Genomic DNA, 108,970 nt, shown 5'->3' on the forward strand with positions numbered 1-108,970 from the left:
TACCTAATGTAGTCTTTAAAAAATGATTGGATCTACATCTAATAAATCATTGATAGAAATTAATGTAGGGCCGCCAATGTAGATCGATCGGTAGGTATCTACCTATAATAGTGTCCTACAGTAGGGGACTCCGTAGTACTGTAAATTACAACGTTATAGATTAATTATTTAAATGTAATACATTCGTCTAATAAGAATAATAATTAATATAAAACATACTTTTATAAATATACGATATATATGAACGTATATATGAACACATGATATTTATGTATTATGTAATGCTTAGAATGATACGAAATATAAGTAGGTATGAGAATATTTAGAATAGTATTCGATATAAAGAAATATTTGTGTTTTTGAATACATTTTATATTTATTTTTTATTTTTTTTAGAAATAGGTACTTATTTAGAAAACTAGGTAGGTATTTAAAAGTATAAAAATTTTATCTATTGATTATGGTATAAATGCACGTATTTAATATGTTAAATAACTAAAGTATAAACAAAAAAAATCGTATGTGAAACATGAAAGTAATTACCTATTAATTAATAATAGTAATTAATAAAAAAAGAAAAAATGTTGGTATCTAATAAACCAGATCAGGTAGATCTGTAGATCCAGTGTCAAACTGTCAACTTACTTCTACCATTTATCAAGTAATTATGTAATTTTTAAATCATATCTGCTATGTAATGTTAGTCTAATGACAATAAATGCTGTGGACAGTTCGCTTAGTTTGTAATAATAATAAAAAAAAAATATAAAGACACAATTTGGATGGGATGCAAAGTCCATTCTTTAAGCATTCGTCTCTCGTCTCACTCGTCTTAACTGAAATATGTTTATTGGATTTTTTAAAATATGATTAAAGGTAAAAAAAAATCTGGAGCTTATCTTTATATTGATCATTTTTGGGTACTTTTTGGTTATTCCGACTACCATGTGTCTCAATCCCATTATCTCGAATACCTTCCCAAAGTCTCGACTAACATGAATTTGTCATTTATATAATAAATTAATATATAATGTATACTATAGTATAATTTTTATCATCACATAATCGCTAGGTACTACCTTTTTTTATACGACAGAATTTAAAATTATTAAAACTATTACATAAACTAGAAATAAAATTCAAAATTAATAACTAACTCGAGGAGGAAAATGTTCAGCCATGCAATTTTCAAACACTTATAAATGGATTATCGTGCTTTTGACACCACATGAATTTAACCAAATTACTGTCTAGATGAGAATTATTAGGGGGCAGCGTTGCTACTCGCTCGGACAGTCAAAACGAAAACGTTCCTCGATTTGCTATGGAACACCACTTAAGGTAGGTCACACGCACGGATTATAGTCCGTGAACATAGGGTTAAAAAACGATGCCCATAATTTTGCTAACAACGGTTGGTAATAATTATTAAATTATAGTTATTTGGTTACGTAGGTAGTCGCGATTGAAGATGACGGTCGTGGCATCGACCGGTAGGTAGTCGGGATAACCGAAAAATACTTTTTACAGTGTCCTTAATTTGGTTTAGGTACATCGTGTAGTGTTATTTTATTGTTGAAATTTAGTCTTAAAAGATAAATTTAAAAAATTAGATCAACAGATACGTTAAAAATATTTTCTAAGATTTTAAAATCCATTAAATTCTTAAAAAAATTAACTATTTAATTTAATTTTTATATTTGATAAATAAAATTTATCTAAGGAAATTGTATTTTTTATGAACAAGCTTAAAAACTTATAGCAATAATTAATAAATAGGTAATTGTAGCCATTTGAAATTTATTTGATCTTTAAGTAAATACTAATAGAAAACGAAAAAAAATATTTTTTATATACTGTTACGAGCTATACTAAGTATAAAGTTGAAGTTTATGATTCTGGTACCTATTAAATTTTTTAAACTATTTTGAAAAATATGTCGAAATTCCAAATAATCAATAAATATTTAAAAAATTATAATATCATATTAGAAAAAATTTATTTTAAATATTTAGTGTAACTTTCATACTTTTAAAGACTAAAGTAGTTAATTTTGAATATACAAGTATACAACACTAAAAATAATAATAAATTTATAAATTATGTTCAACAATAAAATCACAATAAATATATAAATTATATTATATTATATAGTAAATATACAAAAAATTCAAAATTGTGCGTCGAACTGACATAGAAAAGCAAAAGATTTTAAAAATATATAATATAGCTGACCCTGTGCACTTCGTTGTCCGTTAAAAATGCCAATTCTATAATATGATTCACTAAGTTTTTTTGCGTTGACCATTTTGATTCTCCAAAAAGTTAATCAAGCACCACTTTAAAATGCTTTCTTATCGCACACTAAATTTGTGGTACGATTTTACGAATGTACCGTGTAAATTGCATCAATCTATCATTATTCAGATTCTACGTTTATCAATCAGTGAGTTAGTCAAGTAATAATATTATAGTCATTCTGCTTCGCGTTGCCCGTGAGACTATTATGATTATGCGAGCAGTATATTATCATGTAGGCAATCCACCCGTGGTAACTATTATATTCAATCATAACCAATAGCGACCATAATATAGTTTATTTCTTGCTGGACAGTGACGTCATTACATTACATTTTATTATATTTACATAAGTATCTTCTCTATAGGAGCGATTAATCAGTGAAAAATGTTACAACAACGGGGATAATAAATAATAATTATAAAAAATTGTTACTATGGTCACCGAAAATAAAATAATAATAATAATAATAATAGTCTACGTAACAGGCCATTATTTATAATTATTGATAACTCCTTTGTTTATTAAGTTAGAGAAACGAGCAAATGTCATAAACTTTCTCCGCAATGAGCTCTTCAATTAAAAAAAAAAAAAATCATAACGATCGGTTCAGTAGTTTCCGAGGACATATCACTCAAAGGTTTTCATTTTCAAATTTATATATTAGATTTATATAAATAAATAAAATCGATATTTTAACTATTTATTTTTTTTTTTTAATTCCGGCATTTGTTTTAAGATGCTTTCTTGCTAAAAACATTATTTTATGAAGTTGGTCATTTGAAGAATGTCTTTAACAAATAACAAGATTTACTGTATATTTAATAAATCTTTGACTTTAAATAGATAATTGCATAGCTCTCTAAAGTCTAAGTCTATGATTAAAGAATGAAGCCATGCTACAGGAAATAGGGAATGTAGGTATATAGAGTATAGACTATAATAATTAACCACAGTTATGTTAAGTTTTCAAAAAGTTTTCTATTCTACATAAATATTACAATATAGTCGAAATAATAAAACTAAGTATGAAAAAAAAACTATTGCATTAGAATAGTTATATAACCTTACCTAATCAATTACATTAAATAGAAAACATTAAACAAATCTAAACTATTTTTTTTTCGATTACAGTTTTAAAAGTGTTACTTATTTTATAACTATTTTTCATGACAACAAATCTGTTTTAGTCTTGTAGTTTATAAACATTATAACCGCTTATGAATACATGGTTTATAAACAAAAATGTTTTAAAAAAGTAAAAATTTCTATTTTTAATACATTCAATGTTATCAGGTATAAAATATTAAAACAACATATTAGTATGATTACTCTTAAAGTTGGGCAAGTTATCTAATTATTTTCATTCGTTAAGTCGAGTTAATATAGAAAAATTTAAGTTAAATTTAAAGTTAAAAGTTACTTTTTTTACTTATTAGTTTTTTAACTAGTTAAAAGTTAAAAGTTAGTTTGAAAAAAAAATTAACTTAGTTAAAAACAAGTTATTTTCATTTTTTTGTATAAAATTATACATTTTTATTTAAGTTTAACAAATAACTTAATATAATGGACATTTTACTATTTAAAATAAATATTTGTAGTTGTATTAAATACATAAATTAAACTCGTTAAGTTAGAAGTTACTTTTGAAAATAAAAGTATAATAACTTCACTTTAACTTTTTAACTCGTTAATGCCTAGCCTTGAACTTATATAAAGTTAAAAATAAAATAAAAAATTAGGTTGGGAAGTAAATGCAATTTTTAACTTTATTAATAAAACTATGTCGAGTTAATTATTTGTTTTTAAATTAAGTACAAAATTAAATTAACAAACACCATATACTTAACTTAGACTTTAAAAATATTAAGTTGATTAAAAAAAATATTTAAATATTAGTATTCTTAAAGTATAAAGTAAATAAGTGATCATCACTTAAATTTACTTACTTATATCTAATTAAATGATTTGTTATACCATGTATGTATTTGAGTGTAAATGCACTCTTATTACATTCCTTATCATTTATAATTTACAAAGTAAATAATTTTAAGTAAACTTAAACACTAAGCGAGCTGCTCAGGACTTCGTTTTTTGTACAATAACATATCTTACAGGAAAAATTCTTATAACTCATAGATCGATTTTTATAATATATATATATATATTGTTTTTGAAAGAGAATGTCTTCTAAACTTTTTACAGGGTGCTTTAAACTATGATTTTTAAATTATATTTTTAAACCCTATAATAAGATTTTAAATTTGTTCAAATTTCACAAGTTTTTAATTAATTTTGATTTTAGCAACAAAATCAAAGTCTAAGTACCCTGTTTTCAAATCTTTCTCTTTCTAAGAAAAAAAAAATATTTAAATTAGACCACTGTACGAAGTGTGAGTTTTTCCTGTAAAGTGTATATAATCAGTAAACACTAATTGTTTACACTTAGTCAGGCTAATAAATAATAATCATTTATGACTATAATACTTGTAGGTGATGACAACAAGTGTACAAATTGTCTAAATATTCCTTATTAAATAGTTGCGAGCAAGCTCTTTAATAAAAACTACTACCTAAGAACCTAACCTATGTTGACTATAATATATTTATATATACTTATTGCTTATAAGCGAATAATGCATTATTTTAAACTTAATATTACTTTTATATCTATTATCTATTTACTATGATCAAATTACATGTGATTTATTTAATTAATTAATTTACATATAATATCAAACAACTATACTTATTAAAAATAACAATAAGCGATACATAGACTAATCGATCGCAGTTAGTTACTAAGCAGTGAATAGTAAAAAACGAAGAAAAAAAAATAAATGGTAAATTGCAAGCCTTGGTGAGTAAATGATAATTTTTAACGAGTTATAAGCTAAGTTAAAAGAAAAAATTTTAAATAGTTCAAAGTTAATATGGTTTCTTATTACTTAATGAACTTATTATTTTAACTAAGTTAAGTTATATAATATAGCAATTTATAATTTAAAATAATAAATACTATAAATATTATTAAACGCGGACAATACATAATAATTAGACATTTAGCATACATATAAAATTAAATTTGGGAAATAAAGGCAGGTATAGATTATCTATAAATGTTGGATGCTACTAGCAGGATTTTTTCGCAGTCGTTTTATACAGTCTCTATATTCGTAAATCAATTTGAAATCTTTTTATCATTGGGAGATGGGTAACCTAACAGAGCGAATGTAAGTTCTCGCACGAGACAATATGTACTCGGAAAGTAAGAGTCATCCATTGATTTGTAATTTGTATATTTAATATACACGTAATTTACAACTCAAAACAATTACACTCGTACGTAAATTCTTACACGAAAATTCTTCTTTCCGACGTTACATTCAGACGTCTGTGATAATAATAAAATAGGACTGAAAAGTGATATTTCAAATAAAATTGGTTTGTTTTTGTAATGCATCAAAAAGCGTTTTATATTATTTTTAATTGAACTTTGTCCGTATTGTTTATTGAAAAAAGATATTATAATATAATATGCTTACCTATATAAAATAATAAAATTATAGTAAATATCTGTAAATATAGTGTTTTAATATTGCCGTAGGTATGTCGTACGCGTACACAGTAGATTTCGCATTTAATTTTATTTCTGTAACAAGTGACCAGTGACTTATTTAGGGAGGCAGGGGGGGGGCTTGGCCCCAGGTGGTACATTTTGAAGTGCATTTTAATATATAATATATATTATTTTAATAATACTGTACCCAGGTTATTTGAGTGATAAAAAAAAAGTAATGACACTCAGATAACCTGAGCGCAAAATTCCTAAATACGTCTCTGACCATAATGTATTGGATTACTTATATAGTCGTGTAGGAACTTTGGCAATGGAGTCTTTATTTTTGTGTAAGAATTTACGTAGACATGTAACCGTTTACCCATTATGGAAATTATTAAACGTTACATGTAGTGTATCAGGCTTTTATGAAGCATACCATATTTCTATAGTAATCTATATTAACAAACTACATATTATTATTATGAGTAAATAAGTGTATGAAAATTATAAAAAATGTAATAAATGTGTTATTAAAAATAATAATAACTATTTAATTACTTTTTAATTATTTATGTCAAAATCAATAAACTAAGTGTATATTTTTAAAATTTACTACGATAATATTTGTGACAGACAAATATTTATCGTAGTACTGTAGTTCAGAAAATGTTAACTACTTATACGTAAATGAAACATCTGTGATACGAATACATTTTTATGGAATATGAGTATCTAATAAAATTAAAAATCGTCTTTAAATAAACTTATTATCTACCGTCATTGATTTATAAATCATCTATACCTACCTATACAATAAGCCACAATAACGTTGACTACATCATAATATGTTCAACTTATTCATAAATTATGATCCGTTATTCATTGGTATTCCTAATTTATTTATATTTTCTATAAATTTTGTTTTAGTACAATTTGGGTTAGCTTGTAAAATAGCTCTCTTCAACTTCTTTATCGCATTTATTTTAGCAATAGATTTTTTTTTGCCTTGACCTTCGTACTGTTGTTTAGGACCCAACCGTAAAATAACTCTAACACTTTTAGTTTTCTTATTTGGATCATCAGAGGCACGGGCGAAAGGAGACCATATACTATTTCGTAGATTGTATTTTTCTAAAAAATTCAATGCTAATGATTTTTTATTTGTATAATCATTGCGACGGATTTCTCGAGGTTGAGCCGGCTGAGGTTTCGAATTATTCTCTAAAAAAGGATAAATAACAGAAATATTGAATTAATAAACTTATATATAAATTATTTAATAAAAACCAAAAATGATAACTTAAGCATATTATCATATAATATCATGTTATATAATTAGGGCTATTTTGTTTTGAATAATTCAACAATTACATTGATTTTTAAAATATAAAATTTGATACATTTGCACATTAAAATAAATGATATTTTACCTTTAGTGCATTTTTTTATAATTAAAGATTAGATATATACATATTAATAATACCTATAGTTAAAGCGTTTTAATTCAATTTAATAAAATACCTTTTAGCCTTTATAAATGCATTGTAGCTGTGTGCGATAAATAACAACTAACAAGCTTATAATATTATAATATTATGATATAATTATATTTTATACCATTACATTAAATTATATTACCAATGGTTAATTCAACCACCAGCTTTTCAAAAACCATCATGAGGATGTAGGGTGACGTCGTGTATTGTTTCCATTATAAATTACGATTTTCGTTTCTAGTAAAATGGAAAAGGATTATCTATATTTTCTCCAAATCTAATTCTACTTAAATTTTTATTTCAGAAATACTAGCCATAATTATGAACTTCATAATATAAATAGATGAATAGATGTTTTCTTAAAATTAATCTATATATTTTAAAAATATCATTGCATATTGATATATTGTTATAATATAATGAACATCGTTATTCATTGTTAAAATATGTTATTTTGTAAAAATTTTAATTTCAAATAGGTAGTTATAGAAAAAAAAATGTATTTTTAATATTTTTATACAAATATAAGAACAATTTATGTGGGATATTGTATTAAGTTTTCAAGAATTTTGACGCTGCAAATAATTTTTAAAAATGTCATTTATAATAAAAAAACTACTAAAAATATTGAAAAATTAAAATGTCTATGTATAGCTCAAAATATTTAGAAAATTGTACTCTGTGTGTAGGAAACTAGGAAATGCTAATAATAAAGTATTGCAAAAATTTAAAGTAGGTAATTTATTTTTGAATTACATCATCAACATCATCATCATCATCAATGTGGCTTCATGACTGTGTAAGAGTTTTCGCTGCCTCTGTCAATACTCTCCAACTTCCGCGATCTTGGACTAACTCTTCCCATTTCGTAATATCTAACCTTTCTAGGTCTTGTTTTACCCCATCTATCCAACGTTTTTTTTTGCCTCCCCTTCGTCTCTTCCCTACTGGTTGTTAATCCATTGAATTACATAAAAAAAAAATCGATTTTGTTTCAAACTGGATTTTTTTGAATTCATGATTTTCTTTTTTTTTCTTTTCCCGGTAATTTTGAAAATTAATATTTTTTGAATACTTTTTTACTTTTGATTTTTAAAGTAGCTATTAGATTTTTTATCAGAAATCAACCCAGAATATGAAAATTTTTACTGTTCCAAAAGGCAATGATAGAAACTCCTTCATTATAAAATCAGTACATTCATCAATAGGTACGCTTAGAATCTAAATATGATTATAAAATACTAAATTGTTTAGATACAAAAATAGTTTACTTTGGTCAATCAAATTAATAATTTTATACTGTACCTGATGAGTTAGTATTTGCAGGAGATGAATTTCCGGCGTCATTCAATGATTTATCTTCCAACACAATTACTGAATCTTCTTTTTCCCAGTCGAAATCTCTTTCCGTTTCAGTTTGTTCATTATATTCTTGACATATTTCAAAAAAATTTTGGACAGAGCTCAAATAAAACCTTTTTATTGTATTTATTTTAGCTTTTTCTAGCGTTAAACCAAAACCTATAAATCGATAATCACCTATGTTCAACGCAACTTTTAAATAATTTCCATCGGATAATTTATAATCAAGGTTAGACCAATAGCTTAAATGCTGATATGCTATATTGAAGTCATGCACCATTTGTGAGGTATCAAAATCAAAAAGAAAATCAATATAATCTGCAGCTTTGGCTGGTGAAAATAGCTTTGATGATGTATCATTCTCGAAACAGTCTAAAATAAACAATAGGAAACATATATATTAGTATAAAAACTACTTATTCATTACAATATATTTTATGTCTATAACTACACTAAAATAATAATTTAAAACTCTAACAATAAAATGTATTGTATAATACAATATATATGTTTAAACTATATTATAATATGTCGCATCCATAACGGCGTTATATTCCATTTCGTGAATGCATTCATTTTCCGACCTTGAAACGCGGTTTCTCCACAATGTATAATTACAACATGGATAACATTTCGCGATATGAATACCTATTAAGCATAAGCTATACGAAATGGAAATTGTTTTGTCATTTGAATTTCTAAATAACGAATTAATATTTAATTTACATTATAACGTAAAAACTTATAAACGAATTTCGTTTGTCACAATTTAATTTATTAGACGAACTATTATGATTAATTTGTCAAACCATTATTTATGTTAAAAAAAAAAAAAATACATTTTTAGATTCTGAGCTAAGCAAAATGTATAGATTTTACAATTATGTGGCTTAACAATTTCTTCAAAATTACGAATATTTGCAAATGATCTTTATTTAAATACCTCGTCATATATTTTTTTTTAATGATTAATTCTACTATTCTTACTAAAGCAAAAATGTTTGCTTTTCAAATTTATTTTAACAAGTTTTCGAATTATGGCAACACGAATTACATTTAAAATTATAATATTTAAACATTTTAAACGACTGAATTATCTGCATGTATAAATACCACATGTATACACTATACCTATAAATTACAATAATATAATGGCAGTTGCTCTGTATGCCAGTTAATTAAATCATAAATTAGTTATTACTTATTTTATGTTGGACATAAATGAGTTAAAAAGGTAAAAAAAAGTAATTGTGTAACAAATATTTAATTAAACGTTTCTTGTCTTTGAATTGTACCTATTAACTTAAAAGATTTTTGTCGATTGAAATTGAATTGATGATTAGTTATTTTTTATTATTTTGAAGTAGGTAATGCTATGTTAATATATAAATTATAATTAAAAGAAACTGACAACATTTATAATTGCAAAAAAAAAAAAATAATAATACGATATTTTCTTTAAAATGATACTTAACGGAATCTAATATTAATGGTCTAAATTTTATTGTTTCATTATATGAATTATCCTAATATTTATTTTCAATTTGTATTGAATTGAAAAAATTTGCAATTGGTCATACTATTGTTGGATTCATGATATATTGTTTACCAAGAAATAATAGGTGACATAAAGTACCTAATAGTAAAATATTAATTTGTTTCCAAATCGTTAGTTATTTTGTTACAAAACTGTGTTATTTATTATTATTATTATAATGTAAGTAACATTTCGACTTTCGAGCCCTTGAATAAATCGTATTATATGTACCTATCCGTGTTTAGAAATATCTGTGTTTTTTTTTTATAATTATTATATATTATTAAAATAAAAAATTATTAATTATTAATCAAATTAAATTGTGAAAAATAAAATTTGGTTAATTATAATTATATGGCATTAATGCAGCACAAAAATATATTATATAATATGTGTTATAATACGTGGCTATAATATTAGGTTAGTAAGAGTCCAAGCAAACTTTTGCAGTATATTATTATAAAAAAGTTACTTTTTTTTGATTTTCTATTAAAGGATTAGTTTACTTTAGTTAACTTATAAATTAGCTATAATAATTGTAATATTTCACCGTACATACCCATTATGTTAATTAATTTAGGTTTATTGTCTACCAAATTGTTTAAGTTAATTATTTCTTCTGCTTCTCCTGTATCATCGTATGGCGGAGCAAAGGAGTAGAATCTTGTTATGGCGTCTACTTTAGCAGTTTCTAGTCTTCGACCACGACCTTCAACCATAAATGTATCCATTAATAAATAAACAAAGTTGATGTTTGATGGTCTAATGGCGATAAAAGGAGACCAAGATACTCGTGGATTAACATCCATAAAGTCCTGTATCATATGGGCCTTGGTGGCTATTCTCCGATTATTAAGGTAGTTCGTCATTTCAAAATTCTCAAAACTCAAACTAGATGGGTATTCAATTGATGATACAATTGGTAGCAATAGTTTCTGGAACAGTCTAATAAAAATAATAAAATATTTTTTGTTACATACATTATAAGATTTATTAGTTTAAAAACATAGTGTTGATTTTATCTCAATATAATGTAAAGTATATAGGTACAATTTTACTTTGTTATTTTAATATTAGATTGAACGGATTTCTATGTAATTTAAAAGTAAGATCTAGATAGGTGTTTTTGATATTTTAATCACCATATAAAAATTGATGACTAGACAATAATCCACAATTAGTATGTGATATTATTTTTATTCGCTATTCGTTTGTGATTGCGGGCACCAAATAATAAAAGTTTGGGAACACAAATATTTTTTTCACCATTTTTTCAAGATATGTTGATTTATTAATTTTATACCAAACGAATATTATTATATATAACATATAATATAGTTTATAAGCTATCAAACTACTATAATTTAATAATTTTGATATAATAAAAAAATAAAAAAAAATAAGGGGGTTATGTTTTAATGGCTTGAATACACCAAAATTTAAGTTATTTTATAATTATTGTAAGCTAAACTTATGAAAAATCTTGTATTAAATTTTCAACTCTTAGCTACTTAAGCTACTTATGCAAAAATTTTTTATGAATTATACCTACAAAATAATTTGCAAATATTAATGATTTTGACGAATTTTTGTCAATATTTGAACTTCAAATGCTAATAAAAGAAAATAGTGCCTATGTATTCTTATAATATTTTAATCACTATAAGAATAACTTATGAGAAATTTTGTATTAAATTTTCAAATATTTTGACTCAGCCAAAAAATTTTTATCGATACTTCAAAAAAAATTTTCAGAAAAATTGAACAAATTCAGTTGTCTATAAATAACTCAAAAAAAGTCAAAATATTTTGAAAATTGAATCATGTAAAGAAAATGCCAATCTAAATAACTGGTGAAATTTTCAAGTATCTACAATTTATACTTTTTGAATAATAACAAATATTTAAAATCGTTTGAGGATAAATTGTTTAAAATTTAAAATTCAAACGCACTTATAATTTTTCCTATATTGATGCTTCGAGTTTTCTCTATAGCTACTTGAAGGAAAACATATGGAAAACTTAGCGTTTTATTCTTAGATATAAACACAAAACATTTTATGATTTTTCAACTTCAAAATTACTTGCAAATTTTTGCGATTTTGACATATTTCGTAAAATTTTTAACTATAAACGCTTATAAAAAATAATGTGACTAACGATCAATAAAAACAACTCAAAAGGAATCTTGTATTCAATTTTCAATTTTTTTTGGTCATTCAAAATTTTTCATCGATACTTCAAAAAAAAATTCTCATAAAAATCGAAAATTTCAGTGGTCTATAAATAACTCTAAAAAAGTCGGCATTTTTTGAAAATTGAATTGTATATTTTTTACTCACTATTCGTTTATATGAATTGTTTAAGTATCGTCCTCAATTAACATGGTCTTTATTACTTTGTGAACAATTAGGGAACACCGGAACCTTAGATAAAGATCCACTTTTTTGCTAAAAAAAACGTCAAATTTGCTATACTACGCGTTTTAGTTAGGCAAAAAAAAATGGATCGATATTTTTTTAAGACAACTATAAGGTGTCGGTATTCCCTAATTGTTGACAATATAATAAAAACCATGTTAGTTGCGTACGATACATAATTTACAAATGAATAGTGAATAAAAATATCACATACTATTTGAAGATTAATGTCCAATCATTAATTTGTATAATATAGCGATTGCGGACGTCTAGCAATCCGAAATAATTGTGCTGCTGTTAAAAATTTAAAGCGGGCAAAAAAGCCGTCGTAAAGGAGGCATTTATTAACAATCAAATGATGTTATAATATTCGTTTGGTATAAAATTAATAAATCAATATTTAGGTATACACTATTAAAAAAAAAAGATTTGTAACAAAATGTATGACGAATGTAATATATTATAAACATTTTAAGAATAACAATTATTTTATTTTACAGGACACAAATATTTTAAGTCTTAAAAAAGTGGCGAAAGGAAATATTTGTGTTCCTAAACTTTTGTTATTCAGTGTCCTTAATTAGTATTCTGATAATGAAACCCGTGTCTGCGATTGCTATGTTATAATATTAGACTAATACTATGTGTAGTGGCAAGGAAAATATTATTATGTGATTTTTTAGTAGTATAATAAATTTCATGTTTTGTACAATTAAATACAAATTAGAATTTCTATAACATTTTTTTAATCCTATTTATTTTATTTAATATTTATTATATAACCTAATGTATATTATGAGCTCATAAGTATATATATATTATATATATATTACAAATTTAAAATAAAAATGTATTCTTGACCACCACGATTGGTAAAGTAGATAACAAATATAAAAGATTTATAATAATATTATTATATAGTGAATTATTACAGATTTATAATGTAATTTCGCTTGATGGTATTTTTTTTACTTTTTAAATATCTTTAATCCCCCCTACGAAAGAAGTTAATCGTATCTTAACAAAAAATGTGCCACTGTCAACGCATTCTCCAGGCGCCACTCATTTTACACACACCAATATTGTTGGCGTCAGTCAATATATTGATCACTGCCGCTCGTCTACTCGTACAGGCGCAAAACGATTTACTCATATTCTTTGGCGCGAGTGATATTTTAGTATGATTATAAAAACAACAATTTTTAATATACATGCTAGCTGTATCTCGGCTTTAGCTTACCTCAGTTCACGGATAAATAAGCGTCGATATGGTTAGCTTTGTGAAGTACGATTATCGAGAGCCAAAACGAAATTCATATAAATTAAAACTCTATATTATCAACTTCCAAGTGTTGAAAAAGAAATTAAAAACACACTCAGTCTTAAAAAAGTTATTCGTACGATCTCTATTAAAATTAGTCCAATAATTTTTGAGATTATAGCTGTTAGTGAAAAACGTATTTCGTATTTATATATATAGGTATAAAGATAAATGTATTAAATTACCTATTTATGACTTCTATTAGTTTTTCTAAGTCGTATTATACACTAAAACGTTCCTCTGCAAGATTCGGCCTATCCATTAGTGAAATCGTATTAAAATCAATTGAATACTTTTCAAGATATGATCGTAAGCTGTTCGTCGCAACTGGCGTTCGTTAGCACCAAACTACTTGTCTTAAATTTTCTACGAGGGGCGTGTAGGTATAGGTATATATAAGTATACTGATACATTAGTATGAGTATATATATACTGATACATTAGTATGAGTGTAATAAAGGGTCGCATCACAATAGGCACAAACGTTAACACTTTTATTATTTTTTCGTGGTGGCGGGTACAGTCTGTGGGGAGGACGGAACACTGTATTCACCTAAATTGTAGTCACATAGATACATATATATATATATATATATATATACTGTCATTTTATTTTTATATTTTAGAGTGAATGGTAAAAAGTATAAAATGCTCGCTAAATAAGAAAAAATCAAATGTACTCACCAAATTCACCACCGAATATGATATTCTTGATTTTTGACGACGATGACACAATAAAAAAGCAATAAGTTAACGAGAGTGTCACGACATACACTGTCTTGCACACTATATTGAATGAGATTGGGTGCATCACCCTCGTCAGTCACTACCATCAGCTTAATCGATTAGGGTTTGGCGAAGTTCAAACATTTATCGCTACATAGCGCTGCCGCCATAGCTTACGTGTTACCAAAAATTGTTTATTTTAATAATTATATAAATTATAAAAATTTTACTAGATATTATATGAGTTAATAGATTTCTATTTTTTTTTCAGATTAAAATATGACGGAAAACAGTTTTTATTTATTATACAATAATAAATTATAGTAATACCTGCAATTTTATTTCTTTTTTTCGATAGGGATTCGCTGCTTTGCGATGTCAATAGTATGCCAAAGACATTTTTTCAACTTCGGATTTTTACCTAAATATTTTTCATTGTGTTGACAACAATAATCCACCAATAAACTTAAAATTGAAAAAAAAAATTTGTGTTGTGATGTCCTTTAAAATCTAATTTATTGTGGACTATTTTTACTTCATACATACTAGACACAGCTACAATGTTCCTAGCTGAAGAACTTATATTATAAAAAAATCTTTAAAAAATTGTACTGACGAAGTAATCAACATAATCAAATCTAAGTTTGATCACTCTAACATTTAAATGATATTTTTAATTATTATTATCATTACTTTTACTCTTCTACTCATTACAATTAATAATAGTGAAAATATATTTGTTGAGAACACTAACACTAACTATGATAGTGTTGGTGGGCCACATAAGACTTCGCGTAGGAGGCGGAGTACGCCCTAGGCGTTCGCCTCTACCGACTCGGGTAGTGAGGATTAATCGGCGCGCAATTGCGTCCTCTCCTACCCCGTCCCGACACTGCAGACATGTCAATAACCAAGTCACGAACACCCGATCAATATCCTCACGGATGCTGGGCGGTCAAATCTTTTGAGCGTCCTGCCAAGATAGAGGGAATGACGTCACAGAGAAGGAGTTTTTTCCAGCATCGATCCATTCGTGTTTAAATAGCTGATTGTTAGTGGCGCAACACGGTGGTCAAATAATTCAATTTATTTCATAGTTATTATCATAATATTACCAGCTATGGTCATTACATAATAAGGTATAGCCGTTGTCCAATAATATTTCATCCTACAGTGGTGTCATAATATTGATTTTCATAATGAAACAGTGGGCGTTGAAGCCCCTTGTTTTATTTATTTGTTTTCATAATAATGGATTATACACATAGATAGCGCTGCATGTTTCATATACTCATATTATATTAGATAATATTATAAATTATCGCCTTCTAATAATAAAATTCCGTAAATTAGTGGACCGAAACCCCTTTGTAGTATTATTTGTTAGTTTTTTGACAGTTGCTAGTACCTTTAGGTTTAAGAGGTTAATTTTTTCACTTTTCAGAACAGTACCTAAGCATAAATTTGTTAAATTATTATTTTTGACTTTTGTATGATAAATGGTAATTGTTAAACTAAACATTTTTTATGATTAGTGGATTATTTTTCTAATAATATCACGAATTAGTTATTTTCAAAAAAAAGGAATAAAGCCACGATATAGTAAGTAGGGAATATATAGAATAAAAATGTTTCAATATTGAATAGTTAGGGACTTATATTAAAAATCGATTAATATGGGCCCCAGTGTCATTTTTAACAAAGATGCCCTTATTTTTTTGTAAACAAAGTTAAAAAGACCCCCCAATAGAGTTAAACTTGACGGACATGACACGAATTTTTAATTCTATTTAAATTTATCTTATTATATAGTTCAAAATTGTAAATGTTTACTAATAAAGTTTCGACAGACGTTTGACTTAAAGAACAAAGTCAGTGTAAATAATGTATTATTTAAGGATCGCTTCTTAATCAATTTACTTATAAAATACAGTCTCATTTCTATTACAAATTCAGTAAGTCATGGAAAGATTCATTTCACAGTGATTTAATTAACGTTTCCTGGACCCCGTAATAATCCACCTCTTAGTAGAAGAGTAGAATACAGAATATACTAAATTTTTTATCGATCTCTTTTATTTCAATAATCCAGAAGGATTTTCTCCTAATTTTTATATTACATTCTTCTATAATCACTGTAATTGGCTAAAATATTTACCATTATATTCCTTTACCTTTTTATATTTAAGATGATAACACTATTATTATTGAACTAAATATCGATTACATAATATGTTTTAGCAATGATAGTGAATTATTTTTCATTTTGACTCAAATACAAAGTAATGTTTGTATTAAGTAAAATTCATAAACTTTTTGTAACGTTGTAAGGGTAATGAACTAATTCAATGAAGGATATTTTTTCCTTTAAATTATGCAAAATTAAAATGCTAAGTATTCCTTCCGATTTAATGTAAAACTCAATGTGATCATTTGAAACCGATTATTAAAAACCAACTCTTGGGTTTATTGTGCATGCTATGAATTTCTAACCTTAAGTTATAAATAGCCTTAAAAATAATTTCAATTAAATATAAAAGTCACTGGCTGTATATGACATATGTAAAGCTTTCTTGTACCTATATTACATAATTACATATAACGATGGAAATATTGTCGCATATTTTAAACACATTTATTAACCATGCGTTAGATTTGGTACTGAAAAATCTGTTATTTAATATAAGTTATATGCAACGAAATAGCTATATACGACGTAAATCCCCAGACCCTCATCACTGTAATATGCAAATCTGCAACGAAACGAAAACCCAATAATACAGGAAAAGAAAACATATTAATCATAGCCCCAATCAAATAACATAAAATTTTCGAATATTTTTGTTTTTAATTGTAATAATAGTAATCATTAGTAATCATATTTTTAATAGCTAAGTAAAAAAAAAAAAAATCTATGTTTATAAAGTTAATGTACATATTATATTTCATTATATTTATTTATGTTTTTGTTGTGTATGTATGTTAAGCCGCAGGGACTAGCCTCGGGGGTATGTTATGTGTGCACACACTGCACATTGTATACAGTTACATTAAACTATGTTTGATAATAAGATATATAATATATACATTGGCATTGGTGTACGTAACTACATGACCCAGACGTTTGGGCTGGAATCCAGTGATTCCTAGTTCCTACCCTATTGTTGGACATAGAGGCTCCTTGGTCACGGCGCATACAGTAGTCTAGTAGGTAGATAGACATTTTTAGGAAGAACCTTTCTTGTAATACAGAAAATCTAAGTAATTAGCATAGAGCAGTACTAAGTATAAATGTAGAATACAGTAATTTGTATTCTTCGTAATAAATAAACTAATATTTCATTCATTTAAAAAGTTTCTTTGTATTTAATTTAACAAAATATATTTTGACTTTCTCAACCAAAGAATCACGAAGCACAAGTATACATCATAATATTATACTTTTTGTATAGATTGTAAATATATATTTTGTTTACCAAGAAATTTAAAAAAAAAATCGTTCTGTGCGATAACATTAAAAATATACAAATATTACAAGTATAAATAACAAAGAAAGAAATTAGTTTTTAAAATTTGTATTCAATCATAACGGTTTTAGATTCTGAGCAGAGCTTTGAATATATTGATTTTACAAAAATGTGTGTTTTTGTATATGTCTGTGCACGATACATAGCGGAAAAGAGTTTTGAATTTCAACTTGGAGGGTAGTTTTGAATAGAAAATTGATTTATACTTTAGAGAGATCAAAATTAAATTAAAGATTCTCAGTACTTTTTTTATATTCGAAAAAATAAACAAAAAAATTATGGAAAAACTAGAATTTTTACGCAACTCTAATATTATTATTAAAATAATTGTTTTATAACTATGATTTATTGGTTACCTAAAAACTTATTAAATTTAATTTTTAATAATTTAATGCGATTTGTATAGGCAGTTAAAGTTTTCGAAGCATAAGAACAATAAAAATGACTGCATAGAAGTCATATTTTATACATATATGGTTTTACGTAGTACCTACATTCAGAATTTGTGTGAAAATAATCAATTTTGATTTTTAATAAGTGTGAGGTCGATAACTTTCTAATAATTGTTTGTTTTATATAATCTACATTTTATTATTATTCATAGAAAACTACTAACTATATTTAAATTAATGACTATAGGTAGCTTAACCTTAGGCTTTTTTGATCTTGCAAAAAATTATAAAAAATATAAGTCATTTTGCAATGTAATTTTTATTTTAATTCCAATACAATAATAACTTGTGAGAAATCTCGCATTGAATTATTAAGCTTTTTTAACTAGCAAAAAATGTTTTATTGACATTTATAGAAAAAAAAGTAGAAAATGTAAAATATTTATAAACAGCTTAAAAAGAGTCAGAAAATTTTTTTGCAAAACGAAATCCTAATCAATTTATTATTTTTGTCGTAATTCCAAAACAAATACTTGAAATTATAAAATATTTATATTAGCATTTACTTTATACGAGTAGGCAATAGGCATGATATAACTTCAAAATGTTTTGAATTTGTCTTAGTTATTTTTAATTTTTAGACACTGACATTTTCAATATATTTAATTTTTTCTCTCACAAATAAAAGTATAATGTTTGCTTCGTTTAAAAGCTTAAAAATGTAATGAACTTAAGATTCTTTGAAGAAGTATATATAAGGATCAATAAATCTAAAAAATAGTTAAACACAATTTTTTTTAAATACAGTTACTTAAGTTCAAGCTTGAACCAAAATTAAATATTTATAGCTATTTTGTTGTAATTTTAAAATACTTTTCATAAAGATTTGAAACTTAAGCTTATTATTATATTTTATATGCTTTACAACTTTCAAAATACATTTAGATGACTTTAAGTATTAAAGGTATCTCGTTATTGACTTGAAATAAATAATTAATAGAATATAAAACAATGGATTATTGCATAAATATAGCATATAGTTAATACTATATGTATATATTATATATTATATTTAGTGTAGTATATTATAATAATAATTTAATAAATTTAATGTTTTCTCGACAATTAATTGAATATCTACCGTAGGTATTAAATATAGTAAAATATATTACTATAATAGCTTTATAATTATTAATATAATATCATAATACATTTTGCTGTTAATTTTAATTAGTTAATACATATTAGATGTTGCTAGTCAAATAATAAAGTATAAAACGAATTCCCATAGAGTATTGAAATTATTAATTTCTTTTAATTAGGTACTATTTTTTAAATAACTTATATTAATTCGTCAGAATGCTAATGATATTTAAAATTAGGAAATATATTTTAAAATGAACTGAATAATATCTGAGTAAATAATTACTATTCTACAATCAAGTATTAACTAATAGATAATTAAAATTCGTTTCAAATACTTTTTAAACGTATATTTGAATAATACTCAAATACATTATTAAAAAATATATATGTTATACATCTCTGTATATTATAACAATATTTTGTGCATTTTTGGTCGACGTACAAAGGTTATACTTACACAGGTGTACAGGTGTTGTTGACATACAAATGCTCTTTAAGCAATACTTCAAACAAATACATCATCACATAACACGCATATACTTGTAGCCATGTAGGTACATTCATTATAAATTTATAATAACATTTTAAGGAGCTGTTAAAGTGAAACAAATCTCAATTTAAGTATGAATTGTTATTATACAACATTGTACAGATAGTATAATATCTTTTATTTGATGATAACAATAATAATAATTTATAAAAAAAAACGACATAGTTTCAGTGATGTGACTTACAAACAAACCTATGGATGAGATAATTATGGTGATTTTAAATAATTAACGATGGGTTCTTCAGTCTTCAATAGTTCAAATCATAGTAAAATATACTTCAGGGAATGATATCCATTTGGAGGCTAAAAGAAAGAGCCGTGATATCACCTTCAAAACGCTAATGTGGTTTAATATTTTTTTGGAAAGGTAATATATAAAGGTAATATATTTATGCAATAATCAAACGGTATTCATATTAAAATGATAAATCATTGCATACGAAAGAAGATTATATATAAGCATACCTATTATATAATTACAAAGTATTTATTTTACAATTAGTTGGTACCTAAGTTGAATTCATTTCCGCCTAAATTATTGCATTTGGAAATATCATTATGTGTTTATAATATAGTTTATTATTATATGTTAAAAATTTAAATACCTACGATTAATATTTTTAAATTACAAACTGTAACTCTTTGTATATCTATAATATCTAATTTTGTCCAAATTTCAACTTAAATTGTTTTTAATAAATCATAATATTAACATATTTTTTAAAAAATTATTTGGTTTCAATATACATTTTGTAGGGAACCTTGAATTCAATTTTCAAATCTTAGGTATAATAATTGATGATTTAATATTTTTACTTCAATATCTGATTTGAAAATTTTGACGAATTTTATCAACATTTGAACTTCAAATGCTTGTAAAAAATATTGTACCAATGCATTTTTATTAAAGCAATAAGAGCAACTTATTAACGTTATGTGAGATCTTGTTTTAAGTTTACAAGTGTTTTGGTAAAGGAAAACATTAAATATGTGATAACAAATTAATAAGTTACAACAATATTGTGAAGTAGGTATTATAAATATATTTTAAATGCCCATTTTTATAATTAGAGCAGCAAGTATTATCATTAAGATTTGTTGTAAATTTTTCGAGATATTAGGATTTATCTAAACTCTAAAGAATAGTGTTTGAATTCATTTATTGGCTACGAAAACTCCGTTCTGAATTTTAGTCCGCTCGTTATTTGAACTTGCCAGAACTATAATCTGAGATCCTTCTACTGCTGTCTAACATGCTTGAATGCGTTCAATCAAGCTTCTTACGCTTTGTTTCTTACTCTCTAAATTATAATATGCCTTACTGCCATATTGGGTAGTAAAATAACAAAAGTAAGTACCTATTACTATAGTGACTATAACGACGTTTGGCCTTAAGCGTTACTAAATTCGTTGTTTCATAGAAACAAAAATGTAATGGAAATAATGCATAATCGTTTTAATTTGTTTCGAGTACGTAGTGAATAAAAAAAATATTCATAAGTTTTTTTATTAAAAAAATAACCGGAGAAAAGAATGCTCTACTTCATTGGCATGAATACTTTTATAATATTATAAACTATTAATATATTTTTAAATAGTTCACTTTGCCTGTAATAGGTATAATGTTATTTCATATATTTTAAAAATGAATGCGGAAGTAAATTTTCAATAATTAACAATTTAAATTAAGTAAAACTTTTGTTTTGAGAGAAAAAAACTTGCTATTAAAATAATAATTTTATAGAGTGTGTAATTTTCAAAAGCAAAACGGTGTTCTATAATATCACGTAGATGCTCGAAGTAACTATTAGTAGTTTACAAGACAAAGCACTGGTTTATTTTTTAAAGTTTAACGTCTGAAAAGTAAAATTAATTAATCTTGCGAGTTTTGGATTTGATGAAAAACAAAATAACAATAAAAAAGTTGTATCCACTTTATTTAACAACTTTTTACGACGTATTTTGTGTATGCTTTTGTTTTTATATTTTTTTTTATTTATTCACTCATCATAAGACCTGTCGAGAGTGATAACTGATCAGCAGATTTATTATGTGAGTAGAAGGTTCGAAAAAAATGTACACAAATAATTTTGTTTATAATATTTATTCATATAATAATTTAAAAATGAAACACACGGTTGGTTCTTAATCAAATGACTTTATATTATTATAACTAGTTAAAAGGTACTGATAAACTAATATTCTATTGGCTGACATTTAAATACATATTACATAATATAATAATAATTAATATATATGCAAATAATAGTTTACATGATGGCAGTCCAAAAACAATAATATAATAATTAAAATAAATACAATTCTACACTACAAGCTATATTAGACATAGTATCGTAATAATACGTTTATTATAACGGTGTGCGACTATCTAAATAATTTTTGGTGACAAATCGACCAAAAGACGAACATTTTGAAACGTCAACGGCGATGTGTATTATTTAATTTGAACTCGTAAAACCGGCGTAAACGAATTTTCACTATCTTAAAACGCCGCGTAGGTACAATATAATATATATATATATATATATATATATTATATATATATATACATAAGTAGGTTTAAGGAATATCAAATAGTGTTGTACTAATATATTATAATGCGAACAAACTGAACTGCTAAATCTATCGTTTAGGTACCATTGCAACAGAGAGACCGCAGATAACACCAAACGTTCACCTATTTCAATGACGCGTCGAAGGGGATAGACTTCTGGAGCATGCAAAATGTCAAATTGGGAGTAGTCGAACTGCACAACTCTTCACCTAAACAAAAAATGTTCTACTCACACTCGGCTTCAAAAAAAGTAATGTTTGTATTGTACTCGATCTAATCATTCAATATAATAGGACTTATAAATATTAATTGTAATTGAATATTTTATGTATTTGTATACTAGATTATGTATTATTATATGCATGCGTGTAGACTTTTTTAAGTCTCTGTCAGGTAATTTAAAAATTGTTATAAAAGTGAACGTGCCTGAGATTTAACCGCAGTACACGAAAATTATACATTTTACGAATAAAAACATGTAAATGAGATGTTAAGTGGTGCTGTACACACCTATAAAGTGTATTTTTGGAGAGCAGTAATTGGAACGTTACGTTTTTTAAGTCCGAATGCAATAATTACATTTTTCTGTCCTGCAGAGCACGACTCGAGAAGTCTAAAAAGAATAAGTGCGTTTCAACTCGTAAACATAATCAAAATTAGAGATAAAATATGTTATTATTTCCATAACTGATTAGAAGGAAAATAGTTTTAAACAATTAAGCGTTGTCATATTTTTATAGACAGTTGCTAGTATTTTTTTTCAATTTTATTCTGAACGCTACAATTATTATCGGTATTTAACGCGCCTAGTCAATCACTATTATTTTATTTAAAGCAACGTAGACCACCTTAACGGTTTGAAAATTAGTTTTCGACACAAAACACGATATTATATGATATCGATGATATTATTATACTATATTATTATGTTACATCGAAATAGTATTCAACATCATAATGTCGTCAAATCGAGTACGAGTCTCGTATACCGATCGATGATCAAGTACACATCGCATACAATATAATAATATGCGCGCGTATGCCGACAGAAAACAACAACAAAAAACAAAAACACAAAGTCAAAGTCGCAAGCGTAACGGAAGTCGCGCGCACAAAGGCTTTTCGAGGAGCGTATTATATAATATAATATTATAGAACTGCCGGCGCCGCACGCGTGCTTTACGCGCGTGTATTGGTGTGTAATATCTTAGCGGGTCGTACTATTATAATACGGTGCGTTTTACGCAACATTAGTCGAACCCTCTATGTGGAGGTAACCGTGGTATACAAATTTTTGATACGGGGGGGCGAGAGAAAAGTGCCGCCTGGATGACGAAAATAAAAGTGTTCGCGTTCCGGTGAAATATTATGAACTATTATAAACACCGGCGACGCTGCAGCTCGTTGGTTATTAACTAATATTATACTATGTCACTAGGGGACAATTTTCTACGATCTTAAAAGCTCGACGGAAATTTAATCGTACAAAATATATGATTTTAATTGTATTATAGTGTACAAATTATAGGTACGCGTATTACATCGAATGTTCGTTGGGAGTGCTCAACGAGAGCAAACACGAGCCCCCTTCAAAAATAAAAAAAAAAATTTCTACTAAAATTAGTGCATAGTGAGATACTATGCAAAAAATCGGTTTTTTGACCGTAATAGTTGTTCATAAGTTCATTTATTTATCGTTAGTATGACGCCTGTTTGCAGTCGCGTATATAGTACATAGGTAATATATACCATATATTCTATGTAGATAAAACATTTAAAATTGTTATATGACATTTATATGATTAGTTGAAAAGAATACCCAAAGATGAAGGCGTTGAATTAAGGGTAAAGTACTTAATTGTGTTATTTGCGATAAATTTTTATTTTTTTGTATAACAATTATTTGTTATAATACTTATATTATAATTGAATTAAAAATATTGGTTAGGTATTTTGCAGGTTTTTCTCTATAATGAAATCATATATGATGAATTCAATCTTTACACGCATACTACTAGGAATACTCGAGTTGTATCATAATAACAAGTTATGATGTGTGATAAATATGGTATGCGATGCACATTTTTTTCTTTGAGGGGGTAGCTGGTTATATTTTGGGGAAATTCGATAAATATCTTTTTTGTGGTGTATAATGTTTACGCTGTGTATGGTGTATCTGATCAATGTTTTTAGGGTGGAGAAAGCAAAATATTTTTTTAGCTGCTTAGTCCCGCTTAGCTACTCCTAATTTTTATCTATGGGGTCGATGAGTGTACATAATATTGGAACTTCTGATTCGCGGCCAAAACGTGCACCTTCAACTATCATCGTAATTTGCGCCGTACGCGCAATAGGCGTATGTTTTATTTTACGGCCACAAAATAGGGGGGGGGGGAGGGCGCGCAGAATATACGATTTTTTTTTCTGGTTTTGGGGTTGTTATGGGTCTACTATATGATCGGCTTTACGCGATATGCAGCTCATGTCTGGACGCGATAGACTTACGCGCCACGCTCTCGAGCGCGTCTTTATCGCGGACATAGGTACACAACGATATACCTATACAGTGTGTTACACTCCCACCTAATCTCCTTTAACCTAACCTACTCATCTCGGCGTGGCGTGTGAAATCGACGAAAAATCGGAGAAAATCGTCAACGACGTCCGTCGCATCGCATCGCGTATATATATATAAACACATATCATAACTTTCTATCGATAACATAATATTATATTATTAGGTAGGGAGGTACCTATATTAAAATAATAAATTATTACACCGGGCAGCGTCTCGGCGGGCGAGAGGGGTTGCGGGGTGTGTGTAGGGTTGAGGGAGGGGTGGTGGGCAGCGGCAGCGGCGGCGGCAGCGGCGGACGTGCAGGCCTATCGCACGTTGTAGGTCTCCAACAGCTCCTGGACGGACAGGCAGTGACTGCACCCGTCGTCGTGCACGAACAGGCTGTGCGACACCAGCCCGAACTTGGGGTCGGGCTTCGGCGGCGTCGGGTCGTCGACGCACACCACGGACACGCTAACGGGCTTGGACGGCGGAGGCGGCGGCGGCTTGTTGTCGCGGACGGAGGCCGCGCCACCGTGATTGTAGCCTCCCCTCATGCGCTCCAACGCCTCGTCATAAGTGGGCAGCCCCGTGACGATCGTGTAACTGGGCAGCGAGTCGGCGTCGTGCTTTCTAGAGTTCTTTTCGTTCCTTCTCCGCTGGACTGCGGAAACACACAAAATCGTAACAATATAGTAACTGTTGAAATATAGGTACGTTATTATGACGGCGTTTATGAAAGTCGTTGGACTGTTGACGATCGTACCTGCGGTTATTGGTTACTTACTCAGTATTCGTAAACAAAATAACGATACACTATACAATCTGTATAAGGTTTATAATAATCTGCTTGGCTATGGGCCAGTTAACTTATTTTTTTAACTCATCATCGATGTTTAATTTATTATAGAAAAATGTAAGTTAAGTCGGTTATGTTACCCGAGTAGGTACTTGAAATCTAGCTTATGGCGAAGCTCTTTATACAAATTTCATGAGTATTTCATAAGTATAAATATATACCTAGTATAAAATAATACGTATAAGGGAAATTTATGGAAAAATTACAAGAAGGGAAGTCATCCGGCGATAGAACCCTATTAAAAGTATTAACTGAAGTTGTAAATCATTTAGGAGCATTTTTAAGAGATTACATCACCGACGTCTTTAAACGCTAAGCTGAGTTGTCTGGTAGATTTATCGTTGTACGCTTTGAAATTGATATATTTGGGAGAAATTGGAATTTTATATGGAAATGAATATGATTATTTATCGTTATTTAATTCAGAAATAAATACTACATTTAATACTTAGATATAATTTAAAGCTAAATTAAAGAATACAATATTATGCTTTGATAATAATAAGAAAGATAATGTATATTTTTGTACCTACTAGCTATAATTTTTTTTATAAATACGTTTTTTTTTTATGTTTATTCTTACATAATTGTAAATTATACTAAATGTTTAATTAGTGCATAAAAAACTGAGCACTGAATACAATAGTAATAACATATATTTTGAACGACTAATAATTTATTATTAAAGTATTTTAAGTTGCCTACATGGTATGCCGCACTCAAATACATTTAATACATTCAATACACTTGTTTTATCAGTTTTATGATCGATACCTACAATAATATAAAACGATTATACCTTATTGTTATTTTTCAGTTTAAATGCAACGAAAGAAAATTGGATCATTAATGTTTATACTTAGAGTTGATATAAGTAAAGTGTATGCTATGTGCATTGTGCATAATAATCAATAAGGATGACGTGGACATGTGGTAAAACAACAAGTTCTTATCATAATAAAATATGGTTAGCTTTTGCTAATCTAAACAGTGCACCCTGTTGTCTAACATACACCAAATTGGTGTTGAAATGACTCTATTGACTACAAAATTAAGTTTACAGGGTCTAAGTGCTTACCAGGGAGCGTCTTTTGAGTTTTATCAATTTTCAAAAGGTAGAGAAATATTTCTATCGGCTCATTTGTCCCAAAATATTGTTAAAATAATAAATACATTACAACGTTACTCACAAAAGTTATAACAAGAGTACAAGACAAATAACTTTTTCAAAATCCTAATATACAAGAAGTAACAATATAAAATGTAGGTACCTATTATAATTGATAAACCTTTATCTAAACTTTTTAATCGGTTCAGTTAGATAGTAATTAATATTCATATTAATAAATCAATAATTAAACAGCATTTTTACAAGAATATTTTGTTAAAAATTAATCATAAATTTTTAGAATAATAATTACACACTAATATATTATATATACACATTATTAATTATTAACATTTTGCTTTTACCATTTTATATAGCAGGTAATAATTTTTTTTGATTTATGTATATTTTACTCAAAGTATAAATTAACTATGTACGTTATAATTTATTGATTTTGTAAGATTTAATGAAAAAACGTAAAGAAAAATACATCAATAAAGATAAGTTAAAATACAGATACCTACCTATAATAATACCTATAACTATATAATTATAATATTCGATCAATATTATTTATTATAATATAGTTTATATAATATGAATATTGAATAATATTGAATATATTACACAACATGTATCCCCTTTCACGAATCAATATCTTTTAATTATATCCCATTCAAATGAAAAACGAACTTTTGAGAGGTACATAATATTTATCGCCAATATAAATATACAATATAATATAATTCAGACTACACCTTTCAAATTTTTTAATTCAATTTTCGTCAAATTTGTTTACTTTTATTACTTTTATTATTATCTACCATTATATTTTAATCTAAATTATGTATATATATTTTTTTTAGTCTATGAACTTGAGATTATCATAAATAAATAAATACGATTAAATATAACAATAAAAAATTAACTTTATAAGCAATATGCTTTCAAAGGATATTTTCATGAATCGTGGTATTGACTGTCAACCAGCTGTTAAAATTTCGTTTTAAAAATATTTTTTGGTATGATAATGTATGAAAATGATAACAATTTATTATTGTGAGCTCTAGAGCATTTTTGCAGTACAAAAAATTGACTGGCGTATACAACTTTATCAGCCCATAAAAACCCACTGAGGGTCAAATTCCTCTGTACCCGCTTAAACGAAGTTCCCGGCGTCTGCACAACATTATAATGCCTTACATGCAAGGCTTGATACCGAAATGAAAATGCTTGATATTAATTTAAATTTCACTTGTTGATATTTGTTTTTTTTTTGTATTTAAATTATGTTGATTTTTTAATTTTACGATTTTTATAATGACGCATAATAAGTATTGAACTGATTTTTTTTTGATTTGTTATTATATTTCTAACATGAGTTTTAATTTAAAATAACATTTACATTTTTACGATTATAATTTTGATTTCTAACAACTATCAAACGATTATTGTTCGCGAGTGATCCATATTCTTTATTACGCGTCACTGTAAAACGGGTTTGAGAAAACTAAATATTAGTTAATACTCATTATATGTAGTTATTACTTACCGATGAAAAATATTATAGAAATATTGGATATCGATTTGTATTTTTTCTATTTGAAAATAAATTTTAAATATCGTTAAAAAAATTTCGATTTTGTTATTACTTTTAATATTTTGGATAATTTTTAACGATAATTTTTTTATATTTAAATACAATTTCAAGCCCTTCAGCAATACATTCTAACCATTATTGATATTATAACGATTCGAAGGAAAAATGCAATAAATGGTCGGAAATAAACTCTTAGTGAAATAAAAATTACACAAATTATTATTATTATTGTGTGGTCATATTCTACGAGTAGGCATAACAAGGCCACATGACACGCGTACTATACGTACACTTAAAATACTCGTTAGTTACATTATATTTGGTGGTGCAATATAATCATATAGATTATAGTGTGCTCACACTGCTCACAGTGGGATATGGTTTTCAAATATCGTCTTACTTTGAAAAAAAAATATCAAACCGTTTAATTTTTAAATCGGTACGTCTTAACATGACAATGTGTATGTGTATGTCGGTTGGCAAAACAATTTAATTTATTTTATTATTTTATCATACGCTACCTATTTGATTACACGGTCAATATGGGGAGGGGGGGGGGGTAAAATAAATGTACAGTTTACTTAAACGCAAATAGAAGGGTTGACTAAGGGGTAAGCTCTCCAAAAACTCAATATTTTATACGTTATATATTTATAATTTTTTTAGGAGGTTTTGTAATATGAGAGAAGGTTCAGAAGAGTGTGGAATGCACCTGATATTTTTGATTTTGAACTAATTTAAGTAGGCAGGTAATTATGCACATTTTTGAAAATAGGAGCTCCATACACCATTAGAATTTATTAAAATAAATTAAAAAAACTGAGCGAAAGGGTGGTGCAGCAGTTGTTGCGGTAATCTCCAATAATGGTATGTATTGTGCAACGATTAAACACACGCGAGTGCAGCTGCTCTATTAGTTATATAAATTATACGAGCAAACGTATAGTGTGAAACATCATTAATCGACTCGTTTATGGATACTTAAACGAAAACAAGAATACCATCAGGCTTAGTATGACTGTGTGAGTAATGATTATGAAAAGAGCAGCCGCACATCAAAATGGTTATATACGCGTAGATATTTAATCGTAATACTATGATGAATTAACGATCAGCTGTTTTTGACGCTGATCGGGAATTATATAGGCACCAGGCTTAACTTATTTTGTCATTAATTAGTTATTGTTTGATTAGGAAAACATTTATTGAGGACTTATATTCGCTGTAATACGTACCTATATAGGTAGATTTAAGTGTAGTACGTCCTATCAATGTTCAAAATTGAATACAAACGGGGTTTAATATTATAAATAACGATTAATAATACTTAGAATCCCATAAAAGTATTTCCAAATAAATTAAAAAAATATACAAAAAAAAAACATTGCAATTTACAGTTAAATTGTTAAAAAAATAATATTATTGATTTTTTAATTGAATTATTCGATGATATAATATTATATAACCTTTGATTATAATCTAAATTCATAAAAAAAATAAAAATAAAAAAAAAAGATTAATTATATAAGGTCAATTTGCAAGGCTGGAAAACTATTTTTTTTATTTGTCAAGTTAGTTTAACATAAAAAATATTAAGTTAAATTACATTTTTTAACTTATAAATAATGTTACTAATTAATTAGAAAAAAAGTAATAAAACTTTGTTAAAAATCTGTTACATTATTTTTTTAATTAGTAATCTACTATGTCAAAACACAATTAACAATTTTGATAAAATTATACACATATATATATATATATAGATACTCAAATACATAAATATATGTATAAATACATAATATAAAAGTAATTGACAACATTTTAAAAAGGTAGGCCAATAATAGAACCTTATACAAATTGAAATTATAAGATTATTTAGGTTTATTTAAATAAACCATCACGACACTACATACTCTTTAAAGTTTAAACGTCGAACTGTTAGTGTTCTTTCGTAAGGTTTGAAATTAATACATGTTTGGGTCAGATACTCAGATTATAATTTTATTATATTTATAAATAATACTATTTTCTGACGATTATTATTATATTCTTCGTAAAAACAGTTGCTTGTAGGTACTCAACAAAATATATTTTAGATTTATGGGTTTTATGTAATAAGGAAAAAACAATTACTTTAACGAGACGATAAAATTCAAGTAGTTAGTAATTTTATATTTACATATTATTGGAAACAAAACGTGTACTCATCAAATTAAAAATTGTAGTTAAAAAAAGTACTCAGTTAAAAGTAAGTTAACTTAAACATTAATTCTTCAGTTCAGCTTTGTCTGTATTTGTACCTACTATATTTTATGTTTATGAGATTATTAATTATATCACCGTAATCGTACAACCGATCGACAACATGCAGTTACCGCACGTATCTGCAAGTGCTTATCAATTCAGTTAAATCGAGTTAAATTTATTATATATATATATATAATAGATCATTATATTATATATAAGGTAAACATGTCATACAATAGATACTTGAAGTTTCAATCGAATGTTTATTATTGTATTTCATATATATATTTTATAAAAGGTTTAGGAAAAAAAAACTAATGCATTTTTGCTACAAAATCGGAAATAACCGCTTAACGAAATAATATGGTATTAAATATGTATACATAATATACACAACGCACATAATACGGTCCATAGAAATAATAATAATAATAATAGAGTGAAAATAAAACAATTTTCAGTATTACGCGTAATTAATTGTGATGGGCTCTTAAAAAAAATTAAGCGCACACACCAGCAGCAGCTTATTCAACGCTCGGCCGCGTAGCTAAATAAAGTATAATACATACCTACAATCTACATACATAATTTGATTTCAGTCATTAAATAAAATTGTCGTGTTTTGCTTTTTTTAAATAATAATATAATATATTATAATATTATTTTAATTGCTATCTCGTTAACACATTCTTATACGCGTGTAATAATTGCTTTGTATACGTAAATAACATATAATATAAAACTATTATAATAGTCGCCGTACATCACGTGATGTAATGTGTACCTACATATATAATATACTCAATGTACCGTAATGGCATTAAGCACAATACCGAAGACGAAATGACGATTAAATTATATATTCATTTACTATACAGTACACAATACATGTGTATAAGAGCTATTCCAACGAACGAATTCATAAAATGTTTTGTATTGTCGCGGGGCTTATACTTTTCATGTTGTGTACCCGAAACCCGCAGCCACCTTCCCTACTGCCTACCCGGTGGTAATATTTATTTTTGAATGCATACATTATAATTATATACATTATGATTACAATATAATACGAGTATAATGTAGAACGTATTGTCCAATAGAAATTTGTCCGCGCGTATGATTTCAATTTGATTTCGAATTAATATTTTATTCAAACGAACAAAACGGTAAAGAGACACGTGAAGTGGAAAAAAAGTAATCGAAAATTACAATTTGCGCGCATATAAGTACTTGCCTCCTCCTCCACATCACTTACACGCCTTCGCGGACGTTTTGGTATTGGTACAATCACGGTATCTATTGTATTAGCCCACGTTTTAATTAAAATTTAAATGTCAATATACTATTTAGTATTATTTAATATTATTATAATTCATAATTAACACTGCAGTGGTTGCGCGGGTAAGTGAAATCAATTGAAAATCTGTTTTTTAAACGGCACGGTCGTTAATGGTGTTATCGATCACAAAGCCATCACCAACAGACCAACAATAAAGAAAGATACATGACATTCTACATTATAATATTATATACAGGGTGATTTACAGAATATTTCCATTTTTATTTTTTTCAAATTCGGATTTTTGAAGTTTTTAAATGGGTATATGTTTAAAGACCATATTTTCACATTCTTGAGATTTTTTTTGTACTACTTAAGGAGTGTTTCGTGAAATTTCAAACATCATTTTAGTAAAAATTGTTTTTTGGATAATTTTTTTAAATGTAACCTAACCTGGCTAACTACCTAATAAAAAATTCAAATGAAAAGTTTCTTAGCTATTAAATTGTTATAATATTAAGAATGATAAGTTCTTAAACAACGGTTTTACAAAAATATAAAATGTATTTAATATATGATCTAGTATTTTTTGCCTATTACTTGGACCATTTTTACAAATTACAAATGTTGATAGACTACTATTAATAACAAAAATGTTCACATCAACATAGTGCCTATATTTTCCAAACGCATTACTATGAAGTATGAACCTATTATTCTTAGTATACACATTTAAATAACTAATAAATTAGACATTTGAATTTTGGTACGTTAAATTTTTTAAATAAATTATTCACCAAATAATTTTAAATAGACAAGAAAGGGGTGCAATTTGAAAATTAAAAGTTTGTTCACCTTCAGAGAACACTCCTAAAGTATAAGCCTCAAAATTTTGAATTATATTATTGGAAATAAAACGGAGTGAGTATATGCTCTGCATAAACTGTATATACGCAAATATCTGTACATGGTTTTTTAATTGATCTAAATCCAATTGGTAAAGATAATAATAATTGTTAAACATACATTATACATTTATACCAGACATAAACATGAATAATTATCGATTGTTATTTGTCTTGATATTAATTGGAAAATATTTGAATAATAGTCGGGAAAACAAAATTATAATTGTAAATTATGCTGTACGTTTATTATTCACTTTACTCATTAGATATAGATTATCTATTATATTTATCGTACCATATAAATAAGTGGTAGAGTTTGCGTGGGTGTAGAATATAGTATATAATATAATAATTGTTTAACGGTAACAGATCGAGGTTGTTTAATCAAGTCGTTGCTTGTAAAAAAAATAAAAATAACCAAAAAAAAGGAGTGAAGTATTAGGTAACCGGTGTAATCTGATGTAAAGTAAGGTGTTGAGTGTAGTACTTTGTCATTAAGATCATGGATTAAGCCATTGCAATGTATGTGTTAAATTTAAATTCAATGATAAATCATCGCATTACACGAACAACGATGTGTCTGCTTTATTACTAAGTATTTATTTCACTATAAGTAATACAGTATGTTGTATTAGATCTTACGTAAAAAACTGTATTTAAAACGTCATGATATGTATAAAATATAATATTATAAGTTAAAAGTTTCAAGTATCGCCATTGGTAATGAAGAATTATTACGAGGTACATCATTGTATAAAATTTTAATATTTTTTGATCCAGCGAAAAAGCTATAATGTATACAAAATGAACAATATGTATATAAAATAAAAAAAAAAATACTAAAAACAATAAATTGAAAGTTATTTCAAATGTCTACAACAATCTTGAAAAGAGTCAAAATATTTTAGAGTTTTATAAAATCTAAGACTTGTTTGCTTTTGAGTAATGGAAGAAAAATTTAATTTTGTCGAATCTGGTTCAGTAAAAACTCAAGTTTTTATTCTGTTTATTTTGAAAAGTAATAGCAAAGTTGAAAATTATAGCATTTATATTGCTCCAAACGAGGCGATATTAGAAAAAAAAACACACACACACACACACACATCATTGTAAAATCAATAAGTTAATTCAATCGCTCCACTCTCAGAATCTATAAAACGGCTAATACATCGTTTTATAGTATTTTAAAACGTCGAGATTTCCACAATATTGCAATAATTTATCGTTCGTACGAGTTTACGGCGTACAGTCCGACACTCGCTGTGTAGTTGTTATATTATAGACTATTAGAGGAACACGCGCGAGGTCCGTATACGACCACAAGAAGTAATAAATAATAAGAAAGGAAAACTCAACTATAAGCTCATATATAGGTTCCTACACAGGGAGGACTGAAGATCGTATTGATGATGATATTTTACCTTCGTTCCATTGAACACATTCGTCCGTGAACCTAATAAAATAGTTATTGACCCTTGCGGTGCTGTGAATTAACCTACATTCGTTGTGACTATTGTAACGATTCGTATCTATAATACCGCGGTTTAACCTCTGGCTCGGCGCGTAACGATAGATTATAATATCGATATATTATTACTGTATAATGTCATCGCGCGAGAGTAGGTATACCTACTCTCTGTATAATGTTTTCGACAATATTTTTACTCTCCGATTTGCAGACCGCGATGAATATTGTTTTAAACCGCGTGGAAACCATGTGTAACCGTGATGACAACCTATATATACATAACGCGTAGGTATATTAGGTACCTATAATATTGTATTGTTCCCGATTACATTTTATCCAAATGATTTTTTACACGCACAGTGTAGGTAATGTGCGAAGACCTCGAAAAGTTAATTTAAGATATAGGTACACGGAGACTAGTGTATATAATATATACGAATAAACTTCAACCGAGTCTATGAATTAGTAAGTCGTGTCACTGTACATACTATAAAGTATAAATTATTCGTAAATATTAACAACCTACGCCTAATTGGTTTTCAGTATCGTTTTTTTTTTTTTTATTATAAAAATAAATATTATCAACTAGAAGTGTAGATATAGGTAGATACGTATATTAAATATACCTACATTTTCTATAAATACATAAGAGTCAAAATTAATTGAAGTAAATATACGCGACTCTACGTTTTTATGAGATAGACGTCCTATTATAATTCATGTACCTAATAATATTGTTCCTTAAAAAAAAATCGAAGGACATTAATAAATATTCATTAAAAACTAGGCAGTTATTTTAAGCCGCTAAGTTTCAGTCTCAAGTTCATTGAGAATAATACATATACAGCGTGTTGACGTTATTAGGTAGGTACCAGTAATTAATATTTCAGCTGGATGACCTAATATCGAAATGAGATTTACGAAACGGAAACAAAGTATTGAATTACGTATTTTGAGAAAATATTTTAACCCTTTATGGTACGTGCATGTGTAACAAATATTTTTTTTTTTTTAATGACAACATCAAGTTTTTTTTTCTAAATAGCAAAATTGGCGAAGTTAAGAGAAGTCGAAATATATAAATAATATAATTATAAGTATTATTTAGTGATTATTTACATCATCTTCTCGGTGTAAAAATAGTAATTTCATAGTATCATGTTGGATATCTTGAGTACAAAAATAAACATGATTAAAATATCAATAAAAATAACCAATTATTTGTAAATTTCAACTTGGTTCTAACTTTGTCAACATAATCTAAAAGTAAATTGAATTGCTCAAGCACTTATCAAAAGCGTTAATACATTAACATTTTCTTAAAATGTGTACCATATTCTGTAATGACACTCTCAAAATTTAATTTTCGTTTGGGGTCATCCAGCTAAAATATTCAGTGGTACACTAATCGTAGAGATGGGTAAAAGGAAAAATTTACTGATATATTTTATACTCTGTACTTTTTTTTTACTGTTCATAAAATCAAGTGACCCCTCATTTTAATTGTATTCATGTGTACAATAACTTTATTTTAATACTATTTGGTTTACGAGTGTAGACAGACGTGTAACACATAATATTATAATATCAAGTAAACTAAAAAATAATATTAGAATAACATACCTACTTATACTATTGGTATTAACTATTTATTACCTGATATAATCAGTGATAAAAATATTATTGAGTTTATAATAAATTTATCAAACAAAAATATTATTCACTATAAAATACATATAAAAATGATTTACATAAATTTACCGAACATTTTTTTACGATACAAAACTATAAATGTGACACATCACATGTAGGTAATAAAATATGTTTTATTAATTCACACAGCATCGTCATTTGTTCATTTTTGCGTGTGTTGATATTTAAATAAACATCGAGATGTGCAGCCTGAAGGAATTGACCACTCAAAATAAATGAACTGTTTTTGGTGTCGAGAAACTGACAGGTAGGTGTGTATTGCGAAACATAATGGCATCGTTACCGAGCCACAATTTCGCTTATTTTTATTGTGGTATATACTCATATAATAATATATTAAAATAAATTCATTTTGAATTCACAATATTCTCTTAAATATAAAATAATTGTATTTTTTTTTTTTAAGTTTATCTCTACTTCAGTGATATCCTTGTAATGTACATGACTAATATTTACTAATAATTACATATTCGTGTGACGTTGTCGAGACATTACACCATTTTAATATTATGAGTTGTATACCCACATACCTACTGATTCTACTGATTATGACGCGTAAATGAATGCCTGGTACATTTTAAAAACTCGATGAAAATAAAACCTGGCAAATCGTTTAGTGTATAGTGTGTTTCGAGTGGGAGTATAACATGTTTTCGCCAAAAATGTACCTTGCCATTTCCCACCCAATAGTCGTTTCCACTAAATGGACATTACCGGTTCCATAATTATACATATCTTTACAAAAACAATTTTGGATATAAGGTTGTGTTTCACTTATTTTTGTATAATTAAAAGATAAAATGTTTGAATTGCACTTGTTGTTTCATTCATTGCATAAAACTTATTTATTGACGAACATCGATCAAGGAGGTCGGTTTAAAAATAATTTGTATTTTTTATGTATAAAACTTATTGTTTGTACATTTTTTTAATAGGTAATAATAATTAAATAAGTATTCGCTAGATAGAATTTAAAAATAATAATATAAATATTTATAAAATTGAAGAATTAGACTATTATCTTGGACATATCCGGTTTTTATTAATATTTGAACTATGATGCAAGTTATTAAAAGTTTTTTGCAAGTTTAAAATTTTCATAATTAGCTTCTTAATCAATGTACTAATAGCAGCCACAGATAAATATGTGTTAGATAAATCATACTTTTACGTTTTATAATAGTTAATTCATTATAATTTTAAAAATAATAGAGTAAAAAGAATTAGGTATTATGAATGTAAAATTTGCTGTTTTGTCTGTTTGTAAAAGTAGACAACATAATAATATGTGATTATGGCGTCCTCTTAGGAGGATATTTCTTGTACATCTCCATATATAGAATTGTTTAAAGCCATTGTACAAAATATTCTTTGTACTCTTACATAAGATTTTATTATTACTAATTTCTATATTTTACAACGTTACTTACAATTTAAATAGCTTTGCGAGTGATGACTAAATGTTCTATACGAGTACATTGGAGTGTATTTTTACACGATCTTAACCCATTCATGCCTCCTGGATAGCTACTGCTATAATAGTAATCTCAAAAGTTGATGTTCATTGTACATAATATATAATTACTGCTATAAATCGTTAAAATAAACACAATATTGTGATAATAGAAATAATATTTTCAAAGATTTCATATATGAGAACACTGCCCCACTAGACTCTAGTGACTAGAGAACTTAAAAACATTGGGCATTGTATTATTTTTACCATTATTTCTTCGTTATTTTAGGTATTTCCGTCAAATTTATAATATTCGATATTATTATTATTATTTTATAACGTTACAATATAATAATACAATATTTATCTATGCCATATCTTAGAACCACACACACTGTTGTTGATATAACTACCGCTAAATTTCAAAAGAAAGGATTATTATATTAATTGTAAAAATTGCACAAAAAGAAAACTAGAAAAAAACGGTACCAATGTAAAGAATTCAAAAAACCTTTGTGTGCGGAGACTATTGCTTTGAAGTTTGAAGAATTTCATTGTAAATAACATTAAGTAATTTTTTATTATTTTATTATTATTATTATTATTATTATAGTATGAAGTTAATAATAAAGATAAACAGATACCTATATATATATAATATATATATATATTTTACTTTTATTTTATGAATGTTTAATTTTAAAAATGAATAATCCAAGTCTATTTTATGAGAAATTTGTTTAGATAATTATATAAAAACACTTTTTTATAGCACTGTAGTGACATATGTACTTAAAAATAAGAATGTAGAGTATAAACTACTATACTAGATTCTATGCAGTAATTTACAACTACTCCTCTGAGAGTATATAATATTTTTGTTAAATTTTTTTTATTGTCCACGTATATGTTAAAACCATTAATTTAATCTTTTTAAGAATTAATTGATAATTCAACTTAAATAAGCATGGTTTTAAAATGAAATAGGTTTCAATCAACTCACAATTATTGCAAATTATAAGAATCTTAACGATACCTGATTTTATACAAATAATAAAAAAAAGCTTATTTGTTTATCACTCAATAAGCATATATTATAATATAGATAATTAAATGTGATTGTATTTTTTTAAACTTCCCTATTTTTCATAGAGTAAAATTTTAGATTTTGGACAGAATATAAGTAACGTTGTGTCGTTTTATTTCGAATATTTTATTATTATGAAGCTTATAATTTTGTCTCTACATTCGAAGACTTGATATTTGAATAACAAGGTAAATTTATATCGTTTATTCAAATAATATTTAAAAAAAAAAAATTTAAATTTGTTTTATTTGGTAAGTTTAGCTAAAAAATGAAGTGATTGAGTTAATTTTATTTCAACTTTATTTTTAGATAAATTTTGTTAAATTCTCAGATAATAATTACAACTAGTTATATGATTTCCATATTTTAATTTACACCTAATTACTTTTTTATTATTCCACATTGATGATGTACATACATTAAGATATAATATTTAATTAATTTCGAAAATATTTGCTGTAACCGGACTTAAATTATGCCTACATAAGTAATAAGTATAGTAATAAGTATTAATAGAATTAACAATAATCGTATTGCAATCAATTTAAGTTCAATAACACCACCTACCCTATATATTATACCCAAACAGTAGATACTGTCCTGTACCAAGAGTATAACATTATAATGGGCTTTAAACGAACAACTTACAGTTCTCGATATTAACCATAACCAGTATTTTATGCAAGTTCCGTGATATTGTTTTCTTTATATCTCGAAACAATATCCTTAAGCAATGTGGTGAAATACATCCGGAATCAGTTAGTTATATATTTCGATATTGGGATTTCGTGGAAAATTAATGGGAAGTTGTAACTGCGTGATGATGGTATTATTATTATTGGCAAACCTACTTGGAAATTAAACGGAACACTAACACGCTGTGTACACGGATTTTTGATATTACAGTCAATAAAAATAACAAGACAATCCAAATACACTAGTCCTTGAAATTCCTCCATTGTAAATATTTATACACAAATGCGCGAATAACGTCATATTATTATATTATAGTTTCTCGTTTCATTCGTGTTTGTTTTAATAGACAACAATAATATTGTTGACAGGCGACAGCACTATTATTTTGATCGTAAATCAACTGTATTTATTAAATACTTAGGTATGTATATTTGATATTTATGTATTATGATAAAAAATAACATTTATTTATGCATAACGCGATACATATCAAACAGATTGTATTTCGACGCGTTCTCTTCTCGGTGTTTGTATAGGACACTATTATAGGTACCTACCAATCGATCTGCATTGGCGCGATACTAAAGCTCAAACATTTTGTGAGGTGATGAGGGACTGAGGTTCCGGCAAAAGTTTTCCTAAAAAATAACCCGTTGGAGCTTTATCCTCATTTCCCTTTTCACTGTCAATTGTTATTAAAAAAATAATATATCACAAAATAATTATTTTTACCCTATAGTTACAATTTAATTTTATTATTACTAGGTATAACGAATGTGTGGTTTCAGGTTTTGTTTACAAATTGAAAGTCAGATATTTCATCATTCATCATTTTTTTTTTTTTAACGTGTATATATTATATTTTTAATTTTGGCTGGATATGGTGTATTATTAGAGTTATCCACAATGAAATAAATAAAATATAAATAAAATTCGAAAACAAATCACAAATTATTAAACAGTTAAAAACCACAACATTTTTATGAACTTATGTATACTACTGTGATTTTGTTAGTGTAGATAAGTGTTGAATATGTTCGTGTTACGTGTAATATTTTACTGTGCCATCTGCATTATTATTATTAATTTTGAATTTAATTAATATTATAGGACTTTGAAGATAAATTTATCTTTAACGATTTATGAGTAATTTTTTTTATTGGGGGGGGGCAAGCCCCTAGCCTCATCTATAGTTACAAATTAACAATACGGTGATTGATATGATGATGATGGTACATTTGAGGATTCTGAAATCATAATTGTCTAAATAGATTTAGGTTGATTTTCTACGTTTTCATTTGTTTTTCTTGAGTGTACAAAAAATTTGTTTTTTGTACAATCCGTACCTTGGTACCCAACATTAAATGGAAATATTATTATAACGTCTTTTATTTTATTGAGAAATCAATAAGCTAGGTATTTTATTACATTTGTAGACCGTAGTATATTTAATTAACTCTTTTAAAGAATATAATGTACGTGATACATTTCATACATCATTCAAGTATCAAATAATTAAAATATTGTATTAATTATATAAAATAAAACGGATAATAATCGACGAACGATTAAGTTCAATTTATAGACACAATTTAAAGTTACTGACCAACAATTATCAAATTGTATACTTGGTGATACACATAGGTAGGTACACGACAATATTGTGTATTATTGCAATAGTTGTGTTATTAATTTTAACAAATCCGATAAACTAAACGCGTTTCTAAATTAACTAAACATAGGTATATCATCATACTACTGAAATTAGATTTTTGTTTTAAATACGTTTATTTTAATCGTAAATATTATAATATATTTTATTAAACTATATAATTAAGTAATGTTACGTTATATGTCGAGATACTATATAGATAACACGGCCATTAATCATAGATATAGGAAAATAAAGCTATTCGTACCTATTTGTCACAGTAAAAAATAATTAAATCTGGATCTACCAAAGACAATAAATCATAAAGAACTTGCAGGTGCACTGCCTGTGAGTTTTTTTTATAAAAAAAAATCTATAATTGATTACACATAGTACCTAAATCGTTCAACTCTCTTAATAGGTATAAATAATATAAAAAAAGAACATAAACTTATGTTAATGTTAATAGACGAATAAGGTATTCATTATTATTACCATTGTGATCTATAAGTTATGTTAAGTTATATTAAAATATATATATTATATATTTATGTATGTTTTAATAAAGTTTCTACCTATATAATGTAATAAGTAAAATCACCAATATTTAATTTCTATTTTTTACCTCCAACACACACTATTATAAGAGGGCGATGAAGCTTACCTAATAAATTTTAAAGTAATTAATTATATGATTAATTAATAATGTTAATAAATGGTTATATTTTTTATGAGCAGCTTTTCTATTAGTATTTATCTATTTACCTATTTACCTATATAGTAGGCATGCATATTACTAAGACACTTAGTGTTGCACTGTTATAAACATGTTATCAAAAAACAGTAAAATTATTAATGTCGCTATAACGAGGTGATCATATAGGTAAATTATTTTTAATCGTCTATTATCTTGCATTAGGAGTAGATAGTATAATTTTAAGTGAAACCAATTTTTTTTTTTTTTTTTTATAACAAAATATAGGTATATACTTTGTTTTTGTATAATTAATTGTGTGCAAAAAATATTTACTTATACCTATGAATAATTCATATTTTATTGAAAATAATAATTAATTATACAAGGGATAAATACACTAATTTTAGATATAAATTATAACAAAATTATAACTTTACAGATTCCTTTTAATTCGATTTTATCGTATTTCAAACATTTTCAATCTTTAATTCAATTTAATGAAAAGTGGAGTATTACGCAATACGTGGATTTCCTATTCGTTATAATAACTCCGACGTAAATAAGTATTCAACTTAATATTATGATGATTTCTCAGAAAATGCAGTTTATGTTTAATTTTATTTTTACGTTTGATAATATAATTATAAATATTTATGAATAATTCTTAAATAAAAAAACAATTGCGTAATTCAGTGACATTAGATATCACTATAGACTAGATACTAAAGATACTTAGTACCTAGATAACATATTATTTTATAAGTTAGTAATTAATAATTATATCATTGAGTTAATGATTAACTTGGTAGTTTATTATAATCATAGAAATTAGATCCTGTACATAATATTATCTACAGAAAGGACAATATTAATATATGTGGTATCAACTAATATATATATATATTTATTTTGATAAAGGAAAAAACCACAACTACATGAAATGTCAAATGAATTCTTAAATATTAACTCTTTAATGTTATACAATTTAAAACAAAAATATATTTTATGATTTTTTAAAAAATATTTTGGCATTTGCAATATTTTTTTTGCTCTAGTTATTGAATAGATCATGGTAAGTGTCGAGGTGATAGATAGCTTTTCCAAGCAAAATTTTATATCTGTTATACATCATACATCATACATCATAATTTACAAAATAATAATCAGGAGTTATCAAAGAGAAAACGGTGAGGGGATTATATTCACTATGACATTTTTTTCAATATTTATACATAGGAAAAAATAATATTTTTTTTATAGGTAGGTAACTATAACAAAATTTGATAAAACTATTTACATTTTTTTTGATATCAAAATAATTTTTTTTCCACTAATGATAAAAACAACTAATTCTCATAATCATGTTTTCTGGTTAAATTCAGTTTTCAATAATATATATACATATTATTCACTTGGAATGTACTTAATTTAATTAACTTTTTTAAAAATCCATTTTTATTAGTAGTTGACTTCTAGCTCAGATTATACTTAGCTGTAAACACTATTTCCACGTATATACGTAAGTTTTCGATAGGATTTTGAAAAAAAATACAGAATTATCTGTGTACTGTTTTTTTTTATATTTTTAACAAATAATGAAGTTATACTTTTATTTTTTATTAAAAAGTGAAGTAATATCAGTACAATTGTATATGACTAACGAGTAAAGTAAGTACATTTTATATCTAATAACATCTATGGACTATGACCTATAATAAATAAAGTTTACCTATCTTAATTATTTTTTAAAAGTAACTTGCTCAATAATAAAGTATTTTATTCAAATTGATCATGGTTTTAAATAATAAAAAAACGTTTTCCTGTTTTCATTTTTATTTGTATTATTGTGCATTACAAGTGCCATGTTCGAAAGCATAATGCCTAAAAAATTATATTCACCCTTCTCCTCCTTCTCAACATGACAAAATCATATGTTTGCCACTGAATTTTATAAACAATACCTATGTATCTACTATTAAACAAGATAGACGTAAATAAGTCGATTAACACAAAATATAATAGTACTTATAAATAATAAATTACCCGTTTAAAATACATACACTATTAAAACCATTAATAGTTGTGAATTTTGAATAAAAATAATTAAATTATGTTCTATTGTCAGCTATCCAAAAAAAAAAAACCCATTAGACTCATACGAATATGAAAATATTGTATTTTATTGGTTGATTTTCATAATAGTATTTTTAATTACTAACCTTGGACGTTTATGAGGTGATTGTAATAGAAATATAATTAAATTATCGTACAAAATTTATGGAATAATTACTTTAGATATACCAGAAAAAAACCGATTCTATTGTAATGTATCATATCATAACTGACATATAAGTTAAGTCTGTATAGTTTTTTATATTTCAATTTTGAAATTTAAATATTAATTAACTATTATAGTCAATAATATATAAATAATAATATAATTCTATATAGGTATTCAAGTTCTATGTTTTTGGTAACAACGAGCTTTTATATATAGAACTTTATTGTCCGAGTGTTTTGAAAAATTTCTAGTGTTAAGTATAAAATGTTCCTATCAACTCTATATACGTTTTGTCAGCTTAGAACAATATTTATAGTTACAGAATACTTGTAACAGATAACTATAAAGTATGATATCCCCCGGTGTTTGCACTACAACAAGTGACGATAGTACTAGGTATATACACGAAAACTCCATTAAGAGGCACTTGCGCCGAAATAAAGTATGATTTATATCTAAATGTATTTACCTATAATCTATATTATGTAAAAAATATTGCAGGCAGGACACACGATACGAATCGGTTGTTAAATGAATATAATAATAATAATAATATAATGTATCACCATAGACAATATAATATTATATTTAACGCTCTATTTCGTTTATCGATATTATAAGTGAACCTACGATTAGCCGCAATATTAAGTGACACCAATGTTGGTTTATCGTTTAGAACATAATTTCTGAGCTTTTATATTATTATTATTTAGGAGGTAGCAATATTTTAAACGTTCTACTGGTTATCGTGTCATATTGTGCTACGTTTGGTCCAAATATTAATCTACAAATCGATCAAAATTGCTATGTTTCGAGTGAAGCAGAAAGAGAAAACAAATAATGCGCTGAGTTCTGCTATCCTTAAATAATATAATATGTTAAACCAACATAAAAAAAACATGGTTTTTGCAATAACTATATAAATAGTTAACTATTTTATAAGTGATTAACAATTAATATATTATTAATTGTAAATTTATTATATTATTTAACAAAATATTATTAACAATTAAGAAGTGAAATACATCTATTTCTGTGTAAACTATATCATGTATAATTATGTAAGAAACAATAATTGTCTTTATTACCATTATGATTTATGCTAGAGTAATAACTAATAACTAATATATTATGATTGATTAACAAAATAACAATAAAAAATTAAAATATGTAAGGTTGTGTAATTGATTTACATAATATATTGGAGCGTGATATTTTTATTATTACTATAGGAAAATTCAAAGTTCCGTTTGGAAATTATAATTGTGAACTTAGTGATGGTTAATAAATATCATTACTATTTTTTAGGATTTTTATTAGGTACTTTGTTTTAGTATTAGGTATAATAAGAGCTTTTTTATATTATGAAGTTTAAATTCGAAATTAGTAAGATTTATAAGTATGTTAAGAAACGGAAGTTAACTATTTATAATTAAAAGTATAAAAGTATTTTTAGTTAAAAAGAATGAGTTGTTTTTATAATTTAAATAAATAAAAATTGTGGTGAAAATTTAATTTGCATATTATTATTTATTTGAGATAAACATTAAAATGTACCCTTTATTATATTTAGCGCAAATTACATACTAATATAACGTCATCGCCAGCACGTCAAAATGTGTCTGTACCTTATAAATGGGAAATTTTATTAAAATAAATTAAATTGAATATACCTAATATTATAAGAAATTAGAATTTGTAAAAGTTATTTATAAAAAAATGGATACACTGGAAAAAGTGGCCTGCCGCCTGCACACGAGCACACGGTTATAATGCGAATTATGATAGATAGATAGGATACTACAGATAGGTATTTTTTGCTAGTTGCTCATCCGTCGTTCGTCTATGATGTGGACATTTCAAATACAACTATTGTATAGGTATACTTTGGTATGAGTATAAAATTAATAATAATCAACAATAACTGGTACTCAGGTACTGCATAATAATATTGTTGTTGAGCGAGTACCTTCTTAATCGTTATTTAATCAATTCTATATGTTTAATGGTTCTGCCTCGGTATTATTATATATAGCTGGCAGGAATACGAGTGTATAATATATTTTTGCCGGAAAACGTAGATAGACCACCTATGTGCATGTGTAGTGGGAGAAGTGACTGCAACATCTATACTACTACCGAAGCAGATTTATAAAACAACCGTCAGAAACGCGTATGCATAACAAATAGGTATAGGTAATTATTATAAATTATGATAATATTATTATTTTAAACACCTCTGCACGACGACGACGGCGACTACGATGTCGTAAATTTCCGCACGGATTCATAAAGCCATATGTACCTACGACAATATTATTATAATTTTATGACGGTTAGATCTTTTGGACGACAGCATATTATTATACATAGGTGTAAGTGTATTGTCTTAACGACGTGACATGAACGAAAAACACACGAGTCATACTTATATACTGAAGCGAGGACCATCCCTAAAACAGTTGGTGGCGGGCAGGTGTGTTTGTCACCCTGTCTGTTAAGATTTTTAAAAAATGGTAGGTGGTTGGTCATGAAAAAAGTATTTGAACACTTATGTACTCATCTTATGAATTTAAAATATATTTACTTGTTTACAGTCATATTTGGCTAAAAAAACAATATATTATGTGTCTTTTCCACGTGGATAAGTGATAACGTTAAAAACCTAAGATAACTATATCACAAAGCCAAAAAACATTTTTTACGTCGAAACCCTTATTATTATCTAAAATTAATGCAAGTATATAGTTTGTAATTTAAAATTATCGGGTTTGGATATTATTTAAAGAACTTTAAATAATTTTATTATTTACACTAATGTTGAAACGTTAGTGGGCGGGTGAGTAGCTGCAGGTGGATGGTTTTTCCATACCTGTTGTAATATAATTGAGGGCCACTGCACTTACACACCGCTCATCGCACACGATAAATCTCCGTACGTCAACTGTCATGTATTATACACTTATTATGATAATATACGATGGTAGTCAAATACGTCATAAAAACTACTCCGTACGTACAGTTTGAATTGAACTACGTAGAAAACATAATATTTAACAACAATATTTAAAAGGTAAGATTATTATTATTATAATATAGGTACGTCAAAATAGCTTCTACGCTGTTTATAGCATTATCTATAATAATGCTGTAGAGTATACTTTTACGTTACAGTACTACGCATTATAGTCATTGTGCTAACATGATGTGTAAATATTATTGTTTGAACAAAATATAATAAATAATATATGCCAAAAGATCAAATACCTATCCAGACACCGGACGAGTATTACTTATCTCCTATATATTATGAATATTATTTACCGTGGTGAATTATACGTGTATCGAATACGAAATCGTAAAAATAAATGAATAGAGTCATTTATCGTATATTTTATTTGCAAAATAAGTTTACTCTTGTACGCTTCGTCAGAAAATGTTTTTATCCGAACTGATTGTTTTACAAAGGGGAGTCCGGAGTCATTTCAGAATTTTTCATGGAATTCAAAAACAAATGTATACCAATATAAGTATCTCTCGTAAAGGTCTGCTCGCAAAGTAAGTACTTACATATTAGAGAATCGTCATTAAATATTTAGATATAATAATGGATCGTTCTTCTTTAATAAAAATTAAAACGAGTTTAAAATGTACAGATATTATTAAATATTTATTCAATCAAAAATTACTTTTCAAAAGAAAATGAACAAGATAATTTAAGACAGTTATATTTGTTATTGAAGTACATAAAACGATCAACTACAGTTCAATAGATATGTTTATAGGCTATTGTCAAGAAGAATTTATATTGAAGTAATGATCACTTTTATCATTAAAAACGACTAAATTCGTCAGAGTATTAGTTATGCATGTTAGAAAAGCGTCTATTGTTTTCAATAACAGATCTGTAAAAGATGATAAGCATTTTATAGAATGCAATTGCACTGATTTCCACAAATGACGCTCTCGACTCTCTTGATTCTATACATTTTACGCGTCATAATGCATACCTAATAATATTTGTGCTTAATTTATTATTTATACACATTGTATTATTCTTTATTTGGAGATTTTGGGCAACTTAAATTTTTAAATATTTTCAACGTACGTCGATGGTTGTGACTGGCAAATCCCATCGGTTCACCTCCTACAAACATACCTAATATAATACAAGTGAAATATGTGTACATGCCCATAATAGATGTGCACGGACCTGAAATTTATTTCATGTGATGCTTACAGCGTTTTTGAATTTCCTTCTTTATTTTTAATATTTAATATTTTTTAGTATTATTTGAAAAAATCTCATTATTCTTTACCATGGCTCGCGGGGATATACTTTAACTTGCATTTTTAATCTTTTAACATCAAATATGCGTAAGCTATATAATATATATTAATATTATCAAATATTATTTTAAACCCTATTCTACGAAGTTAAGTATAATAACGTTAGTAAATTATTATGAACTAGATATGGATTTAATTTTTTACATAATATATAGTATTAAAATATAAACATAATAATAGTTATAATAACGGTTTATTACAAAACACAATTTATTATAATAAAAGATGCTTATAGCTATATATATATATATGTATAATTATAATACATACACTATACGAGATAGCTACTAAAGGTATTTAAAAATTAAAATTACTAAAATCTTTTATAACTAAATTTAAATCACCATTTTTTCGTTCTGAAAATACTATAAAGTTAATGATTCTAAAAGGTTTTTGGTTATTATACATATAGATATTTTTCCCATTACAAAAAAACTATTTATTATTAATTTTATATCACACATATTTTAAAAAGAAAAAGAAAATGAAAATTACATTAATTTTTTTTAAATATACGGTTCACCGTTTCGGGGATTCAACTTTTAGCATCGCCTAATTACAAAGATACACCCGGCATCCTCTCTATGCTCGTCAATAATGTATACAGCACATTCAACCGCACGCGGGCGGCGAACAGCATTAGACATTAGTACGGAAAAAAGTTGTTAAGCCGCGGAGGCGTCTGATGTGCAAGTGTAACCACAGAAGTTGTGTAGGTATCTGAATACTTGTTCAACGCCACATCGTCAGAATTAGTGAAAACGTATACGACAAATGAATGGTTTTGATTGATTTGGAGGATTACGAAACATAATAATGACGATTCGTGTACAGTATTATACGGACGATCGTTTCGGTAAATTTGGTATAACAAAACAAATGCGGAATATTAAATTATATAATTATAATATTACGTATACGTATAATAATTTATTGAAATATATGAATATTAATCAGACGACAGTGCTTTATTTAAAAGCTCTATCAATTACACTTGAGTATACCTATTATAATATTGTATTTTGTATTTTTTCTTTTATAAATTTTTATTTTTAGTGCTACCTATTTGATTCGTATCAAAATATTTTAAAATCTACTTACTATAGTTCTCGATATACCATTATATTCTGACTTACAATAATGCGCTTTACTATAAAGGATCCATATTTTTATTTTTGAAATTAATTCTTTAGTTTGCAGTATACACTATACACGCAATAACTTTTTTTTTGGAAAATTAAGTATCTTATATTTAAAAGTCTTATACAAAAAGACCAGTTTTGTAATAAAAATAAAATAATGTTTTAGATATAGCTGCAGGTACGCCTTTTCTCTTTTGTGTCGGCTACAACTCACACATAAGACGTTTAAGGCAGTGAAGGCACAACTACGATTTACAAAACCCATAGCAAAAAAAAAAACCGCTATATTTTTTATGAAATTCTATAAATATCATTTTTTTCAAAAAATAAAATAAAATAGATTAAAATCATTAAGTACATTTAAGATAAATTATGATTTATAAATGTCATACATTATATGATATATATGATATACATATTATGTATACATTTTAAATTGGTATAATTGTAGATATTTTTCAAATATATCAATCATTTTCTTCAAATTCGCCTTTCAAGCGATTTATTGTTCAATTGAAAATAATACTAAGCCGCTAAGCCGATAAGCCATACCCACTCGTTAATCTAAACATTTTAGTCAATCGGTAATATTGTACGCAGAATGACAAGAAAAGTGAAAACTATAAATTTGGATCGTTATAGTTCATTTAAATACTATTAAAACGAAATTTTAATTATTTTTCAATATTATTAAATTGTTTAATTATATTTTTAATATAATAGTTTTCTCGTATTGTCGTCTACTGTTATGCCAAAAGTACCAAGTCTCAAATGAATAATGTGTTGTCACCGCAGTCTTACAAGTGCGTAACGTAGCAAATTTACATTCAGCAATTTTCATTTAGTTTCGTTAGCTTTCATATTAGAAAGTATTTTTACCAAACTCAAAGGTAACAATACATTTAGTGGTTTGTTGAAAGCGTTTTTTTTCTCGATATTTTAATTTTGAATCGAGTCATGAGCATTTATACATTTTAATGGTTTACACCCGCTTATAATTCGTTTCAAAATCAAAATATTGAAATACGTATACTGTATACACTTTTACACGAACACGTGAAAATGCTATCGTTACCCTAAGTTTGATGATGTCAATTCACTCTTATATTAAAACTGACGAAGCTTATATATTTTGATGAGTACCTACCTATTTTCTTAACGCGAATTTGCTACGTCACGTATTCGTACGACGGAGACAACAAAATATGCGGGCGAGACGTCCTCTGAAGCTCGTCGTCTTACGTAAGTACCTATATCGATGTTACTAGTTAGTAGTTACCCATATGTAGTATAATATATTATGATAGTAGTTGTTCCGACCGGTTACCTGCGGTCGAGGTCACCAGCGTCAATCGATGTCGCGGTTCTTGTAGGTATTGAACGCGCAAAAGTTTTATATAAGTACCCATTTACTTGGCGTACACCACTGGTGTTTCGACATAAACTTTTTTGTGTAAAGGTGGATTTACACCAGGGCGACCATATTTATATAAAAAAGAAAAACCGCAAAAACGATTTTGGCCCGGCTATAATAAAAAAATAAAAACTCTCATGCGATTTTTTTTCGGCATTTGACGAAGGGATTTGAGAAGAATAAAGCGCGTTCAATGAAGTTTCACACACTAAGCTTATATAGGTTTTAAGCGTCATGAGTTCTCACTAAAGAGTTTCTGAGTTGCGATAACTCGGATTTGTTATGATTAGTAATTAATGCGTGTATCCGCGTTCAAATCGCGTGGCGACATATTGTGCATGCTAAAATTATTGACGAAGTTAATCCGCGCAATTAAAATATATTAATTTTTAAAAGAACTAATTAATGATATAAAATTCTTCTTTTCTTCTCACGAGTATTTATGTTTAGAGAAGTTTGAACATATATTATGTTGACACGAGGAAGTGACACAGGCACACAGCTCAATGTAAAACTGAGTAAAGTCAGGTCCTTTTATTTATTATAATATATGTATATAATATATATATCGCTTGATCCTTATAAATTATCATATAAAACATAATAAAATGTAGGTTTCTTAATAAAGGTTACTAGATAGGTGTATATTTAACATTTTATTTTTTATAGCATGATTATTTCCTTCTTTACCCTTTTTATTTATAATTAAGGATTCGGCTTTAATAATAGTTATTAACCTTAAAATGTTTATATTAGTGCTTACACTTGTTTACATTTTATATCATTTAAAATTATTTTTTATAGATCCATAGTCAATTTATACAATACAGATCAATATTAAAAGGTTATTACTCTTTATTATATCAGATTTATTATTTACAATTGTCGTATTAGCGCGTTGTGAATTTGATATTTTTTTTATGTAGTCCATCTGGTTATAAAAAAGTATTAAAATAAGATAATAGAAAAAAAATGATTAATGAATGATGCGGTGCCTTTATAGTAAATAAAGCAATTTATAAATTCCTTAGTTAAACATCTATACTCGTATTATGTAATGGAGAAAATAATGAGATGAAAATGGAAACTATACATCTATACCTAGTATGGTTTTTAAGAAAATTATACTTGTCTATAATATTATGGACATTATTAACTATAAATTATTTGTGGAGATCCTAGACGTATTGAACAAATCATTTTATACAGATTTTTTAGGAGGTCATTGTCATAAGATCTATCTTAATATTAAACCACAAAGTTCACTATAGTACTATTATAGTAGGTTAATGTTAATTATGGTGTTTGTTTTTTAAATATTTTTAAGATAAGTTATGACAATAATTACCATCACTATAGTTGTTATCTTAACATTTTACACTGGTATATGAAAATAGAAACCTTGATAATAATAGTTATTATCCCGTTAACTTTTACATAGCTATATGGGGCAACATAAATATTGTTTATGTAAAGTATATTTATTGTTATGTGATCCATTAATACAATTTAAGCAATGACAACATCAGGGCTACCTATGCAACACGTGCAATCTTATATTATCACGATTATTGTCTCAAAAAGTCCGCTATTTCGACATTTATTTTAACATGGTGAAGCGCTACGAGTAACTGAATTTTATTTACCTATTTTTTTTTTTTAAGCATTGCAAAAAACAGTGAATGCAGAGATTATTATTTTGTGCTGCAATCATGCCTCTATATAGTTATATGTAATACAACTATTAATATTGAAACATCAAAAAAATTGTTTGTTATACCTAAATAATCGTTAGCCGTTATATGTAATTACTATAGATTGTACCACGTAGTGAGGCATTGGATGTTATAAATTACGGAGCAGCAGTTATATATTATATGTATGCACAGAAGGTTTCATTATGATAGATAGTTTATTTTGAAAATCTAGCGTACTTAACATAGACGGCGAACGGCCCGCACAAATGTAGGTACTATATTATTATTTCTTATGCCTATACCTTTGTTTGAGCATTTGTTTTTAATCAAGTAATATAATGAACATAATTATATAATATTACAGATAAATGTGTAAGAAAACAAAATAAATTATTATTTTCCTTACAACATTTTGTGCTGAAAGAGAAAGATCTAAGTACAATTATTTCGACTATTATTAATTTTATAATGTTTGATACCTATTGTGAAATGTGTTATATGTTAAATGTTATAGAAATTAAATAAAATAACTATCTTTATAGGTACTATATTATCATGGTTAAAATTATAAAAAAAAAACAACAACAACATTTTTAAACTAAATAAAGGTTCTATAATTACTAAATTAAGAAGTTTTTAAGTTTTAAATTAAGTTTTTTTATAATTGATTGCAATATTGTTAATTATGCTTTGTTTCCTAACAGTAGTATTATATATTGTAAATGTGTTTAAATTAGTGTTTATTTGCTTTTAGTATTATATATTTGGTTAACAGATTTACGGTGGTATTAGATTTTTTTTTATTTATAACTTAGTAGAGTTAATAGTTTATTTTAGTTTTAAAGAGGCTTAACAACAGTTTTACTACATTTCAGGAGAGCAAATTCAAAGTTATCATATTGTGTTTTTAACTCTGGGTTCCGGTTTTAATAAAAGTTCTAGGAATAAGGTTTTTATGTATTTGTATATTCCTTATTATGTCATTTGAATAGCCAGAGAGTCTGGGGCTACTGACAAATTGTATAGTAGGTATTTATTAAAAACACTACTTTTTATAATATATTTTATCCATATTAAATAAAACACATTATTGAGGACATTGTTAAAATTCGAAGACGAAACAATTTATTTAAACAAATATCTTATTTGTATGCTCATTTAGAAAAATATATCTGCAAAAAAGAATTACACATTTTCAATCATATTATTCGGATTAAAATTTAACACCAGCCATATGTGTTTGTCTGAAAGCCAACTCAATTTTTCAAAACTTGCTAGACATCTACTTTTTGGTATTTCTGTTCACAAATTTTGTTTGTGATGAAAATTAAAAATTAATTTTATCTCATCACTCAACAGCCAAAAGATACAACACTGGCACATGTCTTTTATCAGTTTACTAGTATATGATGGAATTAAGAAAGAATGCTGCAGGATGCTGTAGGACCTATATAATTATTGTCGCATTGCAGACAAATATTATCGGTTATTAATTATTGAATTCTCGCAACCGAAGTTGTTATTGAAAACTCGTTAATGTGATAAGAAAATCATGTAAGCTCGTGAACATTACAGTATTTAAATTAATTTAATCACGAAGACAATATTATTATTAAATTATTGACCCAAGAATCACGCCTCGACCATTCAATTTCGATAAACAAAATAATTATGGCTTTTATGGCCATAAAATATATTTCATGCCCCTCCCAACTTATAAGAACAATATTGTTTACAGTTTGAGAATTGCTTTGGGTAAAAATTCACAGTATTAGAAACATTTTATTTGACTTAATCTGATATTGTATAATATTATTTAAGTTAACAAATTGTTTTATACGATGTTAGTATAAGTATTTAAGAACTGAAGAAATATGCTATACCTATTAAATATTAAATTGAATTTCTTAAAGTGTTAAATATTTTTAGATATAAATGATTTCAAATTTACTTTATTTTTCATATGTTGTAAGCGAAATACGTTTTAAAAATATTTCAGGCAAAACAAAAAATATGAATAAAAATTTAAAAAATATATATGTTTCTTATGAATAATTAATATGGAATTTAAAAATGTAATTTTAAGTACCTATATAGACTAAAAATATATAGATTTTTAAATGATAAAATTTATTTCACTTTTGAAGAAAAAAAAATGTTTAGGTACCGTATAAGAAAATATACTTACAAATTTGTGTTTATTGAAAACAGAGACACATATGATAATACGACATTAAATAGTCCAAAAGATAATAATCTTATGTATTGAAATTAATGGCCATAAGAAAGTTTTCCATTCGTATATGCATTTTCCCGATTTCAAGTTCCATTTATCCCAAAATTACCTGACTCAGTTTATAATTTTTTTGGAGGAAGTATTTTAAAAATAGAGTTTATAATATTCGTCCTACAGCAATTAATATTTACAAGGTAAAAATTCATATTTAAAGAGAAGTCACTGTGATTACAGGAGTGGTGATAGAAAGAGCCATGCTTAATTATTATTGTAGCGTTCGATTTCGGAAACTCATACGTACGAATGGACATTATCCATTGATTTCAAGACATGGTGCAATTTTCAATATTTGTTTTTCAATAAATAAAAACATTTTTTTACTCTTTTGACAATTATTTCATAGTTTTCGTTTTTCTGGAACAATCATAATACTAGTAATTGCCAATTGGTAATTACCTATATATAGTTTAAAAATGTATAAATGAACAGATTTATATTTTACATTTTAAGTTATTATATGGCTAATAAATCATTATAAAAAATCAATACTAAATTACTAAATAATATTTTATCACAATAGTTTTTAATTTTAGTTTTTTTTTTATATTTTATGTTCATACATGAACTATATTATTATATGGAGTGATATTATCGGCGTTTTATTCTATTTTTATGATAGAAAAAAAATTGTCAGTGTTGGAATAAGTTTACTGATTTTTGAAAGAAAATGACTGAGGTTATAATATATTATCCGGTCCGTCATTTTTGGGTGGGGTCATTACAACTTTTAATGCGCCAACATAACATAATGACGCACGTACGGGTAGATATTTTTTGATCACTGTGATAAACGATTATTATATTCATGTTTTTATGATTTTTATCATGACACATCGTATTACTGCGTTATTCGTGTTAAAATTTGTTTTTTATTTGTATATCAATAATTAATATCTTGGTAAAAATCCGTACTACAACAAAAATAATATTACAATGATAAGAATTACAATAAGGTGGTGATTTACTCAATGACTATGGTGTGGTACTATCTATCATCATACTACAGTGTCATAAAAAATAATTAAAGTACAAAATAATATGCATGCACTCATACAGTTAAGATTCATAAAATTAAAATTTATAATTTATAATATAGTATAATAATTATTTATTTATTTATGTTATATATTTATTTTTTTTTATTGGCTATTAATAATACACTGTAAAAAATAGCTTCTTAAATGCGACGTCATTAAATAATATATGAACAATACCTAAGTCGTTACGAGTGTATACTGAAATACTCTACCGACGCAGTGCGTTCAGGTTTTCAAATAATATTAAACGGTAAAGAATCGATTATTGTTTCGATAAACGTTATTTAAAAAAAAATGAGCGAAAATCGCTAAAAAAGAAGATATACCTTCAAAATGCAAAAACAGAGTTAAATAGATTTCTCTCAAGATATGTTGCTATGTAAAATAACTTATTTGGTTTTGTCGTGAATTGTCGCAATGAGACACAAATGTGATATTTCTGGTTGTCCTTTTTTTTTACGATCGCGCAAAACAAAATATATGCAAATGCTTCAAATCCCATAATAATAATAATATAGGCACGTGGGAATTGCAAGGTAATCGACGTAGGTATTTCTATTGCCAAGATTCAGTCAGTTGAGAACGAAATTCATGATCGTTTACATTATACGTATAAAAAAACTATACGATAGCCAAATTAAAATAAGTGTGGTGTATAATCAATTTACTGAAACGTTGAAAAAAAAACACCGAAATATCTAATTAAAACCTACAGTTGTTATAATGCTAATGGCATTATATAAAATGTATATACTATATATTTAATATTATTTATATTATACTTATCACTAATCAGGAACTCTTGTATTATCATTTATCATATTTACAAATTGTATGTCCATAATATTCACATACTAACTCTGTTGACTAGACTAAAAATGTAATCGTAATCTCGGTTCGTGATTATCTGACAATATTATAATGTATAAAATGGGTCATTCTTAAAATGTGGTTATTATTCAAATAATCGCTATCAGATTTTTTATTAATGAATAATTCAATTTTATTAGCTTACCACAACCTGCGTGTACTTTGGAATAAACAAATATTTTTAAAAACTGAAATTGTATTACGTCATTATCTTTGAATCAATATCACTATCAACAATATGAAAAAAAAAATGAAGATAATACACACATAAGTATAAAAACATGATACTTAAAATACAATCGTGGTCCAACAAAGTGATGATATGATTTGACAAACGTACATATAACATTTACATGTATATAATTATTTTATAATATTTAAGAGTAGTTATATTATTATTAAATATTGAAACAGGTTTTAAGTCGAAACTACTCTCATTAGGTCAAAACGTGATCGATTAAAATACAGTATTTATATATTAATGCGCGTAAGAAAAAAAAATATATCAACAAAATAGACGCGTATTACGCGTATTTCTAACGATATTCTTCGAAAGGGGTGAGATAAGTAAGGCTTTCAAAATAATTATATATATAATATAAACAACATTATTAAATAAATTAAATTGAACGAACTGCTTACTTAGTGAGTTGCTTTACGATGCAGTTTACCTATCAGTATTTTAGTACATTTGTATTTAAAATTGACAGTTCTATTTAAAAATATGTACAAAAATTTAAAGTAAAATACAGCACTTAAAATAATATTCAAAATAGTAGGTAGTTAATATCGAGTGTAATATACAATAATAATAATTTTTTATGTATATTAGTATATTACTATATTAATGATATTAATGGTATATTTTAGTTTTGTAAATTTATTATTACCTAAACGATATATTTTATTAATATTGATTAGTAACAAGTGAATAATGGCTGAGCAATATATTTTTAATTTATTCGATATCGCCAATACGTTAGTTAGCTTATGAGAATTTTTGTAGTGCATTTTGAAGCCTTAGATGTTAAAATTAAAAAAGGTTTTAAGTTTAACAACAAAATAATTTAAAATTTTTATAAAAATTGAGATGAAGGGATTTCGATATTTTTTAACTGAGATAAGAATAATTTGCGAAGAACGATGCATTAAATGTTCAAGAATTTGTATTCACATGCAAAGATTTTATCATACATCAACCGAAAATAAACTAAAAAAAGTCAATGACTTTTAAATATTTATGAATGGCATAAATAAACCCAAAATATTTTAAAAGTTATAAGTACATTTACATCATGTCTAGTAATTTTTCATACATATATTTTGTGAAAATATCAAGTCCATTATAGTTATTCATTTTTGAATTGCAACAAATAAATAGAATCAACTATGTTGAAAACTGGTTTTACGTACAAAATATTCATAATATTACACAATAACCGCTTAATAACGATGGTACAGATGCGAGGACCACTATAATAATTGTAAGTTATACTTGAATTAGGAAATATATTAAATATGTTATTTACGTTTTTTTTCAAATCACCTATATCAAAATACTTGAAATTGAAGTGGTGGATCGACTATTCAATTTAATAGTATTATAATTATACATTTATACATAAAAAACATCAGGCATTTTTTTTTTACATTTTAAACGACGCAATTAAACATTTTTTTTTTTCGTGAAGTTAAATTAAATATCAAACAACAAATATCCATTCAAGTGGTGTTCCCTTGATGCTCTTTTTCAGCGCATATGGTCAATTGAGAAAGGAGAGGGGTATATTTTCAATGCTTTGGTTTATTGACGAGACATTTTAATAACTAACGTGATTATTTTTTTTTGTACAGAGTTGATGCAACTCTAGAGTCTAGATACACTCCTAGATTTCATAGTGTCGCTTTAATACCACGTTTGACTAGTGGCGCGGAGGTCAAACATTCTATTTTGATGTTTTAGGTTTATTTTTTATATTTATACATTTTTTGCTAAGAGAGAATAAGACTTACATTGTATTTCAATATACCAGTTTTTCAGCGAAGCGTTTTAATAATAATACGTTTAAAGATCAGAGATTGTGGCACTAAAATTACTTTTCAGCACTCAAAAACGTCAAAATATTTACCACAAAAATTGAGAATTATGCGAAATAAAATCTAAAAAGAAAACACTTAAATTTTTTTATTCTTTAAAATAATTATTTTATCATCATTTATACAGGTTTATGATCAATTATAATATGTGGTAAGTGTAAAGTGTTCAAGAATAATTATTATAGGTATATTACTGGCTATTTCTTAATCCGCTAATAAAATAATTCACATCAATATTCCCGATATAAATTTCCAATAATTCAATTTCAATTCTAGACATCTTCAGCGAGAACATATAAAATAAATTCATCGAAACGTCGTTTGAATGCATATTAATATTGTTTATGTATAAGAATAAAAAAATATCAAAGCGAAAATTCACCATAATAAAAATATGTCGTATACGTGTAAACGCCAGTTAGAACCGAACGTTTACTTATACCTATTACTATTTGGACGTCTTAAGAATTATCATATTATAGCAAAAATACGAATCGTGAGTCGTGTGTTTTTGTTTTAACAAAAATATAATTAAATCGATTATTATTTTATCGACGTACGATTTTTTGGATTCGGTCTTACCTCCATGTTTCCATTGTTGAATTTTGCAGTATAAAAAGCACAAGCACACGCAAGCGGCGCACGACAGGGCCAGCGTTGACAGGATAGCGTTGATCCACACGTCGTTGATGACGATCTCGTCGTACATGAGACGGCCGTGCACGTTCACTGCCCCGCGGTGCGTGCCGTTGCGCTGGCCGCTCCGGCCTATCGTGGTGGCCACGGTCGTGGACGTGGCCACTGCGATCGTATGTGCGGCGGCCGTCGTGGTGGCCGATGCCAGTAGAGAGGCGTCCATCGTGAAAATGTTACAATAAAACGGTGAGCGGAAACGACGGTCCTGTGTACGGGATGATGTGAACGTCGCCTGCGGCCCAGACCTACAACACGGTTACGGTATAATAGAATAATTACAAAATTGAACTCGACCGTGGTCGTGTATACACGCCTCGGAAAATTAACCGAAGCCTCCCCGCGTCCCTTTCGCTCTTTCCTATAACCGTTGGATTGCCCGTCTTTCCATTCTGCAGGGAAATCCTTCAAAACGCTATAATTGCACAACCGCGTAGATGGCAAGTGTTGCGATCTTCTTAATAATTAAAACGGTATTATATACAAATACAAAACTAATCCTTAGTAAATATTCGGAATTGGTAATGTCACCGATAGCGGATGGTTTTTTTAGTAAAAAGTTTCAATATTTTTATTATGTTTACCATTTTCCAATTTGTTTATTGTTCTGGACAGAATAGAATGTAAACATTTTGCGATCATACATAGATCTAAAACTTCAAAATTTGGACATTTTTTGGAATGCTAATGTAATAAAATTATGAAATGTCACGTCACTTTTTTTTTTTTATGGACGACGTTCTACTGTCAACCGTTATACAATTTTTCTATCGTATAATATTTTAAACAGTGACGGTTGAGTTTAATTATAAAAGTAATTGTTTCAATAAGTATTCATTATAATTTATAGTAATATTATTATGGTAATTTTATTTTTTCAAATATCATGAAGAATTTAGATGAGCAAAAATAATATTTTATCGAACTGTCTTTACTAAAATGCAAGCGAACTAGTATTACCTAACTAGTGAATTAATGAATCATCGCTTGAGAAAAGTGAAATATAAATAAGTAGGTGTATTAGGAATCATAACCAGTTCAAATAACTGAATTATTTACATACGTGTATAAGTGTATTACATTGTATTACATGCATTTATCCGATTTTTTAAAATTAACATAAAAAGTAGGTAACCACTCTTTTTAAGTAGTAGGACTTAAGTGCACATATGCTTCGTTATAGAATAAGTTACTTACATGATTTATTGTACATGGGTGTGTTCAATGAAAAACAATTCTCAGCGATTAGATGATGTATCATTAGTAATATCATTAAATACATTTTTTTTTCATGTTTTTGATATTGCTTTAAATTAATTTATTTTACTGGGTATTAGGATTATAGTAGACTGATTTAATTTTTTCCTAACATAATGCACTTATTTCATTACTAATATTTAATTATTATAATTGTATAATATTATATTTGTATCAATTATTATTTTCATTACCTAACTTTTTAGTTTATGCTGCATTACATGGCGTGTTTAAGATCTTAGTCAAAATTTAAGCGTGTTGTGAAAATATCATTGTTCATAAAAAATACAATATAAGTTGTATAAATGTTTGAAATGAATAATATTTTTGTACTACAACAAAGAAATAATATTTAAGTTGTTATTTGTCGTTTCAATAGATACGTAATTTTTAATTTCAATTAATGTCTTTAAAAATAAATTGTATTTTCTTTTTAGATTTTTGTATAAACTAACTTAGGCGCCTTGTATTCAATTCTCGTGCTTTTTAACCGAGGAATAACTCTAATACTGGGTTGTATTAAAAATTGATTAATTTAATGGTTCAATAAAATGTAGTGGACCAATATTACAGGTCACTAAATGTCTAAATCATGTTTAAAGGGATCATTAGCTCACTATTGATTTATTAATTAGTTTGTACCTAAGCAACCTGTGGAACTCAATTAGTTTTGAGAGATTTTATTGGAACTCAGTTGGAATGCATCCGAAAGTTTTTTAATATAGCAACAAAATGGTGATTACTTTAATGTTGGTTTCCACGATACTTCAATTTTCGACCGAGTTGTAATTAGTATTTTTATATTTATAATGTTTTGCATACTTAAATATTCATAAATCACTAAAATATTAAAATACTTTAAAGAAACCAACGTATTTATTTTGTTCTTAATTTCTTTTACCTTTAAGTTTGTTAAAAAGTCAATTAAATGTAATAATAAAGCTAATAATACATAATAGATCCTGTTGAACGCAAATTATTTATATTACTCATAAATATGTTTGTAAAACGGAGACAACTAGCATGCGGGTGTGGCATCTTTTTACGTAAAAAATATATTTTTAACCTATAATTACATTTTATTATAAAATAGTTCATATTTTGAATATTATGAAATATTATTATAACTATCTACTAGACTAACTTTAATTAAAAACTTGTAAACAAGTTCAATATATGTTCACAACATAAAATGTAGGTAATAAGAAATATTACAACCAACAACAATACATTTTACATAGTAAACTTAAGCTTATTATTATAGTTACTAGTATAAAAGGTACCTAGATACTAATAATATTGTACATATTTCAGATAATTATTTATTATAAGGCACAACGTGGAGATCGATATTTATTTTTATATTCGTATATTTTATTCGTATTATTATTGCAAAAACGGAAATTCAATTATTTGTCATTAAAGAAAAATATCATTCACCAACTAAATAGCACTATATTATGTAAGTTTCAAAAAATACTACAGGAAAATATTTGAATAAAAAACATTGTATTTTTATATAACAACAGTAGGTGTAGGTGTAGTCTATAATTATATTTATTGTCGTCGGTCTTGAAAATCGATCACTTCGACTTATCAAAAGGTATATAGAACCCTACAAAGAATTAAATTAAGTGAAAAAAAAAAATACCATTACTTTGCCGGCGCGTCCAATATGTACATGACGATGTTGCTCACGTGCAATTTCACATAGTGTTTTTCATGTATAAAGTTTTTTTTTTTTTTTTGAAGTTTCGTTCATACCTAATATACAAGTATTACGGATCGAGAGGAATATCGAAACTCAAACGACATTATACCGTAGCAAATAGAAACCTTTGATTTTATAAATTATGATTTTTTTTTTTATATATTTATTTAAAGTAGGTCGGTAAGTAAATATTTTCAAATCAGAAAAATTCACTACAGGTTCAGTAACGCAAACGTGAAACGACTGTTCAAAATTAAATTTTGTACTCGATATAATTCGAATAGATTTAAATATATTATCCGTATCTCAATGGTTTAATAATAATTACGAATCGGTATGTTTTAATCTCATATTTTTATTCCACATAATTTATTATTACTTCGACAACAATATAACTGCCTACAGCATCGTTACGACGACAACAATAATTAATATTGCAGCAGTGCGTGTGATCGTGTCACAACTCACAACCGTTTCATTATATACATCTATAAATTATTATATTGTACATAATAATGTACTCGTATTATACCGTAAGTCCATAACGCATCGCCGCGTGAGCAATATATAACACTGCAGGTAGAAGGTATACTGATGGAAAATATTATACGTATCGTGTTATATATTTATAAGTATTTCAATATTATTTCGCCCAGGTCGGTCAGGTCGTATGCAGGTCTGAGGCTGGTGTATAGTATATACTTTATTATATAGGATGCGAATCATCGATCACGTTCGCGCCCCATTTTTATCTTTAATAATATCCATTCAATCAAATTCTGATTTTTAAAAATTTAAAGGCGTGTATACTTAAAAGAGCAATATTTCCAAACACTTAAATTACTTACATTCATTATGAGAAGAAGTGTCCTTGCTGTGATCGGGACGTTTTTTAATTAAGAACTAATATATTGTTCACTGTAAATTGTTAAGTAACATAGATGCATTTTTTGAAAATGTTAATCTTATGTAACCTATTTAAATCAAAACTCAAACCAGTAGTTTCTGAGTTATTAAAATATATGATATACTATTATAGTAAAGTCGTAAAGATAATAATATAGCCATTAAATAAATCGCATTACAAAAATTTAAAACAGATGTGATATTGGATATAGGTAGTGTTTATTATTATACTCGGATGATCCTTAAAAAAATTAAAAATGTTGATAGATTAGGTAATATTGATTGTTAATATTTTCAAACCATCATAGCTCACATATCTTAATATTGGATTATATAGAACTACTTAATATAGGTAGTTAATAGCTCAAAAACTACCCGATCGAATTTTGATTGAAATACATCGGGGTTTTTGAATAATTTGTCCGATTAATAATTAACCGAGTAAAAACAATAGTGGTATATAAATGGTCCATAAATGTGAATAATTGAAAATATGGTCTTTAATATGGTCCTCAATGACAGTACGCGCAGTGATCCAATGTTAATTAACATTTAACACTCATCCTCTGGCAGACTCACTGATACACACTATTCAAAAACGTAATAAATCAATTGGTACTGTTGTATTGTAATTGTTTAGGTCACCGTACGTATTACGCCATTATAATATTATTTTCAACAAGCATATAATATCAAACGTAGTTTTAGACGTTGAGTATAATAATATGTATTATAAATTTCAACGATAGGTTGTTATTGTTTCGCCGGACATTCATGCGTTTCGTTTACACGTCATTCCGATGATGTAATTAAAAAAAAAAAAACCGTAGAAGTAACTTTGCTGTATAGTGCCGTCAGGTGTACCTAGTCAGTCGTCAATGCGAGTAGGTTGTTGTGATTCTACACGTCTACAAGACAATTCAAGATTTTGACGAGTTTCGTCAACATTTGAAATTCCATCGCTCATAAAATGTTTACATTTTAACGATTAACACGAAGTACTTTTTTAAATTCTCGTGAGAAACTCTTACAAGAAATATTTCAATAAAATAAATGTTCAAACTTCAGATTTAGACGTAAAATTGTGCCTATGCATATTTGATACTTTTTGATTTTTGTAAGAAAACAATAATATTAAACTGTTATGATTTTTTGCTCACAGACAAATATTTTATAATAAATAGTCGAATAAAAACTAAAAAGTCTAATATACAAATGTCAATAAAAAATATCAGCTATTGAACAATATTTTGGATTTTTTTTTTTTATAGATACTTAAAATTTTATAATTCACATATTAGATTCTGAGTGGAAAATGAATGTATTAATTTTACAATTATGTGTTTTTAATTTTTTGTGTTATCATCATCTTTTAAGACATTAAAAAGGCTTTAATTTTGGGGATGGTTTACGGTTAAAAAAATTGGACCAAGTTATTGATACAAATCATTGTCACTAATTTATTACGATAAAAATGAATGTAAAGCATTTAACTTTTCTACAAAACCGTTATTTTGTAACATATTAAAATTACCTAAAAGAGATATTTTTAAATTACGTTAATTTTTTCTGAAATAAGAGTGATATAGAAGCATTATGTTTAACGGTCACTCCATATATTGTTTACGTTGAGATGAAAACGCACAAAATTCTTTTTTCGTGCTTATGTGCAAAGATTTATCATGAACTTATATTTAACACATCCATTACAGTCATCTATACAATGACGAAGTACACTCAACATAGTACTATACAGCATAATAGGAAGTACTGAGTAGATTGACCGCTCTGATTTTTTTTTTATATATATATACAGAGTGGCCGGTATTTTTTCAACATATCAATTTTTTTCACTGTAATTAATATGATATATTATTAATTATTAATATCATTATTATTTATATCAAAGCTATAAATGTATAAGAGCGATTGTAATATAAAATCATAAAATACCTTAGGATTATAAGCCTATTATTTTATGTCACTTATAATACGATTATGTATTAAATGTTAAACATATAAATGTGAAATTATTTCCGGCGTGTGCACCTAAATAGAAATATCTTTGCAATATCATTAAAATATGCTTCGAAGAAAAAAACTAAATAGTTATTTACTGTCGCTATAATTCTAAACCGTACAACACCATATTAATTCTGGTGTTCGTGATGTAGGATACTTACATTATTAAGTCTCCATTTCAATGGCCCAACTGGAAAGTATTTTTTCAAAGATAGCTTTACAATATAATTATAAATATTAATACACAGGGTGATTCATCAAACATTCAAATACATTTTTTTTAAACTTAATAATGAAATTTAAATAACTAAAAATCTGATATTGGAATTTTGAAATATACTTTAAAACAGTTAAAACCATATTATCTTTAAATTTTTGAATTTTTGAATTTTTGAATTTGTTTATAGAACTTAATGACTATCTCATAGAAATTCAAACTTCTTTTTTCAAATAAAAAAACTACTGTTAATTTTTTAAATAAAAAAATTAATTATTGAATATTTTTTTGATAAATGTAACCCTTTTAAAAACAAAATTATATTTAATAGTATTTTTTGAGTTATTTGACTTAATAAATTAAGAATAATAGGCTTATACGATAATGGATTTGGAAGATATAGGTATTATGGTGATTTGAACATTATCATTAGGTATTAATATTAGTGTATCAATATTTTTAATTTGTAAAGGTGGAAGTCCTAGTATTATTTAATACTAGATCCAATATAATGTTTATTTAAATTATTTAAAGACTTATCTAAAAATTATCCTTAATATACGTAAAAATTTTACTGACCGAATTTTTAAATATGTACTTACATCAAAATATTCAATAAAATTTTCTAAAAAATTTAAAAAAAATCATAATATATTCATTTCTTAAGAAAAAATTAATGTGTGCATGTTTGGTGAAACATTCTGTATGTTATTACATCGTAGGTTATAAAAAGAAATGTAAATGCTACCTTCCCAATCGCATTGAGCCGCTGTAAGTCCCTGCATCGGAATAGGTAAATACTATATAGTTTTATTTTTTTCACATTCACAGCGATTAGAAAATATAATGATTAAGTAGGTCATACGTATGTTATTATTTAGAAAAATTAATTTTAGAACTTAGAAATCTGTGCAATAAAAATACTGGAATATACATTTATAATGAATAAAGAATCTCTCTCTCTCAAAAAATAAGTTTTTAAGTTTAAAAATCCTTATGAGTATGACATTTGAAAATAATTGTTACCTACGTCTTGTTATGTTCATAATTTCAAAAGTACAAATAAAATATTTCTTTTCTACTTTAAAAATATTAAAAAAAAAAAAAAATATATATATATATATATACAAACAATCTTAAGAATTTAAAAATATTGGTTCTAAGTGTACTTAAAAGTTTCTAAAATCCGATTTTGAATAGTCAACTATTGAAGAAGAAAAGGGGATGAATATGCTCGACTAAAACTTACTAAATATGTATTGACGTTATGCAAATTTGGAGTTTTGAAAATGAACAATATATAAAAGAAGGTTAGGTTTTATTGTTTTTGACATTACTCTATTTAAATAATGTAATCTTATGAGAGATGATATTTTGGACAAATTTTAGTACTTTTAATCTACGTCAAATTATAAAAAAACTAACGTGTAATTTGTGCCACACCTAAATCTTAACTTTGGTAAGTACTTTCGCCACACCTTTAGTTTCAATTATTAAAAATTACCTGATAAATCTACTGAACTTACATAGTTAGGCTTATAACATTAAACATATTATAACTATACTTATAACTTCAGTTGCATTATTTTTTGGATGAAATGTTTTGGATGAAAATTACATGTGCCAATCTTGTACACTTTGTTCTCATATTCCCACTACCGTGTTGCGCGCTAGGTTATCTACCTAATGAATAATAACCAACCACAACGCAAAAATATGTATAAAAAGGATGTATTCGAAATCGTATAGTATACTACCTAATCCAAAGCTAGTTACCTTGGTTTTTTGATTTTTTTCTATGTTTAATGTAGGTAACTAAGATAATAATATTTCAACGGTTTTTTTTAATCGTGTTAAATTATTAGTTTACCTATCTCCCTATATAATTGCACAGCTTAAAATGCCACGGCCATCGCGGTTCACGTGCTCATGTGCCATAGTCGCTATAATCGCTGATAATCCGAGGAGGGGAGGATTAAATATATTCAACGTATAAACAAATAATAATAATTAAAAAAAATTCCATACCGGATACAGAAAATTAGTTTTTGGTACACTTGTCTCGATTCGATCACCTTGATTCGGAATAGCTACAATATTATAGTGATATCATTTAATACATAATTATTAAATAAGTACACGTAAATCTCATCCGCGAGTGGGAATACGTGCAGCCTATACCAATTGGGTTTTTTGTATATAATTATAACAACGTATACCTATGTACGTATATATATATACGATAGATATATCTGTATAAGTATATAACCATATGGTTACAGGGTGATTCAACAATGACATTCATCCCTGTGTTTCTCTTTAATAGTAAATTTATTTGTATTCAGATTTTTAGAATTTTTATATTTACAATATTGGATACTTAGATTTTTTGAATATTTAAGCAGAGATGTACTGTAGGCTGTAACGATAAAAAGTATTTTTTAATGATAAACAACTTTTATTTTTACTGTATAAATATTGATAAGCAGATGTTATTTTAAAAAAATTTAGTGTAACTAGATCAAAATTCGAACAAGTATACTATAAGACAGATGTAATAATAAATAAAGTGTATTTATTATAGAACGTAGATACTCATTAATTACAATTTTCAAATCAATATTTGCTGTCTGGTATAACCCCCATATTTTCCAAACCATTATCGTGGGCTTACTAGTCTTAGAACCCACGCAAAGTTATATAATCAATAATAGCTACACGTACGAATTTTAATTAAGATACATAAAGATTTTCAACAAATTTAGAAAAATTAGTAGGATTTTTATTTGAAAAAAAGATTTGTACGTTGAATGGTATAAAAAAATTTAAATATTTGAAATTATGGTTTTCGATAGTACCATTCGATTAGTACACTTAAAAACTCCAAAAATCAGAATTTTAAATATATTATATTTAACATATTATATACTATATCACTATAAAATATATAGCAAACAAATGAGTATACTAGGTAAATCAATACTCTGTTAATAATAATATCATGATTTTTACGTGTTTTAATATGTTAACAATAATAGTAACTGAAGTCTGAATTTTCTATATTATATATTATTCTATCGATGTATATAATTATAATGTTTTCATCTGACGTGATTAATTATAAATTCTAACACGATAGTTATCACGACTATGATATAATAATATTATTATGCATATAAATTAGATGCATTATCAGTTTATTCTAAGGATTATAGGTTTTTAACTGTGCAAAGTGACAGTCAAGTGAACGTAATGTATAAGAAATCGTGGGGTACACGTGTCACCAATTTGTTGTCGACGACTATTATAATAGTAGGTATCTTTCACTAAAAATTATATACTTCTCGACCATCGTTTGTATTCACTGTTTAATCATTCTTTATTATTTTAAATCAAATTTAAGTGGGAGATAAACATATATAAGAGTCGACATTTGATAAACTCCAAGGCTGCGATCAATGATTAATAAATATAATATAATGTAATTAATTTTTAATATTAACTTCATAAAAAATATAAATATATTATCATATTTCATATAGAATTAATACATTTATCAGTACAATGGATACAATATTGACATGCTTTTGTGAAAAAAAAACAAACGGTATGGAACCTTAAAAATAATTAAAAATAATTTTGGATGAATTTTCAAGAATAATATATTATATATATATATATTTTTTTTTTAATCATTTATTTGAAAATATACTATCTATAAAGGTATTTTTACAATAATGTAATATTATATAAGATGAAAAAATTCGTTGTTCAGTACCTACAAACCAATAGGCAATAATCTGCTATATCACATTTTTAATATATATAGGTAGGTATAGTAACTTTAATTATCTTAAACATAAATATATTATACCGGGATTTGAAGTCGAAATGAATATTATTGATTTTAATTTCAATTTTTCTTACTGATATTTGTTTTTTCTTATTGTAATTAAAAATAATTTATGATTTTTGTATTATTGCAAGATATTGATTTAATTGTTTTATAATTTGCAATTCAATTTTTAACAACATTTTTCTTTTGATTTAAAATATACATCATACATTTTTACGATTTTAATTTTGATTTCTAACTACGATAAACCTGTAGTTGCCGTTACACATGACTATAAAATGAGTTTAAGAAAACGAAATATCAGTTATTACTTTCTTACCTACCGATGAACAATATTATAGATTGAACAATAATTTTATAATTTAAAATTTAAATTATTTTTTTTTAAAACTTGATTTGTTAATATAATTTATGAAAGGATTATTGTGTTGGAACAAGTCATCATTTTAACTTATTTTTAATTTTAATATAGATTTTGAATATAATATTATGTATTATTACTTTTGATTTCTTTAAATGTTTTTAACGATTTTTAAAAAATAATTTTGAAATCGATTTCATATTTTAATATTGTATTAAAAAATGCTAATTATACTCTTTGGAGCAAATAAATGACTGATTATTGTGTTTTCGTACATAGATAATGAATTTTATTTGAGTCCAGTAGGTTTATTTTCGGGAAGTCGAATTTAGTGTTTAGGTGAATATTGACATATATAGTGCGAGTTAAGAGTAAAACGTATAAGAAAACTATCAGGGTTTTTACGTTGGGTTTTTTACGATATTTTAATTTGTAACTCACTGCTGTCACTTTATATTTCTTATTAGGTAATGTCCAAAGGCCGTTCGGCTGTTAAATAACGTCTGACAATCTATGGATGTAACGGTGATATAAAACAATTTTAGTTCACGAGAAACGTTGGTTCATTATACTCGTAAAATAGTCAATTTAGTAACAACAACTTTAAGTACGTAAAATATACGGCTATAATGCGCTTTAAAATCATATTATACAAGTCTTGCTTAGTTGCTTTTACATAAACGACCGAGATTCGTAGCACGTTTCATAATATAATATTATCGTAGTACAATATATTACAATATATATCTGATTAAATTGTAATACTTATTTTAATTCGCAAGCGCCTTTACAGGATTGATCGATTAAATCGAACGATATAATTCGATAGATAATAGCCGTACGATATTATGATCATATTAATATACCTATACCCACGTTGTTTTAGTCGAACGACATAATATATATTAATATTATCATGAACGTACCTAGCTATATATTATTATGGTCTTGTACGTACATAAACTAGTTTATAAAATCGATTTCCAAACAAATATACGCGTAGACAGTATATTATGAACTATATAATAACTGTGCTAAGTCAGTTAGAGATGTGTAGGTAGATCACCTTGTCGTATTCTCGGCGCCCAAACGCGAGTTTATAGACACACACATTACATTTTTATTATACTCGTCTGTCGCAATTTATATTGTTCTTATTGGAAATCGTGTCCGACGCATTACGAAAAAAAAAGCGATTTGCCTACTATAATACTAAAATTATAGGTAATGGTGCGTTTTAAAATTTTACATTTAATTTAACGCTTTTCTAAATGAAAATATTATGGTACAATATAACGTTTTTCTTTTGCACCTAGATAGACATACTTCGTTTATTTTACACATAATATTATCATTATTATATTATTATCACGCAGCTGGACATTAACGAGTTAAAAAGTTAAAGTTATAAGTACATTTTATTTAAACTTTGTTACTCGACTAATTAATTTTGTTTTCATTTATTCAACTATTAACTGAATTTAATTGTTTTTTGATTAACGTGAAATAACCAATTAAATTTTCATTTTAAGAATTTAAGTCAATTTATTTTTGTTTTTAAATGTATTTTATTTTTATAATACATTTCAATCGATTTCGTTATCATGTCAAAAAATATCTAGGGTTTTTTTTTTTATTGAAACAACGAAAAACTTCAATAAAATACTACCTATTTAGAAACACTGTGTAGAGTTATAAATAAAAATAATTAATTTTTTTTTTAACTTAATAAAAAGTTTAAAAAGATGATGCATTATCTTTTAATTTAACGAGGTTCACCAAAAATTAAATTAACTCTTAACTTTATCTTATTGATACATATTGTTATTTTAGCTTAAGATGAGTTAAAAAAAAAAAAAACCTTTATTATGCTCAGCTTTGATTATTATTATCATCATTACATTGTATGGAATATCACAGCCCGGACTAAATATCGTATGGAAACACACTTTTTTCTCTTCTCTTTTTTTTCTTTTAATGAATATTTTACATTATCGTATCATAAATTGTTTTTACATAATAGTATAATATATTATTATATTATGTTTATGTGTGTTATAGTGAAAAACATTGTACATCCGCGAAATAAACACGTTTCCTCGCCACCCGTTCGCTGGCCGTCGATTAGAATCATTTAAAAAAATAAAAAATAAAAAATATATATTTATAGAAACCAACTCGTTCGGGAGAGCCACAAATGAGAAAAGAAGCAGTTTCCTATAGCGGAAACCAATCGAAGGTAAACGTGTTATTTAAATACAAATACTCATATAATATAATATCATAAAATTACGTATTATTACTACAGAGTACACAGATCTATACCCATCTGATTTACATTGGCTTCATCTAACACGTACGCCATCGACAAACGTACCTATTTAATAATATAATACAAGAGTAAGTCAACTTATACCTACGTCCTATTCGAATAATATTTAGCACCATAAATATACATTATTGTCACGTCACAGATCTCATCGATATATAGGTAATGGCTATTATTATATAGAGCATATTAACTGTATATAACCTATATACTTAATTTTAAAAACTGCACATTTTGTCAAAGGTGAACATTAAAATATATTTAAATGTTAATTTTTTTCACTTAGCTTTTACTATAATTAGTTTTTAAAATATAATACGTAACTTAGTTAAAACTAATTAATTATTTTTGTATTTAAGTACCTACGTTGTATAAGTAAATAATTATACATTTTCTTCGAATTAATAATTTAATAGACACAAAAATATATGTTTATTAACTTGTAATATAATATTACGCCTAAACTAAAGTTAACGTGCAATAGGAACAACAATAAGGATTAGTCAAATGCAATTATACCAAAATATTTAGTAGGTAATTATATTTGACAAATTTTAAAGTTACACAATCATCTGAGTGACCTAGGTGGTAGGTAAATAAAAAAAATTAATTAACTTATTTTTAGCTGAAGTAAATTAATATATTTTTCTCCACGATATAACTTTAAAGTTTTTGAGTTAAATATAATATAATATTGTTTTTTAACTGAACCCTTATAACAGTTATAACTTAACAGTTTTAACGTTGAGTCGCGTAAACAAATCAAGTTAATTTTTGTCATTAACTAGCTCACCTTGCATTTTATTTTTACACTGACCACAAATGGGACTTTGACTTTTTAATTTAAATAAAAATGATAAAGCATCATCTAATGGGTGTTTTAACCTGTAATGTTTTGTAGCCCTATTTAATTTTTTAAAATAATTTTAGAATTATATTATATAATAATATTAATATAAAGGTATATAAAATTCATAAATTGAAAATTGTCATAATTTAAAATATCTTTAACATAATATCATAATAATAAATTATAATAGTCATTTCTCGTTTTATAATTTAGTAGTACGCAGTACAAAATATAACGAACTGTGTATTACATTATATACAGAAATAGGCCTTGTTTATTATAATAATATACCTACTATGATTTTCTTTTTTTTTTATGCTACATTAAAGGACATTTTTTGCAAAGAACGTTTCAAAATAAACGTGATTAATGTAACTGCTACAACCAATAATCTTTTGTTCTAAATTCACAATTTTGCGGCTAATTCGGATTCATCTGCAATCGACCATAACGCTTGAAAAATAATTGTTTCTTTGGTTTTAGTTATAATGACGTGATTCATACGTAATAGATGTCATGTATTATATTATTTTATTATTTTAAGCTCAGAAGAAAACACAATTTATTTTCAATGTTACGAACTGGTGTTAATCCACAAAATAAACTTACCTAGAAACGAAACCAATATTTTCGAGAATTATCGAGATGCTAAAAAGTGAGAAGGGTCTTTCGTGAGGGGTAAGGTATGGTTGTAAATTATTTTGTTTGCAAAAAAAAATTTTGAATCTTTATTCATCGTGATCTTATAACTTGTATATCATTCTGTTATATATAATATATTTTTAAATAACTATTACCGTGGTCGTTTAAAGTTTAAACGGTTAACAGATTCTTGCAGTAAACTTGAGTAATTATCAGAATACCATTATTTTCAGTTAAAATTCTATTATTATATTTATCCATATAGTTGTAATAATTCACTGAATGCACGCATGCGGCATACCCAGTAGAGTACACAAGAGGCTTTGTCCTTCCTCGAAATTTCTGGAAAATTTGAAAATGCTTTTAGTGTTCTGTGAACGTATACAAATATACAATACGTAGAAGGTGACCGCATGAATTATTGTAATTTGTACGAAGGTCACTGCAAAATTATAAAGGGACTATATAATAACCCGTGGTCATCAACATACCGCATTTATGAGGATCCTGGTTAAGTCTCTGTGTAACGAATTATTAACCCTCACCTCAAAGCAAAAGTAGTGGCTACTGCATTGGGTTTATTGTAGCACGTAATTTTTTTATTCCAATAAAATTATAATATTGGTTTTTGAGAAAAAGAAGAGCTCAACTATGAAAACCTATTAATAATGTTAAAATTACTCCTATATAGCTATACATATTGCTTATAAATATTTTAGTAATAGTAATATCATCAATGTTCATAGCGTGTATAGAAATACAATATATACTATATATAGGTGACTATAATATTATGCGTTATTAATGACTAAATGAAATATTATGTCATTTACAAATGTTCGGTCGAAAACAATACTATTATTATTGTATCATTAATTAATAATTAATAGTGAAACATAAATCAGTAATCAGCAGCACTGATGATTATATTAGGTATATTCAATGGCGTTCGTTGGTGTAATTATTCAGCAATAATATATATATATATTATTATTATAGTAGAGGTGTGTAACGAGTATTATTGATATGCAAATTATAATTGTTGCTCGGAAAAGTAACGAACAACTATCGACATTTTAGGATTTTAACGGAAATTATAATAATGTTCAATAAATGCATTTTCACACAACAACTACGCATCATTTACGCACGACTTTTTCTATTGATATTATATGTAATTAAATACCTATTATATTATTCAAATGCAAGATAAAAATATATTCAATACAAAAATCCACCACGTTTTTATTTTATAGACATGTATATGAAAAATGCCCACCTGAAATGAATGTAATTTTCACCAGGTCGGAAAAACGTCACGCTGGTCAACTATTCAGATAGATAGCGAAACCGTTATATAATTGGAGTGAAATCTCCTCTAAGGACACCACTAAACAGCAGAATACTTCCAAATAGCGGACGCTTTAATTTTGAATCTAATTACAAACTAAACACTCTGAATAGCAGTCACCTCTATATTGCGAACACATTTTCAGCGATCGACGGTGTCCGGTAGAGGTTTCACTGTTTAAATATAGAGGTATAATAATATTAGACTGTCGACATTTATGTGCACCTTGTCACCTTCCTATTACATAAATTTTTCTGTGACACTTGCAAAAAAGAATTTCATGCATCGTGAATATTCAACGGTATCTTTTTATTATACATATTTATGATTTATGCGCACACCTATGTTGTATCTATATAATATATTTGAATCGAGAAGGTGTAGCTATCCCATACCTCTGATATCCCTTTAAAATATTCCCTCCTATCGACATTTTCTACGAAAGGAAAGCGGGAATTTTTAAGTTGAGGTACATGACAAATTAGATAGACTTTAAAATATAACATAAACTTTTTTTGTTATATTAAATTTTAGGTTATGATAAAATAATATTTGCAACTTGAAAGTTGGTTGGTATAATTAACATTAGATCTATATGGTATTTTTTTTTTCATTTTGTTCGATAAGTGCTGTGTTTAATATTAAATTTTAATTATAACTGATACCCCGGGAAACCGTCCATTCTTTGAAAAAAAAAACAAATAAATTATAAAAGCATTTAAAATTTATCAATTAAAAAAAAAAAAAATGAGCAAGATGTCATTTATTAACATATTATATTATGATACATAACATAATTGTAGAGATATAAACGAAGTGTTAAAAATGTCTTTGATCAATATATAGAGTATAACGTTGGTAACTATAACGTTTTATCGTTTAAAAATCTTAATTCTTAACTATATGTGTATGCTATAATTTATTATCTTTGTGTCAATCTATACTTTATTTTTATAATTTTAAATTGGTACTGGCTACCCTAGACCAGCTCATTAAATTTAAAAGGGCTGATTAGACAAACTCAGACTAGTAAATCATGGAATTCATAGTAAGAGTTTTTACATTTATACTATACGAATCTGATCGACAAATATCGGCGAACATAATACATTTTTTCATCACAAACAAACAACATTTTTATTAAAGATTAATCTGCTTGACTCGTTCAAAATACGGTTAGTTAAATATTAATGTTTATAATGTTTACCATACCTCTGTAGTCTATATTTAGTTTTTATACAGCGGTAGTAAACACTTATAAGTAAACACAGTAACCATAATTTTAATCCTGTACAGACATTGTTTTAAAATAATTATCATCGTCGTTTCTGAGGGATAGGTAAAATATTTTAAGTAAAAGACTATATAATAAGTAATAGTAATATAGTACACAAGATGCTTATGTCATCTAGTTAAATATATGCGTGTATGAGACGGGCTAGGTCATATACCGATACTTGAGTACCAGGTTGACGGTCATTTACTATAGGTAATGTGATGGTAAAAATTATTTTCAGGAAGTCCAAAATTTCCGGGTTATTAGATGAAGGAAGATGGATTTAAGGAGAGCAGTAAATTATGGAAACGAAAAATCAAAATGAATTCACATTTTTTTTTCTCAAAAACTATGTGAGGAAGCATCACAAATAAGTATCACATAAAATTTAAATACACACAATAGTTGATAGATTTCGAGTAAAGAACTTACAAAATGTTGAATGTATGTATATTTTATGAACTGGATTTTATTCATTTTTACTACTAAGAAAGTCTTGTTAAATTCTAATATTAATCATTTAATATTTTTACACTAATATTGTACTTGATTTTTTCAATGTATTTTAATAATTTTTGGTAATAACATAATATCTTGTCAACAATATTTAATACATGGCTACACATAATATTAGATGATAAAGAAAAAAATGCATGGTAAAGTATATCCCCGCTAGCTATGATAAAGAATAATGAGCATTTTTTAAATAATACGAAAAATATTAAATTTTTAATATTCAATAACAGTATTTTATATTATAAGTATATTATATCAATAAAAATATTTAAAGAAAATATCATTAAGATGATTAAAATTTCTTGATAACTACAGCTAGTGTATTATTATATGGCAAGGGTGGTATAGTTTTTTGATAAAGATTTGCTTAAATTGTATTTTTTGTATGAGGAGCAATAAAAATAAAACTATTGTCGACAGTGGTCATTAAAATTAACTAGGAGTATAATACTAAATATATAATAATAATAAATTCCAACAAAGGGGGACCGACTTTAAAATCATTGTCAATTGAATGCTTGTCCACTCCTAGTATATTGCATAATATTTCATCAATGATCCAAAAATTGAAAAATATTTGAAATAGTAAACAATAACAAATACTACAGTATACGCCGCTATTAAAAGACTCATTTTGTAGCTGGTTTAATAACCAAATGAATTTTAATCAACATTTTAATTAATTATTAACTTTATTTTACTTTTATTACTACGTTTTAGGTATTATTAATTAAATAAATATTCATATATTAGCTTGTATACATTTTATAACTATTTATTTATTACAAAAGAAATTATCTATATACAATTGAATATTATAATTAATTATTTATTAAAATATTTTGTAGTTTTAGTTTTTTTTTTTTAAATTATTTTCAGCTTTTTTCGAGATATACTGTTCATACTTATAATATTATATACTAAAAATAGTTATGGATTTAAACCACTATAATACAAATCATTTTTCAATATTAATTTATTTCAAATTTTACCAAAATTTGCTACATTTTCTACATTTTGAATTTTAAAAATATTATTAGGTGATTTTGAGTTAAATTAATGATTGAACCTTTTACCTTATAATCGTGAGTTTTATAAGTGACGTTTACTAATATTACTGTTTAATATTATAGAAAAAAACATAGATAATTCTGAGCTGTAATATAAAATGTTATGGTCTATTGTGAAACATCTATTTTGAATGTAGTAAATATCCACCAAAATATAAATTATAAAATAAGATTTAAATATTATAAAATTTTTGAAGTTTTGTTTTTTTTTTTTTTTGAAAATGTAATATTTTTGGGTGTTATCATTTAAAATGATATCGAAATTATAATAATAAATACCTAACTATATAAATTAGATTTTTTTATTTTATCGATAAACAAAAAATTGTCAATCTCTTATAGTTGTCAAATATTGCTCTAATATATTCTTAGTGAAATGAGTAGGTATATTACATTAGACTATTAGAGAAATATACTGATTTTAACACAATGTTTAGTATTCACTTGTTTTTATATGATTTTTCTTTCTTCAAACACGTCTTTTTCTGGTAAAAGAAGTGTTGAAACGATTGTAGATATAATTATTATGATAATTTGAAGAATTAATTTTTAGAGTTTCTTTAATAGGTAGAGGTTATTTTATATCGAAAATGACTTTCGATATAAAAATTTATTTCAACAGCCGTAAAACGTTTTTGAAGGATTAAAAGCAAAAAAATAATCATTTGAACTTGATGAATATTATCAATACGTATATAGCATATGTTTATACGATATATTATTCTACCATTAATTTTGTTTAACTATTATTATATTATTTTATTAACTGATAATTATATTTTATAATATACCATTTCGACACCACAGCAGTCGAATCTATGGGTCAGTCGTGTAAACTGTAAATGCATAATATAGTTGTCCAAAATAAATTATGCAAACGTATTTTAGACTCAGTATAACCATCAATTTAGTTGATTTAATTTACAGTCACGGACGCGCGTTCCAGTATAATATGGTTTTTCGTTAACTTGTAAAAACTTTCTGAAACATCGATGAATATGTTTTATTAATCAATAATTTCCCATTAAACTGTGCTATTATTGTTGTGCGCCAGTTGACGTTTTATGTACGCGTATGTGTTGTGGCGGGATCGTAGACCTTGAGGTCATTTCAACCTTCGATCTATTGAAATTTACTGTATTACAAATATCACACGTATTTTTTATTTGAGCATTATATAAACAGTCATAAAGTAATAAAATAGCATCTAATTTGTAATTCTGTACCCAGTGTAACTTTAAGATAGAATTCAAGTCGTAACATCATAAATCGAAGAAGAAGAATATTTTTCTTTATAAGCTTGGAAAACATAATACAAATCGCGTGTTTTAGTCACATTGATTCGCAAGATATATTTTATCTATTAATAAATTCTCAAGAAAAATCTAACGAATAAATAAATATAAGGAATAAAATACTTTTTCTGTTAAATTAAAAAAAATACACATGTATATATATAATTTACCACAGTTTATATATATAATATACAAACGTATTCGAAATGTTTTTCCAATTATTGACAATATAATTACGTAATGGTAGTAAATTCAATTAATCTACTGTCAAAATTCTCCAAATATTGATTGGGCCTGTTTCGGACTTGATAAAAATATATTGTCAAAATTGAAAGTATATTCTTTACTTGTTACTCAAGTATATAGTACTGCAGGTTCAAGCGATCAACGGATTAAATTAAGATATTAATATCGCCATGAATATTCAAATTATTTTATACCTATAATAGCTTATTATCTAGTAAGTATAAGTATTACATAATTACTAATAAGTTTCAATTATTGAACATGTTATAAATTTACGATACACACGTAATATTTATGTTTATTCGATTGCGATGAAATCATGATTTATGATAAATGATCAATTATCAAGTATGAATTCTAAATATAAAACATAATAACATATAGGTGATAGCCGATAGGTACCTACTATGTATTGGCTAACGTAATAATAAAAAAAATGAACTGAATAATTATAGTGACAATAAGTTTCTAAGATACGTATAAATAATTTTTTATATTAACCATGTCCCAATACTATAGAAGATTCATTTATTAAGTCTACACTTAATATTTCAAGGTTTAAACTTTTTTGAAAATATTTTTTTTTTCATGTAATTTGATTTCATTTTATATAATGTACATAATAGATATAGTTACATAATATTTGTTCATTGCTAGCTATTTATTTGGTCTTTGCTTTTTATAAGGTTTATAGTAGGTTAGTATTTGATCATCAACTGATTCAATCATTAGCAATCAACTAAACATTAAATGTGTTTCTTATATAAGTCAAATGCTTAAAAATTTAAACAAAATTCTTACTAAAATTTAAAAACAAAGTTTTGTGTAAACCATAATCCTTTTTGTGTTGAATGTTTAATTTTTGACTAAATTGTATACTCAAAATGTATCATAATTCATAACTATTACTCAAAAAGTTTTCGTTTTTTATTGGAATTCAAAATAATTTTAGATGCATGAATGAACTTAAAAGACCCACTAATACCTAAATTCAAATTTCATTTCAATCTAAACAGAAACACATTTTAGAAATATTAACTTTTTAGTTTAATTTAAAGCTCAAAAATCATAATATTCCATACACCTATTATCATTGATGAAGCTTGATAAATGATGAATATTATACTTTATATCCGCTGAATCTTTAATTCTTTAATATATTTCGAATAAATATGTCTATAGTTATATAATATTGTAATAAAATTATTTATGATATTGATATAACATCATGATATTCATTTCTAAGATTTATGGTTCATACTGAATTTATAATTTATGTATGGCCAGACTTGAGTATAATACTTTTAAAAGTATTTGGAACATGAATATCGTGTTGAGGTAATTACCTCTTTGCTTAATATTTTAGTATTATTAACACCTCTTTAAAATTGAAATACTTAAGAAAAAAATAGTTCCAAATATACTTCATAACAATAGTATTCCAAATAAAATATTTAAAACTTTATAAAAGTATATTATAAAATACTTAAAATATATTTTTAGATATTAAAAAAGTTATATTTGTCTTTTGAATAATTTGAAATTATAGCCAATGTTAAAATGTATTATAAATTGTATTTATAGATAGGAATGATAGAATTATTATTTATGATTCACAAACAACAAAATAAAAAAATTAATAAAACTGAAAAAAAACATAAAATATTTTTAGAGAACAGTATTCTAAAATTATTCCGAATACTACCCTTATAGGGTGAATCAATATAATATAGTGAACACAGTACAGTATCAGTGAATGTTGTTATACACTGGCAAAGTTAAAATAATCTCTATATATATAATATAAAATAAATAATGTTTATTAAGTTGCAAGCGCATAGTAATTATTTGCATAATTTTGTAGGTTTTATTAATTTTTGATGTAGTAATAAAATCAATTTCTGAGCCATAAAAAATGAAGCATTTGGATAAGGACATTAATAAAGCTAATAAATGGATCACAATAATGTATTACCAATACGTGACACATATTATAAATTATAATTCATAGGCGTATCATTGTCGTATATAAAAAGCGAATATGGTTAAAAATACAACCACAAACACGTTTTAAAAAATGTAGAGGACACTTCATAGAAGTCTGCGGTTTCAGTTTGTATGTTGGCTAATAAAATATTATATCAAAATTGTTTTCCGTTCTAGTAAATACCTTAGTTCTAAACTTGATAATCCTTTTTTTAAACTTTGTGTTGGTATTCCACGCTTTCAAAAATGTCATTAGCTAAAAACTTTTAAGGTCCTCTTTTAATAGATAAATATAACAAACTTTCCAAACATGTGATTTGTACTTATTAAATTCTTTTAACTCGCTAATGATGATTGATGATGGAAATTACAAATGTTCAAAATATGTTCCATATTATTTTTACATTTCACTTTCGTTTTAGGTAATTTAATGTTTTTACTAATGTTAATTTTGAAAGTCCACACTATAGTCTTTAATTTTTCTATAGCTATGCAATTATTCATTTCATCATTCTGAGTATTTTAAATGATTTTAAAATAAGGTTTATCATCATTGAAGTAAGTTACAATATCTGGATTTTAAAATAAAAATTACTGTGTTAACTGTATCATATATATATATATGCTAAACTTCAGACGAAATTTAGACTTCTCATTGTTATAAATTATAAATAGTATTTTATACCTATTGAGTATTGACTACATTAGTGTTAGGTTATAATAATAATAATAATAACAACATACTAAGAATTTCTTTGATTTGTTGCATTTATAATAACTAATTATTAACTATTTAGTTTTGAAAAAAAAAATTAAATGATACAATAATGTACCAATATACCTTGATGTGAATACGTTCGTGGTTCATTATTATATTGTTCCATTTTTTGAAATGGCAGTATGTATGACGATACTATATAGATACTTAGCAAACGTATATTATATGTAATGCTAACACAAACGATTTATACTCCACACATTATACCTCATGCAATATCATTTGGTGTAATTGATGTAACTATCCATAACCTTTTTGAATTTCAAATATTTTTTTACCAGAAATTTTTGGTGCAATTAACATACTCGTATAGGTACCGATAATTACACCATCATTATTGTTAATTTTTGTTGTTCGACAAATTATTTTTCCTCGATATTGTAGCAAACAAAATCATTACTCTGATTTATGCATATAGTTTAGCATTCACGCATAAATTATGTATCGAAAACCATATTATCTATATTATATAACTTAAATTATTTTGTTTTTATTCTTAAGAACTGCAGTTAAATTATCCATTTCCACTCTCTGACAACATGATTTAAAGTTCATAATGTCCGTACAAACGTTATTTTTAGTTACAAATTTAAAGCGCATCAATAAGACGTGTTTTTTGGCAACAAATATACTTTATGTACCTATAGTAGCATATTTAGGTTTTCCCCGCTTATAAGCACTTTCTTATTCACTACCATTTCCAATTCTTACCTCATAAAATTATTTATAAAATATTGGTATTCGAATACATTTTTTTTATACTTATTATATTCTATAAAAAAAAAAAAAATACATTATTAATGGAAATTAAATTGTATTTCGTATCTTTTTTTTTTGCGATATAAAAATTATATTTTTTTTCTATATTTTACACCTGTATTGGCAAATTGCGTATCTGTGTGTATTATGTATAGTTGTTTAAACGCGATCATTTAGTTTTCAATTCAAAAGTTCAAAACTATAAATATTATAATATTATATTATTGTTCGTTTATAAATATTTTTTTTTTAATTTAAAAGATTAGTAAAATTTAATTTCGTCGAATGAAAAATACTTTTTGTTATTTTGAAAAAAATATGATAATATTTGCCTCCCACAAAATTTCGTCTTGCATCTAGATATAGTGTGGTATTAGTATTATGGTAAACATTAATTCAATAATGGTGACTATTAAAATTATTATTTATGTTTATTAAAATTATATATAATATTTAATTAATTCAAAATAAATTATTTAATAAGCGTAAATTATGTTTCATATACCTAATGTATAAAATATGAATGTATGATTAACTATAAATAATATACATAAAATAATACTGATTTGTTTAGTGTCCAATCACTAATTCAATCCAGACGGAGAATATATAATGTGTTTTTGAACATGAAGTACAAATTGATATTCAGTTCACGTTATACATAATACATTTCCTGTTTGTTCAAGTGTTTATGTTTAAAAATATACCTATATTTTAAGAAAAAACTAATACTTTTAATAATATTACCCATAGGTGTACCTACTAAAAACGTTATCGTATCAACACACTTAATGTACTCAAATGTTTAATATAAATTACAAAGAAAAATTAAAGCATTTTCATCATAGTTTTATCAATATTATATGTATAAAGAATCATTCACTGAGCATGTTCATCTCCTTTATTTCTATAATAATGCAGTTATTCAAAAATAAAGTTTAGAAGAATTTATTATTTTTAAGGAAAAAATTGGAATGATCATGTCTGGTGAATTACATTTTATACATATATTATATCTATATTTTCAGTGTTTTTTTTTTAAAAATATATTTATAATACCAGATCCGATAATAAGAAATTTGAACTTTATTTCTCTTCTACCGTAGACTGCGATTAATATTTACATAATGTGCTTACCTATCTAAATTTAAATATACAAAAATATTATTTTATCAGATTTACAGAACGTATAGGTCATGCAGATTAGTATAAAGTATTTTACCTATAATATGGCTATATGTAACTAGTAAAAACTATATGTATTGGCATTACTATTTAAGAAATTTTATTTAACGAACATAGTATATTATGCAGTTAATATTAAGTATATATGTGAGTATCTACGGGAAATGAGAAGGCCGCAATTAGTTTTTCATTAATGCAATTTATTTTTATAAATTCGAAAATCTAAACTATTTTTTGAAGTAACCAATGAAACGAACTTAAGTCGTCATAACATTATATGATTAGAAAATCTATATAATATAAAGTACACTGAAATTGTATACTAATTATTGTCAGGTTTCATTATATTATGATAAAAATTACATAATATGGCAAATAGTTCTAATGATTTGACATAAATATTATATTTTGGTAAGCCCCGAGTTTAACTAAGAATAATAGATTTATTTTTTATAATATGATTGTTGTATTCACATGTTATAGTTCAATGATTCAGCAATGCGTCTTCCAAAAATTCGGTCTCTTTCCTGCAATAATGGGTGACGCATTGACGGGCGAGTCATATATATAAGAAACCTAATTGAAGTGTCCGGTTCAAATATCGTGTGCAAGTGTGCAACTAAATACATTATACAATATGCACTACAGATTTGGATAGCATTGGGTTTGTTTAGTTAGTATTGTACAGTAGTTAGTGTGGTCTTAACAGAAAAATCGAAGGATAGTTTTTTTTACCTTTAAATAATATTCGTCTGAAGGGTATGTGATTATTTTTTATCTTGTTAAAATTTTAACATTAAAGAGCTACTTATATAATATTATAATGATTTTTCTATACATTTTATCTCTGTTTCTTAGGCGCACGTATATTTTAGCTGCGTGGACTTAGGAAGTCACACTATACGAAGATCCTGAATATTTTGTGCGTATCTTAAAATATCGATAGATATATTCAACTTGTAGGTACTGTTCTTACGTTACAAATAACTATTACCAATTAAATTCAAATAATTTAAATAAGAAATATCACTTCTTAATATATTATGTCCAAACAACTATAATGTACTAGCCACAAAGTCACTAGGAGGTACCTACGAAAATATCAATATAATAATAATAATATTATATTATACGTACCTATAATTGTTATTCTACTATTTGAGTTTAAAATACATGTAGCACTTGTTCATGCATTAATTTGTAATACGTAAATAAAAGATTATAGTAGGTAATTACAATTATTTCAAAATAAGTTAAGAATAAGAATGTGTATGAATCTATTGTTCTCTATGTATCGAATACTACATTCACTAATCAGAGTATATATATTTTTTTAATAATGTACCTTAATATTCGTTGTTACATTATTAAAAAAAAAAAAAAAACTACTGAGGTACCGTGGCTTATAGTGATATGTAGTTAGACTTCATGACTCTATGACAATAAGTTAAAATATCAAATTACACCTAATATATATACACTATTACAATACATAGTAGCATACTATTATACTATCACTATCACTATCACATAAAACATATGTTCATGCCCCTTAATACACATAAGAAAATATTTTTGTACAAGTATTTTCGAGTATCCATTTCATTGCATTAACGTATTACTAGTGGTAATGATTAATGAATAATGGGTAAAAAAAATATTATAATTTAGAGATTAAATCAGATTTCATATAATTACATTCACTCGTTCACCCCTGTGTTAAAAATTACTAAAAAAAAAAATCGAGTGGTAGTAATTGTTAAACGGTCAAGTGTTCTGTACATAATATTCAAATATCTGTCTAGTCTCTAGTAGGTACTAAAATGTATTATAAAATTTAAATTATAGTATTTTCAAAGGCTAAATAAAATAAATATGTTTCAATATTTGAATTACAATGAATTTTAATAATTTCAATATTTGAATGTTATATTATAATAGGTATAACTTGGCTTGTCAATAATTAATCAACTAGTCAATGGAATAAATTTACTTTTCTATCTTCAATTTTTTGCTACTTATAATGGGGATTCAATTATTAACACATATCTACATAATTTACTATAATATAAAATACATTTTTGTTTTAAATTCTATAAATTATAATTAATATTAACATGCGTTGATTTATTAGGTTCCATAAAAAGCTACTAACAAACCTTTTTATAATCTTGTTTAGTTGTTTCAATTGTGTATAACGTATTAAGTAGTATACATTATTAATTAAGACATTACATTTATAAAATACAATTTATAATTTAAAACAGTAGGTAGGTATAGTATGATCTTACATGAAAGTATTGACTTTTAAAATTTAATATTTAATTTAAATTTTAAAAATGCTGGAGTAATAATTATTAAATATTAATATAAGCGACGTTTTAGTGTATATAAATCGTTTAAATTAAAATTTAAGATTAAAAAATGTAAAATGGCGTATATTCCTATAAAAAACTTCTTCTCTTATATGATGATCTTGGATAATGATTTAGACGAAACCCAATAACCATACCTAAACTCCACAGTAAAGCCGCAAAAGAAACCAGCATCATGCATTTACAATACTGTTCAGAAAGACAGTAAATTGTAGTGTATGTAGTCTTAAACAGTAGAAAATATAATGACATGTCAACAATAACATTTTATGAGTAAATAAAATATTTATTATTAATATATTAAGTAAAACGCTAAATTTTTTATAATACCAGAAAATGTCTTGATAAAAACATAAATCAAAATTTTATTGATAAATAAATAAATAAATTACATTAAATAAGAAATAAATAGTTTAAAAAATTTAATTTAAGTATATATATAGATTAAATTTATAATGTTGTTTAAAATTATTGAGAAATTATTTTCAGCCTATAAGGTAAAAAAAGCCTATAAAACTAAACATAGTAAATTTTTGAAAATCATAAATAAATAGTTTATAGTAGGTATTTTAAAAATAGTAAAAAAAATGTAACAAGGAATAGAGTCTAAATTTATTATTGATTTTTTTGTGCAAATAAGAAATATTATGTACAAATAAAATTTGAATTGAATTTAAATTTGTTAACTTTATATTTGTATTAGATTATTATAAAGGTTAGTATGACTAATATATTTTATACATATTTTTATAAAAATTAATTAAAATTATAATGTACATAGTTGAATGAGATTATATTACATGTTTTATAAATCATATTCATTATATTTTGTGTTGATTTTACGTTAATTCCAATTGTACTTAGGTGAATCGAAGAGATCCATTTTTATATACCTATGTACCTTTATAAAATGTGGCTGATATTTCTTACATGTCTTAAGGTGTTCATAAATTTAATACAGAATTATACTACTTATGAGCATTGAGCATGTGCCATGTACTAAGAATTTAAGATGAAGTATTGACTTTTAAGAGTTATAAATCAAACTGTTAATCACTTAAACATTTTATTTTCTGGAAAACAGTTCATAATTTAATTTAATGTTGAAATTTTCTTTTATGGTTTTATTAAGGCTCGTTAATTATTCGTTTGATCAATAAAGATTTTCTTAAAATCGTTTGTAATGTGTTATTCGATTTGTCTAACATACACACATATTACTAGATAAATATTAATGTGACTAAAAATTAAGTAAAAATGTATTCCTCTGACCATCTGACATATTGTAAAATTATTATTATTATTTTGGCATAAAAAAAAAAAACTTAGGAATATAAATACTGAAATACATAACTATAAACTAATCTAACCTATGGATTCATAAATCGGTTATTATTTATTCGATATTTTATTAATATTTACATATAATAACAATATAATTATTGCTTTAATTTATCATTGTGAGATAAAAAAACATTTATCAATCTGTTGAATTTTGAATTTTAGATTCTGAGCAGAGCGATTAGAACCTATTCATAATTTGTACAATATTTAATAGTAAGCTGTTGACTGTTAAACTCAAAAATTAAAATATAATATCAATCATAAAATATGGCATACATATATATTATTATAATAATTGAATACTAATAGTATAATAAACGCAATATTTTTTGAAAAAAATTAAATCAATCTACCGTAATATTAATAGTATAAATAAATAACTTCAATAGCTATATAAAAAAAATATATTATGACATAATATACTAAGTGACATAGGCTAATCAGATTGAAAAAATTCTGTCTCCGCTCAGAATCATTTTTCATAATATACAGTGATAGGTACATCATACATTATAAAAATCATCAAATCCAGTGACCCACTCGTCACTTAATATATTGCTAAAGCGGTAACGACTTATCAACTTTTTGAATTTTGATCACATATTATACGTATGGCTTTTATTAGGTATTAGATCTCATTAAGAGGTAAGTAATAAATTTCGAAAAACATTAATAATTTATTTAATGAAATGTTAAATGTTTTAAAGTTCTAAAATTTTAAGAATAATTTTATAATAATTATTACATATTTTAATATTACTATAAACTATATAGTATATGATGTACGTATGCTAAACAGACTGCATTCAAGAATTCAGTAACAAAATTCCATATAATGGTGGGCATAATAGAAATGAAATTGTATTTAACGAACGAGACGTATTAAGTCTATTTTTTTTGACAAGAAGTACATAGATTTAAATAATTGCTTGTTCTTTTTTTTAAATTAATGGCTGATGGTTAAAATAAGAGTAAATCACCAGCACGGAGCGCTCCGCTGTCATCCGCAACGCGCGTGCTTATTCGGGCCACCGAATTAAATAGTATATTATATTATTATTATTCACACATCATCTGAGTAATTTCGAAACTCCCCGCCAAAGATTCTAAACTTCCTTTCTACCGGGAAAACAATTGACGAAAAAAAAAACTCGTGATGTAAACCACGTCCACGGCTACAGGATTTTCAGAAACTCCGTGGTCATAATCGTAACGACTAATAACGCGTGGCGCTACAAACAAAATAATGGTAAATTGCCTACTGATATAATAAATGTAAGGAAATGAACAATATGATGATGGAATGTGTTTTGCGTTGTTCACAATCACGGGAGTACACGCTATGTAACTGATATAATTTCAGTGTCAAATTAAAAAAAATCGAACGTTTCAAGAAAGAATGTATTAAACTTTGAAAATGAGTAGTCTTTTTTAAAATAAATAAACGCTATAATACGATATATAATAAATATACGGTAGAATGTATAAAGTTCGATGTGTAAACTTAGCACGCAGGTTAAATACTGTAATATTATACCGAGTATACACGAATGTCTTACCGTAACAACGTTTGCAAAATTATAATTTTTTCGATCAAATATTTTTGAACAATCGAATTAAATTTATCATCGTTTACTCGACCGACATTTATATATATTATACGGATACCTCCCTACGATATTATATAAAATACTTGATTTATATTATTATATAAAATACACGATTAATGTTGGTCGTGTTTCGACATTTCTCGAAAACGACATTATATATATATATATATATATATATAATTATAAATTACAAACATTGTAGGTACCTATAATATAGGTAATATAATATAAATAATATTACTACAGCCTACAACTATTATTCGGTATACCTACGAAACGTTTTTGTCGATTTCATATGATAAAATACATGATTTTACAACAAAAGAAGGAAATTTTAAAACTTTAAAGTTTTAATTACCTATCTAAGTAACAACAGATTATAAATAAAAAAATATATAAAATTGATAAAAAAAAAATAATAAAACCAATAAAACGTGGTAGGGAAAAATATAAACATTGTGCATTATATCGAATATAATATTGTATATTATAGAAATCAAAGTATGTTAACTGTAGTGTAAAATTCTATTGATTTAGGTTAGACATAATAATTATTTTTACGAAATCCGATTTAGGCGAAGAACAAAATATTTAAGTGCTTATTATAGGTGATTAATAAATAATTATAATAAATTATGATTGAAATATGGATGAAGAAAAATGTAATTACCCAATAATGTTATACATAATATTATAATATAAAGACTTATATTTTATACTCACTGTAATAGTATAGTCTTGTGAATTTATACGTATGGCGTATTATACGGTAACGGCGCGCTCAAACATCTAACGGCTTTTCGAAAAGTTCGTAATAATGTTTTTCTTGCGTTGTACAATCTTGTCGCCTTTGAGAATATTTCTTCCGTCGCACAATCGGAAAACCTATGCGTCATATAGGTTAGGATCGACGGGTAAATAGGAAAACACGTAAAACGTATAGAAAAATTAAATCTAATAATTAAAAAAAAAAAAAAAATTAAATAATAACTCTATACGTATCGCAGAACTGTATTATATCGTCGGCCGGCACTCGATCTCGGAAACCGTTTGAACGCGTGAAATCGTTTTTTGTTATTTTTTTTTTTTTTTTTTGATTGTTTTGACGGGTACTTCGTAACTCGAACGCCAAAATTTCGATAAAATACCGAAAGATAAGTCGACGACGAAACGCGCGAAAACAACTGCTGTGTAATAATTATAATCGACGACCACGACAAAAACAATAACAACGATGAAAAATAAAAACAATATAATAACAACAACGACGACGAAAAATATTATAATTAATATAATTTAGTGAGATATTGTTATATATATTATATATACTATTAAAACAATAATATATTATTATATAATATCTGTATTTTTTTTTTATAATATTATTATTATCACACAGGTATAATATTATTATTATTATCAGTAATATCACACAGGTATAATATATTATGCTACACTCGTCAAGAGCGGTGTAAAAAGCGCGCGCGGCGACCAGACGACGACGACGACGACGGTTGTACGACAACGATACAGCGACGGTGACACGGCCAAGAGCAAGTCGGCGCACGGCGCGCGCAGTGACGGCGACGTGACGGCACGGTCAGCCGATTGAGAGGGAAAAAAAATAGAAAAAGAAAAAATATTACACCACCACCGCCGCGGTCGACAGTGAAAACCACCCCCCCAAAACCCATTCGCTCGTCTCACTCGGACGGCAGTGACAGCGGCAGCCTACCTTGGAACGAGCGCAATAATAATAACGACGACGACGATAATAATAATAATAATATAATATTATTTTATTATTATAAATTTTAATATCATATATTATACCTATGCTTCTACCAAACCGTATAATATTATTATTGCATTACAATATATCTCTATTACGCTCGCGCACGCACATGTACGAGATAGGTACGTAATTTTTTATACTATTATATTATAATTATCGTATGTGATGTGCGTGTGCAAGAGTTTAACGAGAGAGTATAATATTATAATATAATGTGTAAACAAATTATTATTGTAATGTATAGTGACAGTACGGGAGATTAAACCGAAATCATACATTTTATTGTATATTAATAAACTAATGTGGTATGATATTATTTGCCACTTGTTTTATTTATATATATTAGTGTTATTTAAACCTATTATTTTTATCGATAAACAGAAGTTTCTATTTACATTTTGTAGATTATCATTTTTTTTTTTTTAAACAGCGTAAACAGGTTTTATTTTTATTTTAATAGATGTTTTGGTTTTTTCACGGCGAAAAAGATGCACACGATTCAGGTGTAGTTATAGTATAAGTCAGCGGTTCTCAATCGTTTTATACTCACGTTCCGCACCTACACAATTTAAAAATTTTGTCGTAGGTACCACTTCTGTAACTTGTTAACCTCTTATTTTTTTTTTTACAATGATAATTCATGTTGTTTATAAAATCGTTATAGCACAGGCAAAAAAAAATTTACCAATGGTGTTAACTTTTTTGGCTCACTGAAGAATCAAAAAATAAAACTAGTAATATAATATATATCAAAATAAATTGCAATCAATCTATTGATTGAATATATTATAATAATAAAATAGTAATAAAACCATCATATATTTACTTAGGTACTAAGAATTATATCAATATAGGCGAGTGCAGGAGATCGTTTAAAAATAACGTAGATATGATATGTTCTTAACAGTTTTGATTAATAGAAAATGTTTCTATTTTTTTTTTAACATAAGGAAAACAATTGACGTTTAAAAATTGTGCGTAGATGCAGTTATACCTAATACTACGTTGTTGACTGTTGTAGATAAATCCAAGCTATAGTACCTACCATTATAATATATAATTTACAAGATAATTGTAATCGTTTTGTTTTCTAACAGATTTCTTAGTTTTATTGAAATATCTATCAAGTGTTATTAGATATTATGATGTATCATTTTCTATTTATATATATTAGGTATATGTCCGAATCAATACATTCTGTTTATGTGGGAAGAAATGACTGTTGAATGTTTCTCTCCTGCAGGTCCTTAATTTTAAATTTATTGCAGTAATACACTGTTGCCAGTTCATGCGCAATTACCTACGCAAACAAACAGAAACGATTCGCTTTACTTTAATTCAATACAAAGTTTTCCTTAACTTAACTCAGAATTAAAAATTAATTATTATTCGAGAGCTTGTAGGCGATTACAGTGGGAATTTACTGATATAGTTTATTGTTTTTCAATCTGAAAAGGCGTTAATTATTTCCGGAAGAGGGGAAGGCGTGATGTTTGACTTAATTAAAAATAATTAATATAATCAAAGGTTTCAGAATAATACACAATTTTGCACCCGTATTAAATTATTTTTCATAATGGAAAAAAGTGAGTTTTGAATAATGTATAAATAGCATTTTTAGAGTAACATTTTCCCATTTTTAAGAACGTTAACTATAGTTCAACACAATACGTATATTATATTATATTATGTTATTTACTTATATATAATATGTACTATATGCATTATATATATATATTTTTTTTTGGCCTAACTGATGAGTGATGACTGTAGAAATGCTAGACCGAGGTCATTACCTTTCCAAGACTATATTTATGTATAGACTATTGGTATGCTGAAAACAATTTTCCTGAACAGGTTCTCGCAAAACAATACTAGTTTCTAGGTACACACTAAGAAAGGATTAATAAAACTCTGAAACGATACAAATTATAATATTATTATTTATTACAATAGGGCTCGAATTTGTACATATGCATTGTCATATTTTTATTGGTCAATTATACGCTGAGTAAGCACAAAATATGCGTGAATTATTTTAGAGCATATTTTAACATTCAACAGTTTTTAGATCAATTTTTACGATTTTAAGATCGTGTTTCATTTTTTTTTAAAGCATATTGTTGCAATATTTTGTAATTTAATTAAAAACTTTAGGTTCAATTTTTTGAAACAAATATAAAAATGTCAATTAACCGTATAGCCAATTTTTGTAGAAGCAAAAAACGGAAAATCACTTAGACTTTCTACCATCTATACACAATTATTGGAAAGCTATAGTTAATTCTACACGACGTGTTGGTGTCAATATTATCCATAATTTTAACACACACGTTGCAGGGAGAAGCTTGGTGTTAATTTTACATTCAGTGATAATTAAAATAATATTCGTAATTATTCATCGGTGTAGTAAAACGCATAATGATTGGTTAATAATAATGTAATGGTTAATACAATAACAGTTTATTTTAAAATAAGCTTAATACTGTTTATATCTAAACAAATAGCAAACAAAACTATGTCAATATAACATATGATGTTAAATTAAAATGTTGTTGAAAAAAGTATTTAAAAAATTAACGAAGTATACAATAAATTAACACCTAACCAAATTATTGTTTCACATATTATGTAACAATTAATTTTTTCTTTTTACTTAAGTTTATATGTATAATATTTCTTTGAAAATACTCTCAAACTCAAAAAATCTAGATAGTAATTTTTAATTGTTTTCGTAATTATTAAATGCTAATAAATATTGTGTTTTTAAATTATTCAAGCTCATTATTTTAGTATTTATGTTCTGAAATATTTTCTTTTAGATTAATTTTAAAATGGTTTGATAATATTAATAATTACCACAGTTATTATTACCATTATGCCTGTTATAATCAAGTATAAAATATCATATAAAAAGGCCTTTTTATTTATTTTTTTTTTCAGGCTTTTTTACATGTATAAATTAATTCTAATAATTTCAACATAAACTCAGAAAGTTATTGAATACACGAGCGCAGTTTTTAAAATTTACTGCAAATCAAAAATTGATTAAGCTCGGATTAAGGACTATTATGCTAGAACAATTATTGTTCTGATTGATTTTTAGTAGTCCATTAATAAAACAATCAAGAAAAAATAGTTCTGGAATAAAAAATAACAGGTATTGGAACCTAAACATGATGTATTAGTTATTACTTTTTATTGTTATTTAATAATATTTTATATTATAGTATTAATATAATTTATTAAGTACTTAAAATAATATAGATAAAAATAAACCAAAAAAATTATTAAAAAAAAATAGATACTTGATTTCTTTTTAAGATTTTTAAAGAAACATACGATGAGAATTAATTGGTTGGATAGTATTAGTGAACAAAGTATATAAATATATATAATATATATATGCGTTATATAAGAATATCAATATATTATATATTTAATCGTTTTGGTCAGATCCACTGGATATAAATTGGTATAATATTCACAAGTATGTGTATATAACCATGTAATAAGTACAAAATATAAGTATATAATATCTTTACTGTATTATTATAATATAATATTATGTGTAGGTATACTATATAAAAGAGACATGGATCGTACCTACATGTTTAAATCATCAATGTACGTTTACTGTACTCAGCGTAAACGATTATAATAATGTATATTATATGTATATTATGTTGTATTGAATATTATTCATATTATACAATAAACAGGAAGATTCACCAAGGTGCATGCTTACTCTCGTTTTATTTTTAAATAATGTACCTATTTATAAATAATTCTGGTTTTTAAATTTTTAAGTATACTAAAGTACCATATTTTAAAACACTTTGATATCTACACCACTTAAGCAGACATGTCCTGGGCAACGTTTTACATATAATTTCTTATTTTTCAATAAAGAATTATCATATTTCCTATAAATTATATTAATCAGATTATTTTTTTTTTCAATGTTTTTATATGTGTTTTAAAATATCTAAATCGATATTGGGACTAGTATTTTTTGAATTACATTTTAAGATTGAATCGTATATTCGTACATACTAAATTACTAACACATCAGTAAAACAGTATAACATTATATAATAGTTTCATTAACACACGTAAAACATGCAATTTGCATAATACATAATATAGATAATTGGCGTAAATTTAACTAAATAAAACAATATTTCTAAATACTTTATAAACAAATTATAAAAATTTTTTTGGAAAATTGAAATTCAGATATGTATAAAAATTGTTTGAATTATTTCAGAAAAAAGTAGTATCTGAAGTGCTTAACAACTAGGAATATAAATAATATGACTCCATACATTTTTAGAAATTATTTTATGGTCATGAAGTTAATCCTTCCACCTTTGAAAAATGAATTTAAAGTAGTATAATTACTTAGCAAATTAATTACAAATAATCGCAAATCACGCTTAAATTCATTTGTACATTTCTGGTAAGATAACTACTTTTATCGATCTGTACCAAATCGATGTCAATATTTAGCAAATAATTTTAAACCACTTTAAAAATTTACACATCACGTACAATTTTTATTTACAAATTGCAAACTTGATTACAGAGTTATAGGTTATACTTGAAAAAATACCGTTGCATACTCATATACATACAATCACAGTCGATATTTATTTATTGTAAATTTATAAATTATATTAAATGCAACACAAATAATACATAGTTATACATTTTAAATTTTAATCAAAAAAGTAGGTATAAATATAATTATATAAACCTACTATGATGCGACCTTCAACCGTCTTGATTCTTATTTGAAAATGTAAATATAATACTTGTTTTTTTGAACTTCAGTACTACAAAAACACAAAATTGAATAATATGATGGCAAAAATCCGTGATCTGATGAAGTTTAATACCGCAAAAATAAATTGTACATACCTATATTCTGTTTGTTAGAGTAAAAATATATTTATAACTTATAACTTATAAATACCATTTCCAACCTCTAAAAATCAAAGCGGTACCTATAGTTATTCCATTTGTAAATTACAAATACAATTCAATATCTAACCCAATATAATATATATATTTGTATCTTTTTAAGGTCTTGATATAAAGTTCGTAGTGATAATATTGTTATTTATGTATTAACAACGTTTTGACTTTTGATTATCTCGAAATTTGAAGTATAGAAATTGAATAAATAAATAAATATTAGATAGAATGAGATTATAAGCAATTTAATTTTAATCAATATTTTAGCCAATAAGTCGTTATAATATGTAGGTACCTACATTAAAATATCGAAATAATTTTAAGTAAATAATAATTATAATCAGATATTATACATAATAGGTATTCAAATTGTATGAGTTAAATGAAAAAATCGCATGTAAGAATATGTCAAGACCTAAAAGTATTGAAAAATTTAATTTATTTATTACCGACACACCGGACAGTACCAGACTTACACCGAGTCAACAAACAACAACACTTTTATTTCCTCACAAATCAGAGATCAATATAGGAACAAGCAGACGAAGTAGAAACATTTCAAGGACATTATCTAAATTGGCGACGCAATATATTTGTGTTGCTTTAAGCTCCATTTCACCAGCACTGTTACTTTTGAATTTCAACAAACTTTGACAGCTATAGTAGCTAGTACAACCCAAAATGTGGTACCAATGTACCACTCGAACACGAAAAACCCGAAGTTTCTTCTGTTTAGTTATTGGAGATCCATTTTCTCAGCGCTCCCTTTACCAAATGTTGATAAATTACAATTTTCATTAATACAGTAATTTGTGTTTTTTGCAGTTCACAAAAGAAGTATATATTATGTACCTACTGTAGTATTATATAATAAATATCACATATTATACATTGTCAATGTTTATTATTGTAATATGAAAGTACCTATAAGCAGTGTTGGCGAAATGGATCTATTTCTGGGGGCATAATCGTGTCTGTTATTGACAAATCAGTATTATGTATAATTGTATAAGGATTAATTTTATATTTTTATCTCTACGATCAGTTATCAGAATCGTTTTCTCTCAACGCAACAAATTTTCGTTTTTGATCCACGTTTTATTAAGGAACTGAAACAAACATGTTTAAATAGAATACAATTTATGATCATAGTAATCACTAATCAACTATTAAAAAGTTGAAGCTTTTTAAGTAGTTGATATGTTTTATTACTAATTTGACGTCCATTGTAACAAGATAGTTTTTTCAAGTAATAACGAATAATTTAAAATAAGTTAAAATCATAATTTTAGTATACATCTATAACTTCTGTAGCTAAAAATATGATTTTAGTTATTTAGTTGGCACACATATATTATGTAATAATTATTTAAACCACTTTAGTGCTAGGTATACCATTCTAGCTAGAGTACAAATAGTACAATAACATAATATAGAATTAAAATGATATTGAATATTTGAATGTATTGTTAATAAAGTATTTAGCTTTTATTAAAAATAAATACAATTACATATATACATATAACAATGAAATATATACGTAAAATGCATGACCCACATGAAAAATCAGACTAATCGAATTAACATGATTTTTTGGTAAATTAGTATTGTTCTTCGTGGTAATTTTAAACTTTTCTCTATTAAAATACATTTGTTTGTTAGATTATTATTAACTGTTGTAGCTTAAATTTCTTAATGTTGACCTAACAAACTTAAGTTTACTTTATTTTTATTAACTTATTCACCTCTGTATATATAATAATGCACATAAAAAGTAAATGATTTCAGTATCTTACGGTGTACATACATTTTTGTGGTTTCCAAGCGTGCATGTTCCTATCGTGCGCGAGTGATGATTATTATATACTTAAGAAGTTTAAAGTCGTTAAAATAATGTCGCGACCGAATGAAATAACTGTATATTATGTTCTATTATTATGATGTATTTCACAGTTTTTCACTATTCAACCGGTGTAGTGTGCCACAGTAATAGCAATAATTATGTTTTATCGTCGAGCAGCAACCTGTGGTACATATTATATACGAATAGCAGTAGTTGGGATTTTTCACAGGTATAGTACATTATAAATTAAATCATAAATTTCGAAAAAAAAATAACATTTTCAACATCACTAGACCACTATAAGACAGCTGAATTCAAAACCATCTAAATGAGCTAGCATTTTACACAATACTAAGTTGAGATTTCGATATCTGTATACGATATATTATTATAATATGTGATATAATACATAGGAATGGGCCGAACTTCAAATTTCCCCATCTCGAATCCGAACATGGTTCTTACTTCAAATTATCTTTGATATTGAACTCGAATCTTTTTTTCTTTCGAATTTTTTTTCGAACTTTTCAAACTTTAATCAGACAACAGACACAATAATGAAATCATGAAAACTTTAAAGTGCCATATGACCATATGGGGAATACAGAAAATAAAAATAATATCGTATAGAGTACGAAAATTTATATTTTATATTTTATAAGCTAAAAATTATATTTATAATATAACTAGATATCCCTATGTACTTTGTTGTCCGTACAAATTGTATCTGTGTTAAATTTGATTTCCTAGTTTAATGTTACGAGTGTGAATAAACAATAGTTTTGATTTTCTGATTTTAAAGAAAATTTTATCAATTTTACATGGCTGTTCCAATTCAAAGTATTCGATTTCGATTGGTGATTCCTAACAAACTTCAAAATGTTCAAATTTATCAAAGTTTAAAGTGTTCGAGAGTTCAATTATTTCGAGAACCTATCCCTAGAGTATATATATATATATGCGTGTAAATATTAGATTTAAAAGGATATCACAAATCGTTGTTAGAGCTTAAAAAAGTTTTTTATAGCATTACAACAGCAAAAATATTAAGAAAATTAAATGAGATAGGAATAATTTTGAATACCATGGAATAAAATATATCAATAATAAACTAAATTTAAGATCAATAATAAACAATAAATACATAATAATATGTAACTTGAAAAAAAATAATGACTTAAACGATATTAAAAATAACATGGTATAATATTAAAAATTTCAAAATTTATATTTTATTAATTAAATACCTATTATTTTACACCCCTACTATAGTCCTACGTTCTACTTCAAGGAGTTAAAGAACTAAAATAATTATAATAATGTTTCTTAAATTAGAATCTATTCGTATTAAACACATCTTCTAATCCATTTATTTCGATACATTTTCATTTTTAGTCATAAGGCTATCATAACTATATTTATTATTGCTTGTTAGGTGTTAAAAATACCTTAACTGACTAACCATAATTAAATCTCAAGGATAATTATTGAAAACAGCCAATAGACCACTGAGCTCTATAAACTTTAAACTTAAAAGTCCTACATGTATAGACAGAACAAAAAAAATTATTAAAAAAATATATAATATATATATATAGGTATATTACAATTTCATTTTTATTTTTAAAGATAATTGATGAATTAATACGCCACTGGTTTAAATAGTTAATAAAAAATAGTTTTTTTTTTAGGTACCCTTGTTGGTTGGTGTGCCTGTATTTTGTCGACTTGCTAGTGTTTATTATAGTGATTATTATTTAATAACAGTAGGAATAAGTAAAGAGGAGTACGAGTGCTGTCAACTTGTGCTTTTAGAATGAGAGAATCTTAAAAAAATAATTATAAACATATTAATAATTAAAATTTACAATCTTCTTTTTGTATGGTATTTAAATATTTGAGTATCATAACACGGTCTGTTTCGTTGTTATAAGAATGTATTCAATTACACTCTATTATTCTTTACGAATGTGTTTACACTGCATAGTAAATATTAAATACCAGAAAGGGAGTACTCATATAGAATACTATAAATGTAACTATAAAATTTATTATTTACGTAAACAAAAATTATACAATTCTACTTAAAACGTACACATGCAGTATTTAAATTATAAGTTGTATAAATTATTTTAGCTTATACTTATTGTAATAATTTCAAAAGTAATAATTACAAACAGGTTTATTGGTTATCATTTAAAACAAATCATATTATAATATTTATTAGCAATATTTTCTAGTGTCTCAAAGTTTTAGTGTTGATAAAATGAAGCAAAAACTATTGAGTGCAATAAAATTAAACTCAAAAAAGTTGGTAGAGTTAAAAAAAACATGTATTTTTAAATACTCTTTATTTGTACTATATATTAATTAATATTATTGGGCTTGAAAGTTTTGCATTTAATTTTTATTCAATTCAAAATTCAATTTAAATTAATTATCCAATTTTGTCAAAACTTGAACTTCAAATGTCCATAAAAAGAAAAATAGAACTAGGTATCTATATATATATTTTATTTTATGTAAAAACAACTCGAGAAGAGTATTCTATTATATTTTCAAGATTTTTGACTAAAAATATTTTATCAATATAAATCAGAAAAAGGTAGGCAAATAGGATACTACTCTGCTGTACATTAGTTGTTGAATACAGAATAGGTCACTGTAGTTGATGTGTTAAATTTGAATTCAATGATATAGGTACCTACTATTGTAATATTGTATACGAAAAACCATTCTGAACAGAGACAGTCTATCAACCTAAATCATATGTAATAGGTATGTATATATTTTCATATTATGTTTGATATTGCTTTCGGGTATAGTTATGTTTTTCTATTAGCAATATAGGTAGTATATTAAATTAATTTTTGACGAAACATTGCATTAGAAAATATCTTAATGTGTGTACAAAATTAAAAAATATAAATAAAAGTTTATGTTCTTAAAAATAATGTTTTTGATGTACAACAAAAAAAAGAATAAAGTTAGTTATAATTTATAATATACCTACGTTATAATATTATTCGTACCTATATTTTTTGGGCTTAAATATGAGCTAATTATGAAAAACTTTTTATTAACTTTTTAAACCTTAGATATTACAATTTCACGTTTTATAAATTATTAATTGAAAAACAATAATTAGCAAATTTAAATGATTTTGTTTTGACAATATTCCTAACATCAAATGTTCATAAAAAAATACTACTTCTGTATCTTAAATATGTTTAAATATCTTTAAGAATAATATGTAGTGTCTTGTATTATTATTTTATAAATATTTTTATCGATCGATTTTTTATCATAATTTATAAATTTAAATTTAAAAAAATCAAATGTATATAAATAACTTAACAAGAGCAAGATATTTTAAAAATTTCAAGAATCATATTAGTTTATTAATTACGACAAAATATTAAAAATTGTTTGTAGAAAAATAGTTATTTTACAAGTAAATATAAAATATCGTACAATTTTAACGTAAAAACACTCGTACAATATTAATTTTAATTAATTAATTTAACCTTTCGGTTATTTTTTTTTTTTTTTTGATTAATGTTAAAAAACTTATAAGCAACCTCTTATTGAACTTTAAAGTTTTAGATATGAAAACATATTTTATAATTTCTAAATACAAAATAATTTTTGAAATTCGATATTTTATAAATATGCATTACATATAATATATTGTATTTGTCAAAAGTTTTATAAAAATTCACGTTTTCTGATTTTCTTAATTATTTTGAAAAATATTATAAATTTTACATTTAATTTAAGTACAAATTATATCCAATTTTTTCCCGAAACTAACCTCAAAGTTAAAAATCGAAACATTTTTAACTACTTATCATGTACATTGTACACACACACACACACACACACACACACACACACACACACACACACACACACACACACACACACACAACATATCATTGTAAAATCAATACATTCATTGCTCAGCTCAGAATCTTAAACATGTTTTTAAATTATATAGAATGAATACAGAACATTAAAATGACATATCTCAATTGACTCTTATTAACTTTTATTATAAAAATACAATAATAGGTATTCTGTTCCTGCAATCTAAACTATAGTTGTAATTGGAAATTTTTTTATTAGGATTCATTGTCATTTTCTATTTAACATTCATTGCACACAATTATATTATTCATTTAGGAATAGTATACAATACATACACTTGTGAATGAAATTTAATACCTGTATTTGTTGTAAAATTGATAAATGCAATTATTATTATAATAATCTTATTGAGTGAATTTTACCTTGTATTTTAGCATTGGAAATGATTGAATACAACCCAAAAGAAAATCTCAATATAACGCCGAATTGTTTGCTCTGTTTCACTGTCATGGTGTATAAGTACGTAGGTATATATATATCAAGGTTCAATGGTAGATATTATTTCCAATGACATTTGTTAAAAATTATATTACTTTTACCTTTAATATATACGATGTATACACTATACCTATGTCTTATTATAATGTACTTATCTTCTGTTCTAGTCTTGTTAATATAGATAATAATATTATAATTTATAACTCTTCATCATACTATTCATACTATATTATTATATGTATTATAATTTATATCGCTGTCTTCTATCTACAATAGTCAGTTTCTAAAATTATTGAATGAACATTTTTTTTCTTTTATTATATACTCTTATAAACAGGTGAAAATGATGTAGGTACAAGTTATTTTTGTTAACTCATTCGTTCTAAGTTAAATTAAACTATGAGTATGAAAGAAAAAAAGGTAGCAATTAAAATCTAATTTAAGCATGCTAATTATTATTATTATTAACTGAATTAAATCAAAAGTTAGTATAATAAAAAAAATATTTATAACTTGTACCTATTTTTATTTTTTTTCTACAAACAGCTTAAGTATTTTCGTATAATATTAAAAAAGAATATTAAGAGTTAAAACAAATTAATTATTTTAAATAGACATTACTTAATATGGTTATAATATTAAAAAATTATATGCAATATAATATTATGCATGTATAATGTATATGTTCCTCTAATTTTTACGAACAATATGATATTATCTAAATTATCTATTCTATTTAGGTATATTTTAAATGTTCATATTTATAACATTAAAATACTATTTTTGAAATATTTCTAGTCAGTTGTTAAATTGTATTATCAAAAAATACTTAGGAATTCGCTCGTCTGTAGTTTATAATAATATTCAAGTTTACATACTACCTAATTGAGTGAGTATTAACAGTATGCATTTGTTAAATTTGAATTCAATTTATCACTACACCAAAAAGATATCATGAATGGAAACGGTTTGTCAGTATATATTTCTAAGTATATTTTATTATATATTTAAGTTGCTATTAGTAATATACAGTAGATTGACCTAATTTTTGCCAAAAACAAATCACGTATATAAATATGGTAATTATTATTATAATATTACTAGCTGTTATTAACTTTATAAATCAATACACTGCCATACCATATTATAACGTCTATGAGATATAACAGAATGAATAGATTCATCACATAAATAATTTAAAATAAAATACTTTGAAAATTTCATTCTATATTATAAATAATAATACATAAGTAGTAGCGAAAAGTTAGGTTAACTAGTTAGTTACCTAACTAGATACAGGTATCTATAGTACCTATACTAACTACATTTCTATACTTGAAAATTAAAATTTCTACTAAATACTAAATTATATTTTGTATTTTAATCAAGTATCAGCTATTCTACCAACGCATTGAATTTAAAATGTGCCTATCTATTTTATTTATTTTAATATTTATAGTAAAAATTAATTTATATAAATATACAATTATATACAATAATAATAATTATATAATATACAATTCTATTTATATTAATGACGTTGGGACTATACCTTGAACCAGTCCATTCCCCCGCAAATACCTACACATGTTACGAGTAATGTTGATATTTGAATAATGTCAACATTGACTCTATGATTCAGAGTTATACAGATTCATAGTCTGTGAATTTTGACTGATGTGTAATCTTTCATGTTTAAACAAGGAATATCAACACTAAATGCTAAAATTATCCAATATTTACTGGCATTTTAATTGCGATACTTACTTATAAAAACGCTAGATTTCTAGGGTAAGTATATAAACTTATTTTATTTTAACTTATGACAAATCTTAACGATAAAGTGAAAAAAAAGTAAAAGTCTAGTATTATTGTTAATCGGATGATATTTCTTTATGCTATACAATACACGACGTCGATCTGTTAGTTTTCACATAACTGTGCAATATTTGCGTAAGCAATTTTTAAATGTTTTAAAATGTTCATTCAAATATAATGAAAACAATAATAGAATTTTATAATAATAATATCAAAATGAATGCACTATAACATAAACATTTCGTAGATTCAAATGAAATAGAAATAGAAACAAATGTATTTAAAGTAAATATGTTGCATTATAGGTATTATTCCAATAGCAATACGTAATTATTTATACTAATTTAGATATACCTATTCGGTAATATTATCTACTTATTGTATTTAAATTTAGAGCATTTATTCATGGATATTATCTTATAGACAAGTCGTTTTCAAAAAAATTTATCTATAAATGTTGGAATCAGCCTTCGTTTTCTAAAACTATTTTATTTTATTTTACTTAGTTAAAAAATTAAGATATAATTTAAAGTTATCAATACATTTTTGTAATATATATAATAAATTTTACATACATTAAATTATATATATATATTATATAAATAAGACATATTATGTAAATTTATTTTAAAGATTTTTTCACCAAAATAGTAGACATCATAAAACATTATAATTTTTTTTATTTAACTAATACTTTGTTATCATGAGATCATTTAAAAGGCTACTAATAATTACCCACATCTGCATAGGACACCAATACAGCATACCTCATTATGTAATACTTAATTAGCAGTTATTATTTTTAGTCTCATTAATTCTTCCGTTTCTTCATGTCGATTTGATAAAAGAATTACCTTAAATAGGAAAAAAGTATACTACACTAACAATTAGCTTGAAAGCACTATGGACAGTCTGTGGTGTTATAAAATTACAATTTTCAGAATTCAATCCCCTCTCACCACCATTACCATAACCGTCAAATAACGGCACTATGTCTTTATTCATTAGTTTATTATTAATTACAAAGGTATAAATAAGTATTTATAAAAAGTTAGTCTTTATTAGTAACATTAAAACTATAGTAGTAACTTTGAATTCTGTAAGTTGATTATGTCATTAAGGACTTTGTTTGTCCTACAGTTTTACAGTGCCAAATTAGCTCGCAATGGACCATTTTACATTTTTAGGTAGTGGATTGAATGGATTGATGTCCAGTTGTCTTATTAATAAGTATTTATAAGTATAATAATTAATTACTAATATCCGAAATATATACTAGAATAAATATGTGTAATGATCGTTGTGCGATGGAGTCGGATGCCATAAGAAAGTTGGAATATATAATTGAACGACTCGAGCTACCAATATACTGGTTTTCACTATTAAATATATAAATAATAAACACAATAAATCAAAGTTACAAACATAGTAAACTCACTGGTAAAATAAATTATGGGATATCTTACCAATTATTTTACTACATGGTGTTTCCTGATGACTGTTATTACATCTATTGTAATGATTAAAACATAGAAACTATACAATTATCATTAGATACTTTACATAACTGATAAAATGAAACTAGCTTTAAATTTGTTCCTTTCAAAATCCAATGCATTATTTTCAATCATAAACCTATAATAAATCAACAACTATATCTAAACAATACATTAATCTCCGAGTACAAAACCATTCCAATACTACGAATAGTTTTTGATGATAAGCTTAAATAGATACCCTACTTAAACAACTTAAAAACTCCTGCAAAACGAACATATTTGTTCATTACAAACTCTATTCCACCACACATGAGGTTCGAATCAAAAGTCACTATTTACTATATACAAGTCTCTAATCCTTTCCGAACTCATATATGGCTCACAAATTTATAATAGAGTCAAGTATGTGCGACCGACACACACTATAAATTAATATTAACCATCAAACACATATTTGAGTAGTGTAAACATACACTTCAACACGCACTGACCTCTAACCTGAACATACCACCCAGCGGCCAGCATAATAAAAGTTCTTGATTATAACCAAACTTATAAAATTATCTCATTTTTAAAAATCAAAAATAATATTTGTAGATTATAATTTTAAATCTAACTTAACCTGTATAAAATGTGATATGTAATGGCTAATAATCATTGTTATTGAAAGCTTAACTACTTGTAAAATAAAAAAAAAACTAAATAACAATACTGAATTCTATTTATCGTGAAAAGGATATTAATAATGATTCTATGTTAAAGAATAAATATACAGAAACGACAGATTGATCAGTTTTATAACAATCAGTTGAGTTACTCGAGATGAAATATCAGTTAGGTACCTACGTAATAATAAATACGTTCTAAGAACCCTTGTAAACTTGTATGCAGATGTCAGCTGAAAAATAATTTTTGGAAGAGGTCAGTTTCATTTAGGTGATAAGTTGGTAATAATATAAAACAGTTTTTGTCACTTTTATTTAAATATTTATCACAAGCTATTACACTTGTTAGAATAATTGCATATCTTACATTAGGTATGTTTTTGCTTTTTTTTAGGTATAAGAACTTACTTGAATAAAAAGACTGCTAAATATATTAACTTTAATTTTATATTTTGGTAAATAATTAGTAGTATAAATAATAACCATGTTATACTAATATAAGCAGAAAGTGAACTTTAACTTAACTGATTAAATAAATGTTTTACAAAAAAATGTAATAAATTATAAAAAAAACCTTAAAATATGAGTTTACTACCTATTTAAAAAACCCCATTAACTATAGTCTAGTCCAAGGGTCAGCCACTTTGGAAATACTTCACAATCCTGAGGGCTACATATAAAATTATATTAGTATTTTGCCCCAATACAAAACAAATTGGAGTAAATATTTTAAGCAAAATTAATATTTTTATTATATTAGATGAGAATTATTACTTTTGTTGCGATGACGTTGTTATTAATACATATACCGCGTTGTGCGGGCATTCCAGAATATTCTATTAGCGCAAAACAATTTATTTTTTTTTTTTAATTATTTAATAAATCTTACGGGCCGCAAAACTTTCCAAGGCGGGCCGGGAGTTGGCCATCCCGGATCTAGTCATTTATAAAATATGTATTATTTCTAGTTAATAAATCGTATGTGGTTTAAAATTAAATAAAATCATCATACTCGTATTTGATTATTTCATTGAATGTTACTGCATTAGTGTGTTAAAAACTTAAAAGTTAATCTTATCCGGAAAAAGAATTAAAAATTATTTCCTTTTATAATTATAACTTATACAATTATAACCTATGAACACTAATTCCGATTAGACAACAGTATAAATGTTGAATATATATATATATATATATTAAATATTGATGCCATGAGCATAGTTATTTAAGTATTGTATTTTGAGATTACCCAAAGTCCCAAACTACTGCGATTCAGTTATTGAAAATCGTTTTCGAAAAAATAAGAACAAAATATAGAATATACGCTACGAGCCGTAGTCTGAGACGTCGAACAATAAAATATAAGTGAAATATATGTCAAGACAATTTCTGAAGCTAAACATACAAATACATTTTGATTATAAGTTTTTAATTAAATGCCTTTTTTTATATTAAATATCTATTGTCTATTTAATGTGATATTCAATTGTATTTTACCTGGCTAATTTTTTTATATTATAAACTTAATAACTAATTAAATAATTTTCCGAAGAAAAATAATCAAACAGTATTTGTATTCTCTTTAATTATAATATAAAATATTTTATAAAAAAAATCTTAAAATATGGTTTAAGCTGACTTGTGTCGCATTAAAACAGCTTAGGTTAATTGACTTTATTAACTTCATTAATTATAAAAAAAAACAAAATTAAAAAGTCCATGGAATAAAATTAAAAAGAAATATCTTTTAAAAATTGATTTTTTAGTTATTGATTATAATTTTGCACGAAATAATATTATGTATGAGCAATATTTTCAAGTTGGAAAAATATATAATTAAAAATTAAAAATTATTAAGATACAGTGTTTACGAAATTGAAATGGAAAAACCTTTATTTGTTTTGTTTAAACCGTTTAATTTTTAAAACTATTGTGTACTATATA

General features: G+C 25.7%; 2 protein-coding genes across 7 annotated transcripts; both read right to left on the reverse strand.

The window, feature by feature from the left end:
* Positions 1-3,968: 3,968 nt before the first annotated feature.
* LOC126552800 (uncharacterized) lies at positions 3,969-14,860 on the reverse strand. 2 transcript variants are annotated; one of them, XM_050207743.1, is made up of 5 exons: positions 14,682-14,860; positions 10,816-11,201; positions 8,897-9,091; positions 8,663-8,788; positions 3,969-7,082 (listed from the first exon to the last, which is right to left on the reverse strand). In XM_050207743.1, the coding sequence occupies exons 2-5, from the start codon at positions 11,123-11,125 to the stop codon at positions 6,727-6,729; spliced, it is 987 nt and encodes a 328-aa protein (XP_050063700.1). In that variant the 5' UTR covers positions 11,126-11,201; positions 14,682-14,860; the 3' UTR covers positions 3,969-6,726. The 2 variants fall into 2 exon arrangements, with proteins under 2 accessions (XP_050063700.1, XP_050063699.1); XM_050207742.1 differs by having other exon boundaries at positions 8,663-9,091; positions 14,682-14,859.
* Positions 14,861-22,426: 7,566 nt separating this feature from the next.
* LOC114119646 (uncharacterized) lies at positions 22,427-91,660 on the reverse strand. Of its 5 annotated transcripts, none has more exons than XR_007605544.1 (4): positions 63,031-63,332; positions 60,006-60,364; positions 25,692-26,134; positions 22,427-23,122 (listed from the first exon to the last, which is right to left on the reverse strand). XR_007605544.1 is itself a non-coding variant. In XM_027981272.2 (3 exons), the coding sequence occupies exons 2-3, from the start codon at positions 60,280-60,282 to the stop codon at positions 25,797-25,799; spliced, it is 615 nt and encodes a 204-aa protein (XP_027837073.2). In that variant the 5' UTR covers positions 60,283-60,364; positions 90,782-91,660; the 3' UTR covers positions 23,732-25,796. The 5 variants fall into 5 exon arrangements, 3 of the variants coding, with proteins under 3 accessions (XP_027837073.2, XP_050061506.1, XP_027837075.2); XR_007605543.1 differs by having other exon boundaries at positions 25,667-26,134; XM_027981272.2 differs by lacking the exons at positions 22,427-23,122; positions 63,031-63,332 and adding an exon at positions 90,782-91,660 and having other exon boundaries at positions 23,732-26,134.
* Between the last annotated feature and the right edge of the window lie 17,310 nt (positions 91,661-108,970).

This window comes from Aphis gossypii, chromosome X (assembly GCF_020184175.1).
Source record: "Aphis gossypii isolate Hap1 chromosome X, ASM2018417v2, whole genome shotgun sequence".
NCBI lineage: Eukaryota > Metazoa > Arthropoda > Insecta > Hemiptera > Aphididae > Aphis > Aphis gossypii.

Excerpts from the sequence above, each read along its gene's own strand:
- LOC114119646 (XM_050205549.1), bottom strand. The coding sequence starts at position 63,056 with ATGTACATATTGGACGCGCCGGCAAA. Across the intron at positions 60,365-63,030 it reads ATATTGGACGCGCCGGCAAA|GTCTGGGCCGCAGGCGACGT; the intron begins GTAATGGTATTT and ends ACCGTGTTGTAG. Across the intron at positions 26,135-60,005 it reads TCAACAATGGAAACATGGAG|TCCAGCGGAGAAGGAACGAA; the intron begins GTAAGACCGAAT and ends GTGTTTCCGCAG.
- LOC126552800 (XM_050207742.1), bottom strand. The coding sequence starts at position 11,125 with ATGACGAACTACCTTAATAATCGGAGAATAGCCACCAAGGCCCATATG. Across the intron at positions 9,092-10,815 it reads TAAATTAATTAACATAATGG|ACTGTTTCGAGAATGATACA; the intron begins GTATGTACGGTG and ends TGTTTATTTTAG. Across the intron at positions 7,083-8,662 it reads TGCAAATACTAACTCATCAG|AGAATAATTCGAAACCTCAG; the intron begins GTACAGTATAAA and ends ATCCTTTTTTAG.